This window comes from Schistocerca cancellata, chromosome 12 (genome assembly GCF_023864275.1).
Source record: "Schistocerca cancellata isolate TAMUIC-IGC-003103 chromosome 12, iqSchCanc2.1, whole genome shotgun sequence".
Classification (NCBI taxonomy): Eukaryota; Metazoa; Arthropoda; class Insecta; order Orthoptera; family Acrididae; genus Schistocerca; species Schistocerca cancellata.
Genome location: NC_064637.1, coordinates 130276372 through 130406430, shown reverse-complemented (window position 1 = coordinate 130406430; position 130059 = coordinate 130276372). Strand labels below are relative to the sequence as shown.

Below are 130059 nucleotides of genomic sequence, written 5' to 3'. Positions count from 1 at the left end.
GAATGCTGAAGCAAAAGGAGACACTGTAAACGGAATGTGGGAAAATGTATCACATATTGATGAAAATGGAGTAAAAACGAAAATCCCAAGTTTACGAAATACGTAAATGACAGAGAACAGCAAGGTTAGGGTTCAGTGGGGAATGGTTCTTTAACAAACGCAGATTATAAGCCAACGTTGCTGTGGTTTTCTATTACTGATCGGCTTTTGAAGAACATAATAGTAGCAAGAGAAACGTATATTTCACCTAGAAGTGGGGGCATAAACTTGGAAATTGTAGACTTAGGGATGCGGTACGTATATATAGCAGTGAGGTAAATGAATCGCCTGAACAAGATACCCTGATACGACTTTTCTCTAAATTGAAGTGCTGGCTGGTGTGGCCGCTACGTTCCCAGGTTAGAATGTGCCTCGGGCATGGGTGTGTGTGATATCCTTCGGTTAGTTAAGTTTAAGTAGTTCTAGGGGACAGTGATGACCTCAGATGTTAAGTCTCATAGTGCTCAGAGCCATTTTTTTAATTGAAGTGCCTACGAGACTCTAGAAATGTCCAAAACAACGTCTGTAAATTGGAAAATTGTTTTCGAAGGAAGCTTTATCCTCAATTTCCAGCTTCCTAATTAGCATTCTAGTCTCTCCCAATTCATTTATCTTCGCAATCCACTGTAGAACCCAACGTCTGCGTCTTCTCTTTTTTCTATTAAACCATCCTATAGCTTTTTGAATTATAATGAAAGCCACGACACTAAAGTCGGCACATGTTAATCCAGGTGTCGCCATGATGAAAAGCTAAACTGTGCCTGATTGGATTGAAAATTTTCAAGGCTGGGTGAATGGTTTTGTTTTTTGTTCACATGCTTCTGCAAAGAAGTATTTTATTGTATACTAGAGGTTAGAAAATTAATCGTAGTTTCTTTGTTGCATAAGTCTTGTGAATATCCTTGTGTAGGGTGGCTTCCTAGTGTAAATTTTCCCATCGCCAGAAACTCCGTCACTCCACTAGATTTTAATTTTGTGCTAGTAGGTAGCACACAGTTTTGATCAGTGCATTATAATTTGAATATTTACCTCATGTAGTAACTTTTCGGCAAACAGGATTTCTAATAACAGGTATCTGTAAATACATCAACTTCAATAGAGAAATTTATTTCTGTTTAATAGATTGCGGTCTCAGAGTATGGTGAGAAATCTACATAGCAACTTTTAGTGTTTCTTTATTCTCCTTTGGTATATTTTCAAACTCAGTAGCGCCATTTGAGACCTTATATCTGTTTTATACACAGTACGATACGGCTAGGGACTATGCTTGTTGTGAGCAGTTGTCTGCTGTCCATAAACAGCTGGTAGCTACATTGGCTACCGTCAACAAGCTTCTAGCTAATGCTCAGAGTTGAGGTGACGTCGGGGTCCCAATGACGAGACCTGCGACACCTTTGGTGCCACTGGAATCCCCTGGTGACCCGGACATCGCTGTGGCTTCCAATACACAACATCTGACCGGTTCATCCTCACTCCAGGGTGGATGGCAGGCAGAGGTGGGTTCACGAGTCACTGGGCGGAAGACGAAAGAGGGAACAGGCAGTGCAGCTGGCTCACTGCGTCTAAAACAGGTACGAGGTGCTACCCAGTGTTGACGATAACTCTGAGCCAGCACAGGATGACTCTCCTGCTGGGCCAGCAGTTGATTTTCTTGCCCAGTCCGGAAAAGTACAGAGGATGGGTATGCTAGTCATTAGGAGCTCCAAAGTTAGGTGGTGATGGAGCCCCTCGGGGACATAGCAGGCAAGGCAGGAAAGAATTCCAGTGCACATTCGGTATGTTTGCTGGGAGGTCTCATCTGTGACGTGGAGGAGGCCCTGCCGGCGGCTATCGAGTGCACTGGGTGCAACTGGCTGCATGAAGTGGCACATATCAGCACGAATGACGCCTGCTGCTTAGGTTCTGAGGCCATGCTCGGCTCCTTTCGGCAGCTGGCTGATTTGGTGAAGGCAACTAGGAACGCACGCTGTCTATTTGTAGCATTGTACCCAGGGTTGATCGCGGTCCTCTGGCTTGGAGCAGAGTGGAAGGTCTAAACCAGAGGCTCAGATGGCTCTTCGACAGTATCGGATGCGAATTTCTCGACCTCCGCTATTGGGTGCAGAACTGTGGGGCTCTCCTTAATAGGTCAGGCGTGCATTACACACAGGAAGCGGCTACTAGGGTAGCGGAGTATGTGTGGCGTGCACTTGGGGCTTTTTTAGGTTAGAGAACCTCTCCCTTGGGAGCAAAGAAAATTTGTCTGTTAAATCAGCCACAGCGACCTCAGAGAATCTTGGTCCTCGTACATCAGAGATAGAAAAGATTAATATGATTTTAGTAAACTGCAGGAGCATCCAAGGAAAGGTCCAAGAATTAGTATCGCTTACTGATGGTTACAAGGCGCAGATAGTACTGGGAACAGAAAGCTAGTTGATACCAGATGTCAGTGATAACGAAATCCTAAGTTCAGACTGGAATGTTTATCGTAAGGATAGGTTAGTCGCCAGTGGTGGCGGCGTGTATATTGCAGTAAAAAAGTCGATAAAATCTAGTGAAGTTATCATGGATTCCGAATGTGAATTAATCTGGGTGAAACTGAGTATCAAAGAACGGTCAAAAATGTTGATTGGATGATTTTATAGATCACCTGGTTCAAGATCTTTAGTTGTAGTGCGCTTCAGACAGAACTTGCAGGATATCATTAGTAATTTTCCTGATCATGCCATTGTAATAGGGGGTGATTGCAACTTGTAAGGTATAGATTGGGAGTGTTATGCCATCAAAACTGGTGCCAGGGATAGGGAATCGTGTGACATTGTTCTGGATGTCTTGTCCAAAAATTAACTTGAGCAAATAGTTAGAGAAACAAATCGTGAGGATAACGTCTTAGGCCTCCTGGCAACAAACAGACCTGGACTTATCGAATCAGGTAATGTAGAGGAAGGTATCAGTGATCATAAGGCTTTGACAACATCTATGACAGTGGGTTCTACAAGAAATTTTAAGAAAGGTAGGGAGAACAGCAAGGATGACAGGATGCAAATTTCACAATATCTCAGCAGTCAATATCAAATATTCGGCGATGAGAACAAAGATGTGGAGAACAAATGGAAAAAATTCAAAGGCATCGTTCAATATGCCCTATACAAGTATGTTCCATGTAAGGTTTCAAGGGGATGGGAAAGATCCACCATGGTCTAATATCCATGTTAGAAAAGCGCTACATAAACAAAGAGCACTTCATCTCAGATTCAAGAGAAATAAAAACCTAGCTGACAAACAAAAGCCAAATGAAGCAGAAATGAGTGTAAGAAGAGAATTAAGAGAAGCGATAATTGATTTTGAAAGTAAGACGTTGTCAAATGATCTGAGTAAAAACCCTAAGAGATTCTGGTCGTATGTAAAACCAGTAAGCAGGTCAAAATCATCTATTCATTCTCTCAGTGATCACACCGACACCAAAACTGAAGATAATAGAGAGAAGGGCGAAATACTGAATTCGGTCTTCTGACGTTGTTTCACCGTGCAAGATCGTAACACTGTCCCTCCTTTTAATTGTCGTATGAACATCGAAATAGCTGATACTGAGATAACCGATCACGGAGTTGAAAAGCAGCTACAAGAGACAGACAGACAGAGAAGATCCAACGAAGAGCAGTGCGTTTCGTCATGGGATTGTTTAGCTGGCGAGAGAACGTTATGGAGATGCTAAACAAACTCCGCTGGCAGACGTTACAAGAAAGACGTTGTGCACCACGGAAAGGCTTACTATTGAAATTTCGGGACAGCACTTTTTAGGAAGAGTCAGTCAACATATTTTATGCTCAAGCTGGCTCTGTTCCTCCATGAGATCCACAGAGCAGTGGACAACGGCGCTCAGGTTGATGCCGTGTTCCTTGATTTCAGTAAGGCATTTGACACCATCTCGCATTGCCATTTGATGAAAAAAGTACGAGTTTATGGATTATAGGAGCAGACCTACGATTGGATTCAAGACTTTCTTGCAGATAGAACTCAACACGTCGCTCTTAACGGAACTAAATCGACAGATGTAAAGGTAATATCCGTAGTACCACAGGGTAGTGTGAGAGGACCGTTGCTGTTTACAATATTTATAAATGACCTAGTAGAAGGCGTCGGATGCTCTTTAAGGCTATTCGCAGATGATGCTGCTGTCTATACCAAAGTAGCAACGCCAGAAAATAGTAAGAATTTGCAGAACGACCTGCAGAGAATTAATGGATGGTGCAGACTCTGACCGTGAACATAAATAAATGTAACATACTGCACATACATAGGAAAAGACGTCTCCTACTGTACAGCTACACTATTGATGACAAACAGCTGGAGACAGCATCTGCAGTAAAATATCAAGGCATAACTATCCAGAGCGACCTTTAGTGGAATGACCATATGAAACAGATACTGGGAAAAGCAGACACCAGACTCAGATTCATTGGAAGAATCTTAAGAACATGTAACTCATCCACAAAAGAAGTGGCTTATAAGGCGCTTGTTCACCTGATTCTTGAGTATTGTTCATCTATCTGGGATCCCTATCATGTAGGACTGATAGAGGAGACAGAGAAGATCCAACGAAGAGCAGTGCGTTTCGTCATGGGATTGTTTAGCTGGCGAGACAACGTTATGGAGATGCTAAACAAACTCCGCTGGCAGACGTTACAAGAGAGACGTTGTGCACCACGGCAAGGCTTACTATTGAAATTTCGGAACAGCACTTTTCAGGAAGAGTCAGTCAACATATTACTTCCCCCACATACTTCTCGCATATTGACCACGGGGAGAAAATTCGAGAAATTAGAGCCAGTACAGAGGCTTACCGACAACCATTCTTTCCACGCACTATTCGTGAGTGGAACAGGGTTGGAGGGATCAGATAGTGGTACCGAAAGTACCCTCTGCCACACACCATTAGTGGCTTGCGGAGTATGATGTAGGTGTAAAATTATCAGTAGTGCACGTTGAAGTCAATTGACACATACAAACATGCTCGTGTAAAACCCACTTTGTTAGACAGTGATTATTATTATCTGTGGTTTGTAGCTCTTGCAGTGACCGTGTTTCAAGACAAAATTATTGGATCCAGGTCCACCTGTTAAGCGAAAAACTGTGTCTGATATAAAACCAAACAGGATTCAGTGTGCTTGTCCCATCCTCATGGGTTATTCTTTAAGGGCAGTTCGCACTGGCTGACACGGCACCGGCACATTAGGGTGTATTCACACCGTCCATCACGTCATGGCATCTCTCATCAAGTCAATTCAATTCATGTGATCTCAGCTCGCATGGCTTTCCACGACTGTTTTTTCAAGCGAATTGTGGTCTTCGCAAAACTATTCTCAACTGTTTATACGCGCAAAGTGCACATACGGAACACGGAAGTTCGTGTACATGAATGCTGGAGTATGCGGAAAGTACATTTGTCAGACTCAAATGATTTGCAGCGTGCACGAATGGCCTGTATATTAGAGAAGGAAAACAGAAGTTCGTAACACAAAAAAAAGCATCGATCGGAGAAATGACACTGTTGGGTATAGTAAGGGAATTTGACACCCTACAGGCCTACAGGAAGAATACTGTGTTTTATTAATATTTTAGAACGTCGAAAGTTCTAATCTTTTTCATTTGTTACGCCAAATTGCACCCAGAATTACTAAAAGGAACACAGTGTTATGAGCTCTGATTACATCCCATTACCAGTTGGTTTAAGTTTGGTTGTCAGTCCAGTGCAAATTTTTTTGCAATTGTGATCTCTCTCTCCAAATACCTTTCCCTTTAAGATTTATAGGTTTTCTTTTCATCTCATATTTGGCTTTAAATAGTTCAAGTGCCATATTTCTACTTGAGATAGATAGTCAAACAAAAATATTGACCACTGATGCTTGCAAAAATTTTTCACACACAATCCAGAGAGCTACTTAAAAACAAATAAGCCTGCTTCAAACACGCTTTTAAACAAACAATTCTAATACATTACTTTCACAAGACATTTTGCCACCTTAGTAATGCCTGAAAGTTTCAGTCCATTTCTTTATCAAACATTACAAATGCCTGACAATATACAAACCTTATTCTACTCACATTTCTTTTTTCACTTGCAACAATATGTAGATCATTTAATTGGAAAATATTAAATACTGTATCGGTATGTATAAAAATCCATTTTATACACACAATAGAGGACAAGTAATTTAGTACACTAACGTCTTAGAATACAGACAGCTGCCGCATCACATCAATTAATCGTTCATCAATCATTATAAAATACAAATTTGAATAAAATAAGTACCTAAAGAAACAATTTATTACAAATGACAAAAATAACAAACAACAGTGACTAAGAGTAACAGCTGACATCAACCGCGGCGAAACCAAGTATGGAGATGAGCTGTGTATCAGGAGAAAATCAGCGTGTGGGTCACATGTTCAACAATGAATACAATGTCAGACATTAAACCTTTCAGTATAACGATGATGATAATTGAAACCAACAGGCGTATTGCATGTAATCCAACACCGTTTATTCAAAACATGCCACGCCAAAAAGCATCATCTTCAGGCACCACGCATAATCTGCCATCAACATACGAACAATAATCACAAATATCAACATTTAGTATTTCTTGTAAACGGTAAAACTCATTATTAAGTATATAAGCCCACACTTGCAGCCCACAAAATTGAACACGGTGGGTCCAAAATCAGCAGGATTCTGTATCAGTAACAAACCCACCAACAGACAGGGGAGTTTTCATCTGACCATTGGTGGGCTTGTTACTGATACAAAAACCAGTTGGTTTTGGCCCCACTTGGTTATACATGCATGCATACATGCTTAATAAGTTGTACTGTTTCTGTCTGAAGACACTGTCGGTCTTCGTCATTGCGATGTTTATGCTGATGGCAAATTACGATTGGGGCCTCAAGATGACGCTTTTTGGTGCTGAAACTGGTAGCAGGTTTTGAATAGACAACGTTGGATTAAAATATAGTGTTGGTTTCAGTAATCATTATTCAAGCACTTCATGTCTGGGTCTGTTGCACTGTCCTCGATAGATTACAAGGGATCAAACTTTTCTTCCCAAGAAACCTTGACGTTCTTTGCTGACATACCTGTGAACAATGTCATTGCGACAGGCTGTGGTGCATGCAGGGTGGTGTAGTGGTTAGCATGTCTGTCTAGTGTGTTGTCTGTCACAATTTCAAGCCTGACCAACAGAAACTGTCATGAAGTATTTATCATTTCTGGAGGGTTCTTGAAATATATTTGTAATGTTTGTATATTCTGGAATATTCAAGATTTGAATAAATGCCAGAATTCTTGAATATCCAATGTTTGTATAAATAGCAGACTGTCCACCATGGAGGACAGTTCTGTTCTTGCCTGTATGATGGTGTTTGTATGTATGTTATTTCAGTACTAACTGTAGTATTTCAGTGATGAGTCTGCTTTTGGATTTGGGAAAATTTGGAAATTTGTGGTAAGGCCTTATGGGACCAAACTGCTGAGGTCATCGGTCCATAAGCTTACACACTACATAATCTAACTTAAGCTAAGGACAACACGCACACCCATGCCTGAGGGAGGACTAGAACCTCCGACAGGGGGAGCCGCATAGGCCGTGACAAGGCACCTTAGACCGCACGGCTATCCCGTGTGGCTTGGATTTGGGCTTGAGTCTGGCTACCATGTGGTATTCTTTAGTGAGTATGGTATATACTTCAAACATCATCTTCACCATTGCTCCAATTATGCAACACAGAAACCATGGCCTACATGATAGGAACTGGAGTATAAGAGGTACATTATTGCCAAGATCCGTGTACTCGGAAGGCAGAAGGTTTCGAAACTGGCAATAAGCCAGCTGCACATCAGGCACCGATCAGCATTTTCTGAAGATGCTGGTTAGGACCAAATGAAATGGCTGTAAGGATTGGACTGAGTCGCCAGATACAACAGGCTTGTACAATATGATGTTGAAGTGCCTGTGTTCTTCTGAACTATGATGTGATGTTCCTTTAGATATGCACATGGCGACTACAGCTGTTATGAAACGACAATAATGAAAATTCATGCTGGGTCGGGACTTGAACTCCGATTTCCCCATTATTGTGAGCAGTTGCTTTATCATTTGGCTGTCCATGCCAGACTCGTAGCCAGACCCAGACCTCCATAAGTCGTTGACCATGCATCCATTATGTATATTCCTGTATATATGAGACTTTTTACTTGAAAGTCACTTGCCTGGTGCCAGCGGATAAATACAATATTGCAGTCCCTGTGTTATTCTGAATTATGATGCAATGTTCTTTTGGACATGCATGCATGAATGGTTGGCTCATCATCCCAGCTCATCTACGGCCAGCTGTGCTGAAGTATTTCCATGACAGGCCAAACTTTGCACACATCTGGTCACCTGAGATCCACAAAGACTGTAGGCAGAATCTAACACAGGTATCACTGTCCAGGTCTCTAGCAATCCGTTAAGACACTACAGGGTGGTCTGAAAGTCCGGAAACACCCTGATAAAATCCAAATGGAGTAGCAAACAAGGAAACACAGTCTCTACACACGAGGAACGGGAAGGGGGAAACTTTATAGGCTATGCCAGCAACATGGCGGCCATCTTGAAAGCCGCCATCTTGGATTCAACTCCAAAATTTCAAATGGGAATGTGATCATGTGACATATCAAACAGAGAATTTCACCAGAAAAACAATGCCGTTCTTATTTTAAACACAGCTTTATTCATTCTCGGGTTATAGCCAGTTACATGCGGCAGCAGTGGGACGATCGGCAGCGTGAGTATTACGTACTGAGAAGTCATAAAATGGAGTCTGAAACAGTGCAAAGTGACTATCCCATGCCTGATATGTTACATGTGTTCAACTGTTAGGTATCATTTACTCATGCTAACGTTTTAATCATTGTTTCCTTATTTACAGGTTACAAAATGTCCTTAACACATGAAGAACGCACTGAAATCATCTTGATATCAGGAGAAAGAAGCACATGGGCCATTGCTGAGGATTTCAACAGTCGTCACCCAACCAGACAGCCCATCACTTACAGCGCAGTTGCCAAGCTTTTGGCCAGATTCCAAGCAACAGGTTCTGTCGCAGATAAACCTAAGGCTGGAAGACCAAAATCCGCCATCGATGAAGCAACAACAGTGAGTGTGTTGGCATCATTTAGCAAGAGTCTGCAACGGAGTACTCGTCGCCTGTCACAAGAATGTGGGGTTAGCCATACCTCCATACTGCGAATTTTATCGCAGCACAAATGGCACCCGTACAAAATTCAGCCGCTCCAACACCTGAACGAGGATGACCCAGACCGCAAGATACAGTTCGCAGAATGGGTGACACAGCAGCTGCAGATAAACCCATGTTTACCCTACCAGGTGCTGTTCAGTGATGAAGCCAATTTCTTTATCAATGGTGAAGTGAACAAGCAGAATCACAGATACTGGTCTGACACAAATCCGCACTGGGCTGATGCTTCCAAAACGGTGGACTCACAAAAAATGATGGTCTGGTGTGGTGTGTGGGGTAACAAAGTCGTTGGACCTTTTTTTTATTGATGGTACGTTAATAGCCAACAGTTATCTGAGGTTATTGGACGAAGAAGTGTTTCCCTCGTTGGTAACGGAGGATGGGACATTTCCGGAATTCTTCCAGCATGATGGAGCCCCACCACATTATAGGCACAATGTGCGAGCATAACTGGATGTGCACTTCCCTCAAAAATGGTTTGGTCGTAGAGGTGTTGTGGAGTGGCCACCATGTTCACCAGATTTGACTCCTTTGGATTTTTATCTTTGAGGTCATGTCAAAGCACTGGTTTATCCTGTGAAAATACAGGATTTGCATAATCAAAAGCAGCACATTGTTGGTGCGTGTGGTCAAATTCAGCCAGATGTGTTGGTCAAAGTTCATCAGGACTGGGTACAGAGGATAGCATTAACAATCCAAAATAATGGACAACATATCGAGCCATTCCTATGGCTGATGGTGGTCTCTCGGGACTGTGTAACTTCGGCATAATGTCTCTTCAGCACATAACACACATGCTGCCGAGCGTCCCACCGCTGCCACATGTAACTGGCTATAACCCGAGAATGAACAAAGCTGTGTTTAAGATAACAACGGCTTTGTTTTTCTGGTGAAATTCTCTCTGTTTGATATGTCACATGACCACATTCCCATTTGAAATTCTGGAGTTGAATCCAAAATGGCGGCTTTCAAGATGGCCGCCATGTTGGTGGCATAGCCTATAAAGTTTCCCCCTTCCCATTCCTCGTGTGTAGGGAATGTGTTTCCTTGTTTCCTACTCCATGTGAATTTTATGGGGGTGTTTCTGGACTTTTGTACCACCCTGTATATGAGCCCATGTAAAGTATGCCAAGCATGGAAGCATGTACTGTATTTACCTCATGATTACGTGGGTACTGTGCTGAAAAAGCTGCGAAACTTTGGTTAAAATGACTCGGTGAAGCTGGCCGAAGTGGCCGAGCGGTTCTAGGCGCTTCAGTTTGGAACCGCGCAACCGCTACGGTCGCAGGTTCGAATCCTGCCTCGGGCATGGATGTGTGTGATGCCTTTAGGTTAGTTAGGTTTAAGTAGTTCTAAGTTCTAGGGGACTGATGAACCAGGTTTGCATTGCATATGCAGAAGACCATCGCTTGCGTGTAGTAAGAATCTGCTCTCATTGCTGAAGACCATAGCGAGCCATTACACATTCCAAGTGATCTTCTGATGGCACCAGTCGAGTTGTGCACATCGATTTTTCTGGTGAGTGGAGGACGAGCTAGACGTGTGTGCCCGTAGCCCCACCTCTAATAAGTGGTTCGCGACAGTTTCGTGTTGAAACATCTGAGCTCACAAACCCTCAATCTGCTGCTGCTGCTGTCCTTACAATATGACGTTCCTGGCAGGCATCTGTGCCGCATGGATATCCAGAATCATGTCTAAGGGAGTGAAAATGTGCACGTGAACACTGATATCAGCGATGTTGAACAACTAGCTTTTGTTGCAATTCTCCACTAGGATCATTCTGCCACATTTGTACGTTTAAATAAAGGACGTAAGACTAAAGTGGCTTTATCTTTTTCAAATAGTGTTTTCTTATTCAGCTGAGCATTTGGGTTCCTTTAGTCGACTTCTGGAGCATCTCTCATGACTTTCAAACAGTAGTCTGCAAGCATACCTGAGTTCCATTTGCCCTGGTACCTTCTTTCCAGTTCTGTAACATCTTGATGGAAATGCTCTCCATGCTTGCCATTCAGTGGCACAATGGCGTGCAAAAAGGTTTAGATCTGAGTCCAAAAAGTACATCTTGAGCGACATACTATAACCTAGCTCCTGGCATATCTTCAGAAGTACACTAATGAAATAAATTGTGACTTCTGAGAAACAAAAGTCACTCCATCACATCCATAGCAAAAACTATTCATGCTTTTAACAATTTGTTTGCCATCTTAATGTTGAATTAATCTGAAATGTAAATAAAATAAATTTCCCTAAGAGAATTTGAATTATGAATATGTATTTTACACACATGAAGATAAATAAAGGTTTGTGGTTGGTTTCTTATTTATCTGTGAAAATTTAACTTCACACAGAGAAAATTCCTAAAAAGGAACAGCAGATATAGTATCTAAGTACAGCAAATGACATTTATGTAAACACAATGGCTTCTCTAGGAACCAAATATGGCATACTCGGTGCTGACAGCCTTTATTTGTAACAATAAAATATTACGAACATTACAAAATTCACTCCATCATAAAGTTAATTCCCGTTTTATTCACGTGAATGATAGCTGTGACAACATTTTAAATATCCTATTCATTTATTTCACATTGAAATTAACAGGAATTAACTATTTTTAACTCAGATAGGATTTGAATGCAGACGAGCAATATTTTGTCCAGTTAGCTAATTATCACCATCATTGTTGCTATCCATTTTCGCGTCTACTGCTATTATGATGGACAGTCACAGAGAACTGTCTATCCCTAACATAGTAAACTTTTTCACTATCACGTGTTTGTTTTCAATAAAACAAACTTGTGATTAACATTTCTTAGTCGAGTGGCAGGGGCCCGATGGCAGCCAACCCAGCTGTTTCTTGTGCTGCACATGCTTAGTGTGTCGCCTTTTCTATAGCCACAACCAGCAGTGCTGCAGGCTCTTGTATGGGGTATTCGTCTTACATGTTTTTTGTGTGTGGGTACAACTGTTGATTGCACAAGCACATGGCATATTGAGTATGAACTGGCAACTCTGCTCCTTCACAGAGTCGAAAAAATGGCTCTGAGCACTATGGGACTTAAACTTCTGGGGTCATCAGTCCCATAGAACTTAAAACTACTTAAACCTATCTAACCTAAGGACATCACACACATCCATGCCCGAGGCAGGATTCGAACCTGCGACCATAGCGGTCGCGCGGTTCCAGACTGTAGCGCCTAGAACCGCTCGGCCACTCTGGCCGGCTGCAAATCTGGTGAGAGCTGACTTGTAGAATGCGTTTACCTGAGACACACTGGTCCCACCCCACACGTTATGGTCTGGGGTGGGATAAGGTACAACTCTCGTTCACCTTCGATGTTTCTAGAAAGGACGCTAGCCAGCGGAATGTAGAATGTTGTTAGACCCATTCTTTTGCCATTCTCGCAACAGTAAGGTGTGTTGCTCCAACACTGTCCGTGAAACTCAACATTCTCTGCAAGATGTGCAGCACCTTCACTGGCCAGCAAAAGCTCCAGACTTTTCTTCAATTCAGCATATGTGGCATATGATGGAACAAAAAGTGTTTTGTGCAACATGTCAATCAACAACTATTACAGAACTACATTAACAGATCAAGCAGGCCTGGCATAATGTATGCCACTATAGTGTTTGCCATCGGTACGATTACCTGGCTGTCTGAGTCAGCACCAGCACTGACCCCCCCCCCCTCCCCATGGAGGCTACACCATGTACTGATTTGGATGTTTCAGCATGGGTTGATACCTGGTACCTCAGGACTGTGCAACCCATTTATCTGTAAACACACACATCAAAAAAAGTTTTGCATCACCTCGGTTCTGAGAGTTCCAGAACCTGTACAGAAAATTGGAATAGAGATCAACATAAACATCATTTCTGTCCTTTTTCTTGCCCATGAAAACACATTGCATGTTGCACCACCATACAGAGGTGGAGGTCCAGATTGCTGTACACACTGGTACCTCTAATACTCAGTAACACATCCTCTTGCATTGATGTATGACTGTATTCGCCGTGGCATACTATCCACAAGTTCATCAAGGCAATGTTGGTCCAGACTGTCCCACTCCTCAACGGTGATTCGGTGTAGATCCCTCAGAGTGGCTGGAGGGGCCACGTCGTCCATAAACGGCCCATTCCAATTTATCTCAGGCATGTTAGATAGGGTTCATTTCTGGAGAACATGCTGGCCTCTCTAGTCAAGCGATGTCGTTATCTTGAAGGAAGTCATTCATTCACATGATGTGCACGATGGGGTAGCAAACTGTCGTCCGTGAATACGAATGCCTCGCCAATGCACTATGGTTGCACTATCGGTCGGAGGATTGCATTCACGTATCGTGCAGCCGTTATGGCAGCTTCCGTGATCACCATCGTCGTATGTCGGCCCCACGTAATGTCACCCCAAAACAGCAGGGAACCTCCACCTTGCTGCACTCGCTGGAGAGTGTGTCTAAGTTGTTCAGCCTGGCCGGGTTGCCTCTGAAAACGTCTATGATGATTGTCTGGTAGAAGGCATATGTGACACATATCGGTGAAGATAACGTGATGCCAATCCTGACCGGTCCATTTGGCATGTTGTTGGGCCCATCTGTACCACGCTGCATAGTGTCGTGGTTGCAAAGATGGACCTCGCCATGGACATCGGGAATGAAGTTGCTCATCGTGAAGCCTGCTGCACACAGTTTGAGTTGTGACACGATGTCCTGTGGCAGCACAAAAAGTATTATTCAACATGGTGACGTTGCTGTCAGGGTTCCTCAAAGACATAATCCATAGGTAGCGGTTTTCCACTGCAGTAGTAGCCCTTGAATGGCCCGAATGAGGCATGTCATCGACAGTTCCTTTCTCTCTGTATCTCCTCCATGTCCGAACAACATCGCTTTGGTTCACTCTGAGGCAACTGGACACTTCCCTTGTTGAGAGCCCTTCCTGGCCCACAGTAACAATGTGTGTGCAGTCGAACCGCAGTACTGACTGTCTAGGCATGGTTGAACTACAGACAACACGAGCTGTGTACCTCCTTTCTGGTGGAATGACTGGAACTGATCGGCTGTTGGACCCCCTCCGTCTGATAGGCACTGCTCGTGCATAGTTGTTTACATCTTTGGGCGGGTTTAGTGACATCACTGAACAGTCAAATGGACTGTGTCTGATCAGTATGCACAGTCAACTTCTATCTTCAGGATTTGTGGGAACTGGGGTGATGCAAAACTTTTTTTGATGTGTGTATAATCATTTCATGTACTCCATACGAACTGATGCCACAATCAATCTTGGGTGAATTGGAGGCCTGTAAAAGGGCGCACAAATTTTTTCCTAGCAGCATATATCTCACAACAAGACCATGTCAGTAAAATTAGAGAGATTTTAGCTCACATGGGATCTTACTAACAAATTCTCATCATGCGCATCACTAGTGATTGGAAAAGGCAAAGAGCAAAATGACAATGGTACACAATACATTTTACAGCAAACACTATAAGGTGGCTTTCAGAGAATGGATGTAGATTCATAAACACATTTTCTAAAAAAAGAGTTTCTTTATTAGTTATATACACATTTACATTGGGAAAAGCGATGTAATAAAAAATCCGAGTCTCTCTCACAGCCAGTAAAATTAACGTGGCTACCCATCAGAGAGCAGGACACGTTCTCTCTGTCGTCCATTTTGCAGACACTGGACGCAGGCAGCAGTTAGCGAGCAGTGCAACCCCCTGCCAGTGGTGCAGTGTCCGGGATGTGTCGTCATCGGGCGCTGGACATGCGCGCTAGCAGGGCAGTGATGGCGAGACAGGTGCTCGCCTCGGCTATGCCTGTCAGTAGCGACGACACGAAGGGCCAGGCGCCACGCCCGGGATGCGCTACCGACTCCGCCACGAAGTCGGTGTACAGCGACACATCCGTGACGGCGACACCGAGGCCGTTGCGGCCGTTCCTGATGACAACTCCCACCAGCTGGCCGGAACACGTCAGCGGTCCACCGTCGTCAGCCTGTGTGTGAAGTACAACCCCCATTACTTTAGTTCCCCTTTATTTTTCTTTCAGCATCAGTTTTGCCACAGCCGGTTAGTTGTATGCAATTCTGTCCCTTGAAAGTGCAAGGTATCCAAAAATTAAATTCTGAATTTAGACTTTAATAACTTTAACACAACAGTGTGTATGATTAAGAAAAGTTTAATGCACTCATTCAGGTAGTTTACAGTAAGCAGTACTTTATTCAGACAAAACTGGGATGGAGTAAGAAATGGTCTCAACAATTGTTCTTCAAATGCACTGACTACCAGACATACTTAAATTCATATAACATGAGATATAGACCAATAACATACAAACAACAAGGCTGAAAACGCTGTTCCACTGATAAATGTGAAACGACGAAGAGGAAATCTTACTGTTTGACAATTTCCTTAAAAAAGGCTTTCCACTGTCAAAAATATTTTTTATCAGAAGCTGAATCACATTAATTGCTCTGTACGAAATCTGCATTATGTCACCAATCGTTTCATCCTCCCCCCCCCCCCCCCCCCAAAGACAGAAGTGGTGTTACGTTCAGGCAAGCAATGAATTATTTTCTGCAGATAGTAAGATGTTTCAAATGAAATGTTTAACATTATTGTTTACGATTATTTCAGATTTTGATACAATGATTACAACATTTTTGCAATTAAACTTTTCTGTTTTTGGTGTTAATTTGCCTCGCCACTCCTGAAGAGAGATTCGATTCTCTCTTTTTTCACCTTAAAATGAGAAGTACTGCTTCCACTCCGTTTTTTTTGTTTTTTTCCACAAAACCTATAAACAGCAGTTGCAGGGATAACAACAAGCTTCGTCTGTACATCAATTGCGAATTCCTTTATAATACTTCATATTAATGGTATCTCCTCTACACATTTTGCAAATGTCAACTCAACAATTTTACGACTTTCTATTCTACAGATTTGTGGACTCTCCTTAATCGGCCAAAGAAGCCAGGAAATAAGGAATGTTCATCTCACTTGTGATTTGGAGGGGCCAGTCTCGTAGAACTCCTTGGTGCGTTGACTCTCACAAGCTGTTTTATATCTTTCGAACAGTCATTCTTTCACACTTTGATGCATTTAATTTTAATTAATAATTCTTACTGCGCGAAATCTTTCTTCCTTTCGTATGATTCATGCTCAGATTTACAAAAATAACAGACTTTGTACACTGCTTAACTTTAAGCATTTCATCACTCCATCATCGAACATTCACAGCCTTTTCCTTTCCACCAAAGTTACAACAGTACACCTTCTCTTTGGGCTAGGAAGGTGTTCTTGTTCCAGTCTCTTATTGGCAGAACAATCTGTATCTGAATCACAATCGATGGAATCATGAGCGTTATTTTCTATTTGTGCTAATATAATCACAGGCTCTAATAAAGTGTTGATGTCGCTCGAATGTATATCCAAGAATTGAACTGGTATATAACGCATATATGCATCCTCAGGAGAAGTACGTGATTTCGATTGCATATCAAGTTCTTTCCTGCACTGGCTATCCAATGGAAGGTTTTGGGTTTGGTGAATGCCTGGTGTATCTGCTGTCATGTTCATTACCAACAGTGAAGTGGATGGAGGTATTTTTCATGGTTAAGATGTGGTTCCCTTATTGCGCTTAAGGAAATGATAAGAATATGAACAAATTTTACAACTCTATGAACTGTGTCCAATAGAGGAACAGTTCGAAGACAATGACCGTTTTCTATCAGCATGACAGTGCACCTTGTGAGAAAACAGCATCTCTGAGGCAACAGTTTGTGTACAACAACGTTCCTAAAATGGAATGGCCTGCCCAGAATGCTGGCATAAGCCCAATAAAACACGTTTGGGATGAGTTATAACGGCCTTTTTTTCTCCAGACCCCAGTGTGTAACATCTACTTTGTCTGGTTTTGGCTTTTGAGGAAGAATGGGCTGCCACTCCTCCACAGACATCAGACATATTGAAAGTAATCTGAGCGGAGTTTAAGCCAATATAAAGATGGAGCGTGAGCACATCCCATATTATTGTCCACTAATAAGTGTTCAGACGATTCTGATCAAATAAGTGTATTTCATCTCTTTAGAAAGAGAACATTAACTGGATTCACATTACTACTAGATACTGGAACCTGTATAAAGGCAAATTAGTAGGCACATATGAAGATAATACAGTTAATATTAATTCATTCTTATCTCTACAGTCAACTCTTACCAATAATACTGTTAACTTAATGATTATGGCTATTAAATGAATTGAAAATTCCATGTGAATAATAACTGAACAATTGTGTCAGAGAAAGTATCAACGGAAACTGAAATTCACTCTGCAAATTACAATCTGGTTGTGTCGTGTTATCTGTTAACCAGTGCACCGGCAACTACAAGGTATGAGCCTGCCATGTTGCACATGCGCAGTCTGATATAGTTCCAGTAGGGGTGCACATTTTCCCAGCTGGTTGAGGCCTACAAATCTGGCCATTTTCAACATATTTTTAAAAATACTTGCAGTCCATTTTAGCAGCTAAAGCTTTGGCACAGCATTTCTTTTGGTATATTTTTCCTGTTTAAGAAATTTCAAATGTTTCAATATGTCAGATCGAATCACTCCCTTGTGAGTTTAGAGCCCCTCCCTATACACTTCTGAGAAACCCAGTATATTCATACGTCTTTACTAAATTTCGACAAATTTCGGTCGGGTATGAACCATTGAAGAGAATACATTTTGTAATGGCACAGTTTCGGAGCTTACCGATTTGTATGAGCAATATTCGTAGCAGAATGCTTCACCTAAGATTAAGTACTGTATTTGTATCACAGCGTGCGTCATAACACAATTAACTTCTTGGAAGCAGTGTCCAAAACTGTCAAGTTTGGGAATGGAAAGAATTTTTGGCATGTAGTGTAACTACTCTACATTTTAACTACTTACATGTGTATAAACATCACCGTTCTTTGGAGCCACACAGATGATTGGAGTAGTGACATCAGTGTCCTTGGGGCCCAAACACTTGTCCTGCGTCTGTACGACAACATCCATGTGACGTAATGTAGTGGCATTGTTTTCGCCTCGCTGAATCAGGAATGACAGAAATTCACACACATTAGATTCTGTGGTTCTATAGCTGTGAGCCATATATGACAGAGATGAACACTAGACTTAATATCCATGTAGTGCATAACATGGAGCGTCAACAAAAGTGAAGCACTTTCAGGATTGAATGACCAGTTGGAGACAGGAAGTATTTCTTCTAACAAATAAATTTGGTTTTGTGGGGCATGCTATACTTGCACATAACTGGAATATTATGTGATTATGAGAGAAGCTGAACTATGGTCAATTTCATGTCAAAAATGAGAACCAGAACGATTTTGTTGAGTGTTAACAAACAGGGAATCGGTCTGTATCTGATTGGGATGTAGTAAGGCGGGGAGGGGGGGAGGGGGCGCTGCAAGGTTCTGTTCTGGATCTGTAGCTTTTATCAATGTGTACCAATAACCTGTCACTAAACAAGATGATTGAATTTTTTTTTTAGTGGTAGTCCAAGATGGGAGTATGAGCTGAATAGGGTGGAGAGTTTTTTGAGGTGGCATTGTGCATGTTGCTCTACTTCTTGGAGGACAAGAGTTTCAGTGTGTGATATGTCATTCAGGAGATTGGGATTGCATAGCAGGAGAATTTTACAGATGGTGAGGAGGTATTGCAAGGAGGTTTGGGACTGACTGATAATGGTTTTGCAGTACTATGTTGGTGAAGGTTAAGGATTGATGGACTTTGAACAGATGGAGGTCATTGTGGAAGTAAGGGTGGCAGTAATTTTATGGTAAAGCTATTTGGGAGGATTCCAAGAGCCAAGCAACAATGCAGCAACAGTATGTGAGTCTGGGTACTGGCTAGGGATAAGGAAACTTTTTTTTTGTATTGACTCAAATGGATGGAGCAATGATCCATGGTGGAGGATAATAACGTATAAAAATACATAAATGACGTAGAAACACGTCCGAAAGAATTCGAAAAACATACCCAAACAAGAGGGAAAAATCACGAAAAGGATGAAACAGATGAAGTAAGAGGAAGAAAGATGAAATCTGAGGGAGCAGGATGATAATGAAAGGCGAAAACCACCTGAAACTTGCGTGAAGACACAATGAGATCAAAGAAAAAATAAATAAAAAGATTGTAAATTTGGTTGCAGGTCTGTGGGTGGGTAAGTGTGAAGAAGGGGATGGCATATGTGACTAGATAGGTGAAGTTAGTAGGTGCAAACTGGAATAGCGAGGAGAAGGGGTTGGTAGGAGAAACGCTACTCACGTTAGCCCAGGACCCCCAGCCACTGAGCTGACAGACGGTGCCCGGGGCTGGGGCGCTGGTCGCCAGTGGGATGCTCCGCACGTTCTCCCCCAGCTTCATCGGCTTCTTCAGCTGCAACACAGTGTTCTCTATGTAGTTGCCACTCTAATTACGAGATGCTCCTAGACAGTAAGTACAGATGCAGAGAAAGCTATTTATAGAGAAAGAAACAAGGCTTAAAATATCTACAGGGTGTTTCAAAAATGACCGGTATATTTGAAACGGCAATAAAAACTAAACGAGCAGCGATAGAAATACACCGTTTGTTGCAATATGCTTGGGACAACAGTACATTTTCAGGCAGACAATCTTTCGAAATTACAGTAGTTACAATTTTCAACAACAGATGGCGCTGCGGTCTGGGAAACTCTATAGTACGATATTTTCCACATATCCACCAATATGGCGTAGTCTCTGAATGAAATTACCCGAAACCTTTGACAACGTGTCTGGCGGAATGGCTTCACATGCAGATGAGATGTACTGCTTCAGCTGTTCAATTGTTTCTGGATTCTGGCGGTACACCTGGTCTTTCAAGTGTCCCCACAGAAAGAAGTCACAGGGGTTCATGTCTGGCGAATAGGGAGGCCAATCTACGCCACCTCCTGTATGTTTCGGATAGCCCAAAGCAATCACACGATCATCGAAATATTCATTCAGGAAATTAAAGACGTCGGCCGTGCGATGTGGCCGGGCACCATCTTGCATAAACCACGAGGTGTTCGCAGTGTCGTCTAAGGCAGTTTGTACCGCCACAAATTCACGAAGAATGTCCAGATAGCGTGATGCAGTAATCGTTTCGGTTCTGAAAAATGGGCCAATGATTCCTTTGGAAGAAATGGCGGCCCAGACCAGTACTTTTTGAGGATGCAGGGACGATGGGACTGCAACATGGGGCTTTTCGGTTCCCCATATGCGCCAGTTCTGTTTATTGACGAAGCCGTCCAGGTAAAAATAAGCTTCGTCAGTAAACCAAATGCTGCCCACATGCATATCGCCGTCATCAATCCTGTGCACTATATTGTTAGCGAATGTCTCTCGTGCAGCAATGGTAGCGGCGCTGAGGGGTTGCCGCGTTTGAATTTTGTACGGATACAGGTGTAAACTCTGGCGCATGAGACAATACGTGGACGTTGGCGTCATTTGGACCGCAGCTGCAACACGGCGAACAGAAACCCGAGGCCGCTGTCGGATCACCTGCTGCACTAGCTGCGCGTTGCCCTCTGTGGTTGCCGTACGCGGTCGCCCTACCTTTCCAGCATGTTCATCCGTCACGTTCCCAGTCCGTTGAAATTTTTCAAACAGATCCTTTATTGTATCGCTTTTCGGTCCTTTGGCTACATTAAACCTCCGTTGAAAACTTCATCTTATTGCAACAACACTGGGTTCTAGGCGGTGGAATTCCAACACCAGAAAAATCCTCTGTTCTAAGGAATAAACCATGTTGTCTACAGCACACTTGCACGTTGTGAACAGCACACGCTTACAGCAGAAAGACCACGTACAGAATGGCGCACCCACAGACTGCGTTATCTTTCACATCACTTGCAGCGCCATCTGTTGTTGAAAATTGTAACTACTGTAATTTCGAAAGTTTGTCCGCCTGAAAATGTACTGCTGTCCCAAGCATATTGCAACAAACGGTGTATTTCTATCGCTGCTCGTTTAGTTTTTATTGCCGTTTCAAATATACCGGTCATTTTTGAAACACCCTGTACATGCACTATCTGATCAGAAGTACACCTCTATGCATGCAGCACTCACCGTAAGGTGTTACGAGAGGTGGACCTGTCAGTATAAAAGGAGGTGAAGAGTACTGTATTGTCAGCAGAGAAGCATTAACCTGATTGGATCACTCAAGAGAATTTAGTGATTTTGAACTTGGTCTAGTATTGGATGTCATCTGACTGACAAAGCCATCAGTTCTTGTAACGCTGCCCTTAGTGAACTGTTGGTGATGTGTCTGTCAAGCGGAAATGTGAAAGGGCAAGCACAGCTTAATCACGATCTGGCAGACCACCTGTAGAGGAGACCCTCGAGCATTGTGGAGAGTGGTTTAACAAAAAAAAGAACCCATGAAATCAGCAGAGAGAATCACCCGTTAGCTCCAAAGTGCTACCAGCGATCCAGGTAGCACCATGACTATGCACAGGTAGCTAAAAAGAATGAGTACAATGGTCAAGTAGCTTCCCATAAGCCGTATCTTTCTGTAACCATTGATAAGTGAAGCTTGAGCTGATATAAAGATTGATGCTGCTGGACATTGGATGACCGGAAACAAATGATTTTGAGTGATGTTTCATGCTACACCCTGTGGCAGTCTGATGGAAGGGTTCACTTTGCAAATGCCTAGTGAACGTTACCTGCCATCATGTGTAGTCCCAACAGTTAAGTATGGAGGAGGTTGTGTAGGAGTCCAGATGTGTTTTTCATGGTTAGGATATGGTCCCCTTATTGAACATACATTTTACAGCTGAGGAACAGTGTTGAGATGATGACTGTGTCAGTATTTGTATGACAAGGAACCCTGTCATAATAGTTGTGGACAATAACGTTCCTGAAATGGGTTAGCTTTCCAAAGTCCAAACATGAGCCCAGTGGAACACCTTTGGGATTAGTTAGAACGTCAACTTTGCTCCAGTCCCCTAGCGTCCAGCATCATTACCTTCTCTGGTTTTGGCTCTTGAGGAAGAATGGACTGGCATTCCTCAAGAGACATCTCACTGAAAGTGTCCCCAGCAGAGGGCGAGCTGTTATAAAAGTGAAGGGTGGTCACACTACATACACAATGTTATCAAAAGTATCTGTACACCCCTAAAACATACGTTTCTCATATTAGGTGCATTGTGCTTGGTGTAAGGAGCATAAACGCTGGACGATTGAACAGTGAAAAGACCTTGTCTGGAATGATGAATCACGGTACACAATGTGGCGATCCGATTGCAAGGCCTGGTGAACATCTGCCAACGTGTGTAGTGCAAACACTAAAATTTGGAGGTGGAGGTGCTATGATGTGGTTGTGTTTTACATGGAGGGGGCTTGCACCCCTTGTTGTTTTGCATGGCACTACCACAGCACAGGACTACACTGATGTTTTAAGCAACTTCTTGCTTCCCACCCTTGAAGAGCAATTTGGGGATGACGACTGCATCTTTCAACACGATCGAGCACCTGTTCATAATGCACGGCCTGTGGTGGAGAGGTTACATGACAATAACAGCCCTGTAATGGACGAGCCTGCACAGATTCCTGACCTGAATCCTATACATCACCTTTGGGTTGTTTTGGATCGCCGACATCGTGCTAGGCCTCACCGACCGGCATTGATATCTCTCCTCAGTGCAGCACTCCGTGAAGAATGGGTTGCCATTCCCCAAGAAAGCTTCCAGCACCTGACAATGTATGCCTGCAAAATTGGAAGTTGTCACCATGGCTAAGGGTGGGCCAACACCATACTGAATTCCAGCATTAATGATGGAGGGCGCAACGAACTTTTAAGTCATTTTCAGCCAGCTGTCCAGATACTTTTGATTGCATAGTGTATTTATGTTCACTAATAGGCGCCTGGATACTTTTGATTGAATAGTGTAGTTTCACCATTCTGTAGGCACTTGCCACAGCAATATGTTCTTTGAGCTCGACATTGTTGTAGAGTTTTTTTACTACCATGAAACATTTTCAGGTGCTAAAGGAAATAAAAGGCGTTAGGGGCAAGGTAAGTGTTGTATGGAGGGTGCTCATTCTGGCTGCAACAAGAGCCCTATAAGAGTTGTCTTGTCTTGTTTACAGGATGAGGTCGACCATTGTCATGAATCAAAACAATACCATTTGCAAATTTTACATGGGACGTATTCTGCATTACGTGAACAGTTTCGTAAGTGCCTATTTGCCAATCGCTTTGTTGTGTTACAAACACCAGTTCTCACCTGATCACTGCCCCCCCCCCCCCCAGTAGCTCAGTAGTCAGCGCGACAGAATGTCAATCCTAAGGGCGCGGGTTCGATTCCCGGCTGTGTCGGAGATTTTCTTCGCTCAGGGACTGGGTGTTGTGTTGTCTTAATCATTTCACCCCTAACGACGCGCAAGTCGCCGAAGTGGCGTCAAATCGAAAGACTTGCACCAGGCGAACGGTCTACCCGACGGGAGGCCCTGGTCACACGACATTTACATTTACCTGATCACTGCAGTTGAAGCAATGTCAGGCCTGGTTAGCACGCGGATGGTTGACCATCTTGGTGTTCCAGGTACCATTGGCTTTGGCACAACGAAGTGGCATCCCATTGCAAAATTTGTGCCATGTTGGTGGAGATTTTGCATTATTGTTAATAGCAGAATCTCCTGTCTTCCCAAAAGATTACAAACGTGTCTTTTCAAGGTGTCAAGATTTCCTTGGCTTTAATATTCACTGGTGACCAGTGTGCCTCCATTCCACTGATTGAGTGGTTTCATAAGCAACTCAAGTCTCATTGCTGATCACTATCTCGCTTAGAAAATTATCATCATTTCTGTTATACAGTGAAAAATAGTCAACTGCACTGCCCTTACACAGTTTTTTCTGTTGCTCTGTGAGCACTCAATTAGCACACGGTTTTCAAAAATTCATTTTTTCAGAAACAATTTCTTGATAACTCGATCCTGAAATTTGTGGAATTTTCTTAGAAACACTGTATACTGCAAAATTATAGTTCTCGTTTATGAGGTCTTCAACTGCACGAAAAAAAATTTCCTGAACCAAACATGGATGCCCACTTTGTTCGACACCGTGTGGCTGATTGCATCCCTCATTGAACTATCCTCACCACTGGATCACTCACCACAGTTTCTACGTAAACTTCGCAAACTTATCAACGGAAATGATGTTCTTGACATTAAGACAGTGAATTACAGAAACAACTTTGGCATTCTAAACAAGCACTATATGGCATAAACAACACATCTCCTCCTCCTCAATTCAACACAATTACTTTGAGGTGCTGAGCTGTGATTTTGTCCTGTCATGGAAAGGCATACAACTCATTTTTTTGGATGTCTACCTTATCTTATAGCTTTACTCTATCACTCCAAAAAGTTTGGTGACAGGGTTAAAAGTGCAGGTCCTCATGGAGATCCAGTATGGGCTGTAATTATCACAAGGCAGCGAAACGTTGTAGATATGCTAATGTGTTAATGCAGAACTGATGTAAACTGAAAAAAGTTATTTCCAATTTTGGTCACTGGATGCAAATCTGGCATAGTACAGCAGTTCATCGATTTATCTGGTGCTCATACTAAACAAATTCTGTTTCTGCGATTTTTTTTTTTTTTGGGCCATGTGTTTAAGAGAGAAATGCTAGATAAATTTGCAAGTCTGTTTGAGTAAACTGCCAGTCAGTGTATGCATATTCGTGTTATGTCCATATGCAGATAAAGTTTATATGTGACAGTCTGATTAATTTCCTCCAATTTATGCAGGGTGTTAAACCATTAAGCGCATCTAAGTACTTTTCCGATGACACACCGTCGTGCATTAAGTTGTTTTTCTATTCGAGTTTCCCAAAAAATGAACAAAGAGTCAAAAATATCTCCGCAAAAAAAAAGTAAGAATTTCACACCTACAATCATACTTAAAGGTATGCCCTAAGCACTCAGCCCAAGAATGTTTTGGTAGGTCAGATGATGTAAATCACTTATTTACTGTGACAATTTCACAAGTTTCAAATGTGTTGCTTTTTCGTGACACTTCGACTCCTTATACAGTGTCGCTGTAATGTAATTAAGTAGAACAAAGATTTGACAATATGAATACGTGCAATAGAAAACGTAAAGAAATATTGTTGGTGTCGTACCTTTTCCTGTAATTGAAAAAAAATAAATAAATAAAGTGGAATTTGAGCTATGATACTGCGGCGAAAAAGCACTTTACACTTATTCTTTACAGGTACAACTCAAAACCGTGGTTAAGTGGCAGCGCTGTAAGCAACAAACTTTTATTTTTAGTGTGTTCTATTTGGAATGGGTATATGACGGTTTTAAATGGTGGAAGTGGGAAGCAGGTGAGGAGAGTCTTTAAAACTTCCTTTCGAACGCTATAAAGTATCAATGTTGCATTTCACATATTACAGCAGCTGTTCATCAGGTAGGTACAGTAAGAACTGACCATAGTTTCTGTAAAACCACTTTTTATGACACACAGAATGAATTAATAGTTTGTATTACTGATGTTGGTTACACACCATATTTCAAGTGATGTATAAAATAGTCCTTTAATATACGTACAAGCCGACAAAACAATGCATGTCTCAACTAGAAGTTAAATCAGTCTAACTCTTCGTTTTGCAAATAACGAATCAGGAGAAATACAGGAGAGATTCATAGGGTTTTAGTCATATCCAGAGACTGGAGTGTACAAAGCATAGCCATTGTTTTGTTCCAAGTGCTAAGCACTTGGAATACTGATAAAAACAAATTATCACACCAAACATAAGACGGCTGCAGTGCAACGGCAGGGAAAAATTATAGTGCTCATTCTATTGTAAAACAAGCTCTCTTCATCCAATGCTATGTACATCGGTTGAAGCTAAGCCTTCTCCAATGATTGTAAAAAAAATTACGCAAGTGAAAATTTTTCTCGCGTATCTATAATCATTTCACGCATTTTTAGCAGTTCCAGTAACTCAAGTGAACTTCTGAGGGAAAAAGGATTTAAACCACCAAGCAATCATGAAACAAGGAGGAATTTTCATTCATGTGGTGTACAAAACTATTATTCTTCACTATACAGACCTGAGAGCAGTATTTAATGATGTGATAAACAATGAAGGGTGGGATGATAATTCATTAAATCAAGCAATTGGGGTATATAGTATACTGGATGGTGAGACTTTTCTTTTTCTATGGCAGCTGTACAATTTGATTTTCCAGCATACAACTATCTCATCTGACATCTTGCAAAGTAAAATTGTGAACTTAAGGTGCTGTACAGTCAAAACTGAAAACTGCATTAAGGCTGCTGAAAGAGTAAGATGTGAGAAAATCATTCTGAAATGCATAGTGAAAGCTAAGAGCCTTATAAATCTTGCACGAATATTTGAAATTAATTTTAATGAAACAGAAGCAAGTATTCAGAAATTAAGAAGGCTAGCATTCTACATAATTGACAAAGTAATAGTAAACATGGAAACTGGATTCCAGAACTTTCATAAAACATATTTTACAGAACTTGTAAACAGAAAAAGTTCTCAGGTTGTAATAGGCCAAACAAGTTCATGATACATAAAGTTGAAAAACTACTTAAATATATCCTTTTTTTGACTGTGCAAAACTGAAAGGAGAACTTAACGTTTATTTACAGCAGTGACGATAAATGTGTACAGCCTCAGGACGTCCTTAAGTTAACATTTGTTAACATTTAGTGCATGACAAATTCATAATATTGTGAAATAGTGTTAATTTTTAATGAAACTTCCTGGCAGATTAAAACTGTGTGCCGGACCGAGACTCGAACTCGGGACCTTTGCCTTTCGCGGGCAAGTGCTGGTAGAAGTAGGAAGTTTCATATCAACGTACATTCCGCTGCAGAGTGAAAATCTCATTCTGGGAACTACTATTCGATTTCGCTTTCACGATCGTGCCGAACTCAACAGTTTTGCTTACTGGCCGCTTGGCGCGCTGTTGATGCAGTAGGCAACAAAATCGAGGAGAAGTGACGCAACTGTTATTTTAGACTGTGGTGGAAGTACATTACTAAGTTACTTTCGCTGTGCTTCTACTTTACGAGCTTTTGTTTTTTCTTCTTTCGAAATTCATAATTCTCAGTATACCCTACAAAAAATGCCACGACTGATACGAAGTACAGGCCATAGGTCGTAGAGTTGATGGATACAGCACTTACCCTGACGACGGCGATGTCGTGGTCCAGCCCAAGCGTGTCAAAGTAGAAGTGGGTGTACGTGTAGCCCACATCGTAGCTGGTAGCTTTCTGGTAGTCGGGGTTCCCCACAGTTATCCGCAAGAAGTTGATAGGCCTCCTGGAGACAAAATGTCCGATAGGATGTTACAGAGCAATTTAGGTTACGCAGCTTTCACATTTCATTGGGAAATACTCCATGAAGAACTTTTTCTGTTGCATTTCTATTTAAAAAATGCGAGGGCATCCTATCCATGTCACTCTAGTGATCACAGCTTCGCCGGCCGGAGTGGCCGAGCGGTTCTAGGCGTTACAGTCAGGAACCGCGCGACTTCTACGGTCGCAGGTTCGAATCCTGCCTCGGGCATGGATGTGTGTGATGTACTTAGGTTAGTTAGGTTTAAGTAGTTCTAAGTTCTAGGGGACTGATGACCTCAGAAGTTAAGTCCCATAGTGCTCCGAGCCATGTGAACCATTTGATCAAAGCTTCGCAAACACAGTGGACAAAAAAATTAGTCAACCTCAAGAGGCTCCACGCTAATCTATAGGCTACTGCTACGGGACGGTCAGAAACAGTCTGGTAAGCTTGTAAGGGTGTTGCAGGGTGGGTTGTGCTGAGAAATAACTGCTGAGAAAACCATTCGAGACATTGTGCCATTTCCAACTTAAGTAGCATTGAAATTTGGCCAATCAGGCCGTTGCGCGTGAAAACTCAAGCATTCCGCCAGATACAAGTAGTGTCAGCCGTTCTCATAGCGGAGATGAAACCACACAAGACTGCAAAGGTTCGATTCTTAGTACCTCCCACGTACAACTTTTGTTTCACTCTCTTGTTAGGTTTTAGGAAACCGGAAGAAGAACACATTTGTCGACACTGTCCTTGGCGCGCTGCATGAATTTGCACGTTCAACGAACCGATTGGCTAACTTCAATGATGATTAACTGTGAAACGGCGCAACGTAAGGAATTTTTTTTCTTAACAATTATTTCTCAGCACAGCTTATCCCGCAACACCCTTACAAGATTTTCACGCTGTTTCTGACCATCCTGTATTGCGGTAAGAGTTGTCTAATTTTGTTTCTAAAAATTGCGAAAAGTTCTCGACCGATGATACTCGAATAAACATTTGGATGAACGTACACACATCAAAAAAAGTTTTGCATCACCTCGGTTCCGGGAGTTCCGGAACCTGTACAGAAAATTGGAATAGAGATCAACATAAACATCATTTCCGCCCTTTTTATTGCTCATGAAAACCACACATTGCATGTTGTACCACCATTAGCGAGACCTTCAGAGGTGGTGGATCAGACTGCTGTACACATCGGTACCTCCAATACCCAGTAGCACGTCCTCTTGCATTGATGCATGCCTGTATTCGTCGTGGCATACTATCCACAAGTTCATCGAAGTGGTAGGAGGGTCACGTTGTCGATAAACAGCCTTTTCAATCTATCCCAGGCATATTCGATAGGGTTCATGCCTGGAGAACATGCTGGGCACTCTAGTTAAGCGATGTCGTTATCTTGAAGGAAGTCATTCACATGATGTGCACTACGAGGGAGCGAACTGTCGACCATGAAGACGAATACCTCGCCAATATGCACTATGGTTGCACTAGCGGTCGGAGGATGGCATTCACGTATCGTACAGCCGTTACGGCGGCTTCCGTGACCACCAGCGGCGTACGTCGCCCCCACATAATGCCACCCCAAAAGCTGGCCGGGGTGGCCGAGCGGTTCTAGGCGCTACAGTCGCCCCCACATAATGCCACCCCAAAAGCCGGCCGGGGTAGCCGAGCGGTTCTAGGCGCTACAGTCTGGAACAGCGCGACCGCTACGGTCGCAGGCTCGAATCCTGCTTCGTATATGGTTGTGTGTGATGTCCTTAGGTTAGTCAGGTTTAAGTAGTTCTAAGTTCTAGGGGACTAATGACCTCAGACGTTAAATCCCATAGTGCTCAGGTTGGGTTGGGTTGTTTGGGGAAGGAGACCAGACAGCGAGGTCATCGGTCTCATCGGATTAGGGAAGGATGGGGAAGGAAGTCGGCCGTACCCTTTCAAAGGAACCATCCCGGCATTCATAGTGCTCAGAGCCATTTGAACCAACCACCCCAAAACAGCAGGGAACCTCCACCTTGCTGCACTCGCTGGAGAGTATGTCTAAGGCGTTCAGCCTGACCGGGTTGCCTCCAAACACGTCTGTGATGATAGTCTGGTAGAAGGCATATGGACCTCGCCATGGACGACGGGAGTAAAGTTGCACATCATGCACCCTATTGCGCACAGTGCGAGTCGTAACACGACGTCCTGTGGTTGCACGAAAAGTATTTTTCAACATGGTGGCGTTGCTGTCAGGGTTTCTCAAAGCCATAATCCGTAGGTGGCGGTCATCCACTGCAGTATTAACACTTGGGCGGCCTGAGCGAGGCATGTCATCGACAGTTCCTGTCTCTCTGTACCTCCTCAATGTGCGAACAACATCGCTTTGGTTCATTCCGAGACGCCTGGACACTTCTCTTGTCGAGAACACTTCCTAGCACAAAGTAACAAATCGGACGCGATAGAGACGCGGTATTGACATTCTAGGCACGGTTAACTACAGACAACACGAGCCGTGTACCTCCTTCCTGGTGGAATAACAGGAACAGTTCGCCTGTCGGATCCTCTCCGTCTAATAGGCGCTGCTCATGCATGGTTGTTTACATCTTTGGACGGGTTTAGGGACGTCTCTGAACAGTCAAAGGGACTGTGATACATTACCCACAGTCAACGACTTTCTTCAGGAGTTCTGAGAACTGGGGTGATGCAAAACTTTTTTTATGTGTGTGTATGATTCTATACATCTACACACATAATATAAAAAGGGGAAGCGTTATTTCCAACAATATGAGAAAATTCTTGACTAATTTACTTCAAATTGTTACACGATATTCTAATAATCATCCAGACGGCCATAGTATACATTTTTTAAGCAAAAATTTTCTGTTAAAACCGACTGTGAGAAAGAAATGCTGTGGTGTGCTGTGTTGTTAAAACATGCGGTTTCGTTTTCTTTGTTGGTGTCAGTTTTTACTGCGATAACATGGTTAGACAAACTGTTTGTCCCATATACCGGGTGATCAAAGAGTCAGTATAAATTTGAAAACTTACTAAACCACGGAATAATGTAGATAGGTAAAAATTGACACACATGCTTGGAATGACATAGGGTTTTATTAGAACCAAACAAAAACACCCTATATTGCTAGGCGCGTGAAATATCTCTTGCGCGAGTCGTTTTGTGATGATCGTGTGCTCAGCCGCCACTTTCGTCATGCTTGGACTCCCAGGTCCCTGACCTCAGCCCGTGCGATTATTGGCTTTGGGGTTACCTGAAGTCGCAAGTGTATCGTGATCGACCGACATCTCTAGGGATGCTGAAAGACAACATCCAACGCCAATGCCTCACCATAACTCCGGACATGCTTTGCAGTGCTGTTCACAACATTATTCCTCGACTACAGCTATTGTTGAGGGATGATGGTGGACATATTGAGCATTTCCTGTAAAGAACATCATCTTTGCTTTGTCTAACTTTGTTATGCTAATTATTGCTATACTGATCAGATGAAGCGCCATCTGTCGGACATTTTTTGAACTTTTGCATTTTTTTAGTTCTAATAAAACCTCATGTCGTTCCAAGCACGTGTGTCAATTTTTACCTCTCTATCTACATTATTCCGTGATTTATTCAGTTTTCAAATTTATACTGACTTTTTGATCACCCAGCATATTCGTTTTTATTGTATACAATTTTAAAGAAAAATTGTATACACAAAAATGTGCAGTATTGTTTTCTTCCTCGCAGTCAGTTTTAAAAGAATACAGGAGATTTGTATTTATGGTGTACTGGCTAAAAATTAGATACTACAACGGAATCTGAATCGTCCAGAAATTTGTAAACGTTCCCATGTCCACATTAAAACTATGCAAAATACTATCATTGAAGCTATTATCCCGACAGATGCAACAGCTGGAGATGTCTCTCATATTGTATACAACAATGATCCCATGCAATTTACCCACTCATTTTAAGCGGCTTCAATTTCCTGTCACGGTTTCGTATGCAATAACAAACAATGGGCAAGATCAAGAGAGGGAGCGGAGGAGATGCAGTGGGGGGGGGGGGGGGGATGGACAGAGGCGGTGAATGAGGAGATGGACAGAGAGAAATGAAGGAGGAGGATGTGGAAAGATCGAGGGAGAGAGGAGGAGATTGACAGAGAGAGAGAGAGAGAGAGAGATGGGCAGAGAGAGGGAGGCAGGAGGTGGTGATGGACAGAGAGGGGGAGGGAGAGGCGATGGACAGAGGTATGTGGGAGGAGGAAGAGATGGACGAGAGGGGGGGCGGCAGGGAGCAGACGCACAAAGAGAGTGGGAGGAAGAGGTCGTGGACAACGAGAAGGGAAGGATAAGTACGGTAAGGGAGGGAAGAGGCGATGGACAGAGAGGGGGAAGAATGAGACAAGGACATACACTGAAGAGCCAAAGAAACTGGTACACCTGCCTAATATCGTGTAGGGCCCCCGAGAGCACGCAGAAGTGCCGCATCACGACGTGGCGTGGACACGACTAATGTCTGAAGTAGCGCTGTAGGGAATTGACACCATGACTCCTAAAGGGTTGTCCATAAATCAGCGAGAGTACGAGGAGATGAAGATCTCTTCTGAAAAGCATGTTGTAAGTCATCCCAGGTATGCTCCATAATGTTCATGTCTGGGGAGTTTGATGGCCAGCGGAAGTGTTTAAACTCAAAATAGTGTTCCTGCGGCCACTGTGTAGCAATTATTGGCGTATGGGGTGTCGCCCAAGTTCGTCGGAATGCACAATGGACATGAACTGATGCAGGTGAACCGACAGGAGTGCTTACATACGTGTCACCTGTCAGTCGTATCTACACGCATCAGGGGTGCCATGTCATTCCAACTGTATACTCCCCACACCGTTACAGAGCCTCTACCAGCTTGAACAGTCCCCTGCTGACATCCAGGTTCCAAGGGCTCATGAGGTTGTCTCCATACCCGTACGCGTCCATCCGCTCGATACAATTTGAAACGAGATTCGGCCGACCAGGCGACATGTTTCCTGTCATCAACAGTCCAATGTCGGCGTTGACGGGCCCAGGCGAGGCGTAAAGCTTTGTGTCGTGTATTCATCAGGGGTACAAGAATGGGCCTTCAGCTCCTAAAGATGTTTCGTTGAATGATACGCAATCTGACACTTGTTGGTGGTCCAGCGCTGAAATCTGTAGCAGTTTGCGGAAGGGTTGAACTTCTGTCATGTCGAACGATTGTCTTCAGCCGTTGTTGGTCCCGTTTTTGCAGGATTTTTTTCCGGTATCAGCGGTGTCGAAGATTTGATGTTCCCTGATTCCTGATATTCACGGTACCTCGTGTAATTGTAGTACGAGAAAATCCCTACTCCATCGCTACCTCGGAGATGCTGTGTCCCATCGCTCGTGCGCCGACTGTAACACCACGTTCAAGGTCACTTAAATCTTGATAACCTGCCACTGTAGCAGGAGTAACCGATCTAATAACAGCACACTTGTCTTATACAGGCATTGCCGACCGGAGTGCCGTATTCTGCCTGTATGTGTATTTGAATACAATTTGTATTTGAGTACGCATGCCTACATCAGTTTCTTTGGCGCTTCAGTGTATATCCAATTCGCGCAGATATTTAGCGATTGCAAAGCGTTGCTGGGTTCTCTAGTAGCGTATAATGTCGCCTCTAGCTTTGGTAATTGCCTCTATTCGACGAGAATGGCAGTCTACAAGAGTCTTTAGGTAAAATTCTGATGCCACTCATTGCTGATACGATCACACAGAGCTACGAGACTGGTTCAAAAAAAGTTAAAATGTGTGTGAAATCTTATGGAATTTCACTGCTAAGGTCATCAGTCCCTAAGCTTACACACTACTTAACCTAAATTATCCTAAGGACAAACACACACACCCATGCTCGAGGGAGGACTCGAACCTCCGCTGGGACCAGCCGCACAGTCCATGACTGCAGCGCCCAAGACCGCTCGGCTAATCCCGCGCCGCTACCAGACTGGGATGATGTTGACTGCTTCATATCGTCCACTATATCAAACGGTTCCATGTATTTTCTGTGGGATTAAGATGAGGTGATTTAGCAGGCCACTCGAAGTACTACGAGGTGGCTAAGTGTTGGTGAAATCAGGACCATACGTATATGTGGAGCACTGCCAGCAGAGCTATTGTCATCTTGGAAGGCGTGAGTGCTACAGAATGCCCATAATGAACATGTAGAAGAAAGGGCAAGAATGTTCAAATCATCATTCTGGTTCATGTTCACGGCAACCTGAACGAATAGGCACAAGTCACGGTTCGACAACGCAAACTAAACTTCACAGAATCACCTCTGGCCTGACACCTCACACACACTGGGGGTTAAACGTCTCACTGGATCAACAGTACACTCGACACCTTGGATCATTTGAATAGAGACAAATTCGCAGCGCTTAGGACGAATTATACGCCTCCGGCCAGACTCCAGTAAGTTACGTGCACTTTCAGTGCAGTTCGACCTGTCTCTCGCTCAGCGCTAAGTGCCAAAGGACTGGAAAAATGCACAGATCAGTCCTGTATATAAGAACAGCAACGCGAAATTACAGACCAGTATCCTTGAAATCGATTTGCTGCAGCATTCTGCAACATATTCTCAGTTCAAGTATAACAAAGTTCCTTGAAACGGAAAAGCTTCTGCCCACATACGAGCACGGATTTAGAACGCATCGTTCATGCCAAACACCGCTTGCCCTCTTCTCGCACGATATCCTGCGAGTTACCGATGAATGGCGTTTGCCCCGATAGCTGAATGGTCAGCGTGACGGACTGCCGTCCTAAGGGGCCCGGGTTCGACTCCCGGCTGGGTTGGGGATTTTCCCCGCTCAAGGACTGGGTGTTGTGTTGTCTTCATCATCATTTCATCCCCAACCGGCGCGCAGGTCGCCCAATGTGGCGTCAAATGTAATAAGACCTGCCCCAAGACGGCCGGACCTGCCCTGTAAAGGGCCTCCCGGCCAATGACGCCATACGCTCATTTCCATTTCCATCGATGAATGGCGACCATCATTCCATGTTCCTAGACTTCGGAAAATCGTGGGACACGATGCCCCACTGCAGGCCGTTGATGAAGGTATGACCATGCGGAATATGTTCCCAGATATGTGGATGGCTCGAAAACTTCTTAATGAACAGGACCCACTATGTTGCCATTGAGGGAAAGTGTTTGTCAGAGACAAGAGTATTGTCAGCAGTGCGCCATGGAAGTATAATAGGACTGCCGTTATTTTCTATGTACACAAATGATCTGACAGAGGCCGAGCAGCAATCTGTGTCTGTTTGCTGATGATGCTGTGATGTGCGGGAAGGTGTTGTCGTTGAGATGTAACGCCGGAAATGAATATCCTCCTATTTCCATCTATTGTACTATAAATTTGTTTTCCTTATTTTTGTTACCTGAATATATGACATTTCTGTGTCTTTAGATATTGTAATTGTTTTACTATCTGTTATATATATATATATATATATATATATGCATTTATGTCGATGTCTAATTGGTTTGTTTCGTAAATATTATTTGTATTTTTACGCTGGGTCTTGCCTAGGGAAACTATGCTATCGAACGAATACGTCGATAGGTCGTGTGAAGAATCAAAGTGTGTAGGATCTTTGGTAGTGTTAACTCTGCCGCGTGGAGCGCGGGCAAGGAGAGGGGGAGTCTGGCTGGGGTAGTGCAGTGGAGCAGGTGTGTTGTGTGACGCTCCCGCGAGTTGCCGCGCTTTCGGGGTTTGGCACCATGTAATTGCGCTCGACTCGCGATGATAGTTTCTGACATGGTGTCGCGGACGGGAAGCATTAGCTGGCGAACATCAAGAGCCCGTTTCGCCTGGTGACCGTGTCGAGAAGAAGGCGCGCCAACATCCAGCTTCTGCAACAGCGACGGCCGACAATGAGTGACTGTCGCCACCTCCTCGGTCGACGGCTTCAAACCTTCAATCAACCAACAAGGAAGACTGGGAGCACGTAAAGTTTTAGAACTGTATGGCAGACCTCAGCTTTTCAAACTGTACCATTTTCGTAACTGTAATTACAGCAACTTAGCATGAACATTTGTTGCTCATTGTCCAAATTCCATTACCAAGCAGGGTCCCTTCCTTTTCCGGAACGAACCCGAGTGTCGTTGAAATTCAAACGCCAGCATTAAAATAATAATATAGCATTTCACTGTTTTAATTTCAAAGTTCAGTTAAAGTATTCATAGCTGGCTACAATACTTAGATTACACAAGCACAAATTAAGAGTGCGAGTTTTGTTACCATATTTTAGCTTACCAGTGACTGCAGCTCAGCTTGGTACGTACTAAATTTCACTATTGTTAATTGTTCAGAATCATTTAATTAAAGTTCAAAGTTAAATCTCTTCTTTCTAAATTGCGTAGATTCAAGTAGCTTTTGAAATGATTGTTGAGGTAGTCCAAGACTAACCGTATTTTACTGAATTTCGATGTGCTTCAGAAAGAAAGCTCACTATTAACTTCAGTCACTAAATTAACTTTCGATTTTCCGGTTTTATTAATTTTTTTGCTAAATTAAGTCAGGGTGTAGCGAAATTTATTACTTCTGACAAACTTTCAGTTTTCACACTACACGTGTCAACCTTCAGTTGCCACACTTCTAGTGCTAATTATATGTCTAATAACCTTTTTCAGTTACTCTAGTAATTGTCCTTAGGACTGGCGACCGTAATTTCCCCCAAATCTCAAATACCTAATTACTGCTAGTTAATTGTTAATGTAATGGCTGCACATTTACTTTCTTTATTAACTTTACCCCTTTTCAAAATTAATTTCCAACAGTTTCATTAGCACCTTTCCTTCCATTTAGATGTAACCCTTTCCTCCCTCTTTACCGACAGATTAACTTCGGAGACGATTGCTTTTCCCAAATTTCCATTAGGTACACGCGGTTTAATTTTTCACTGTCATTAAGGTCGATAAGTGAGGGGGAGGTTACAGAGAGACTGTAAGAATATACGAGATGAACTAGGCAAAATTTGTAGTTGGTGTGATGAATGGCATCTAGCTCTAACTGTAGAAAAATATAAATTAACGTGAATCAGTAGGAGAAAAAAATCCGGTGACGTTCGAACAAAACATTGGTGGAGTGCGGCCTGACACAGTCTCGTTGATTCAACGTCTAGGCGTAACTTTGCAATGCAATATGAAAAGGAATTAGCACGTGAGATTGGTAGTAGGGAAGGCAAATGGTCCACTTCGATCTGTTGGGAGAATTTTCGGTACAGTGTAGCTCATCTACAAAGGAGATGGCATGCAGAACGCTAGTGCACCCATTCTTGAATACCGTTCGAGTGTTTGGGATCACCAGCAGGTCGGATTAAAGGAAGACATCGAACTAATTCAGAGGCGTACTTTAAGATTCGTTCTGATAGGTTCGGTCAGCATGCAGGTATTATAGAGATGCTTCGTGGACTACATGGGAATCCCTGGAGGGAAGGCGAGCTTTCTTCGCGATGCACTATTGTGGAAATTCAGACAATCTGAATTTGAGGCCGATGGCGGATAAACTCTACTGACACCAACATATATTTCGCGCGAACTGTGAAATAACGCCTCACGTGACTCGGTAGAAATGGTTAATTATTTATGTCAAAGGAAAGATATATTTTGCGTTAACTGCAGCGATCATGTAACGATGATTGAGTGTTAATGCCAAGCTTACTGTGATCGGCTCTGCATTAACACTTCTGTTACTACTATAAATTACGATGCGTGACCGATTTTGGGCTCTTTATTGTTCTAGCGCTTTTCTGTTAGCCTCTCGAACTATCACATTCTATCTTGTCAGACATTTTAGCTCTAGTGAGTTCTATTTCTTAATATTGTAATCATTATTTTTATCTTACGACGTATTATTCATCGCAATTACCACGATATTATTATTTCCCACAATGATTTGCTCTGCTGATGAGCATTCTAATTTCTAAATAGGAAATATTAAACTTTATTAACGATAACAAATTTTCACCGTCAAGTTGGCAAATTCCATTGTGTTTTCTTTGCAGAAGATGTCCGCCATGAAACTTGTAAATGTACGACATAATTTTTCTAAATAATAATCTGAATTGTTGTAAAAAAGGCTTTCACAAAAAAATTATTTAGTAGTTAGATTTCCAGAGTCTCAGATATTCTATATCTCACCATTAGTCGTCCCCACTTCTGGACACTGATAAGAAAAAATACTTTTCTTTGCAAAGTTTTACCCTGCTCTTTAAAAGCTAACCATCATACAAACCAAAAACGATATATTTACCGCCGAATGACTTCTTCCAGAACTTTGCTACAGGAACTACAAAAGGTAAATCTCATGTTGCTAACTTAACTCATAAAAGTTACGATTTACTGTCAATAGAAGTCATCTCAATTATAAAATATTCTCTGTATTTAACAGGATTTAACATTCTTTCAAGTAATGTAAATAGAAAGTTATATTTTAAAAGACCACGAAGATAAGATCAGAAAAATTAGGGCTTGTGTCGTTTTTCCCTTTCCCTATCTGCGAGCGGAAGAGGAAAAGAAATTAATAGTAGTGGTGCAAGGTACCATCTCCCGGGCACGGTACGGTGGCTTACGCCGTATGTGTGTGGATGTAGACTAAAGACTGGTATCTTCGTGTGCCTCAGTGACCAAGGGCTGCAAATGCGTGCAGTTCCATCAGCAATGTTTGTTCAGAAATTGAGAACAATGGACATGATCTAGTGACACCAATAGCAATTGCTGATGGGTTAGGATATTCTTACGAACGCTGTCCTTACACTGTGTTACTCTGCTGCAAGCGGTACGCCGTACCCTGTAGACAACACGTTCGACAGTCCGACTGATACATCACGAACTCTGTCAACTTCATTCGTGGCGTAGTCGTGGGCACGACCAAAAATAATAGTTCCTGAAACTTCCAGGGAGATTAAACCTCTGTGCCGGACTGAGACTCGAACTCTGGCGGTCCTGAGTTCGAGTGTCCGGCCGGCACGAAGTTTTAATCTGCCAGGAAGTTTAATATCAGCGCACACTTCGCTGCAGAGTGAAAATTCATTCTGGATAATAGTTACTTCCACTATTCTGTCACGATTGCATGTCAATCCAACACACTGCGTTGATTCAGTGCAACAACCTAGTACCACCTCGCTACCATGTGGACAAATCCTCAACCTTACACAGTACATAGAAGATGGATACGAGCGGAAACAAATTACAGGTGCAGCCTTTATCGACCTTACAGCAGCTTACGACACCATAAACCACAATAAGTTAATATCAAAAATATATAACACCACAAAAGACTACCGACTGGCGCAATTCATCCAGTGCCTGTTGCAGAATAGACGGTATTATGTCACGCTGCAGTCGAGGAAGAGCCGATGACGGACCCAGAAAAACTGCCGACCTCAAGGTAGCGTCCTCGCCCCATTGCTGTATAATACACTCCTGGAAATTGAAATAAGAACACCGTGAATTCATTGTCCCAGGAAGGGGAAACTTTATTGACACATTCCTGGGGTCAGATACATCACATGATCACACTGACAGAACCACACGCACATAGACACAGGCAACAGAGCATGCACAATGTCGGCACTAGTACAGTGTATATCCACCTTTCGCAGCAATGCAGGCTGCTATTCTCCCATGGAGACGATCGTAGAGATGCTGGATGTAGTCCTGTGGAACGGCTTGCCATGCCATTTCCACCTGGCGCCTCAGTTGGACCAGCGTTCGTGCTGGACGTGCAGACCGCGTGAGACGACGCTTCATCCAGTCCCAAACATGCTCAATGGGGGACAGATCCGGAGATCTTGCTGGCCAGGGTAGTTGACTTACACCTTCTAGAGCACGTTGGGTGGCACGGGATACATGCGGACGTGCATTGTCCTGTTGGAACAGCAAGTTCCCTTGCCGGTCTAGGAATGGTAGAACGATGGGTTCGATGAGGGTTTGGATATACCGTGCACTATTCAGTGTCCCCTCGACGATCACCAGTGGTGTACGGCCAGTGTAGGAGATCGCTCCCCACACCATGATGCCGGGTGTTGGCCCTGTGTGCCTCGGTCGTATGCAGTCCTGATTGTGGCGCTCACCTGCACGGCGCCAAACACGCATACGACCATCATTGGCACCAAGGCAGAAGCGACTCTCATCGCTGAAGACGACACGTCTCCATTCGTCCCTCCATTCACGCCTGTCGCGACACCACTGGAGGCGGGCTGCACGATGTTGGGGCGTGAGCGGAAGACGGCCTAACGGTGTGCGGGACCGTAGCCCAGCTTCATGGAGACGGTTGCGAATGGTCCTCGCCGATACCCCAGGAGCAACAGTGTCCCTAATTTGCTGGGAAGTGGCGGTGCGGTCCCCTACGGCACTGCGTAGGATCCTACGGTCTTGGCGTGCATCCGTGCGTCGCTGCGGTCCGGTCCCAGGTCGACGGGCACGTGCACCTTCCGCCGACCACTGGCGACAACATCGATGTACTGTGGAGACCTCACGCCCCACGTGTTGAGCAATTCGGCGGTACGTCCACCCGGCCTCCCGCATGCCCACTATACGCCCTCGCTCAAAGTCCGTCAACTGCACATACGGTTCACGTCCACGCTGTCGCGGCATGCTACCAGTGTTAAAGACTGCGATGGAGCTCCGTATGCCACGGCAAACTGGCTGACACTGACGGCGGCGGTGCACAAATGCTGCGCAGCTAGCGCCATTCGACGGCCAACACCGCGGTTCCTGGTGTGTCCGCTGTGCCGTGCGTGTGATCATTGCTTGTACAGCCCTCTCGCAGTGTCCGGAGCAAGTATGGTGGGTCTGACACACCGGTGTCAATGTGTTCTTTTTTCCGTTTCCAGGAGTGTATTTATACCAATGACCAACCGATCAGCATGGACGCTCGCTCCTTCATCTATGCAGACGATACAGTCGTTGCCACCCAGGGAAAAACCTTTGAAGAGGTAGAAAGTAAATTAACTTTAGCGATTGAAAAGCTGGGTGACTATTATGATAATAACCACCTGAAACCAAACCCAGCAAAAACCCAGGTCTGTGCTTTTCACCTACGTAATAAGGAAGCAAGGAGGAAACTCAACGTAAGCTGGAAGGGACAACATCTATCTCACTGCGACACACCAAAATATCTTGGGATTAAACTTGACCGTGCTCTCACCTACAAGGAACACTGTTTGGCCACAAAGATGAAAGTGAGTGCCAGGTACATCATCATCCGCAAGCTAACAAATAGCAGATGGGGAGCGCAACCTACAGTTCTCCGCACGTCAGCTTTAGCTTTATGTTTCTCCACTGCGGAGTACTCGGCACCCGTTTGGCACAATTCCACCCTCGCTGAACAAGTAAATATAGCACTGAATGAGACTGGACGCATCGTGACAGGATGCCTCCGCCCAACTCCCACAAAGCAGCTGTACCACCTCATGGGCATAGCCCCGCCAGACATCAGAAGAAGGACTGCCGCAGAAATCGAGAAACATAAACAGGAGACAGATCCCAGGCATCCAATGTTCGGATACAATCTTCAACCTCGCCGACTTAAATCAAGGAAGAGTTTCCTACGAACAACTGAAGCAACTCTTTTATCGCCTAGAGCACGACGAGAAGAGCTGTGGTACAATGTGGACCCAGGAAGACCAGGGAATAGCCTCAGGGAAGAACCGACAGCTGGCTCTGAACTCCCATATACGACCTGGAAAGCCCTGAATAGACTACGAACAGGCGTATCAAGATGCAGAGAAAACTTGGAAAAATGGGGCTACATCAGTGCAGACGAGCCCTGCGAGTGTGGAGAACAGCAAGACCCACAACACCTACTGGTCTGCAGGAAACTAAAACTAAACAACCCGTGTTCGACTCAAGACCTATTTGAAGCAAATGACAAGGCTATTCAAGCTGCAGTGTATTGGGCTTCACGTGGGATATGAAAATCGCTCTGTTTCGCATCCTTAGCGCTTATCATTATATGTTAGATACTTTCCTATATTATTGTAGTTAATTTACCTTATAGCCATGTATTATTGTATTATAACTGCTTCTCTTGCATTGTAATATAATTTTTTTTTTTTGTAAAATGGTGATGTCTTGGATACGATAAATAAAAATAACTACCATGTCTATGTCAGCAGTGGAGGGTCACTTGACCGCCTCGTACCAGTTCTACACTATCTATAGCGCTCTAAAGCGAACAGTGTGGTTTTTTAATGGGCTGACTAAGATTTTGTCCGGTGAGGTTACAATATCTCAAGAGTCGCAGCTAGCTGGCTTCATCAAAGCAAACAGAAACGGTGGTCCTACGTATTGTGCCACACTGCAGTGGTGTGTTGCTCTAAGAAAACGGTGGGCCTCTAATTTTTGAGCAGGTCAGATATGAGAGGATGGAACAGGCACATTAAAGCAGAAGGGGATTCGATTTCCCACACAGCAGTTATGGATGATATAAACGAAGTTACAACGTTCCTTGAAAAGAGGAAAGTTTAAACATTGCAACGAAGGACACACACAACAGTATAGTTTAACCATGAAAGAAGTTGTTTACAGAAGTCCAAGGGCCTTGAAGAAAGACTAAGAAGAATTTTCTGTTAATGACGCGCGGCATCAGTAAGTTTATTCACAATATGTGCTCTTAAACCTAGAAGTGTAAACCAAGGACACAGATACTAGAGTATGAAACCTGGAAGAGTACACCAGGGTCACTGATACTGGAGTATTCATAGACGTCCTTGTTTAGCGCTGGAGGAATTCCATAGGGTGGGATGGGGATTGCGTGGAAAAGTGGCGTGTGTAAGTAAGACACCATTCTTTCGTGTGTGTAATTCTCATTATGTTCAATAAAGGATTGCTGAAGAAAAAAATGAGGTGCATTACTTTCTGGGCAACCCTCGTAAATGTACAAGTTGCCTGTTACAACCGTCTGTGTGAAAGAAAATGCTGTGCTGTGCTCTGTAGTGAAAATGTGTGGTTTTGTTTTGTTTCTCTTAGTCTGACAAATCGTTTCTTCCAGATACATATTCTCATTACATATATTTAAAGGTAAATTGTACATACAAGTCTGTTGTTTTGTTTTCTTTCTCGCAGCTGGTTTTCACAAAAAACAGAAGTAGAGTTTATGGTTTATGATTTAGAATACTACAATGGAATATTAATTTACAGTAACAATAAAAGGGCTCTAGATCATAGTGAGGAGGGAAGAGGAGAGAGACAGTGGGGAGGAGAGCATAGAGAGGAAGGAGGAGGAGGAGGAGGAGGAGGAGAAGGACAGAGGGAAGGAAGGAGGATAGAGGGGAGGAAGAAGGGCGAGGGGGAGGAGGAGGAGATGGACAGATAAAGGAGGGAGAACAAGATTAGGACGTGCATCCAATTCCCACACTCGTTTAGCAATTGCAAAGCTGCTGGGTTCGCTATACTCCGTACATTGAGAAAAAGAGTTGTGACAGCTGGCAGTGCAGTTGCCAGTAATCGACACGGACGGGCAACGAGCCAGCGGCGGGGGGAGCAGGGTGACGGATCTTCCTGTCCCAACCTTTGGCCCACAGCAACACTCCGCTCCTTCAAAACCTAACAATGCTGTGTCATTCATTGCAGCATTCCTGTACGGGCAGCATTCTGCTGACCTATGTGTTCCTTGATGGAATATTTTTTCACAATACACAAATATTTTCTTTAGTGATGTTACAGCCATTTGACTGCAACAATTTTTATTTTATTGTTATACGGTTCAGATGTCGCTGTATTTCATACGAGTCTGATATCTTGTGACGTTTATATGTTGCCATACTTGAAAATGGTCTATTGCCGAGCTCTGGATTGTATAACAATAATTAATAAAAATTATTACCGTCAAACGGCGGTAACATCACTAAAAAAATTACCATGACTATCTTTTCAGCCAAAATAAAAATTACACACAATCAGATTTTCAGCATTAACAAGGTAAGTCAAATTGCACGCGTAAAATATCAAATGACATCACCTCTATTTTTCGTGCAGGGGAAAGGAAACCACAAGATCACCTCTCGTCACGACCACATAGTCTTCGGTATCTTCACTGTTGCTGTCCTTGTCGTCTGATAAAGAAATTACAATATTATGAACGGATTCTTCTCTTACACCTTCAATTTTCTGCTTTCATTCGTGTAACAGCCTCATTTACCAGCGTCTCTGTGTCTCGAAACGTAAAGGTTTTGTTTCGCTCCGCAACATCTGCTTTTGTTTGAGCCCAAGTGAGTTCAACTGCTCTGTAATGGCAGTGGTACGGTGGAAGACTTGTAACTTTGTGGCCGTGGTTCTCTGCTAATGTATCAATCACATAATGCGTCTTCTGTGGCTTGTATCGTTTCACTAATTCCAGAAGTTCCGCTTTTCGCATATTCTGTTCAAAGCCTATTTTATTAAAACTTTAAACATAGCTGCGAAGGTTCAGTGACCGTGTCAGAATTATATTGTAACAAATAAGCCCTCGGTCACAAGTATTAAGTCAAAAATTGACCAGGTTTCGACGCTACTATGAGCGTCGTCTTCAGAATTAGACTAACTGTACTAAAACATTAGGTATATAGTACATTAATAAAATTAAAGTTTGTACTGACTCGAAAAGATGCAGTACTTACAAGTCACATATTAAAAAAGATCTCAGCCGGAAAGGCGACGTCATGGACATTTTTCAGATGGCGAGCCGCTAAGGGCTGCTCGTACTGTGGACAAGGGTTGCAACAAGACTGAGGTGCCCACTTTAGAAAGTGTGGGCAAGTAAACATGGTGTTGCTACGAGCGCCATCTAGTAGCCGCAGAAACAACTAGGCTACTGTACATTCAAAATTAGACACATGAAATTGTGATGCAGCTGATTCAGGCATAACGTAAGCATTAATAATATCAGGATGAAGTTACATATTTATCTGCTTTAAATATACACTTTGTAACATAAAAACGTTAGTTATGACACACAAGAAAACAGCAAAGATGTGACAGGAAAACAATATTTCAGTCAACTGCATCAGGAAATCTGAATCAAAGATCAAGCAAAGGCTTTATACAGTGATAAAAGTTTTTATTTCGCAGCTGCAGCTGTTCGTTGAGAATGAGGCCATCATGACGAGTGAGATGATTGAAAATCTCCAATTCCTCTAAGAATTTTATTGTCTTTCAACCAGCCTACTACTTCGTTTCTCCTTGCAGCAGCTATTGATGCCTTATTTAATTATACAGAATGGTACGGCGCATTGTCAATTACAAAAACACTACCGGAACTGACGTTTGGTAGCAAACAAGTAACGAACCAGTTCAAAATGGTTCAAATGGCTCTGAGCACTACGGGACTTAACATCTGAGGTCATCAGTCCCCTAGAACTTAGAACTACTTAAACCTAACTAACCTAAGGACATCACACACATCCATGCCCGAGGCAGGATTTGAACCTGCGACCGTAGCGGTCGCGCGGTTCCAGACTGAAGCGCCTTAGAACCGCTCGGCTACACCGGCCGGCAACGAACCACTCTCTGAATGTATCCGCATTCATCTCCTCGTGGTAGTCGACGTTTTTTTTGACTGCAACATCATCATAACTCCGGGCACAAAACTGTTCATAGAGCCAGCATGAACTATAATTAGTCGCCCTCCCTTACCAGTTGGCACACTCATAGTTCCGTGGCGTGTGTCGTCTGTCCACGCAATGGAAAGTGCATGACGCACGTTGACCCATGTTTCGCCAATCCATATTACATTTTCCGGATTCACTGCTATCAACTCGCGCAGGTAACGACATCTCCACGCTACAATGTCTCCGTGTTCCAGCAATACCTTTCGTCCTGAGAACTTTTTCCAACGGAAGCCAATTTTTTTCAGAACTATGGAGAGACTTGTCATTCCGCCTGTGAACAAACCACTGTCCGACAGCGATGCCATCAACGGTTTAAGCGTTGGACACTCATTGCTGCTGTAGTACGTGTATATGTGGTGCCCGATAGCACTTTCGTCAAAGTTGTCTGTTTCAGGCACACGACACGATCTCTTCCTTGACTTTCCAAGCGTCACAATAACAGGGCTCGCAGCTGAACTGGCAGCCTCTATCATTTGTGACTCTCTTCACTGCCGCTGTAGAGATGTTCAATGCTTCTGCCACTCTGTCGACCGCTTTACTTATATCAAGGGCCTACCATTGTCCCTTTCCTTTTCAAAGCAAGCACGCAATATGTATATAAATTCGTGTGCCTGGGATTTCAGCATAGCTCTTTCCCCAAAACCCTCTTCTCTGCACTACAGGCAGCCATTTTCCAGTTATACACATGGCAAGAAACTCACAGAAGTAGCAGAATGCACACATATACACACAAACCTGAACGTAGCACAACTGACGGAAAGCAGTGGTCACCCAGCACTATGCAAACACTGGGGCGTTGCCACAGTAACGTAAACAAAAGCTCACGATCGATTCGCCGTCGTGGATGCGCGAAGCACGTGCACCAAGGCTGCATCAACTGTCAGAGCTCTTCTCTCCACATACGGAGTATAGTACTGTATATGAACAATAACTAAAATTTTATTACTTTCTCTTCTATTTGGTGTTACAGTTTTAATGACCATCCCTTGTAAGCACCAACAACAGAGAGGAAGAAAGACTGCACAGTAAAGTGTCTCGCATGGTGAACTGACCTGGTGGGTCTCATGATGCCGTCGTATATGCAGTGCCCGGCGGTGACCAGGTTGCGCTCATCGATGACGACTGCCCCGCACAGTGGAAACTCGTCCTGGTGCCACCACAGACTCGCCTGTTGGAAAATTAGTAACGCGATCATTAGCATCGGACATGGTGCATTGTATTCTCCGATTAAAATAACTTGGTGACTGACAGGTTGCAGTGGCAGGGGGCGGTGTTGCCGGCAGCTGCAACCGTACGAGATGGCGTAAGATGACCCTTGACAGAGCGTAGCGCTGTTGCAAGTTTTCAGTTGCGAAGCGCTAATGGCTACAGGCGAAAACAACAGACTTCTATAGAGCTGTGACAATACTGAAGCGATGCCACAGGTACGTTTATAAAATCGCGTGACATTACTGGGTAACGTAGGCCCTCAAAGCTGACACGTCAAGCCCACTTAACTATCAGGGATCGACTTGTGCTGACTCAGCTATAGACAAGACACTGTGAGTACCTGTGAAAAAGGCAACACAGTGAGAAAAAGATGCCCGAGTGAGAACAGCAACTGGCTGGCACATGACCTCTACCACTCGACTTGTTGAAACGCCAGTCACAAAGTATTTAAATCTGAGGATAACTGAGAAAGTGCACACTCACATTCATAATACAGGGCGTTCCAGAAGTGATGGTCAATATTCAGGGATATGACAGGAATGATCATTCGAAACAAAAAGTCAACTAAATGTGAGCTCTAAAACGCACACCTTAAGGGCTGTGAGCAATTCTTTATCTTTGATACTGTGAAACAAATCTCCTCTACTGCAAGGTCTTTGCTTTCCATATTTTGGGAAGTGGTAGTATGGACCAAAACAAGAAAAAAAGTCCAGTAAACAAGTGCTCAAAAATTCATTCCTTAAGAGCTTGAGCACTTCTTCATTTTCGCTACTTTGAAACACAACTCTTCTAATGAAGAAGTACCCATAGCTGTAAGGCGGGCCTTTAAGGCACATGTTTACTGGGCATTTTTTTCTTGTTTTGGTCCATAATACCACTTCCCAAAATATGGGAGGCAAAGAGCTTGCAGTAGAAGACATTTGTTTCACAGCATCGAAGATCAAGTATTGCTCATAGCTCTCACGGTATGCGTTTTAGAGCTGATGTTTACTTGACTTTTTTGTTTCTAATGATAATTCCTGTCATATCGCTGAACATTGACAGACACTTCTACAACATCCTGTATAAGGGATCTTCACGGACCATCTTCTTGCGAGCACACACTAGCTAAACAAAAATATCGAGACACCCCTATGTAATGTGGAATAGACATCTAGATGTCACATGGGGTGGACCTGACAGTGAAAACGAGGGTGCGGAGTACTGCACTGTCAGTAGAGAAGCAGAAACAACAGAATGATTTGGTTGTGTGAGCTCAGTGACTTGGTACGTGAGCTTTACCCCGTACGGCGAGAGTAGAGCTCTCACAGCTGCCAGTATTCAATACGGATGGGCAGTAGTGAGCCAGCAGCGGTTGCTCAGCACTACGGCAACACTGGGGCGTTGCCATGGTAACGTAAACAAAAGCTCTCGATCTGATTGGCCGTCGTGGATGCGCGAAACACGTGCGCCAAGGCCGAGTCGACGGTCAGAGCTCTTCTCTCGCCATACGCACTGTAATCACTAGATGCCATTCGTTCAAATGTGTATGAAATCTTATGGGACTTAACTGCTAAGGTCATCAGTCCCTAAGCTTACACACTACTTAACCTAAATTATCCTAAAGACACACAGACACACACACACACACACACACACACACACACACACACACACACACCTGAGGGAGGACTCGAACCTCCGCCGGGACCAGCTGCACAGTCCACGACTGCAGCGCCTTAGACCACTCGGCTAATCCTGCGCAGCGAAGGAGCACAAATCAATTATCAGTGATGAGACTCTGAAGCAGGAATTCGAAGTAACAACCAACGTCAAAGTGCCCACGATGAAGAGCGCAGTGGGTGATCATCCCTCATCAATGACCAGACGGTTGAGCGAGTGTGGCAGCACATCCTGAAGAACAATCGCTTCACCATTATGGAGCTCAGAAGCCATTTTCAACACAGACTTGAATACGAGATGCCTATAATGGCTTCCACAACGAAGCTTTGTCTCGAAACAGGGAGAAAATCCAAAGAGATTCTGGTCGTATGTAAAATATTCTAGTGGCAAGACACAATTGATGCCTTCTCTGCGCGATAGCAATGAAAATACTATCGATGATAGTGCTGCCAAATCAGAGTTACTACACACAGCCTTCCAAAATTCCTTCACCAACGAAGACGAAACAAATATTCCAGAATTCGAATCACGAACATATGCCAACATGAGTAACATAGAAGTAGATATCCTCGGAGTCGTGAAGCAACATAAATCACTTAATAAAAGCAAGTCTTGGTCCCGGCTCTACACCAATTAGGTTCCTTTCAGAGTATGCTGATGCAATAGCTCCATATTTAACAATCATATACACCATTCATTGACGAAAGATCTGCACCCAATGACTAGAAAGTTGCACCGGTCACGCCAATATTCAAGAAAGGTAGTAGGAGTAATCCGCTAAATTACAGGTCCATATCATTAACGTGAATATGCAGCTGGTTTCTGGAACATATATTGCGTTCGAACATTATAAATTACCTAGAAGAGAACGGTCTGTTGACACAGTCAACATGGATTTAGACATCATCATTGTTGTGAAACACAGCCAGCTCTTTATTCACACGAAGTGTTGAGTGCTACTGACAAGGGAATACAAATTGATTTCGTATTTCTAGATTTCCAAAAGCCTTTTGACACTGTACCACACAAGCGGCTTTTAGTGAAATTAAATGCTTATGGAATATCGTCTCAGTTATGTTACTGGATTCGACGTCACAGTTCGTAGTAATTGTCGGAGACTCATCAAGTAACCAGAATGAGGTTCGCAGAAGAGCTACTGTAAAGTTTGGAAGGTAGGAGACGAGATATTGGCAGAAGTAAAGCTGTGAGGACGGGTCGTGGGTTGTGCTTGGGTAGCTCAGATGGCAGAGCACTTGTCCGCGAAAGGCAAAGGTCCCGAGTTCGAGTCTCGGTCCGGCACACAGTTTTAACCTGCCAGGAAGTTTCAGTCATCTAGTAAAACAGAAGTGATTTCTGGCGTTCCACAAGATAGTGCTAAGGACCCTCTGCTATTCCTTATCCATATAAACGATTTAGGAGACAATCTGAGCAGCCGTCTTAGGTAGTTTGCAGATGATGCTGTCATTTGTTGTCTAATAAAGTCATGAGAAGATCAAAATAAATTACGAAACGATTTAGAAAGGATGTCTGTATGTAGCAAAAATTGGCAGTTCACGCTAAATACTGAAAAGTGTGAGGTCATCCACATGAGTGCTAAAAAGAATCCGTTAAAGTTTGGGTACACGATAAATCAATCAAATCTAAAGGCCGTAAATTCAACTAAATGCCTTGGAATTACAATTACGAACAACTTAAAATGGAAAGAACACATGGAAAATGTTGGAGGGGAGGCAAACTAAAGACTGCGTTTTACTGGTAGAACACTTAGAAAATGTAACAGATCTGCTAAAGAAACTGCCTGCACTACGCTTGTTCGTCCTCCTTTGGAGTACTGCTGTGCGCTGAATGGATCCTTATCAGATAGGTTGAACGGGGTACATCAAGAAAGTTCACAGAAGAGCAGCACGTCTTGTATTATGGCGAAATACAGGAGAGAGTGTCACGGACATGATACAGGATTTGGGGTGGACATCATTAAAAGAAAGGCGTTTTCCGTTGCGGCGGAATATTCTCACGAAATTTCAATCGCCAACTTTCTCCGCGGAATGCGAAAATATTTTGTTGACCCCGACCTACATAGAGAGAAACGATCGTCATAATACAGGGTGAGTACAAAGTCTTGCCATGATTATAACAATTTATTACAGGATAACCGTTTCACATACTAATTTACATTTTATGCCGTTACATAGCTTAGTGTTAGTAAACCTCAACGTATACTCCCTTGGTAGCTCGGAGAATGTCGAGGCGGTATTCCAGTTCCCGCCAGGTGTTTCGTAACATGTGTTCTGTCACAGTACCCACAGCAGCTTGTATCCTAGCCTTCAGTCGTCGACGTCAGCAACTAGTGTGAAGAATACTGTCCTTGATATAGCCCCAGAAAAAAAAAAGTCAAGGGGTGTAATGTGTGGAGAGCGGGGTGGCCAGGGTTTTGGACCGTTCCTTCCAATCCATCGATCCGGAAATGTTTCATCCAGGAAATGACGTACTATCAAAGCCCAGTGGGGTGTACTCCATCTTGCTGGAAAAGTATCCATGGTTGATATTCTCTTAACTGTGGGGCAATGAACTGTTGCAAAACGTCTAAGTAAATGTTAGCGGCAATGGATTTTTCCGCGAAGAAAAACGGTCCGGAAACCTTGTTATGCATGAGGCCGCACCAAACATGCACTTTTTCGTTGTCTCGCTTTAACTGTACAGTAGCATGTGGAGACTCGAAACCTCATATACGGACATTATGCCTGTTTACCATTCCACTGACATGAAAGGTGGATTCGTCGGTAAAGCATATGCGAATTAAGTAATCGTCAGCGCCATTAATCCTGTTGAGAATCTCAATTGCAAATTCAGCAGGTGTCATCAAATCATTTGGTTGCAAGGTCTGCACGACTGCACGATTTGCACTTTGTAAGCATGCAACCTCAGCCTTTCATGAAGAATCTTCACCACACTTGCTTGCGGTGTTTGAAGTTCACGTGATGCTTGACGAGTTGATTTAGACGGACTCCGTTGAAACGATTGCCGAACACGATCAACAGTTGCATCGCTCACACGAGGCCTGCCACTTCGAGGGCGATTTTCAACGCTGCCTGTTTTGTTAAACTTTGCATACCATTGCTTTATTGATTTAACGTCAGGAGGGCTACGTCAATAAGAAGCCCGAAATTTACGCTGAACACTGATGGGCGATTTCGTTGCGTGAAACCAAAGCACACATTGCACTTTCTCCTGCTTCGACGCCATTTCGCCAGCAATTAACGTCACCTAACAGACCTCGTCGGTGTTGTGGAGTCCTAGCGCCATCTATTGGTCACAACAACTAGTAACACTAACCTATGTAACGGCATCAAATATAACTTATTATGTCAAACGGTATTCTGCTACAAATTTTTATAATCAGGGCAAGACTTTGTGCTCATCCTGTACAATAAAGGATATCAGAGCTCGCACGAGAAGAGGTAAGTGTTCGTTTTTTTCTGCGCGCAGTTAGAGATTGGAATGATAGAGAATCTTCTGCCAGGCACTTAAATGTGATTTGTAGAGTATCCATATAGATGTAGTTATATGTATCACGATACTAGTTGCACGAAACAGGCAATCATCGTAGGCCGCACCACCCCCTACTTTCACCTCCTAGATTTCTACGTTACTATCTATGGCCACCCCATCGCCCTCACTCCCACCATGAAGTACCTTGGCATCACCCTCAACCGCCGCCTTTCCTGGACCCCCCCCCCCCCCCCATCTCCTCACAGTCCAAGCCAAGGCACGTAACCGTCTCCATCTCCTCAAACTCCTCTCTGGACGAACATGGGGATTAGACCCCTCCACTATCCTACATACCTGTAAGTCCCTCATCCGCCTCATCCTATGTTATGTCCACCCCGCTTGGATCTCTGCCCCCCCCCCCACCACCTACTTCAAATCCCTCTGAATCCTGAGTACCATGCACTCCACCTTGCTTATCGCATCCGTCTCCCATCCCCCATGCGGATCCTTCATGATCTGATTCCCTTCCCCCATCTCCTCCTGTTCCTAAAATGAATGCAGATCATATATGTCTCCCGAAAACTGGATTCCCCCCATCCTTCGGTTTCCCCCATCCTCTCCCACCCTAGCCCGCTGCCACGCCTGTACCACAGTGTCCCACCTGATCTCCATCTCCACATCCTCATCCAAGTTGGTTTCCGCCAACTCCTCCTCCCGGATGATGTCGTCTTGCCTTTCATCTACCCCTCCTACCAGATCTAATCCCTCCTTCTTCTCCCCCTCCTCTGGGTTCCATCTCTCCCTCCCTCTCCCCTTCGCTTCTTCCTCCTTTTCCCCTGCCAAACACCTTAGTTTTCCTTTTCACCCCCCCAGGCTTCCAGCTCCTTTCCTTCTCCCCTCCACTGCCACCCTTCTACCCCCTCCTGGTTTCCTCCTACCGCCTCTCCCCTCTTTTCTTCCCCCCCCCCCCCCACCTAACTTGAGCCGGTGGTAGGTCCCCTTCGGTGCAGTGATTCTTAACGTTTTCATTGTGGTGTCAGTGTTACTCTAGTGCCGTGTGCAGTGTTATGTTCCACCAGCATCAGCAGTGTCGCCAGCGTCATTCATTTGTGTTCCCATGTGGTGTTTCTTTACTTTCGTGTTGACTCACAGTGTTCATTCTCTGCATGTGTGTATGGCTCTCGTCTATGTTGTTTTTAAATCTACCATTTCTACTCATCTATTTTTGTTCTTGTTAATTCATCACTTTATACCATTCTATGTTATGTGTTATTTTCTCATTTGACTATGTTTTCTCTGTAACTCTCTTGGCTGAGAGTGGTGTATTGTGCCACTGCCAGCCTACCCCATTTTGGGGAGTGAAATAACAATAAAGAAAAAAATTGCACGAAATTGTCACTAAGCACCTACTGTTCAAAAAATTGTGCGCCAGGTGGGCGCCGAAGAACCTAACACCCGAGCACAAAACGAAATGCTTTAGCAGCACTACCATTTTTGCAACGGTATCATGACGGCGGGGATGAGTTCCTCGACGGGATAGTCACGGGCGACGAGATGTGGATTTCTCACTCGACCCCGGAAACCGAGCAGCAGTCAATGCATTGGTGTCGCAGTGGATCTCCCGCCGAGATGAAATTCAAAGAGACTGTGTCAGAGCAGAAAGTGAAGCTACGGTGTTCTGGGACAGGAGCAGCATTCTGCTCATTGACTTCCTGCCCAGAGGTGAAACAATGAACGCACACCAACACTGTGAAACAATACGGTAACCGTGACGTGCCATGTGGAACGAAAGGCGTGGAATGCTTACAGCAGGTGTTGCCATGCTCCATGGCAATGCTCGCCCCCATACAGCTGGACGCACAGCAACTGTTTTGCACAGGTTCGACTGGGAGCTGTTTGCTCACGCGGCAGACAGGCCTGATCTTGCTCCCAGAGATTTCCATCTCATCTTGCACCTCAAGAAATTCCTGCCCTCCGGCCAACGTTTTGACAACTAAATATGACTATCACACGCTGGTTCCGTTCACATGTGCCAGAATTCTACGACACAGGAATTCAAAATTTGATCCCAAATATGACAAGTGTGTCAGTTTTTTTTGTGACTATGTCGAAAAACAGCTCAAACATTGCTGTACCTGTTGCCAATATAGTTTCTCATGTAACTATGCTGTCTTTGTTTTAAAAAAGGTAGGAAAACTTGCCTTCTGGGTGCGCTATGTAATTACGTCACACACTGCTATGTTACAACAATTCAGTGTCTTCTAGCGACAGAGGGTTCTAACGAGTGTAATAGGTTTTTACGTTTCTGCATCTGCATACATATTCCACAAACCAAGGTACGGTGATCATTCTGTGTCGGTACATTGTCTCGGCGTTCATTTTGATATGGAAAGTGGAAAAACAACCTCTCTTATAAAGAAACAAAGTTCTTGCAAAATTTAATAATGGAAGATCTTCGGTGACGATGAAAAAATTGCGCATGTATACGGAGCTGAACAGCTGCGAAATTTTTCTTGTAAACAAGAATAGCAAATCTGAATCAACATTAATAGTAAACTAAAAAAACATAAGGTTTGTTGAAAATTATATTTTAACAAAAATAAACCAATTATGCGACAGCAGTTGGCAACGATAGATCTTCGCTGATTATGCACGACGGCAGAACTAATGATAGGGTTGATTTCAACTGCCATCATCGTAACGTTACCTGTAGGAAGATACACAGTGGCAAAACGGAATATAAATATTAAGAACGCACGACATGATACAGGGTGAAGTGTGAAAACAAATTTAAGCTCTGCCATTAGGGTCTCACCCCAACCACCATCTCGTAAATCGTGGTATATTACGGAAAAAACCGCCAAACGTGTGGAACAGTGTTTAATTCATGACCCATTCATCATTTCACAACGTTCCCTGGAACTTAAGTGTGTATAAAAACTTTAAACCAACTATTGTTTGGTCCATACTGAGAGAAATGACAAAACAAGACAGATGGTCACTCTCAAAGAACAAACAACACACTGAAATCCTTAAAAAATATCATCAGTCAACATGTCACCGCATTGTCTCTTTGTAAAGGGGGAAAGCATTTATTGTAATTGCATAAAACCTGCCACAGTTTTCAGAAAAGAGCAAAAAAAAAAGTAACATTGAATCAGACTTGTAGTCAGTATAAGCCCAAAACGGAAAACAATTCTAACCAAAAGAAACATAATTAGTTTTATGTTCCATCACTGTTCGTGTTTCCATACCAGCTTGTAGCGAGACAAAAGTTCAAAAAATGGTTCAAATGGCTCTGAGCACTATGGGACTTAACTGCTGCGGTCATCAGTCCCCTAGAACTTGGAACTACTTAAACCTAACTAACCTAAGGACATCACACACATCCATGCCCGAGGCAGCATTCGAACCTGCGACCGTAGCGGTCGCGCGGTTCCAGACGGTAGCGCCTAGAATCGCTCGGTCACACCGGCCAGCGAGACAAAAGTAACAGACCTTTCGCGGCTAAGCAGTTATTTATAATGAACTACTGTGTGAAAGAGCTGCACAAATATTCAGCCAGTCTGCTATAAGATTTCGAAGTGGTGTAAAGATCTGCAACTCACCTTAAACTTTCAGAAAACTGCGCACTTCACAAAACGAAAAAGCGTAGTATCCTATGACTACAAATTGAATAAGTCACAATTGGATCAGTCAATTCAAACAAATACCTGAGATTAATGAGGATTAATGCTTTATTAGGGGGTGAAATGGAACCATCACACAGGGCCGCACGGGATAGCAGTGTGGTCTTAGGCGTCTTGTCATGGTTTGCGTGGCTGCCCCGTCGGAGGTTCGAGTCCTCCCTCAGGCATGGGTGTACGTGTTGTCCTTAGCATAAGAGTTTAAGTAGTGCGTAAGCCTAGGGACCGATGACCTCAGCAGTTTGGTCCCATAGTCCTTACCGCAAATTTCCAATTTCCATCACACAGGCTCAGTCATGGGTAAGGCTGCTGGCAGACTTCGGTTTATTGGCAGAATACTGCCGAGATGCAATCACTCTATACAGGAGATTGCTTACAATACACTGCGATACTGCTAAGTGTGTGGAACTGATACCGCACAGGTCTAACAAGGGATATTAAACGTATACATGGCAGCACGAATGGTTACAGGTTTGTTTGACCCGTGGAAGAATGTCAAGAAGATTCTGAATGAACTGAATTGTGACAGTTACTTGAAGATAGACACAAACTATCCCGTGAAAGTGTACTTTACAAGTATTTAGGACCAACTTTAAATGATGACTCTAGGAATTACTACAGCCCTCTAAATATCACTCCAACAGGGATCGTGAGAACAAGATCAATTATAGCGTGAGAAGAGACATTTAAAAAATCATTTTTCCTCCGCTCCAATATCGTCAGGAGTGCCCCTGGGGGAGCATGAGAGGACTGCTCTTATTCTCTACATACGAAAATTATCTGATGGACAGGATGAGCAGTAATTTTCTGTTTTCCGATGACGCTGTAGTGCATGGGAAGCAGTCATCGTTGAGTGATGTTGGGAGATACAAGATGACTAAAACAGAACTTCTACACTACTGGCCATTAAAATTGCTACACCACGAAGATGACGCGCTACAGAAGCGAAATTTAACCGACAGGAAGATGCTGTGATATGCAAATGATTAGCTTTTCAGAGCATTCACACAAGGTTGGCGCCGGTGGCGACACCTACAACGTGCTGACATGAGCAAAGTTTCCAACCGATTTCTCATACACAAACAGCAGTTGACCGGCGTTGCCTGGTGAAACGTTGTTGTGATGCCTCGTGTAAGGAGGAGAAATGCGTACCATCACGTTTCCGACTTTGATAAAGGTTGGATTGTAGCCTATCGCGATTGCGGTTTATCGTATCGCGACATTGCTGCTCGCGTTGGTCGAGATCCAATGACTGTTAGCAGAATATGGAATCGGTGGGTTCAGGAGGGTAAGACGGAACGCCGTTCTAGGCGCTACAGTGTGGAACCGCGCGACCGCTACGGTCGCAGGTTCGAATCCTGCCTCGGGCATGGATGTGTGTGATGTCCTTAGGTTAGTTAGGTTTAAGTAGTTCTAAGTTCTAGGGGACTGATGACCTTAGAAGTTAAGTCCCATAGTGCTCAGAGCCATTTTTTTTTACAGTGCTGTGGTGTCATTTTTTACAGACAATGCTCGCCGACACGTGGCACATGTCTCTATGAACTGAACTGTCTGCATAATGTTGAGGTTCTGTGCTGACATAAGCTGTCGCCAGCACACTGGTCTGCAAAGATGTAGCAAGAAGATCGATAGCAGGCGTTGGGCAAGTGCGCCTATCAAGGGAGAGGCCAAAGACAGACTCGCAAGCAACACAACACCAACGTGCCCTCGACCATAGTATTTAGATCGCCGCCACTGACCGGAGGGCTCAGTCTCAATTCTCAATCTCTGTCACTAGCGCAGTTGCTCTGTCACTAGCTCAGCCACTGGCGCACAAACTTGCATCCTACACTCCTGGAAATGGAAAAAAGAACACATTGACACCGGTGTGTCAGACCCACCATACTTGCTCCGGACACTGCGAGAGGGCTGTACAAGCAATGATCACACGCACGGCACAGCGGACACACCAGGAACTGCGGTGTTGGCCGTCGAATGGCGCTAGCTGCGCAGCATTTGTGCACCGCCGCCGTCAGTGTCAGCCAGTTTGCCGTGGCATACGGAGCTCCATCGCAGTCTTTAACACTGGTAGCATGCCGCGACGGCGTGGACGTGAACCGTATGTGCAGTTGACGGACTTTGAGCGAGGGCGTATAGTGGGCATGCGGGAGGCCGGGTGGACGTACCGCCGAATTGCTCAACACGTGAGGCGTGAGGTCTCCACAGTACATCGATGTTGTCGCCAGTGGTCGGCGGAAGGTGCACGTGCCCGTCGACCTGGGACCGGACCGCAGCGACGCACGGATGCACGCCAAGACCGTAGGATCCTACGCAGTGCCGTAGGGGACCGCACCGCCACTTCCCAGCAAATTAGGGACACTGTTGCTCCTGGGGTATCGGCGAGGACCATTCGCAACCGTCTCCATGAAGCTGGGCTACGGTCCCGCACACCGTTAGGCCGTCTTCCGCTCACGCCCCAACATCGTGCAGCCCGCCTCCAGTGGTGTCGCGACAGGCGTGAATCGAGGGACGAATGGAGACGGGACGAATGGAGACGTGTCGTCTTCAGTGATGAGAGTCGCTTCTGCCTTGGTGCCAATGATGGTCGTATGCGTGTTTGGCGCCGTGCAGGTGAGCGCCACAATCAGGACTGCATACGACCGAGGCACACAGGGCCAACACCCGGCATCATGGTGTGGGGAGCGATCTCCTACACTGGCCGTACACCACTGGTGATCGTCGAGGGGACACTGAATAGTGCACGGTACATCCAAACCGTCATCGAACCCATCGTTCTACCATTCCTAGACCGGCAAGGGAACTTGCTGTTCCAACAGGACAATGCACGTCCGCATGTATCCCGTGCCACCCAACGTGCTCTAGAAGGTGTAAGTCAACTACCCTGGCCAGCAAGATCTCCGGATCTGTCCCCCATTGAGCATGTTTGGGACTGGATGAAGCGTCGTCTCACGCGGTCTGCACGTCCAGCACGAACGCTGGTCCAACTGAGGCGCCAGGTGGAAATGGCATGGCAAGCCGTTCCACAGGACTACATCCAGCATCTGTACGATCGTCTCCATGGGAGAATAGCAGCCTGCATTGCTGCGAAAGGTGGATATACACTGTACTAGTGCCGACATTGTGCATGCTCTGTTGCCTGTGTCTATGTGCCTGTGGTTCTGTCAGTGTGATCATGTAATGTATCTGACCCCAGGAATGTGTCAATAAAGTTTCCCCTTCCTGGGACAATGAATTCACGGTGTTCTTATTTCAATTTCCAGGAGTGTATTTTGGCGTCAGTCATTCATCCCATAGTGGGACTTGTACTTCAGCAGCAGTGAGGCTAACATGGACTACTAGTGAAGAGATTGCATCACAACACATGGACTCTTTAAAGTTAAGTAGCTTCCTGTTTATGTAAATAAAGAACCCTATTAATATATGTGTGCAGTTTCGTTGTAGATAGAGGATAAAAGCCACCAAACAACATCCTCTCCCTTGATTCCTATGGTACAAGACTCAACAGGTAATCCTGTGGCCAGCAAGATACTCTCCATTCCAGCGCCAGTATATAGGATATCAAGGACCAGTTGCAACAGTTTTGACCTAGCTTGCTTCATGAGACGATAAAATTGCTTTATAACACCTTCCCAACGGAACCTGTGCGTGCATCCAGGCCAGAGAGTGTGCAGTGTCACAGTAACAAGTGAGCTTGTACTGGTAAGTTCTTGTGGTAAATTTGTCTCCATATTGTAACCACAGAAATAACATAACATGGTCTCTCAAGCCATAAAGTTTTATTTCATTTCCTCCTCGTCTTCTGGGAGCTTCATATTGTTTGTTAGGCAGCGTTTATTACTTTTAAACATCTGAACACATTACAGTTTAAATACTACGTTTGCAACCAGTGTAACTTTTCTATGCGAACCATACACATGGTCTGACATGTCGTGAAATGGCAACCTATGAAGCTGTGCACAGATGTGTTGGACAGTGTCTCTATCATGCCTGTCGATCACGTCAGGCTGATCTTTTCATTTCTGAGCACACAGAGAGCCTAGAACAGTAGTGTCTCCTGCCAAGTATAGGTGCCCGCTGTGAGTTTTCGCCTGATTTCATGCAACACCACGTAACATATCTGTCGCGCATTTCCTTCTTCATAACAATTCTCAGATGCACACTGCAGGGGCAATGAGCAGCGTTTTTTATGGGAAGTGTTTGGTCGCCCACCATACAGCCTAGATTTGGCTCCCTCTGATGTTCATCTCTGCTCACATGAACTGTTGGCTACAAAGACAACATTTTGTCACATAGGACCAAATGCATCCCAGAGTAGACGACAAGTGATGGAAAGCACAGGCGGTTGCCTTCTATGATGAGGGTATGGTGACTATATAGAGAAGTGGTTAAAAGATGTAGCAAACTGTTACAAATCAAACATTCTTTATTCTCACTGTGGTTTTCACTTTGTGACCGATCTCACCTTAATTTCCAAACAGCACACGCACGCACGCACACGCACACACACACACACACACGCACACACACACACGCACACACACACACACACACACACACACACACACACACACACAACGTTGTGTGTGTGTGTGTGTGTGTGTGTGTGTGTGTGTGTGTGTGTGTGTGTGTGTGTGTGTGTGTTTTACGGCAGTTGTGAGGCCAGGCATTACCGTTCCATGGAGTCGTCTCCCTAGACTTTTACTAGTACTGTGCTCACTGCCCAGAGCCTACGTACCTGGAACCGGAAGTCTGGATTCCACGAACTTCCTGCAGTGTGCCTCGCGCCGGCGTCACCTCCGTTTGTAGTTCTGACATCCTCAGCACCTGGAACAACGAAACGCACTTCATTCATTTCTGGATTTAGCTGCAAAAGGAAAGATCTGTAGACTGGTACGCCTCTTTTCTCTGCTCTAAGAATCTTCAAAGTACTCTTACTGTTTCTTGAATTGTCTGTTCAAGATAAGATGTTAGAGAGATTTTTGAAATGACGTCACTTCTGTCTTTGGAGGAGAGTTGTGACCTTGACATCTAACTAAATCTCAGAATTAACGTTTTTTATATCACATTTTAATAAAATTGAATAGATATCTGGTTTCAGCTTTACAGGCGTCATCGTACCTACAAGAACAAAAGTAAAGATATAGATTTTCAGAATTTATAAAATGTGGAGATGGGAAGTGTTTCTACATCACTAAATGGCTAAAATGGTCATCCAGTTTTGATTGCAGATATCCTATATCATGTTTCCCAGGAGCAGTGAAATTTTTATTTATGTATTTAATATAATTATTGACAAAATTTAAAATGTTGTACTATCTACTAAACTTTTTCGCTGCTAAATATGTGTTATTTGCATTCCATGCTGAGGTGGCTTTTGTTATGGCTGCACAGCTCTCCAAATGCTATGTATCTTCTGTAGTTTCCATGAATAAAAATAAGAGATTACTTTCGGAACGACGCTCGCAGATAAGATATAGAAATTGTTTTTAAAACTGAAAGCATAACGATATCTCATTTCGTTTTCGTGTTATTGGGTTTTATTTCCGAAGGACGATCGTGCACAAGGCGCTCAGTGACGTCCTCAAGCATCCCGAAACATGTTGTCAACAATCGTCTTGCTCATAAGAGATTCAAGATATCGAAACGAGATTTTTTCCAAATGATAGCACGGAATGACGCACATATGCCGTGTGATAAATATTAGAATTTTTTTATTCATCGAGATATGGAAGTAACTCGCCCGCAGAAGCGAGAGGTCAAGAGCTCAGAACACACACAGAGGACGAAAAGCCCATCGGCACGCGTACACACATCCTCGCACTTGGGCGATGGTGTAGCGGCAGACCTGGATCTATGGGAAGGGGAGGGAGCGAGGGCAAACCAAGGTATCTGCCCCGAGATGAAATTTCAGAGGGTGCCAAAGTCATATTCTTGAAGAAGAAAAAGATCTTGCTTCATAAAGCTCCTAGCATCCTGTACACTTTGGTCTGAAGAGGCACAAACTGGTACATCAGCCTAACATCGTGTAGGACCCACGCGACCACGCGTAAGTGCCACAACACGACGTGGCATGGACTCAACTAACGTCTGAAGTAGTGCTGGAGGGAATTGACACCATGAATCCCGCAGAGCTGTCCATAATTCCGCAAGAGTACGAGCAAGCCCCCCTTCTAACAGCCGTGTACCGCAAGTCTCTAGAGGAACAGAAGGTTCCAAATGATTGGAAAAGAGCACAGGTAGTCCCAGTCTTCAAGAAGGGTCGTCGAGCAGACGCGCAAAACTATAGACCTATATCTCTGACGTCGATCTGTTGTAGAATTTTAGAACATGTGTTTTGCTCGAGTATCATGTCGTTTCTGGAAACCCAGAATCTACTATGTAGGAATCAACATGGATTCCGAAAACAGCGATCGTGTGAAACCCAACTCGCTTTATTTGTTCATGAGACCCAGAAAATATTAGATACAGGCTCCCAGGTAGATGCTATTTTTCTTGACTTCCGGAAGGCGTTCGATACAGTTCCGCACTGTCGCCTGATGAAGTAAGAGCCTACGGAATATCAAACCAGCTGTGTGGCTGGATTGAAGAGTTTTTAGCAAACAGAACACAGCATGTTGTTATCAACGGAGAGACGCCTACAGACAAAGTAACCTCTGGCGTGCCACAGGGGAGTATTATGGGACCATAGCGTTTCACAATATATATAAATGACCTAGTAGATAGTGTCGGAAGTTCCATGCGGCTTTTCGCGGATGATGCTGTAGTATACAGAGAAGTTGCAGCATTAGAAAATTGTAGCGAAATGCAGGAAGATCTGCAGCGGATAGGCACTTGGTGCAGGGAGTGGCAACTGACCCTTAACATAGACAAATGTAATGTATTGCGAATACATAGAAAGAAGGATCCTTTATTGTATGATTATATGATAGCGGAACAAACACTGGTAGCAGTTACTTCTGTAAAATATCTGGGAGTATGCGTGCGGAACGATTTGAAGTGGAATGATCATATAAAATTAATTGTTGGTAAGGCGGGTACCAGGTTGAGATTCATTGGGAGAGTCCTTAGAAAATGTAGTCCATCAACAAAGGAGGTGGCTTACAAAACACTCGTTCGACCCATACTTGAGTATTGCTCATCAGTGTGGGATCCGCACCAGATCGGGTTGACGGAGGAGATAGAGAAGATCCAAAGAAGAGCGGCGCGTTTCGTCACAGGGTTATTTGGTAACCGTGATAGCGTTACGGAGATGTTTAACAAACTCAAGTGGCAGACTCTGCAAGAGAGGCGCTCTGCATCGCGGTGTAGCTTGCTCGCCAGGTTTCGAGAGGGTGCGTTTCTGGATGAGGTATCGAATATATTGCTTCCCCCTACTTATACCTCCCGAGGAGATCACGAATGTAAAATTAGAGAGATTAGAGCGCGCACAGAGGCTTTCAGACAGTCGTTCTTCCCGCGAACCATACGCGACTGGAACAGGAAAGGGAGGTAATGACAGTGGCACGTAAAGTGCCCTCCGCCACACACCCTTGGGTGGCTTGTGGAGTATAAATGTAGATGTAGATGTAGATCTCTTCTGAACAGCACATTGCAAGGCATCCCAGACATGCTCAATAGTGTTCATATCTGGAGAGCTTGGTGGCCAGCGGAACTGTTTAAACTCAGAAGAATGTTTCTGAACCTACTCTATAGCAATTCTGGACGTGTGGGGTGTCTCATTGTTCTGCTTGAATTTCCCAATGCACAATGGACACGAATGCATGCAGGTGATCAGACAGGTTGCTTACGTACGTGTCACCTGTCAGAGTCGTATGTAGACGTATCAGGGGTCCCATATCACGCCAACTGCATGCTCCCCACACGATTACAGAGCCTCCACCAGCTTCAACAGTCCCCTGCAAACATGCAGGGTCCATCGGTTCATGACATTGTCTCCATACCCGTACACGTCCATCCATTCGAAAAAATTTGAAACGAGACTCGTCCGACCGTGTTTCCAGCCATCAACAGTCCAATGTCTGTGCTGATGGGCCCAGGGGAAGCGTAAATCTCTGTGATGTGCTGTCATCGAGTGTACACGAGTGGGCCTTTGGCTCCGAAAGCCCATTCAATGGTGTTTCGTTGAATGGTTCGCACGCTGGCACTTGTCGATGGCCCAGCATTGAAATCTGCAGCAATTTCTGGAAGGGTTGCACTTCTGTGACGTTCAACGTCTCTCTTCAGTCGTCGTTGGTCCCATTTCTTGCAGCATCTTTTTACGGCCACAGCGATGTCGGAGATTTGATATTTTACTGGATTCCTGATATTCACAGCACACTCGCGAAATGGTCGTACAGGAAAATCCCCACTTCATCGCTACCTCTGAGATGCTGAGTCCCATAGCTCGTGCGCCGATTATTACACCACGTTCAAACTCATTTAAATCTTGATAACCTGCCATTGCAGCAGTAACCGATCTGACAACTGCGCCAGAGATTGTCGTCTTATACAGGCGCGCTCACTCAGGAGACTTCAGATATTGCATACTTATCGTCTCGCATTCGTAGCATTGTTTTTGGCTGAGAAAAAAAAAGTGGTGCAATTACTTTCTTGGAAATCCTCGTAAATGTGTTACAATGTGCTTGTTGCACGATACTGTTATCTTCCCTTGTGATGTGTCTCTAGAGTGATAGACTCTACACACCAGCTTGAATAGTCGTTTGGTAACCAATGCCCCTATGTCATTAAAAATTCAGTATGAAGAATATCAATAGTGAAGTTCGGTGGCAGGAGGAACAAGACTTCTGGTCAGGTGACTACAGGGTTATAAACACAAAGTCATATAGGGGTAATGCAGGAGTAGCTTTAATAATGAATAGGAAAATAGAAATGCAGGTAAGCTACTACAAACAGCATAGTGAACGCATTATTGTGGCCAAGATAGATACGAGTCTCACACCTACTACAGTAGTACAAGTTTATATGCCAACTAGCTCTGCAGATGACGAAGAAATTGAAGAAATGTAGGATGAAATAAAAGATATTATTCAGATAGTGAAGGGAGACGAAAATTTAATAGTCATGGGTGACTGGAATTCGAGTGTAGGAAAAGGGAGAGAAGGTTGAAACGTAGTAGGTGAATATGGATTGGGGCTAAGAAATGAAAGAGGAAGCCGCCTGGTAGAATTTTGCACAGAGCACAACTTAATCATAGCTAACACTTTGTTTAAGAATCATGATAGAAGGTTGTATACATGGAAGAAGCCTGGAGATACTAAAATGTTTCAGATAGATTATATAATGGTAAGACAGAGATTTAGGAACCAGGTTTTAAATTGTAAGACATTTCCAGGGGCAGATGTGGACTCTGACCACAATCTATTGGTTATGACCTGTAGATTAAAACTGAAGAAACTGCAAAAAGGTGGGAATTTAAGGAGATGGGACCTGGATAAACTGAAAGAACCAGAGGTTGTACAGAGTTTCAGGGAGAGCATAAGAGAACAATTGACAGGAATGGGGGAAATAAATACAGTAGAAGAAGAATGGGTAGCTTTCAGGGATGAAGCAGCAGAGGATCAAGTAGGTAAAAAGACGAGGGCTAGTAGAAATCCTTGGGTAACAGAAGAAATATTGAATTTAATTGATGAAAGGAGAAAATATAAAAATGCAATAAATGAAGCAGGCAAAAAGGAATACAAACGTCTCGAAAATGAGATCGACAGGAAGTGCAAAATGGCTAAGCAGGGATGGTTAGAGGACAAATGTAAAGATGTAGAGGCTTATCTCACTAGGGGTAAGATAGATACTGCCTACAGGAAAATTAAAGAGACCTTTGGAGATAAGAGAACCACTTGTATGAACATCAAGAGCTCAGATGGAAACCCACTTCTAAGCAAGGAAGGGAAAGCAGAAAGGTGGAAGGAGTATATAGAGGGTCTATACAAGGGCGATGTACTTGAGGACAATATTACGGAAATGGAAGAGGATGTAGATGAAGATGAAATGGGAGATACGATACTGCGTGGAGAGTTTGACAGAGCACTGAAAGACCTGAGTCGAAACAAGGCCCCCGGAGTAGACAACATTCCATTGGAACTACTGACGGCCTTGGGAGAGCCAGTCCTGGCAAAACTCTACCATCTGGTGAGCAAGATATATGAAACAGGCGAAATACCCCCAGACTTCAAGAAGAATATAATAATTCCAATCCCAAAGAAAGCAGGTGTTGACTGATGTGAAAATTACCGAACTATCAGTTTAATAAGTCACAGCTGCAAAATACTAACACGAATTCTTTACAGACGAATGGAAAAACTAGTAGAAGCCGACCTCGGGGAAGATCAGTTTGGATTCCGTAGAAATACTGGAACACGTGAGGCAGTACTGAATAGGACTGGGGAGAAGAGAAGTTTGTGGGACAACTTGACCAGAAGAAGGGATCGGTTGGTAGGACATGTTCTGAGGCATCAAGGGATCACCAATTTAGTATTGGAGGGCAGCGTGGAGGGTAAAAATCGTAGGGGGAGACCAAGAGATGAATATACTAAGCAGATTCAGAAGGATGTAGGTTGCAGTAGGTACTGGCAGATGAAGAAGCTTGCACAGGATAGAGTAGCATGGAGAGCTGCATCAAACCAGTCTTGGGACTGAAGACCACCACAACAACAACAACAACAACAACAACAACAACAACAACAACAGTGTTATCTTTACTAAGAGCTTTCCCACTGAGCCGCCTGTGGATTCTCACCTCTGCTTAGCGCCCTAAAGCAGCCGGTTGCGTCGGAAGCAGAGAGGGCGGGCCGTTAGCTGTGGTGTCATATCGCAGCCTGTCCGAGCTGGCGGCGATCGGTGGTCATTGACGCAGGGCTGTTCGCGGATGAACGCCCCGGTACACATGCACAAAGTGCGTAACGCAGTTGCGCGCCACGCAGCCAAGCTGCGTGTGCTGAGAAGCCGAGGAGAGATTTTTGATTTTATTCAACGTAATCTGATTGGGAACTCTTATACTCGAGCAACAAAATCGTCTAGATAAAGGTCTCCCACCACAGCCAATTTGCAAGAATGAAATTTTACTTTTGCATGAAGAATTCGCCTCACAGAACGAACAAACAACCTAACATCAGCTGCACGTTTGCGCTCAGAGTGCTGAGGTAATAGCAAAACTGCCTTACCACGGTCAGCATTCTGGGGTGACCTTGCTGATCGTGAGAGCCCAGGTTTTTTTTTTATTCACAACGCCAGTTTCCCCTATCCACGAAACAACCGACTGTAGGCCAGGAGCATGATCACGGGGAGCAATACTGAAATGGGTGCGGAATGCACTTTCTGTGGCAGTGATTGAGCGATCGTTAAGAAAGTATCGTGCCCCATCTTCGTCTACTGCATGGTGCTGACAGAACCAAGCCGAACTGCAACTTCGAATGTGACCAATCGACTCTTCTCGGAGCAACCGTCACTTCAGGGAGCCAAATGCAAATCAGCATGTTTCTCTGCCCCACCCTGCCCCACCCTGGGGTGGGCATAAAATGTTTCCTCCCCTCCCCCCTTAGCAATGCAATCGGTTCCAAAAGAAAGTGTACGCGTTATCTGTATGAAATAAAAGACACTATTATGAAGATATGTTTACGTGGAAATACATACTATTACAAATAGCACAATTACCTGAGAGTTAATCCAATCGTCACCATTACCGATTATAGCTTGGCACCTTATTGGCATGCTTTTCACGAGATTTTCTGCGTATTCTCTCGGTAACGATTTCCATAACGTCCTGATTTGATATGACAGTTGCTTCAAAGTATATACTGGTTTTCCTTTAGCTTCGTCTTAATATACGACCAAACATTTGCAATCGTATTTGTATCCGGAGACACTGCAGGCGAATCCATCGTGGACGCCTCATTGCCTTGTTTCCACGCTGTACAGAGACGGCTGGGATGTTTCGAATCATTAACCTCTTGAAGCACCCAGTTTGCCTTGTTCGAACCAAATAGCTTCTTAACGGAACTCACAAGGCATTTTTTTATAAATATATAAAGACAAATAAGTGACGCTTCAGATATATTGGACTCATCTTAAACTGCAACCGACAAATCAAAAAATTCAACTCACACACTGTTTATCTATACACTGTGCAAACGTACGTTGATTAGAGATTCGAGACCACTACCAGAGATGTAGCCGCGAACGTTACATTTTATATTATGCCATACAAATGATTCAAATGGCTCTAAGCACTATGCGACTTAACATCTGAGGTCATCAGTCCCCTAGACTTAGAACTACTTCAACCTAACTAACCTAAGGACATCACACACATCCATGCCCGAGGCAGGATTCGAACCTGCGACCGTAGCAGCAGCACAGTTCCGGAGTGAAGCGCCTACAATCGCTCGGCCACCGCGGCCGGCTATGCCATACACTTTCTTGCGGAACAGTCTATTCGAGTTACTGGAAATGCGTAGGTAGTGATAGGATTAATAGTCAACAGCGTAAAAAAAAAATATGTAATTGGAAGTGGTAGGAGATAATATAGACACATTTTAGCGTTTAACGGGAGTGGAAGAGATGGCTACCATAAACTGAAATAAAAATGGTAAAAAAGCGAGATATAATATAAAAATTTTCCAAGTGCAAGTAGAAATCGCGCTTTGTGGATTGTGTACAAACATACACAGAAGAGTCAAAGAAACTGGTACACTTGCCTAATATCGTGTAGGGCCCCCGAGCACGCAGAAGTGCCGCAACACGACGTGGCATGGACTCTACTACTGACTGAAGTAGTACTGGAAGGAATTGACACCATAAATCCTGCAGGGCTGTCCATAAAACCATAATTGTACGAGGGATGGAGATCTCTTCTGAACAGCACGTTGCAGGGCATCCCAGACATGATCAATAATGTTCATGTCTGAGGAGTTTGGTGGCTAGCAGAAGTGTTTCAGCCTGGACCCACTATGTAGCAATTCTGGGCGTTTGGGGTGTGGAATTGTCGTGCTGGAATTACTCAAGTCTGTCGGAATGCACAATGGACGTGAATGGATGCAGGTGATCAGACAGGATGTTTACGTACGTGTCACGTGTCAAGAGTCGCATCCAGACGTATCAGGGTTCCCATATCACTCCAAATACACACGCACCTCACCATTACAGAGCCCCACCAGCTTGAACAGTCCCCTTCTGACATGTCATGAGGTGGTCTCCATACCTGCACACGTCCATCAGCTCTATACAATATCATATAAGACTCGTCCGACCAGGCAACATGTTTCCACTCATCAGCAGTCCAATGTCGATCTTGCCAGGCCCACGCGAGGCGTAAAGATTTGTGTCGTAGAGTCATCAAAGGCACACGAGTGGGCCTTCGGCTCCAAAAGGCCAAATCCATTATGTTTTGTTGAATGGTTCGCATTCTGACACTTGATGGCCTGGCACTGAAATCCTCAGCATTTGCGAAAGGGTTGCACTTCAGTCACGTTGAACGATACTCTTCAGTCGTCGTTGGTCCCATTCTTGCAGGATCTTTTTCCGGCCGCAGCTATATCGGAGATTTAATGTTTTACCGCATTCCTGATATTGACGGTACACTCGTGAAATGGTCGCACGGGAAAATCCTCACTTCATCACAACCTCGGAGACGCTGTGTCCCATCGTGAACTATAACACCACGGTCAAACTCACTTATTCTTGATAACCTACCATTGTAGCAGCAGTAACCTATCTAGCAACTACGCCAGACACTTGTCTTATATAGGCGTTGCCGACCGCAGCGCCGTATTCTGCCTGTTTACATATCTCTGTATTTAAATACGCATGCCTATACCAGATTTTTTTGGCACTTCAGTGCAATTATGTACGTAAATAGTTCATCAATCCCGGGAATCTGAGACTAGCCCGGACATACAAGACGAAGCGAGCAGGGACTTCTGTTTATCTACGTAGAGAGACAAGATTTAATACAATATTTTTATTTACCTACTAAAACATGACTACAGGTCACATTTTATGATTGCATGCAGTAATATTTTCCTATTATACTTTTAACGGATGATGAATGCAACCTAAGTTCAAATGGTAAAGATATGTCTTATGTGATGTAATTACTATTTAACAATTACCGGATTTTTTTTATTCCTACTGTCAAACCTTGCTTCTCGCCACATTTCATGATTCTACGTCAACGGGAAGTACCCTGTTGGTTTTGATGAGTGAGTTTGAGGGTATCAAACTATGTGAAATAAATGGTAGTACCTTTTGACTGCACCGGCTTACAAGCTTTTTTTTTTTTTTTTTTCACGCAGAGATGGGATCACAGACCTTAGAATGTGATACAAATACCAACTTGATATTTCTACCCGTTCCGTTGGGAAAACGGATGTCGGAAGAGTCGGGCAGACTGACAGATCCTGTAAGGATTCCGTTTCTCCGACTGAGGTAAAGAACCCAGAGGACACGAGGGTCAGCGAGACTGCGTCAGGGCACGCGGAGCCCCTGGACTCGCCGAGGTAGAATGAGCCCAGCAATGAACATTCTCGACCCTCGACCGCAATCTCCACCTGATAAAGAACGCGTGTCACGCTGTAACAGAAGCGTTTTGTTTGCCTGGCCTTGGCCGCTTATCGCTTAATAAGTCGACCAACTACCGATATAAGTGGCCCGCACTGATTGCTAACAATCGTTCGTCACAATCCTTAAACGGCAGTTCACTTGTAAGTGAAGCTGAAGGTAGACCTTGGCACGGTCCTGTCATAGTTGGTATTTGTGGTGTCACCGCCAGACACCACACTTGCTAGGTGGTAGCTTTTAAATCGGCCGCGGTCCGCTAGTATACGACGGACCCGCGTGTCGCCACTGTCAGTGATGGCAGACCTAGCGCCGCCACACGGCAGGTCTAGCGAGACGTACTAGCACTCGCCCAGTGGTACAGCCGACGTTGTTAGCCATGGTTCACTGAGAATTACGCTCTCATTTGCCGAGACGAAAGTTAGCATAGCCTTCAGCTACATTTGCTACGACCTAGCAAGGCGCCGTATTCAATTGATATTGATATTCTACTGATGTATCATCAAGAGCGATGTTCTACAAATGTGGATTAAAGTTAAGTATTCCAGAAGCTACGTATATTTATAGCATTCATTACGTGTCCTGTTTCAGACCTCACGCCAGCCTGCGTGAGTTTAAGCGCGTGCCTTTCGGCTCCCTCTCATTGCGTCTAGGCTGTCTTGTCTAGACACAACAGTATTCCTTTGCCTTTCTCCAAACTTTGAACTCTTTACGCGTCAGTTGTTGGGGAACCTGCAGAGGTTGGACAAAAATGCGAAAACACGGCAACAAATGCGTGCTTGAACATAATAGCAGATGCTACCAAAGCCCGAAGGTTGCGCTGTTGTATCTGACCACGAACGGCAGCTTCTACGTCTACATCTAAATCTAAAAATGTACTCTGCAAGCCACCGTATGGTGCGTGGTGGAAGGTACCCTATTAGTCCTTTCTGTTCCAGTCGCAACTAGAGCGATGGAAAAACCACTATCTATGTGGCTCCGTATGAACCCTAATTTCTTGCATCTTATCTTCGTAGTCCTTGCGCGCAACCTGTGTTTGCGGCAGTAGAATCGTTCGGCAGTCAGCTTGAAATGCTTGTGCTCTAAATTTTCTCAGTAGTGTGTCTCGAAAAGAACGTCGCCTTACCTCCAGGGATTCCCATTTGAGTTCCCGAGGCACCTCCGTAACACTTACGCGTCGTTCGAACCTACCGGTAACAAATCTAGCAGCCCACCTCTGAACTGCTTCAATGTCTTCCTTCAATCCGACGTTTTATGGATCCCAAACACTATACGAATACTCAAGAATAGGTCGCACCATCGTCCGATATGCGGTTTCCTTCAAAAATGAACCACTCTTTCCAAAAATTCCCCCCCATAAACTGAAGTCCTTTCCCTACCACAGTTCCCACATGCTCGTTCCACCTCATACGTCACACCCTGGTATTTAAACGACTTCGCTATTTCCAGCAGGACACTAGTAATACTGTATCCGAAAATGACGCATTTAATCTACCTACTCATCTCTATTAACCTACATTTTTGCACATTTACGATTAGCTGCCATTCATCACACCATCTGGAAATTTTGTCCAAGTCGTCTTGTACTTTCCTAGAGTAAGTCAACTTCGACGCCTCACCGTACACCACGGCATCATCAGCAAACAAACCTCAGATTCCTGCCCACCCTGTCCTCCAAACCGTTTATGAATATAGAGAACAATGAGGGCTCTATCACACTTCCCTGGGGCACTCCTTGTCCCTGATAAACACTCGCTGTCGAGGACAACATACTGGCTTCCACACTGAAGCGAAAACGAACACGATATAGGCATGCGTATTCAAATACAGAGATATGTAAACAGGCAGAACACTGCACTGCGGTCGGCTACGCCTACTGGCGTAGTTAGGTCGGTTACTGCTGCTACGAGGGCAGTTCAATAAGTAATGCAACACATTTTTCTTCTGAAACAGGGGTTGTTTTATTCAGCATTGAAATACACCAGGTTATTCCCCAATCTTTTAGCTACACAACACTATTTTTCAACGTAATCTCCATTCAATGCTATGGCCTTACGCCACCTTGAAATGAGGGCCTGTATGCCTGCGAGCTAGCAATTCCGCACAGATGGTTCTCCTTTGCTCTTTATGGTGTTCGGTTAGACAACGAGGAACCCAGCGGGAACAAACCTTTGAATATCCCAACTGGTGAACAATTGTGACAGCACTACCAACAGAGATGTCAAGTTGAGCACTGAGTTGTTTGATGGTGATCCGTCGATCATCTCGAACGAGTGTGTTCGCACGCTCCACCATTGCAGGAGTCACAGCTGTGCACGGCCGGCCCGCACGCGGGAGATCAGACAGTCTTGCTTGACCTTTCGGCGATGATGACACACGCTTTGCCCAACGACTCACCGTGCTTTTGTCCACTGCCAGATCACCGTAGACATTCTGCAAGCGCCTATGAATATCTGAGATGCCCTGGTTTTCCGCCAAAAGAAACTCGATCACCGCCTGTTGTTTGCAACGCACATCCGTTACAGACGCCATTTTAACAGCTCCGTACAGCGCTGCCACCTGTCGGAAGTCAATGAAACTATACGAGACGAAGCGGGAATGTTTGAAAACATTCCACAAGAAATTTCCGGTTTTTTCAACCAAAATTGGCCGAGAAAAAAAGTGTGTTGCATTACTTATTGAACTGCCCTCGTACAATGGCAGGTTATCAAGATTTAAGCGAGTCTGAACGTGGTGTTATAGTCGGCGCACGAGCGATGAGGGACAACATCTCCGAGGTAGTGATGAATTGGCGATTTTCCCCTGCGACCATTTCACGAGTATACCGTCAATATCAGGAATGCTGTAAAATATCATATCTCCGACATCCTTGTGGCCGGAAAAAGATCCTGCAAGAACGGGATGAACGACGACTGTAGAGAATCGTTCAACGTGACAGAAGTCAACCCTTCTGTAAACTGCTCAGGTTTCAATGCTCGGCCATCAACAAGTGTCAGCGTTCGAACCATTCAAGGAAACATCATCGACATGGGCTTTCGGAGCCGAAAACCGACTCGTGTAATCTTGAAAACTGCACGACACAAAGCTTTAGGCCTCGCCTGGGCCCGTCAACAATGACATTGGACTGTTGATGTCGAACATGTTGCCTGGTCGGACGAGTTTCATATGCTATTGTATAGAGCGGATGGACGGTACGGGTATGGAGAAAACCTCATGACTCCATGGACCCTGCAAGTCAGCAGGGGACTGTTCAAGCTGGTGGGCGCTTTGTAATGGTGTGGGATGTATGCATTTGGAGTGATATGGGACTCCTGATACGTCTAGATACGACTCTGACAGATGACACTTAAGCAAGCATCCTGTCTGATCACTTGCATCCATTCATGTCCATTGTGCATTCCGCGCGAACTTAGGCAATTCCAGCAGGACAATGTGACACCTCACACGTCCAGAATTGCTACAGAGTGGCTCAAGGAACACTCTTCTGAATTAAAACACTTCCGCTGGCCACCAAACTCCCCAGACACGAACATTATTGAGCATATCTGCGATTCCTTGCAAGATGCTGTTCAGGAGACATCTTGATCCCCTCATACTCTTACTGATTTATGGACAGCCCTGCAGGATTCATGGTGTCAGTTCCCTCCAGCACTACTTCAGACATTAGTCGAATCCATGGAGAGCCCTACACGATATTAGGCAGGTGTACCAGTGTTCTTGGCTCTTCAGTGTATTATTTAAGGTGGGTAGGACGTCAAACGGGCCGTCTTGGAGCAGGAGAGACACCACAGGACATTTTAATTTACACTGTCTATACTTTTACGAATAAATTCATAAAAATTTGTCAGCATGACCAGGAAGGATTCAGGATTCACAATTATAGCAGTGGAAGTTCAAAAAATATTTTTTTTTTTTTTACATATGAAAGTTCATTTTTTCACTTCTCTTGGCTGCGTTTGTTGCTATAGGTACACGTTTCTTCATAAGTAAGAGAAATTCTTCGATGAATTTTGCACAGCATACAAACCATACTTACATGTGTATGAAACTCAAGAAATTATTTAATTTATGAAAAAAGGAATGTGCTGTTATATTTTAAACTCCATGTTTAGAAAAAACTCAAATTTTATAGTTAATTATCTCAATTTTTAACACAGTTTTTAATAGATTTGGAAAATTCTAGATTTTCATACACCTGTAAGTATGGTTTGCATGCTGTGTAAAATTCATCGAAGAATCTCCCTTAAGAAAAGTGTACCTATAGCAACAAATACAGCCAATTGTGAATGAAAAAAGGTGAAATACAACTTTCTCTTCCGAATGCGCAGATATTTTGTTGACACCCACCTACATATGTAGTAATGACCATCATAATAAAATAAGAGAAATCAGAGCTCGAACGGAAAGATTTAGGTGTTCCTTTTTCCCACGGGCCATTCGGGAGTGGAATGTTAGAGAAGTAGTATGAAAATGGTTCGATGAACTCTATGCCAGGCACTTGGATTGCAAAGTAACCATGTAGATGCAGATTTTAAGCAAAAGCTGATGGGGAGGGGCAGCGAAGAATGGTCACATCAACAAGGCGTTGCCTTTACTGTCTTATGACAATAGGGCTAGAGCATTTATTTACAGGACGGTGAAAAAAGATTACAAACAGCTGGAGGAACAAAGGGTACATGGTGCTTTGTTATATCCTGAAGTTTCAATACTGATACAAGAACAAAGGCGCCACTATTAGTACAGCGTTATCAGTCTCGAGGAATAAGAACGAAGTCCGAAACGTTGCGTGAGGACAAATACTCAGCTGGCATCAGAGACAGCACACACGTCGATGGAAATATACCGACGAAAAAAGCGAAGAACCCAAAATGAGAGGAAGGAAACAAACAAAATGAAACTTGACAGGTTGAGAGAGTATGCGATGTTGTTTCAGCGAATACAATAGCGAGTCCAATTTACGAACAACATGACAGTGTGGGCCTACTTGTCAATACGACGTTGCACACACACTGTCTGGATGCATGGTTCAAATGGCTCTGAGCACTATGGGACTTAAACTTCTGAGGTCATCAGTCCCCTAGAACTTAGAACTACTTAAACCTAAATAACCTAAGGACATCACACACATCCATGCCTGAGGGAGGATTCGAACCTGCGACCGTAACGGTCGCGCGGTTCTGGACTGTAGCGCCCAGAACCGCTCGGCTACTGGATGCATGCACCGACACCATTTGTAAGGGAGTCGTAAAACCGTTGCATCCTCTCCTGAGGCAAGCTGACCTACGACTGATGTAGCTGCTCCTTCATATCCTGGCACTGGGACGGAGTTTTTCGAGCCAGTCCCACACGTGTTCTGTCGCAGTCGTTCCCAAACTTTCTTAGACCATTACTCCTGAGTGCAACTAGACATCAGCCGGTACCCGCGCCCTCCACTCTTCTACGTCTGTTGCCCGCTCCCCTACGTTGTCACCAATTTTAGCACTTAACTAAACTGTAGAATCAAAAACTTTTCTCCGAACATATTTACTTTTAAAATCATGAAAGATGAATGGTGTGTGTGTGTGTGTGTGTGTGTGTGTGTGTGTGTGTGTGTGTAAGAATGACGAAGGAATTCGTAGTGCGTCACAAATGCTAACCACAACTCCTCTTCAGACGGAAAGCTAACTATCCACAGGAAGGGTAGACACTTGTTCTACATCTACATCTTCATTTATACTCCGCAAGCCACCCAACGGTGTGTGGCGGAGGGCACTTTACGTGCAACTGCCATTGCCTCCCTTTCCTGTTCCAGTCGCGTATGGTTCGCGTGAAGAACGACTGGCGGAAAGCCTTCGTGCGCGCTCGAATCTCTCTAATTTTACATTCGTGATCATCTCGGGAGGTATAAGTAAGGGGAAGCAATATATTCGATACCTCATCCAGAAACGCACCCTCTCGAAACCTGGACAGCAAGCTACACTGCGATGCAGAGCGCCCCTCTAGCAGAGTCTGCCACATCTCCGCAACGCTATCACGCTTACCAAATAACCCTGTGACGAAACGCGCCGCTCTTCTTTGGATCTTCTCTATCTCCTCTGTCAACCGACCTGGTACGGATCCCACACTGATGAGCAATACTCAAGTATAGATCGAACGAGTGTTTTGTAAGCCACCTCCTTTGTTGATGGACTACATTTTCTAAGGGCTCTCCCAATGAATCTCAACCTGGCACCCGCCTTACTAACAATTAATTTTATATTATCATTCCACTTCAAATCGTTCCGCACGCATACTCCCAGATATTTTACAGAACATACTTCCCTTGCACTGTTCCTCTCTATTGCAGCACTTTCTTGATCTGCACACTGCAACCCCATTTAAAATCAACGAAGTTCAGATGTGTGCACTATACTTACTGTCTGTGAACGACATGATTGCTGGATTCCTTACTTCTGAACTGGCAGAAATTGTACGACTTCAGGCTATTAATGCTTTGTGTCTAATCACATTAATAATAATAATACAACAAATATACAGAAGAAAACAGGAGAAAAAATTGAAAAATACATCCAACTGGCTGAGGAAGTCAAGGACATCACTGGCATCAGGATAAAGTTGACATACCAATTATACTATCAACTACAGGAGTCATACCACAGAATATCCACCAGTACATCAACGCAATACAGCTACATCCAAACATATATACAACTACAGAAATCTGTAATTATTGATACATGTTCAATTACCCTAAAGTTCCTAAATGCAATGTAACATATACCGTACAGTTAAAAGGAAGTCACGCTTGATCAAGGTCCGCGTCACTTTCCATTTTTAACCAGACATAAGGTCTGAGAAAGGAAAGAAGACGATGATAATGATAATAATAATAATAATAATAATAATAATAATAATAATAATAATAATAGTAATAATAATGTGTACACACGTGTGTAGTTAATGCTGTGTGGTGTTGTCGATTAATTCATTTATCTGTTTCTAAGCGAGTAATGAAGCAATTTCTGAGCTACCGTAGGTTCAAAAAATGTTCAAATATGTGTCAAATCTTATGGGACTTAACTGCCTACTGTAGGTACTATCGACAACTTGGCGAAGAAATTTTCTTGAGATATCTAGCATTTGTTACGTGCAGTGGATACGCAAAATAATGTGAACACCTGTACTTACTTGGGAATGGTTTATTAATAAGAGGTTGGATCCCCATTTGCCAGTAATAGAGCTGCGATTCTTCTTGGAATACTGGCATATAATGATTGTACAGTCTTCAGTGGAATTTTATGCCACTATTCGATCAGAACCTCTTCTAACTCCTGTAGTGAAGAGGGAGGCGGAAATCTGCTCCGGAGTCTGCGCTCCAGAACCGACCACAAGGGTTCCTTAACGTTCAAATCCGGGGACTGTGCTGGCCAGGGAAAACGCTGCAGTTAAGTTGCATGCTCCTCATCCCACAATTGTACCGTCCTGGCTGTGTGAATGGATGCATTATCGTCCTCAAATATGGCATCAATGTTGGGGAACAACACTTGAATCATGCAATGCACCTGATCACCTATAATGTTCACATAGTCGTTGGCTGTGACACGGTCTTTGAGAGTAATGATGGGACCAGCAGAATACCATGATATAGCGGCCCACACCATCACACTTCCACCTCCACACTTAATCGCTGGAATCAAGCATGTAGGTTTCTTTTGGCATTCTCCAAACCTAAACCCGGCCCATTGTTGTAAATAATGAAAACTTTGACTCGGCTGACCATACGACGTATTTCCACTGATCAGCCATCCAGGATTTATGCTCCTGACACCATGTTTTACGCTTCTTTGCGTCCGTTGTCGTCACTAATGGTTTCGGTACAGCCGCTCGTCCTTGAATATTCGCTTTATGGAATTCTCGGCGGACAGTGTCAGGAGATACGGGTTCTCGAAGATGGCTATTGAGCTCTGCGCTCACTTTAGCCGCCGTAGTTTTGTGTTGTTTTGACAGAAGTCGTGTTAGCCTACGACAATCTCTGTCATTCAGTTTTGATTTGCGCCCGTTGTTACGTTTATACGATTATGTCTTTCCATGTTTTTGTGTAGGTTGTCATGACTGTTGAGACAGTTGCTCTTGAAAGATTCAATAAGTTGGCTGTCTCGGTTACTGATGTTCCAGCTAATCGGGCGCCCACAATCTGCCCTCTTTGGAACTCTGTTAGGTCTGTCATTGCACGTGGACCACGGCCTCTGAATGCAAATACGAAGTGTGCACTACTAGTGAACAACCTGCACTGGTGCCTAGTCCGTACTGAACACGCACAGTCCAGCGCGACACGTGCCTTACCTGCGTTGTTGACCGTCTAACACAGCCATCCCATTACTACCACTGTTCACATTATTTTGCCTATCCCCCGTATATGTCTCACTTTTATCATCAGCAATGTGCAGAAAAAAGCACAACACATGTGTGTAGTGGGTGTACTATGTAAGGAACCTGTAACCACTGGTCGGTGTGGCCGAGCGGTTCTGGCGCTTCAGTCTGAAACTGCGCGACTGCTACGGTCGCAGGTTCGAATCCTGCCTCGGGCATGGATGTGTGTGATGTCCTTAGGTTTGTTAGATGTAAGTAGTTCTAAGTTCTAGGAGACTAATGACCTCAGATGTTAAGTCCCATAGTGCTCAGAGCAATCTGAACCTGTAACCTCCCCTGCATTGATGCTGTTAATTGAGAATATGTAATTATTGATAACTTAATATAACTAACACCAGTCTTACAAAATTGTGATAATAGTAATGTTTTTGAAAATTATCTAGTTTCGTGACTGGAGCAAAATCGAATCTTTTAGTTTTTGCCCCTCAGAATATTTCATTTTATCCCTCAAGAGGTCATTACCCCCAGGTCGGGAAACACTGTCCATTGGGAACAGATCTGGGGGGTTTTCTGGCCAAAGTAGTAACTCAATATCACGAAGACAGTTCACAGAGACATGTGTCATGTTTGTATGAGCATTGTCCTGCTGAAAAACGGTAGTGCGATACTGTCGCATGAGAGGTAATACATGAGGGCACAGGATGTTTGTGACATACCGTTAAGTCATCAGAATCCCTTCAATCACAACCAGCCGTGATCGATGCCAGGAGTAACACCGCTGCGCGTCCCAAAAGCAGTGGAAGAATGGGACCTATCCTCAGGTCGCCACCACATTCACTGACGGCGGCCATCCTAGGTAGCGCAGAGTCACGGTTGATCGCTCAACGCAGTGCGACGCCATTCATCAACAGTACATACCTCCCCGTCATGGGAATACTCCAAATACTGCCGTTTTTTACTGCTGGTAAACGTGTAAGGGTATAACGTCATGATCCACGAAACTCTCCTGTTCCTAACATTTCATCCAGGACTGCGGTGGACATCTTCAGAAGCGCTGCCCTTGCCAACGATCAGTTGGCAACACTCAACGGAAGAGCAGCGCCTCTGAAGATGTCCAGCGCAGTTCTGGACGAAACGTTAGGAACAGGAGAGCTTCGTGGACCACGAATCTACACCCGGAAAGGTTAACCAGCTGTAATGTCATCCGGTCGGAAAACCTTCTGTGTATCACTGCTGTTGTGTTGTGGTGTTAATAGCAGCTTTAAGTATGTGACGTGGCTACTGCATGTCTCTGATCAATGGATCCGGATGAGACAGAACGTTGCAGGGTCCATTACTTGTTCTGGATGGCAGGCGCAGATGTAAGGAGGTTGCGATGTGGTTGGTGTACAATACAGCGAACCTCCCTTCCGGTGGTCTGATGTGGTCGACCGAGATCTTGAGGTCAAGTATGCCTGCCCTTGTGTTCCATGCAATCCAATATCGAGCCATTCTCACATCCGAATGCCATACAAATCTGACATATAAGAGAAATCCACATTGTGGCCGTTTTCAAAATTCGTGAGGCTCTGATAATGATGTAGCAGACACGTGCGCTACATTAACATCTACATACATCCTCGAAGCCACTGTAGGGTGCTTGGCAGAGGGTACGCCGTACGTTTACTGGCCATTTCTCGACCTATTCCAATCGCAAATAGAGCGAGGGAAAAAGGACTAGTTAGCTTCAAATGCCGGCTCTCTAATTTTCTGAATAGCCTTCGGCGAAAAAAACGTCACCTTCCCTCCAGGGTTTCCCTTTTGAATTCCCGAAACATCTCAGTCATACTTTCGTGATGATCGAACTTACTGGTAAAAAATCTAGCACCCACCTCCGGACTTCTTTTTATATTTTCCTTTAACATGACCTTTTGCGGGTCCCAAACACTTTAGCAGTATTCAGTAAAAGGTCGCATTCGTATCTTTATTCGTTATCCTTTACAGATGAATCACGCTTTCGTAGAATTCTCCCAATAAACCAAAGCCTTCCGTACCACAATTCTTACATACTCGTTCAATTCATATCCCTTTACAACGTTATGCCCATATATTTGGTCGACGTGACTGTGTCACAAGGACACTACTAATTCGGTATTCGAAAGTTACTCAATTGTTTTCCCCACTCGTCTATATTACCTTACATTTGTGTACTGTTACGGCTAACTGCCATTTGTCACATTAACTAGAAATTTTGTCTGAGTAACCTTGTATCCTGACCGTCCTGTTGGCCGTGCGGTCTAAAGCACGGCTTCCCTGGCGGGAAGGAGCGCCTGGTCCCCAGCACGAATCCGCCCGGCGGACATGTGTCGAGGTCCGGGGAGCCGGCCGGTCTGTGGATGGTTTTTAGGTGGTTTTCCATCTGCCTCGGCAAATGCGGGCTGGTTCCCCTTATTATAGCTACACTAAGTCGGCGATTGTTGGGCAAACAAGTTTTCCACGTACACGTACACCACCATTCCTCTACCATGCAAACATAGGGGTTACACTTTTCTGGTGTGAGACGTTCTCTGGGGTGTCCACCGGGGACCAAACCGCACAACAGCCCTGAAAGAGTGGTTCGGTGTGGGGCGGCGGAGGGGTGAAGTGGACTGCGGTAGTCGTCGTGGGGTTGTGGACCACTGCGGCTGAGGCGGGGACGGAGCCTCTCCGTCGTTTCTAGGCCCCCGGTTAACATACGAGTACAATACAATACAACCTCGTATCCTCCTACAGTGACTCATTTTCGACACATCCCTGTACACCACAGTATCGTCAGCAAACAATCACAGATTGCTGCCGTTGCTTTCCGCCAGATCATTTGTGCATGTAGAAAATAATAGTGATCTTGTCACACTTGCCTGGGGCATTCCTAACCATACTCTTGTCTCTGACGAACACTTGCCATCGAGTAAAACACATTGGGTTCTATTACTTTAGACGTGTTCGAGCCACTCACATATCTGGGAACCTCTTCCGTATGCTCACAACTTCGTTATCAGTCTGCAGTGGGTTGGCGTGTCAGTGCTATGGAATTTGACTGCTGCCTTTCAACCATAGTTCCCAGAATATCGTGCTAAAGAAGGGAAAGTCGACATTGACATTATAACCACTCAACATAACTATATCTGAAAATAATCACTCAAAATTTTCCCAGCATCGGAAGCTGAATACATTCCACGGCCTATACGTGTGTAGAAATTAGGTCCATCATGATCTGTCTCATCAAATCCCATTAAAATGATACGTAGTTGTACTTATATTTGTGTTTGTTCTTGTATAAACTCTAAATAATACATGGAAATATAGAATAATTTTTATCAACAGTGTAATGTTGAAAAAGGACACTCTGTCCTTTCTTATAGGATCTCAAAAACATTAATACATACTTCAGATCCAATTCAATAATCCAGAATCACAGCATTACCGTTTCTGATACATTTATCTAGCCATAAATATTCTTTGTCGTCCAACGACATATGCGATGTGAGGCGACTTTGAACACTGATGGATAATATGTTGTCAAAATTCAAAAGAGTAAAGTTTGTTATAATTCATAGGTCAGGTAACAAGACAGTTTATCAAGTTGTAATATCATTATTGTAAAATATTTTCCTCTCAGCTGTTGTTTATCCTCCTGCAGATCCGATGACACCACAGCCCTGTTGAAAATAGTCACACAATAAAATGCTTTTTCATCGATCTTGGCTTGTTAAGTTATCTTCAGTTACCATGCTGTCGCAAATCTTTCTCGCTTACATGCATAAAGGCAGCTATTTAACGTATTAACACTTATGTAAAGTAATAAGAAGATTGAAGCTGTTTTACACTCGGGTGCTCTATTCTTTACGGAATCGGAGGTCTACTGGTGTTATACAGGGTGTTTCCGTGAGTATGCAAAAATGTAACAGGACTTAGTGGGCGCTCCACTGAACAATTTGAGGTACGAAACCTGGGATCGGAGAAGCTAGCTTAAGGACATAAGGAATAAAGTCACATTACAGTGTACTTTTTTTTACATTAGTTACAGTTAACTGCAAATACCGTCGTTGACACAATGAACGCACATATCTTACAAAATATCCTGAAAATGACGTCCATCCGTCTCAATGTAAGCATACCGTCGGCGATAAGATTCTGACGCAACCTGACAAATATTCTTGGTGTGTTTCGAATCACGCCACAGGCAGCTACAATTCTAGCACATACACTCACGCTAGGCCGGGGTGGCCTAGCGGTTCTAGGCGCTACAGTCTGGAAGCGCGCGACCGCTACGGTCGCAGGTTCGAATCCTGCCTCGGGCATGGATGTTTGTGATGTCCTTAGGTTAGTTAGGTTTAAGTAGTTCTAAGTTCTAGGGGACTGATGACCTTAGAAGCTAAGTCTCATAGTGCTCAGAGCCATTTGAACCATTTTGAATTTTTGAACCAATTAAGGATAATGCTGACGCATGGTGAAACAACACTCTGGTGTGCAGTCTGCGGGTTTAAATCACCTCAGGGTATGACCATGCGGTGCATTTGACCTGCGGTTGTCGCACGGTGGTGCTGGCAGCAGTCCACATACGCTGAGGTGTGTTGGTGCATGTCAGAGTACGGTGCAGTTTGTAAGTGTGCAGAGGTTTTCAGACATGCTAACGGTGACTGTGTGTTGAAAATGCCTCAAAGAACACATATTGATGACGTTATGAGGGGTAGAAAGTAGGCAGACTGGAGGCGGGTCAAACACAGCAGGTCGTAGCATGGGCCCTCCGTGTGCCACAAAGTGTGATCTCAAGGCTATGGAAACGATTCCAGCAGACAGTAACGTGTCCAGGCGCTACAGTACGGGACGTCCACAGTGTACAACACCACAAGAAGACCGATATCTCACCATCAGTGCCCGCAGACGGTCACGGAGTACTACAAGTAGCATTGCTCGGGACCTTACCGCAGCCACTGGAACACTTGTCTCCAGACACACTGTCTACAGACGACTGAACAGACATGGTTTATTCGCCAGGGGATCTGCAAGGTGCATTCCACTGACCCCTGATCACAGGAGAGCCCGTAAAGCCTAGAGTCTAGAATACAGTACATGGTCATTGGAACAGTGGTTCCAGGTTATGTTCACGGCCGAGTCCAGGTATAGCCTGAACAGTGATTTTCGCCGAGTTTTCATCTGGCGTGAACTAGGAACCAGATACCAACCCTTTATGTCCTTGAAAGGGACCTGTATGGAGGTCGTCGTTTGATGGTGTGGGGTGGAATTATGATTGGTACACGTGCATCCCTGCTTGTCTTTGACAGAGGAACTGTAACAGGTCAGGTGTATCGGGATGTCATTTTGCACCAGTATGTCTGCCTTTTCAGGGGTGAAGTGGGTTTCCCCTTCCTCCTGATGGATGATAACGCACGGTCCCACCGAGCTGCCATCGTGCAGGAGTACCTTGAAACAGAAGGTATCAGACGAATGGAGTGGCCTGCCTGTTCTCCAGGCCTAAACCTCATCGAGAACGTCTGGGATGCTCTCGGTCGACGTATCGCTGCACGTCCTCAAACTCCTACGACACTTGAGGAGCTCCGACAGGCAGTGGTGCAAGAATGGGAGGCTATACCCCAGCAGCTGGTCGACCACCTGATCCAGAGTATGCCAACCAGTTGAGCGGTCTGTGTACGTGTGCATGGTAATCATATCCCATATTGATGTTGGGGTACATGCGCAGGAAACAGTGGCGTTTTGTACCACATGTGTTTCGGGACGGTTTTCTCAACTTATCACCAATACCGTGGACTTAAAAAGAACTGCGTCGTGTGTGTTCCCTATGTGCCTATACTATTAGCGCCAGTTTTGTGTAGTGCCACGTTGTGTGGCACCACAATCTGCAATTATCCTTAATTTATGAGCATGAGTGTAGTGACTTTAGATATTCCCACATGAAACAATAACGGGGATAGAGGTCAGGTGACCTCGCAGGCCATGGAACAGGACCTTCTCTTCCAATCCAGCAACCAGGAAATACTGCTTGATCGTATTGTACTGCACGCCTCTGCGTAACACTGAGCAATGGGTCTGGCGCTGATTCATAGTACGTTCTGTCTGGGGACAATGCAAATGCCATACAACAGTCACCTTATGGACAAGTAAAGTAAGCAAAACCTGCATCACGACTTCCTGATAATCAAGCTCGTCCTCCTTGTTTCCTAGCAGGAAATAATGTACATGTAAATAAACAGCCCTGTACCTTTAAACTTGTACGCACGTTAGTTGTAAATAAGTTGGAAAATACACTCCTGGAAATGGAAAAAAGAACACATTGACACCGGTGTGTCAGACCCACCATACTTGCTCCGGACACTGCGAGAGGGCTGTACAAGCAATGATCACACGCACGGCACAGCGGACACACCAGGAACCGCGGTGTTGGCCGTCGAATGGCGCTAGCTGCGCAGCATTTGTGCACCGCCGCCGTCAGTGTCAGCCAGTTTGCCGTGGCATACGGAGCTCCATCGCAGTCTGGTAGCATGCCGCGACAGCGTGGACGTGAACCGTATGTGCAGTTGACGGACTTTGAGCGAGGGCGTATAGTGGGCATGCGGGAGGCCGGGTGGACGTACCGACAAATTGCTCAACACGTGGGGCGTGAGGTCTCCACAGTACATCGATGTTGTCGCCAGTGGTCGGCGGAAGGTGCACGTGCCCGTCGACCTGGGACCGGACCGCAGCGACGCACGGATGCACGCCAAGCTCGTAGGATCCTACGCAGTGCCGTAGGGGACCGCACCGCCACTTCCCAGCAAATTAGGGACACTGTTGCTCCTGGGGTATCGGCGAGGACCATTCGCAACCGTCTCCATAAAGCTGGGCTACGGTCCCGCACACCGTTAGGCCGTCTTCCGCTCACGCCCCAACATTGTGCAACCCGCCTCCAGTGGTGTCGCGACAGGCGTGAATGGAGGGACGAATGGAGACGTGTCGTCTTCAGCGATGAGAGTCGCTTCTGCCTTGGTGCCAATGATGGTCGTATGCGTGTTTGGCGCCGTGCAGGTGAGCGCCACAATCAGGAGTGCATACGACCGAGGCACACAGGGCCAACACCCGGCATCATGGTGTGGGGAGCGATCTCCTTCACTGGCCGTACACCACTGGTGATCGTCGAGGGGACACTGAATAGTGCACGGTATATCCAAACCGTCATCGAACCAATCGTTCTACCATTCCTAGACCGGCAAGGGAACCTGCTGTTCCAACAGGACAATGCACGTCCGCATGTATCCCGTGCCACCCAACGTGCTCTAGAAGGTGTAAGTCAACTACCCTGGCCAGCAAGATCTCCGGATCTGTCCCCCATTGAGCATGTTTGCGACTGGATGAAGCGTCGTCTCACGCGGTCTGCACGTCCAGCACGAACGCTGGTCCAACTGAGGCGCCAGGTGGAAATGGCATGGCAAGCCGTTCCACAGGACTACATCCAGCATCTCTACGATCGTCTCCATGGGAGAATAGCAGCCTGCATTGCTGCGAAAGGTGGATATACACTGTACTAGTGCCGACATTGTGCATGCTCTGTTGCCTGTGTCTATGTGCCTGTGGTTCTGTCAGTGTGATCATGTGATGTATCTGACCCCAGGAATGTGTCAATAAAGTTTCCCCTTCCTGGGACAATGAATTCACGGTGTTCTTATTTCAATTTCCAGGAGTGTAGAAATGCTAGGCAAAGCGGTAGACACGTTTACTTCCATATCTTTTTAAGCTGGCTTCCCGATCCCAGGTTCCATACCTCAAATTGTTCAGTGGAGCATTCTCTATCTCCTGTTACATTTCTGCGCGCTCTTGCGGAAACAGCCTGTATATGAAAAGCGTGTTGAAGCTTGTATGGGCTGTGTGCTGTCTGACACACTGGCTGCTGAAATGTGAGGCGTATTTGAAGAAATCTGGTGCCTTCATTGAAGTGACCGCGAACCTTTCGTCCGTATCGCACGCGATCTCCTCCTCTGGCGCTATCTGAGATCAGTTATCTGACAGCTGCGATGTGGGCGATAGCGACCTTTAAAGCGAACGATTTGATGTACTGCCATTATCACTCTCTTTTCAGATATCGGTTTTCCTGACCTTGCAGGACTGTAATTTAACTGTTATCTTGGTCGCCAGTACACACGCAACCTTAACACTTCTACTTTTAAAACAACTTTGATCGTTGATCAAAATCCATTAAAAAAACTTCTGAAGGTCACGAGTTTAATCACACATATATCTGTCAAAAAACTCTTTGTTAACGAGAAGTTTTGGGATAAACCATCATCACAATTAGTATTAATTTCTTGGTGGAGAGTATTCCTCATTGAAGGTTTCTTTCCGTTTCATTTACGAATGGAGCATGGAAACATTGGCTCCTTGTAAACCAGTGTAGACTTGGTGTTATGGTCTGCTTTTATCTGCACTTCTACAGGACGGCTATGAGAGTCAATCAGAAAGTATTTTATTTTACAAGAAAAGTATACAGGGTGTTACAAAAAGGTACGGCCAAATTTTCAGGAAACATTCCTCACACACAAAGAAAGAAAATATGTTATGTGGACATGTGTCCGGAAACGCTTACTTTCCATGTTACAGCTCATTTTATTACTTCTCTTCAAATCACATTAATCATGGAATGGAAACACACAGCAACAAACGTACCAGCGTGACTTCAAACGCTTTGTTACAGGAAATGTTTAAAATGTCCTCCGTTAGCGAGGATACATGCATCCACCCTCCGTCGCATGGAATCGCTGATGCAGCCCTGGAGAATGGCGTATTGTATCACAGCCGTCCACAATACGAGCACGAAGAGTCTCTACATTTGGTACCGGGGTTGCGTAGACAAGAGCTTTCAAAGCCCCCCATAAATGAAAGTCAAGAGAGTTGAGGTCAGGAGAGCGTGGAGGCCACGGAATTGGTCCGCCTCTACCAATCCGTCGGTCACCGAATCTGTTGTTGAGAAGCGTACGAACACTTCGACTGAAGTGTGCAGGAGCTCCATCGTGCACGAACCACATGTTGCGTCGTACTTCTAAAGGCACATGTTCTAGCAGCACAGGTAGAGTATCCCGTATGAAATCACGATAACGTGCTCCATTGAGCGTAGGTGGAAGAACATAGGGCACAATCAAGACATCACCAACAATGCTTGCCCAAGCGTTCACAGAAAATCTGTGTTGATGACGTGATTGCACAATTGCGTGCGGATTCTCGTCAGCCCACACATGTTGATTGTGAAAATTTACAATTTGATCACGTTGGAATGAAGCCTCATCCGTAAAGAGAACATTTGCACCGAAATGAGGACTGACGGCCTCACCTCTCTATAGTGCCACGTGGCCGTCCAGAGCCGTACGTTCTCGTGGTCACCGCTGCCAGCAATCCAGTTACTAGTAACCCTATTAGGTGACTTCATTCAAACTCAGTGCAGTGTTCATAATGTTGTCTTTGTCATCTTCAAGGCATTCTTGACTAACATAATTCATGAAGTCCAATCTCAAAAGTAACTAACACTCACGACCGTTGCAGCCCGTATTTAAAGTAAACCTGATTTGCATCCTCACGCGAATGGCGTCAAATACGAATAGACATCGTCTTTCAGATGTCGAATCACGCCTACCAACTTTCGTTTATGTCGCACAACTCCTCCTTGGTGCTGCGATTTTTTTCCAGGCTGTGTACATATGTTGTTGTGGTCTTCAGTCCAGAGACTGGTTTGATGCAGCTCTCCATGCTACTCTAACCTGTGCAAGCTTCTTCACCTCCCAGTACCTACTTCAACCTACATCCCTCTGGATCTGTTTAGTGTATTCATCTATTGATCTCCCTCTGCGATTTTTACCCTCCACGCTGCCCTCCAATGCTAAATTGGTGATCCCTTGATGCCTCAGAATATTCCCTACCAACCGTACCCTTCTTCTGGTCAAGTTGCGCCATAAATTTCTCTCCTCTCCAATTCTATTCAATGCCTCTTCATTAGTTATGTGATCTACACATTTAATCTTCAGCAGCATTCTTCTGTAGCACCACATTTCGAAAGCTTCTATTCTCTTCATGTCTAAACTATTTATCGCCCAAGTTTCACTTCCATACATGGCTACACTCCATTATATATATATACACTCCTGGAAATAGAAAAAAGAACACATTGACACCGGTGTGTCAGACCCACCATACTTGCTCCGGACACTGCGAAAGGGCTGTACAAGCAATGATCACACGCATGGCACAGCGGACACACCAGGAACCGCGGTGTTGGCCGTCGAATGGCGCTAGCTGCGCAGCATTTGTGCACCGCCGCCGTCAGTGTCAGCCAGTTTGCCGTGGCATACGGAGCTCCATCACAATCTTTAACACTGGTAGCATGCCGCGACAGCTTGGACGTGAACCGTATGTGCAGTTGACGGACTTTGAGCGAGGGCGTATAGTGGGCATGCGGGAGGCCGGGTGGACGTACCGCCGAATTGCTCAACACGTGGGGCGTGAGGTCTCCACAGTACATCGATGTTGTCGCCAGTGGTCGGCGGAAGGTGCACGTGCCCGTCGACCTGGGACCGGACCGCAGCGACGCACGGATGCACGCCAAGACCGTAGGATCCTACGCAGTGCCGTAGGGGACCGCACCGCCACTTCCCAGCAAATTAGGGACACTGTTGCTCCTGGGGTATCGGCGAGGACCATTCGCAACCGTCTCCATGAAGCTGGGCTACGGTCCCGCACACCGTTAGGCCATCTTCCGCTCACGCCCCAACATCGTGCAGCCCGCCTCCAGTGTTGTCGCGACAGGCGTGAATGGAGAGACGAATGGAGACGTGTCGTCTTCAGCGATGAGAGTCACTTCTGCCTTGGTAACAATGATGGTCGTATGCGTGTTTGGCGCCGTGCAGGTGAGCGCCACAATCAGGACTGCATACGACCGAGGCACACAGGGCCAACACCCGGCATCATGGTGTGGGGAGCGATCTGCTACACTGGCCGTACACCACTAGTGATCATCGAGGGGACACTGAATAGTGCACGGTACATCCAAACCGTCATCGAACCCATCGTTCTACCATTCCTAGACCGGCAAGGGAACTTGCTGTTCCAACAGGACAATGCACGTCCGCATGTATCCCATGCCACCCAACGTGCTCTAGAATGTGTAAGTCAACTACCCTGGCCAGCAAGATCTCCGGATCTGTCCCCCATTGAGCATGTTTGGGACTGGATGAAGCGTTGTCTCACGCGGTCTGCACGTCCAGCACGAACGCTGGTCCAACTGAGGCGCCAGGTGGAAATGGCATGGCAAGCCGTTCCACAGGACTACATCCAGCATTTCTACTATCGTCTCCATGGGAGAATAGCAGCCTGCATTGCTGCGAAAGGTGGATATACACTGTACTAGTGCCGACATTGTGCAAGCTCTGTTGCCTGTGTCTATGTGCCTGTGGTTCTGTCAGTGTGATCATGTGATGTATCTGACCCCAGGAATGTGTCAATAAAGTTTCCCCTTCCTGGGACAATGAATTCACGGTGTTCTTATTTCAATTTCCAGGAGTGTGTGTATATATATATATATATATATATATATATATATATATATATATATATATATATATATATATATATATCCGCTGTGCCGTATGACTGCGGCGCGTGCCGTATGATCTTTCGCCTGCGTGGGTACTTCCCTTCAAGTGGACTCCCCCATCTCAGCCAGCGTCAGTAGTATCTTTGGTGTGCGTCGTTACGTGTTGACGTGAACGTTTAAGTTCAGTTCCTTTGTTCGTTTGTGTCATTTTTTGTCACTGTTAAAATGCAAACCATTGAAGATCGTGTGTTTTTAGTCGAACAGGTGTTCAAAGCTGGCGGTAAAGACACAGTTTCAGTTCGTCATACATTTAACTCACTTTTCCCGGAGGCAACACTCCCTCATCGCGATACCGTGCGACATTTAACTAAAAAATTTCGGAGTACGGGTTCAGTGACAGATGCACCGAGCAGTGGTCGTCCTAGCGTTTTGTCTGAGAATAAACTATTCGATATTTCCGATAAAATGCCCACGAGTCTGAACAAGTCAGTAAGAAACCTCGGCCTGGAAATCGATGTTAGTGTCGGAACGGCCCACACAGCTGTAGGGAAAAAAATTAAAACTCTTCCCATACAAAGTGACAGTCGTGCAAGAAAAAAAAATTACTGATCATGCCAAGAGACTGCATTATTGTCAATGGTTCAAAAATTTCGTTCAACAAAAAGGAAGGGATATTCTTAATGAAATGTTTTTTACTGATGAGGCGTGATTTCATTTATCCGGGTACATGAACTCGGAAAATTCTCGTATGTGGAGTACTGCAAATCCATGGTGTATCCATGAGGAACCACTTCATTCTGTGAAAATAGGAGTTTGGATTGCAATTTCTAGACGTCGGATTGTGGGTCCCATATTTTTCAACGAAACAATAAACGCACAACGATACTGCAGTGATATTCTGTACCCATTCATAGGAGAACTTGTGTTAAGTGAAATACTGAACGGTTATTTTCAACAAGATGGTGCAACCATGTATACAGCTCGCGTTTCAATGTCACTGCTTGCTGATGTTTTTGGTGATCGCATAATTTCATAGGGACTTTGGCCTCCACGATCGCCTGACCTAACACCGCCTGACTTTTTCTTCTGGGGTGCAGCGAAAGAAACTGTCTATAAAAAGCGTCCAAAATCCATCGATGAATTGAAAACTGCAATATCCACTTTCACGGCTTCTGTTACAAGAAATGTTACTGCTTGTGTGTGGAAACATGATTAGACGAATTGAATTCTCTATTCAAAAACAAGGGGGCACTTTCAACATTTAATGTGAAAATTTGTAAGTAAAAATGAATATTCAATAAATTTATTTCACTGAGTTTCATTTCGATATTTTGACTGCGGCATTCGGCACGCCCGGCTAACAATCATACGACACTGCGGAGACTTTTTGAAACCCCGTATATATAAATGTGGTGGCATACGAAATGCACCTTAACAAATAAGAAGATCGTACAAAGGATGCGAAAAGCCGACCGGTTAAAACAGATACTGGTACTTTTGTTCTGAATAACGGGTATTTGTTTCGTCGCGGTTGCGGCCGGTGTTTTTTATTTCTTACTAATAACCGAGTACAAAACAAACCGAAACATCAATCACCCACAGCAGCAGTGCTAAAATTTCTTTTTTAAATAAACCTTTTCTAAAATAGGAGTTATTTTTATATGTAAAATTTGCATTGGTTTGAAATATTTCATTGTTATAGAAAATGGGAAAAGTTATGAGTGCTATTTTAATAACAATGTCGACAGATACGGCGACAAACACATCAAATAAGAATTGGTACGGCATTGCTGAAGGAAAAATACAATAATGTCCGCATTGCCGTGTGTCGTAGCCTAAGGTACCTGTGTCCAAGCAGTGCGCAAAACTTGCCCCTTGGTCTATACGGTAGTTTCTCGCTTCGTCAACGGAGGAGGAGGAGATTAGTGTTTAGCGTCCCGTCGACAACGAGGTCATTAGAGACGGAGCGCAAGCTCGGGGTGAGGGAAGGATGGGGAAGGAAATCGGCCGTGCCCTTTCAAAGGAACCATCCCAGCATTTGCCTGAAGCGATTTAGGGAAATCACGGAAAACCTAAATCAGGATGGCCGGAGACGGGATTGAACCGTCGTCCTCCCGAATGTCGTCGACGGACATCCGCTGTACTGCAGAATGGTACAAAGCTAGTATGGAAGCAAGTTTAAGAAGTGACACAGGAATGAAGTATAGTGCTTTATTTGCTTTAAATGCTGGCCGATGTGGCCAAGCGGTTCTAGGCGCTTGAGTCCGGAGCCGCGCGACTGCTACGGTCGCACGTTCGAATCCTGCCTCGGGAATGGACGTGTGTGATGTCCTTAGGTTAGTTAGGTTTAAGTAGTTCTAAGTTCTAGGGGACTGATGACCTTAGATGATAAGTCCCATAGTGCCCAGAGACACTTTTTAGTTGCTTTAAATTATTTGTCTGCCATTTCTGTGAAATGAAGGAAATTATGGCAACAATATTAAATTAAATGAAACTACAATTAAATGAATACCCCTAACTGCATACAGACTTTGATGTAAGTCAAGGGGGCAGTTGAAAATGAGTATCCCGACCGGTACTCAAACCCGGGATCTCCTGCAGACGCTCTATCGATTTTTTTTGTTCTCATTTTGTTCGATATTGTTAGTTGCATTTGTTCAGTGCGGATGTCCCATGACACCCGTTCAAGTTCAGTGTTGAGCCGTTGCCTCAGTTATTTATTACAGAGGGCAGATAACCCTGGTCCATCTGAGCCACTGAGGACACAGAGGATATTGCGACCGCAGGGACTTATCTCTGGCACGCCTCCCGTGAGACCCACATTGCCAACTTAATTGTGCCGCACTATATGCATAGTGTCCCTGCCATTATACTTATTACTCGCGGCCTTTTGCCGATTCCCTTAAGAGTTCGGGTACTGTTTTTATATATATATATATATATATATATATATATATATATATATATATATATATATATATATTTTAGATGCTTAACGACAGTTCATTCATAGTGTACAATAAAAATGTAAAGTAGCTGATCTGCTGTCTGTGTGTACGTAATACGTCTCTATCTGACTGGATCTCTTAAAAACGGGTAAATTATCACGAAATATACAGGGTGTCCGAAAAGACTTTCCCTGATTACATAAATTGATAACTCAGGCTAGAAGTAAGATACAAATATGAAACTTGTGTCTAACTGTTTACAACTATCAAAGTTTTTTTCTGTTTTAGGTTCGCAGTACGTAAGTAGTGGATGAGGTGCGGTGCCAAAAAAGCCATGTTAACCAATCAGGAGAAGGCACAGTGTGTCCTGTGGTACCATGAGACACGATCACCAACCACAGTGCAGAGACACTTCCAGACAATATTTGGAAGGAATCCACCTGATGTCAAGAGCATTAAAGCCTGGTATGAGAAGTTCAAGAACACGGGATCGGTTGCTGACGTTCTGAGGTCTGTTCGACCAAGAACCTCAGCAGACAGGGTGAGGGTGGAAGCTGTAAGGCAGCCTTTTCTGCGAAGTCCGAAGAAATCGGTGCGCAGGGCCTCACGTGAATAACAGATGCCAAAAAGCTCTCTCCATGACATTTTACACAAACGTTTATTGTTTCGTGCATACAAAGTGCAAATCGTTCAGGCCTTGTTGCTCAATGACAGTACACGTCGATATGACTTTGCGGTCGAAATGCTATCACGTATTGAGGGCGATGATGGTCATCTCAGACGAATTGCGTTTCCGACGAAGCGACCTTTTTTGTCAGTGGAGTAGTGAATCGCCATAATGTGCGCATTTGGGGTTCACAACTCCCTGGTGAGGTCATGGAGTGCACTAGAGGCATTCCAAAGATGAATATTTGGTGCGCACTATAGCACGATCGAATTATCGGGCCATTCTTCTTCGCTGAGGTTACAATCAAATCTGCAGTGTATCTGGACGGTGGAAACACTAAGTTTTTATCTCTCTACTTAATTTAATATTTTGACATTGTATCTTGAAACTGAAGATCAGAATTTTTCAATGTTTGCTCAATTTCTACGTTTGTTTTCGGAAATAATAGGAATAAAAAAAAAACGAAAATCGGTTATTTCAGAAACCGGTTATTTTGATCGGTTTTAACTGCCAGGCTAAACTAGCGTGGGCAAAAACCGATATAAGCGAAAACCGGTCGCGTGAGCGAGAACCGCTATCCGTAGTTGGTTCTGGGACGGAGCAGCGTCTCGTCGACAGGTCGGCTCGTTCGCGCCAAGAACGGAGGCGAGGCGACGCAGTTCACTGGGTACACAAAATTTTGGAGCGAAAGCAATGGACCTTCCCACTCTGATCGGGCGGTGTCTCGTCCTTTGAAGTCCGAACAGGATAGGCAGAAGCGTCGTGCTCAGTTATGGTCTGCAGACGGCAGTGGTGGCGCGGTGACTTCCGCCTATCGCTAGGAGAGACGCCGGCTCTGCCGACGAAGTCCCCATGCGGGCCACAACCATATTTCCGGGAAAACTGCGCAGCCCACCGGGAACTTTCGCTCCTCCTAGTTCTACTGACCGCTTCCTACTGACAAAGAGGAAAAACAGACCACATCAGCAGAACACCTTCCCAGTGCAAATAAACAAAGTTTTCCAACTAGCACCCATGCCCAGTACATTCTCCCGGGTGGTTACAATTAAACTTTCTGTATTTAACACGTTATAACACGCAAACTAACTACCGTACGAGGACCAAACTTGGTAGCGTTAACGTCAAGCACATGGGGAAGAGAATTAACGCAGAATCAATTCAATTGAAACACTTTTAATGTGCTGACACGGTACCATTACTCCTATAAAAGGGGCTCAATATGGCGGCCATCAGTGTCCAGAAGAATCTGTAAGCGCAGGATTGCATTTTGGACAGCAGAACGAAGTACGTTCTTAGGTATGGTGTCTACCTCTCTTGATATGCTGTGCTTCAGATCAGCACATGTGTGAATGTTACGCTGGTAAATACTGTGCTTCAGGTAGCCCCACAACCAGAAATCACAGGATGGGAGATCAGGTGATCGTGCCGGCCAAGCATTTGGAAAAGATCGACGGATAATTCGATCGTTTACAAATGTGTTTCGGAGAAGCAGGTGAACTTCACGAGCGGTGTGCAGTGGGGTTCATCTTGCATCAAAACTGTTGATTTCAATGCCTGTCTCTCCTGTAGGGCTGGTATGACACCATGGCGATGTATATCGCAGTAACGCTGACCAGTCACATTGCACTTTGGTCCTCAAGTGCCAATGTGTTCAAAAAAGAATGGGCCAATGATGAACGTAGCCACACCATACAGAGGAACTTCTTGCACAGTGACTGGAGGTGAAAGTCCCCCCACTGGGTAATTCTGTGTGCGCACCTCACCCGTCAGAGAAGAGTGAGCTTCGTCTATCCATAAGATTGTGCAGGGCCGGCCCTCGTCGACTTGCGAGAAAGTGGAGAGCGAAGTCAACACGTCGTTGTGCGTTCTGTGGTGCAAGCTGCTGTACGATATGGATCTTGTACGGATACCGTTTCAGAATGGTTCGAAGAACTTTCCGTACAGTGGACCAATGAGTGCTCAACTGTCGTCACACTGCACGCGCATTCCCTGACGATCGGGAATTGCGCGCAGCGTTGTCTGCCATAGCAACAGCGATTTCATCAACCAACCGGTCGTCGGCCTCTTCGCAGAGCGATACCCAGTTCTCCAGTCGATTCGAAATACTTCATCAAGCTCCGCACAGCACGTGGAGAAAGACGACCTTTCCATAATCCTTTCCTTTTGTCCAAGCTGATGTTGACACGTCAACAAGAGTGCAATGCGACTGGTCAGGTGTGTGGGACTATGGATCACGATGACTGATCGCGGCACCTGGTGGCCACAGTTTGAACTGGACGGTGGCGCTGTGGCGGATAGAAATCATGCACCCCATACTTTGGACATAAATGCCACCACGTTTGGCACTCACACGGTAATTAGTTTCCGCGTTATAACGCGGTAATAGGAGAAGTTTAATTATATAAAATTAACCACGAAATGGTGGCAAAAATGAATCAATATCGATTAGTAATATGCGACAGTAATGTCACAACAGTTCCATCTGTTGTTACCAGCGGTCGTCACGGATGACTTGAGAGCTTCAAATGAATGTTGTTGTTGTGGTCTTCAGTCCTGAGACTGGTTTGATGCATAACCTAACACAAACGTTTACCGACAGTAGCATCTTTGTACCTTCATGACGCTAGGGACAACAGCTATTTGCAAACGCAACAGCTATTGTGCAAATGGTCTTGGTAACCGACACCTGTTGTGGTGATAAAAAATAAAATTGGTTCAATAAATTCCTGTCCAGTTAAGTACTACAGCTGTGGATACCCTAGGCCAGGGGTTCCAACAAAATTTTCTCGAGGACCCCCTCATCGAGCATGATTGGTACCTTGTCATATCACAGTATTAAGTACCTAAAAAACCTAAATTAAGTCTCTTTTTATACGTTTACTATTTTTGGTACTTAGAAAAAACATTGACATATTCATTCCTGAAAAAATATTGAGCTTAAAACTTTTTCATTTTAGCCATCATTACTATTGTTAAATTTTTTATTACTGCTCAAAACCTTTGTCTTCAAATCTGGGTGCTTAGTATAACAAACTCCTTAAAAAATAAAAGTTGAGTATGAACTGAAAATGACAGGAAAAAATTAAAACTGAGCGTATTGGTCTTTCAAGTGTACTACAGTTGAGATTGCATTGAGTAGACGAGTGAAAAATAAGAAAACACTAAGAGGCAGCGCACGCAGCCTAACGGCATACAGCAGAACTATTTGCCTCTACCTAATTCTAGTTTTGCGCTAGACTGCTAGTGTCAGTTGGCTCTAGGAAGACGCTAGACGCAGAAGTTAGCGTTCGCTAAAGCTCTGCTCATGCAGGAAGCGGCCAAAACAAAACAAAAATCTGTTATCATACGAAATATATTTAATACATTTTTTATTCTAATAGCATCTTGCGGACCCCTCTGGCATAGCTCGCAGACCCCTGCGGGTCCGCGGACCACCTGTTGGGAACCACTGTCTTAGGCCATCATATTTGTCATGACGGACGAAAAAGATGATGATTATTATTATTGACTTTTTTTTCTCAGACTTAAGTCTGGTTAAAAATGGAACGTGACGCGGACCTCGGTCAAGCGTGACTTCCTTGTAACTGTATGGTATATGTTATATTGCATTTAGGAACTTTCGGGTAATTGAACATGTATCAATAATTACAGATTTTTGTAGTTGTATATATATGTTTGGATGTAGCTGTATTGCATTGATGTACTGGTGAATATTGTGAGGTATGACTCCTGTAGTTGATAGTATAATTGGGATAATGTCGACTTTATCCTGATGCCACATGTCCTTGACTTCCTCAGCCAGTTGGATGTATTTTTCAATTTTTTCTCCTGTTTTCTTCTGTATATTTGTTGTGTTGGGTATGGATATTTCAATTAGTTGTGTTAATTTCTTCTTTTTATTGGTGAGTATGATGTCAGGTTTGTTATGTGGTGTTGTTTTATCTGTTATAATGGTTCTGTTCCAGTATAATTTGTATTCATCATTCTCCAGTACATTTTGTGGTGTGTACTTGTATGTGGGAATGTGTTGTTTTATTAGTTTATGTTTTATGGCAAGTTGTTGATGTATTATTTTTGCTACATTGTCATGTCTTCTGGGGTATTCTGTATATGCTAGTATTGTACATCCGCTTGTGATGTGATCTACTGTTTCTATTTGTTGTTTGCAAAGTCTGCATTTATCTGTTGTGGTATTGGGATCTTTAATAATATGCTTGCTGTAATATCTGGTGTTTATTGTTTGATCCTGTATTGCGATCATGAATCCTTCCGTCTCACTGTATATATTGCCGTTTCTTAGCCATGTGTTGGATGCGTCTTGATCGATGTGTGGCTGTGTTAGATGATACGGGTGCTTGCCGTGTAGTGTTTTCTTTTTCCAATTTACTTTCTTTGTATCTGTTGATGTTATGTGATCTAAAGGGTTGTAGAAGTGGTTATGAAATTGCAATGGTGTAGCTGATGTATTTATATGAGTGATTGCTTTGTGTATTTTGCTAGTTTCTGCTCGTTCTAGAAAGAATTTTCTTAAATTGTCTACCTGTCGATAATGTAGGTTTTTTATATCTATAAATCCCCTTCCACCTTCCTTTCTGCTTAATGTGAATCTTTCTGTTGCTGAATGTATGTGATGTATTCTATATTTGTGGCATTGTGATCGTGTAAGTGTATTGAGTGCTTCTAGGTCTGTGTCACTCCATTTCACTACTCCAAATGAGTAGGTCAATACTGGTATAGCATAAGTATTTATAGCTTTTGTCTTGTTTCTTGCTGTCAATTCTGTTTTCAGTATTTTTGTTAGTCTTTGTCTATATTTTTCTTTTAGTTCTTCTTTAATATTTGTATTATCTATTCCTATTTTTTGTCTGTATCCTAGATATTTATAGGCATCTGTTTTTTCCATCGCTTCTATGCAGTCGCTGTGGTTATCCAATATGTAATCTTCTTGTTTAGTGTGTTTGCCCTTGACTATGCTATTTTTCTTACATTTGTCTGTTCCAAAAGCCATATTTATATCATTGCTGAATACTTCTGTTATCTTTAGTAATTGGTTGAGTTGTTGATTTGTTGCTGCCAGTAGTTTTAGATCATCCATGTATAGCAAATGTGTGATTTTGTGTGGGTATGTTCCAGTAATATTGTATCCATAATTTGTATTATTTAGCATGTTGGATAGTGGGTTCAGAGCAAGACAGAACCAGAAAGGACTTATTATTATTATTATTATTATTATTATTATTATTATTATTATTATTATTATTATTATTAGTGTTTTAGGGCGCACAACAACGAGGTTATCAGCGCCCGTTCCCAAAAGTTCAATTCAGAGCCGAATTGTGAGAGAATTGGAATTGTTCGAATTGCAAGCTGGGACACAGCACAACAACACAGGGAGATAAAACTGAAAATAAAATAGCAGTACAAACAGGTAAAAATAATTAACGGTGGCTGAGTGACCACTTACAAATAATGGGTGACCAAACCACTGGACAGCACATTAAGACTTCAATCCCAATATTTTGGGAAGAAGGCCAGACATCACACAAAAACGTAAAACACTAGCGACACTCGCCTCATTATTAGTTAAAAGAGAGGGTAGGTCTGGTGGGAAACTGAAATCTTCCATCAAACCCGCATATAAAACACACTCAGTTAAAATATGTCGTATCGACAGCTGTGTCCCACATGTCTGACATGTTGGTGGCTCCTCACGACGTAACAGAAAACCATGTGTCAAAGGACAATGTCCTATTCTAAGCCGTGTAAGGGCTACTTCCTCAGCGCGTCGTCGTCGGAAGGAGGTGAGCCACGGTCGGACAGAATCCTTCACCGCTCGCAACTTATTATCCCTCACGTCCAGCCACTGAGCCTCCCACCAACACATGACCTTCCTAGTCACGAAAGACGTAATGGCCTGCAGGGGGACGGAACAGCGAGCAGGAGGTGGGATGGAGCAAGCCTCCTTGGCAGCCGCATCTGCAAGTTCATTTCCAGGAATCCCTATGTGCCCTGGAACCCAGCAGAAAATTACATCCTTACCCTGCTGTTGCAAGAGCAGGAGTGCGTCCTGCACCTCTTGCACCATCCGATCTGCTGGGTACATCTGTTCAAGAGCGTGTAGAGCACTTTGGGAATCGGAGCAGATGACGCATTTCGTGCCACGATGTCGGCGCATATGCTCTAATGCTCGCAGAATGGCAAACAGTTCTGCATAGTAAACTGAGAACTGCTCTGGGAGTCCTATCCGATGGACAGTATCGGGAAACACAGCAGAGCAGCCCATAAAATCCCCCTGTTTAGACCCATCCGTGTAAACAGTAATAAACGGACGAAAAAAAGGGTGGTTAGTTGGTTGACTCGGGGGAGGGGACCAAACAGCGATGTCATCGGTTCCATTAAGATTAGGGAAGGATGGGGAAGGCCGTGCCGTTTAAAAGGAAGCGATTTGGGGAAATCACAGAAAATCTAAATCAGCATGGCCGGACGCGCGTTTGAACAGGTGATTTTTATTAACGTTTAAAAACCCCCGATGCGACGTAGATGGCGCTGAGACAAGCAATTTAATAAAAGTTACTTGGGGCCGCAAACGTCGGGAAATACTCCAAAAGTGGATGATAAAGGCTGAACATGTGACGTCACCTGATGACGTACCTCGCCGCACGTGCAGCGACTGGTCTTATCGATCGTACACCCGCCGGTGGGGGGGCAGTGTGACAGACATAGCTCCGGTAGCCTACTCTGTTTCAGAACACCTTTCGCAATTAATGTGATTTGTAGTAAACGTAGAAGCCACGAAATTATTGTCCTCGCTATAGCCACTCAAAAGCTGTTCTAATGTTGTGTTTCTTTCTTTTTGTCCCCCTTTTGTTTAGTAAGGAACTCTTAGGTCATTTGCTGCTAGCGACGCAATTCTGAAGTTGAGACTTACTTGTAACGCAAGACGGTAAATTTTTGTTGTACTGTACTTTGCAATCAGCCAGAGGCACAGTGCGAAAGACGGACAAATTTAAATACCAGACAGAATGTTTAACCCTGCTGTTCTGTTCACTTTTACTTGACATATATACTGTTCGGGTCAATATGACCCGACATATCAAAATGCTTTAGAAACATAAATTTTGGTACAGTTTTAGCTATCGACATTGTTGTTCTATTCCAGTACCTTGTTAGTAATAATAATAATAATAATAATAATAATAATAATGGTAATAATAATAATAATAACAATGCATACAACTTTATTGAGGGATATTTTTCATTTAAATATGCACATAAATTTGAAACAACAGACAGTTTCCATTACAGGCATTCAACTTAGAAAGCACTACAGTTTTTCCATACTTCTATTCTTATTGTTGACAGTTTAGACGTAAGTATTGACATTTTCTAACAACAGACAGTTGTCATTACAGATATTCATCTTAGAGCACACTACAGTACAGAACACACTACAGTTTTTTTATTACATTCCAACATAGAAAGCACTACAACTTTAGAATCCTCTCTTCTTACTGATTGTAGTTTAGGCACAAGTATTCACATAAATTTGAAACAACAGAATTTTCAATACAATCATCTTATAAAATACTACAGTTCTTTTCTTACTGCTTGCACTGTGGACACAAGTAGGTTACATGTTTCTTGCAAATATGTTTACTACATTTTCCACACACCATGTTTGTTTTATTGTCATTACTTGATGGACAGAACTTACAGCGTGCACGTTTTGTAGATTTTCTTGTTGTTACCGATTCTGACACACCACCCACATCATTCGGGTTTTGGATGCTTGTGACCATTCTCAAAGAATCTTCTGTTCTTGGGAAATGCGTTCTTGATGCAATATGTTCTTTTATCAGTGACTTTCCAAGTTCCTCCAAGAATATTCTCCTTCTAGTCAATTTGCTTGCATTCCAATTAGGGTCAACCGAAATCCACAAAACGTATGCATTATAAGCAGAAACATCAAGAATATTGTAGAAAACTATCATTGGCCACCTATTACTTTTTCGTTTGCATGTATATGTACCTAATAACTGATCAAGCGTGTCTACAGCACCTTTGGTTGAATTATAGTCCAAAATCATTTTTGGCTTCTTATCAGCCCTGTCACTGATTTCCGCATCATGGTGGAGAGTGCTCATAAGTACAACATTCTTGTGTCTCTTAGGAATATAATTAACCACAGTAGTGTCATTTGTGAAGTAAAATGAAGAGCTGTGTACCTCCTTGTTGGTCATTTTGTGTGGAAGCTCCGGCTTATTTTTCCGTATAGTTCCCAACATAGTCAATTTCCTTTTCAGAAGCAGCTGCCCCAAATTGTACGACGTAAAAAAGTTGTCACACGTGATATTCTGACCACGTAACTCAGAAGTGAGATCAGATACCACCCTCATTCCCTGATTTCTTTCTGGTGCCGCTCCACTCACCTTTCCTGTATAAATTTGGGCTTTCAGTACGTATGAAGTTTTGCTGTCACACATGGTCCATATTTTGATCCCATATTTTGCCGGTTTACTTGGGATATACTGCTTGAATGGACAGCGACCTCTAAATGCTACTAACTGCTCGTCAACAGTAACATTTTCTCCTGGATTATACAGTTTAGGAAGGACCTCTACCCACTTCTCCCAAATACTACGAATTGCGGCAAGTTTGTCAGTACGTCGTCTTTCCTCTCTAGTAGATTTCTTGTCAAATCGCAGGACACGTGATATCTTACAGAATGTTTCATGAGACATGGTTGCTCGAAATATGTTTCGCCCAGTATCTTTATCCCACAAACTTTTTGTAGACTCCCCATGAGATCGATATACACCCGCTAGGAGTAAGAGTCCTAAGTATGCATGGAAAACAGAACCATCAATATCTGTCCACTGTTCACCATAAACTCGCTGCCCTTCAATATTTGTCATCTCTATTATTTCATTTTGAAGCGCTGTGTGAAATACTGCTTCAAATGAACATTTTACATCAGATATTCTGCTGACTGCATACCTGGTAACTCCTGGGGTACTCTTGATGATGTTCGAAGCTGGTAGGCGACCATGTTGTGCTGGTGGATGCAACTGCCATTCTATATTCCCATTTTTAGAAAGAAAAGTCTCTACACTATTTTGTATGGGCTGTGGACTGTCGTAACTGTCATCGGAACACTCGCTTTCAGATGCATTGCTGATGTGATCTTCAAACTCAGAAAGTGATCCTTCATCTGGTGAGGCATTTACTATTTCTTCCAACTCACGATCATTCAATGGTCTCATCGCCATGGTGTCACAAGTCAAACTGGGCAGAAACAAAGCATTCCAATTATTGAGAACTGCCAATTATTATTTCCTGGGGAAAGCAACAAACAAGCCCATTGTTGTGAACGCATGGAGCTTTAGGTGATTGTTGAGAGTAAGTTGGAATGATGCAGTCACTATTCCCACACAACACAACAAAAATAATTTTCGCCATTTCCAGATTTTAGAAATAAATACGAGTTACACTAAACATATTTGTGTCGGGTCATTATGACCCGAACATTACATATGCAACTATTACAGTTGAAGCCCAAACTTCTTAAACTTTTTTAAAACCTTTTAAAACACATGCTGCTCATCCATTTTCAGACAAAGTCACAAAGTTTCATAAATATATATTGGTATTTACATAATGTAAAATAACGTTCATATTCGTTTCGGGTCATATAGACCCGAACAGAACAGCAGGGTTAACAAGAAGGAACATGAGCTACGGGGGACCAGACACACACTAAAAAAATTGAAAATACGCGGTGAACCACAAAAAAAATTGAAAATACGCGGTGAACCAGGATTAATGGTCAATATTTAGCATTATGACAGGAATGATCATTTGAAGTAAAAAAAGTCTAGTAAATATGTGCTCTAAAACATACCTCAAAAACTATGAGCACCTTCAATATTGTAAAACATATCTCTTCTATTACAAAGTTTTTTGCTTTCCGTATTTGGAAGGGGAGGAGGTTAGTATGGGCAACATAAGGAAAATTTTCTAGTAATCATGGGATCTAAAACCCATTTTAGCACTGCTGCTATGGCTAATTGATATTTCAGTTTTTGTACTCGATTATTAGTACAAAATTTAACGAACTACCTGTTATAACCGAGATCAAAGAAATGCCGAAAAATACCGGTTATTCAGAACTAAGAAACCTATATCCGTTTTAATCGGTCGGTTTTCCCATCTCTACCACATGCCCCTCCATATCCGCATCCAATTATGCCTATCGCCTGAGGATGACACGGCGATCGGTCGGTACCGTTCTGTCTTCCGAGATCTGTTCGGACGGAGTCCAAGTGTTCCTATACAGAATCCTTCCACGTGAATCAGTATATTTATTAGTCAAAACCGGATCAAAATCACTAAGGCAAATCCTGAGATTCGTGTAGACGGATGCGAGGAGGTGACTTCAGTTTACAAATAGGGTCTTCGGAAATTCCAGTTACATTCTTCTATGACTTATTAAGGGGATGAGAACTTGAATATTTTGAATGGGGACTAATGTCCGGGAATGTCATTCAACAATGCTAGAGAACGTGGAAGTCATAGCCGCCGGTACCTGTAAATGTATGAATATACAGTGCGATTCCGTGATGTTACAAACTTTCTAGGACGATGGAGGCGGATAAATGTACGAAGCTGAGGTTACAGTCCCTGGTTTGGAGACTAGTCGAAAGGTACAAGCGAAAACAGTTCAGATACCTCTGACAGTGCAATACACGTACCGGTACTGTAGTTGCTAAGGTTGTAGAGTAGGCAGCTTTCAAATGTGGTACTAAGAGCCAAAATAAGGAAGAAATGTTCAGTAAACGCTGGCTCTAAAATGCGTTCCTTAAGAGCTATCAGAACTTTTTCCTGTATAAGGGATGTTTTTCACAGTAGCAAAGATGAAAAAGTAGGATGCACTTTTAGAGACCATATTTACCGAATATTTTTGCTTTTCGCTACTGGTCATGCATGAAACATCCCGCGAAAAAATTTTTGGACACTCAGCTTGGTGCCCCAAGGGACCTTTGAACACCAGAGGTTACTGCATGCAACCACCATTTTATTTAATTTACATTTAGTGGTACAATGAGGTACTTCTAATAATGTAGTTCGTTCTAAAAGTAATTTACAGCGAACAAAACAACAATCGGCGCGGAGATCGTGCTACATCATTGTAGAGATTGTGACATGTTTCGTTTTATTGTTGACATATTGAGGATGTTTGTACTACTGCATTTATAAGTAGTTTCGAACTGAAAGCACTGGAGCAGTATACACTTTTAACCTTCAGCTTCCCAGGTCATTTTTTGCTCATACACTGCCGCAATTGCTGTCTGAGTGAGCGCTATATTTAAACAGCCATAAAAATTGCATTCAGCGATTTCAGTGGAGCAGTTCAGATTTTATGTAAAAGGTTACATTAACACCAAACAAAAAGTTTATATTCAATTAAATTTTAAAGTTTGAAAAAACGCATTTAAACAGAACACTACACAAATCGAATATAACATGATAACGTTAATCCTATGAAAAATCAAATACACTGCACTCCAAATTTTACTTCTTGCTGTATTTTTATTGTTTATCTGTAATAATAAAAACATAAGAACTCTCAAAACCCACAAAAAACGAAATTTACACTAGTATTTTTCACGTATTTAGTTTTCTTCTCTGAGGTTTTCTTTGCACTCGCTGCAAATGTTTGGACAGATTTCACGTCAGATTAGATTCTTACAACAATGGCAAATATAAGGTGTCTCTATTTTTTTAGGTCATCTTTGTAAGAGTTGTGAAGGGCAAACGCACTCACCCCACATAAGTCCAAAATGCGGAAAAATAATGCGATTGGACATCCGTGGAAGAGGATTCGACGAGCAGCAATATTTGCTTCGATCTAATGCATTTCTAACAGAACCTGTAGCTAAAGATTCAGTCCCACACTTCTGTCTTCATCACTTGTTTCACTCAAAGAATTCAAAGGTGGCAAAATTGGTCTAGACGCAGACCCAGATCTTGAATCCATAACACAAATTTCCATCTGCTGTCTCCGAGATCGCTAGCACGAAAGAAGCAGTAACAGAAAAGGTTCACATCACATTCAAGTGGCTATTGACAAAGGAAACCACAGCAGCTTCGGGAAAGGACCAGACAACATTGTGATCTCCTACCCTACCATTATGCATTAGCAACAGAGTAAAAATAAAAGCTATCAGTCTGTGAGACCGCACCTGGGACGTTAAAGGTTAACATAAATTTAATAAATTTTAGGCTCATTTTTGCTAGTCATGTAGAACTTTAATTTTTGCTAGGCATTATGAGCCGATGGAAGTTTCGAGCTGTGGTATTGTGACTAGGATATATGCGAAGTAGCTTCCAAATACATCTCATAAAAATGATGGGTGACTGAAAACTTATGTCGCAGTGGTTCCAATGTGAAACCACCTCCTTAAAACAATTTAAAACAATTTTTGGCAACTGTTTCTTGTATTTGTTGCTCACTATGATGATAATGGTCAGTTTTGCAAAAAAAAAAAATGTAAGATTATGTTACGGATTGAAACCACCTCCTTAAAACAATTGATTGTTTACTTTTTGTCGATTTCTTCTTGTATTTGTTGCTTATTACGGTGATAAAGTTCAATTTTGTGAAAAACTTTAAAAGTAATTTCTTATATCATTGGCACTCAGAGGGTTAAATAGGCAGACAGATAAGGATACTTAAGGTCTCGGAAGAAGAGGGGAAGGATGAAGAGATTCTGGTAGTAGTAAGGGAAAAATGCAGTCCACGAAGGGGCTGCCTGCGGCCGTACAGAGACCGTAATGCAAGAGGAAGTAGAAGTATGTTCCGCCACTCACCATAAGGTGGCTTGCTGAGTATGGATGCATGTGTAGACGTAGAAGACGAAGACGACGACGACGACGACGACGACGACGACGACGACGAAGAAGAAGAAGAAGAAGAAGAAGAAAAGAAAGAGAAAGAAAACTGGACGGGTGGTCGCAGCTAAGCTAACCGGACAAATAACTATCAATGCGACAGTTATTTTTCAAGTGGACGCTGTACGTAAACAGATGATTCAAATGGCTCTGAGCACTATGGGACTTAGCCGGCCGAGCGGTTCTAGGCGTTACAGTCTGGAACCGCGCGACCGCTACGGTCGCAGGTTCGAATCCTGCCTCGGGCATGGATGTGTGTGCTGTTCTTAGGTTAGTTAGGTTTAAGTAGTTCTAAGTTCTAGGGGACTGATGACCTCAGAAGTTTAGTCCCATAGTGCTCAGAGCCATTTGAACCATTTGAACTAGGGGACTTAACATATGAGGTCATCATTCCCCTAGATTTAGAACTACTTAAACCTAAGGAACCCAAGGACATCACACACAACCCTGCCCAAGGCAGGATTCGAACCTTCGACCGTAGCAGCAGCGCGGTTCCGGACTGAAGCGCCTAGAACCGCTCGGCCACCCCGGCCGGCTGTACGTACACACGGGTAAATGTAAGGACGTGACAGAGTGGTACAAAGGGGTAATAGGATTTGGTCGTGCCGCTGGTTCTACGGTGTGTGAAGTTGTTGGATATGTTTATGTTTCCCGGCGAACTGTTCAACGTGTTTACAAGCAATGGTGTTGAGGCAGTGGTCACGAAACACGTCAGAATTGTAGTCGGGAAAAAATGAGGCCTAAGAGGGACTGGAGAAGTGTTTCACTGCATGTGAATAAAAATCGTGTCCACGTCCGACAGGAATTGCTGCGGGCAGTGAAAGAAAGTCCAACCTTATCCGTTAACGACAGAACATTGCGACGGGAAATGCATGCAATGAACGTTTGGAGTCGACGACCTCGCAAGAGGCCATTGCTCACACAGACGTATAAAGCTGCGTGTCTTCAATGAGCTGAAAATCATTGAACGTGGACAGTAGGTTGCTGTCGGAATCTAATGTGGTGTGACGAGTCGCGTTTTTGCCTACACTCATATGACAACACGTCCCGAGAGCACGGAAGGTCAAATGAAGCATTCCATCTTGAATGTGTGCTACGTCCGGTTCAAGCCGGAGGTAGGTCTGTGTCTTTTGGGCTGTTTTTCTTATCATGAATTAGGCCCCCTCACTGAGGTGACTTAGAGAAAGCTTTTGACAATGTTTACTGCAATACTCTCTTTCAAATTCTAAAGGTGGCAGGGGTAAAATACAGGGAGCGAAAGGCTATTTACAATTTGTACAGAAACCAGATGGCAGTTATAAGAGTCGAGGGACATGAAAGAGAAGCAGTGGTTGGGAAGGGAGTAAGACAGGGTTGTAGCCTCTCCCCTATGTTATTCAATCTGTATATTGAGCAAGCAGTAAAGGAAACAAAAGAAAAATTCGGGGTAAGTATTAAAATCCATGGAGAAGAAATAAAAACTTTGAGGTTCGCCGATGACATTGTAATTCTGTCAGAGACAGCAAACGACTTGGAAGAGCAGTTGAATGGAATGGATGGTGTCTTGAAGGGAGGATATAAGATGAACATCAACAAAAACAAAACGAGAATAATGGAATGTAGTCGAATTAAGTCGGGTGATGTTGAGGGTATTAGATTAGGAAATGAGACACTTAAAGTAGTAAAGGAGTTTTGCTATTTGGGGAGCAAAATAACTGATGATGGTCGAAGTAGAGAGGATATAAAATGTAGACTGGCAATGGCAAGGAAAGCGTTTCTGGAGAAGAGAAATTTCTTAACATCGAGTATAGATTTAAGTGTCAGGAAGTCATTTCTGAAAGTATTTGTATGGAGTGTAGCCATGTATGGAAGTGAAACATGGACGGTAAATAGTTTGGACAAGAAGAGAATAGAAGCTTTCGAAATGTGGTGCTACAGAAGAATGCTGAAGATTAGATGGGTAGCTCACATAACTAATGAGGAGGTATTGAATAGGATTGGGGAGAAGAGAAGTTTGTGGCACAACTTGACCAGAAGAAGGGATCGGTTGGTAGGACATGTTCTGAGACATCAAGGGATCACCAATTTAGTATTGGAGGGCAGCGTGGAGGGTAAAAATCGTAGGGGGAGACCCAGAGATGAATACACTAAGCAGATTCAGAAGGATGTAGGTTGCAGTAGGTACTGGGAGATGAAGAAGCTTGCACAGGATAGAGTAGCATGGAGAGCTGCATCAAACCAGTCTCAGGACTGAAGATCACAACAACAACACTGAGGTGACCACTAATGTGAACCAGCATGTTTATTTAAACATTCTGAATGATGAGGCTCTGCTTTTCAGTCAACATCTGCATCTCGAGTACGCTACTGATACCCGCATTTATGAAGACGACAATGGCAGAATTCATCGGGCTAGAAGAAAATGTGCTTGTTTTCTGAGCACTCCATCTCGATTGGACTGCAACATTACCTGACCGGAAACCCCACAGAAAACGTGTAGGACATGTTGGAATAGCGAGTAAAATGCCGACAACAGCATCCTCACAGTTTACTGGAATTGCTAGATCAAATCCTCAGCGAGTGGCTTAGCTTGGATGGAACGTACCTGCACAGCCTTGTGGACTAATTTCCTAACCGAATCCAGGTGGTTGTTGAGTCCAGGGGAGAAATTCCACGCTATTAAATGAATTACATCGCGCTTCTAATGAAACTTCCTGACACAGGAAAACTGCGTACCGCGCCGCGACCCGAACTCGGGACCTTTGCCTTTCGCGGTCAAGTGATCTACAGCTTTACTTTCGCCAGTACCTAGTCTCCGAAAGTAAAGCTGTGAGGACTGGTCGTGAGTTGTACTTGGGTAGCTCAGTCAGTACAGCACTTGCCCGCGAAAGGCAAAGGCCCCGAGTTCGAGTCTCGATCCGGCTCACAGTTTTAATCTGGTAGGAAGTTTCTTATCAGCGCAGACTCCGCAGCAGAGTATATTTCATTCTACGCTTGTAATCTACATCTACATCTACGTGATTACTCTGCTATTCACAATAAATTGCCTTGCAGAGGGTTCAATAAACCACTTTCATGCTGTCTCTCTACAGTTCCACTTCCAAACGGCGTGCGGGAAAAAGGAGCGCTTAAATTTTTCTGTGCGAGCCCTGATTTCTCTTATCGTGATGATCATTACTCTCCATGTATGTGGGTGCCAACAGAATGTTTTCGGCGGAGGAGAAAACTGGTGATTGAAATTTGACGAGAAGATCCGGTCGCAACGGAAAACGCCTTTGTTTTAATGATTGCCACTCGGATTCACGTATAATATCTGTGGCACTATCTCCCCTATTTCGCGATAATTCAAAACGAACTGCACTTCTTCTTTGTACTTTTTCGATGTCATCCATCAGTCCCACCCAATGCGGATGCCACACTGCACAGCAATACTCTAGAATGGAGCGGACAAGCGTGGTGTAAGCAGTCTCTTTAGTAGACCTGCTGCACCTTTTAGTGTTCTGCCAGTGAATCGCAGTCTTCGGTTTGCTCTACCCACAACATTATCTACGTGATCGTTCCAATTCAGGATATTTGTAATTGTAATCCCTAAGTATTTAGTTGAATTTACAGCCTTCAGATTTGTGTGACTTATCGCGTAATCGAAATTTAGCGGATTTATTTTAGTACTCATGACAATAACTTCACGCTTTTCTTTATTGAGCGTCGACTGCCACTTTTCGCAACATGCACAAATATAATGATTTCTCTAGCGGTGACAATATTTTTTCCAGTTTTTGTACGTCGACGTTTATGATTGAAGGTTTGAGGGACATTGAGCACTCACGTAATAAAATGGAACACTTACAGGGGTCCTTTCGGTATTACTTATTATATGGTTACCAATTTCGGTGATTCAGCACACCACCTTCAGGTGTAAGCTGACGCAAAGGTGGTTAACTCCAATCGTATATACGATTCCATCAGGGTCCAACATCTATGAACTGGTTTCCATAGACTGTAACAACGATGTTGTGTCTCCAACTATCAACTACTAGTTCAACTATCAACTACTAGTTAAGTCGATAACGACGTGCTGTCTCCAACCATCAACTACCAACTAAGTTGGTGGTTGACGGTTGGAAACACAACATCGTTGTTACAGTCTACGGAAAACAGTCACAGATGTTGACCACCGATGGAAACGTGTATAATAGTGGAGTTACCCCCTCAGCGTCACTCCGTGCCTTAAACTGGTAGCCACATAATAAATAACATCAAAACGACGGCTGTAGGCGTTCCATTTTATTACACAGTTTTTAGTCCAGTGATCTTGTTGACAGGTACGCTTCATTTCGGAAAAATCGTGACGGAGGCGCCGATATCCAAGGGATGACATGAAGCAGAAAGCACACTCACCAATCGCTAGAGACGCCGCCTGCAGCAGGAGCACCGCACGGAGAGCTGAAGGCAGCCACATGGCCCTGCCGTGTGCGAGGCAGCCGCTGTCCCAGATGAGTGACGACAATGCGCTACATCTGACAACAAAACCGGCCGCAGCAATCGTGGCTCGTGCGATAAGAAGCCACTCCAGACTTCCGTCTGCGGACGAAACCGTTTCAAGGCCACTTCTCCGTCACTGTGAGGTGGACAATCAGTGCGCTCGTGCTTACACAAGGCACTGCGCCTCGCATTGGCATGTTCGATAATCATCGGTAGGGGAAGATGGGGCATTAAGTGGTCACACTAAGGGAAACTGAATTTACATCAAATCACGGTACTGATACAAGCTTGCCTATTACAAATTTTGAATCTACATATTATTAGCTCCTCTTCTAATTATAACCTACCGTAGATCCCTTGAGAGCTGTGGTCGAATGGTTCTAGGCGCTTCAGTCCGGAACCGCACAGCTGCTACGGTCGCAGGTTCGAATCCTGCTTCGGGCATGGATGTGTGTGATGTGCTTAGGTTAGTTAGGTTTAAGTAGTTCTAAGTCTAGGGGACTGATGACATCAGATGTTAAGTCCCATAGTGTTCAGAGCCATTTTGTAGATCCCTTGAGGAAAAAACGATGCCTATTGGATGGAAGAAAGCACGGATCACACACGTTCAGAAGAGAGGATTTAAAGTGACTTACTCTTGTACAAAAAGGTGTGCAATATTCATTAACACGCATTTTCAATAACTTGCCAGCAGCCTTAAAAAGCTTAACAACCAATGAAATTCAGTTTAAGAGAAGCCTAAAGGATTTACTGGTGGCCAACTGCTTCTACTCCATTGATGAATTTCTCAGTAGAAACAACTGCTTGTGTGTGTGTGTGTGTGTGTGTGTGTGTGTGTGTGTGTGTGTGTGTGTGTGTGTGTGGTGTGTAAAGTATAATCTAACTTCTGCACCATTTCAGTGCAGTAATGTGTTCATTGTAAATAAATATTGTAGTAGTTCTATTATATGTTTATTACCTTATAAATAAATAAAACTTTTTTAAAATTTTAAATTCAGTGCATTAAAGGGGGGAGGGGGGGTAGGACGTCAAACGAGCCGACTTGGGGCAGGAGAGGCACCACAGGACATTTTAATTTCCACTGTCTATACTTTTACAAATAGATTCATACAACTTTGTCAGCATGTCCAGGAAGGATTCAGGATTCACACTCGTAACAGTGGAAGTTCAAAAACATAACAAAATAATTTTTTTTCCATGTCAAATTTCATCATTTTTTCACTTACTATTGGCTGCATATGTTACTATAGGTACACTTTTCTTCATAAGTAAGACATTCTTCGATGAATTTTGCTCAGCACACAAACCATACTCACAGGTATATGAAACTCTAGAATTTTCCAAATCTATTAAAAACTGCGGTAAAAATTCAAATAATTAACTACAGAATTTGAGTTTTTTCTAAACATGAAATTTAAAGTATAACAGCTCATTCAATTTTTCGTAAATTAAAGAAATTCTAGAGTTTCATGCACCTGTAAGTATGGTTTGTATGCTGTGCGAAATTCATCGAAGAATCTCTTCTACTTATGAAGAAAAGTGTACCTATAGTAACAAATGCAGCCAATAATAAGTGAAAAATAATGAAATTTCAAATGTGGAAAAAAACAAAATTGTTATGTTTTTTAACTTACACTGCTAAGAGTGTGAATCCTGAACGCTTCCTGGTCATGCTGACAAAGTTTTATGAATTTGTTTGTAAAAGTATAGACAGTGAAAATTAAAATGTCCTGTTCATGCCTCTGCCGCTCCAAGTCGGCCCGTTTGACGTCCAACGTCCCTTAATGCCATCTTAGTAAACGAGTGTTGTAGAATGATCCTTTCATATACCGTTCATAAAAAAAATGATAATCATTCCACTTGTGACCTATGGAAGGTACATTAGCTTATTTGTTTCAGTTGTAAATATTTGTCATGTATTATTGTTTTTCTGACATGTTCTACATCCTGGAGGACCTCCTCACTATGGATCAGTTGGAATGAAAGTAAATCTAATCTAAAGGGGGCAGAAGTCAGCCACAAAACTTCTGCCCAAAGTTCTTGAACATCTATATCCACAAAGTAACTCCGCAAGCCATCGTAAGGTGTATGGCGGAGGGTGCCCTGTACCACCATTATTCATTTTCGTTCCTGTTCCACTCGCAAACAGAGCGAGGGAAAAACGACTGTCTGTATGCCTTTGTATGAGCCCTAATTTATCTTATCTACGTGGCCCTTACGAGCAATGTATGCTGGGCGGTCATAGAATCGTTTGGCAGTCACCTTCAATTTTGTTCGATTTGTCACACGCTCTTAGAGCATATTCTGTGCTCAAACATAATGAGGTATCTAGTGCCAACCAACAGGGATACCGAAAATATCGATAATGCGAAACCCAACTCTCACTTTTCTCAAATGACATACGGTGTTCGCATATTGAATGTTTGTAAAAAAACTTTCAGAGTTTCTCTTCAAAATGCAATGTGTATGACACCTGTACAATGTTTAGTTCTTGTGCAATAAATAATTGAAATTATCCCGGACTTTATGTACACCCTGTATATCAACACATTTTACAGCACAATGTGCCGTGTACAGTAGAGGAACAGCCTGAAGACTACACTCGATTGTATCTGCATGACAGTTCACTTTGTCATAAAGCAGGCAATGGTTTGTGGACAACTACTTCCCAAAATGGACTGACCTGTCCAGAGTTCTGATCCAAACGCGTGGAATACCTTTGGTATGGGTCAGAACTTGGACTTCGTTCCACATCCCAGCGTCCACCATCACTACCCTCTCTGACACCTCCTTGAAAAAGTCTCCAGCTGAATTCAACGGATTATTGCCGTAGTTGAAGAAAGCAACCCAACAAATTAAGGTTGACCATGCGCAATGACGTGAACTCATGAGCCCCCTCTCATGTTTCTATCTTACGATTTTCCTCTCTAATTGCATGCGGTGAAAAGTTGCTATTCCTTCACATGTGGACTTCCCACGCAGCGTCTCTCGTCACCCAGGAGGTCCGGTGACAGGTGTGCTATGCTGATCTTGAAAGGGTAAGCCGATGGGTGTGAGGGAGTCGAGTGAATGCTTTCCAGACGCCGACATTGTCAAAAGACACGCCCGCAGGGACCTGAAGGAGCGGCTGGGCTAGAGATTCCGTTACTTCGCAGAAACTTAGCGAAAACACTTTCTGGCTGGCTACCAGCAAGGCGTGGGAATGACTTGTGTACCCAGGCAGTTGTGGCGGGCAAATTCCCGCGCTTTCTGCAAAATCGTAACTGTGATTGGCTTGCTCAGGGCATAGCTCTGTGACGTAGCAAAATCAGCGCAGAAATTGGCGCCGAGAATCTCCATTGGTGGAATGGTAGTGCTCTGGCATTAGAGTGGAATTTTCCGCCGGTTTTCGAGTTGCTGATTGGAACGGTTAACCACAGCCACTGTCGTGGGGGCGGGAATGTTCTGTGTTCGGTTTTGTACGGGTGCTCTTGTGAGGTAGTTGTCTCTCGCCTTTCGGTGGGAGTAGGTTACAACACTGAGCTCTCGCTGCTCTGGACAGCCTGCCTTCCGTTGGCAGTCTAATATACTTTTATTTGATTGTAACTGTTTAACGAAGTTGCTGAAGTTTCGACTTCAACGTAACGTTCCGAGTACAGTTGGCAATTGAGCGTTCTGCGTACAAGTGGCCTATGTTGTCTGTCTTGGGCAGTTTTGGCTAAAATTGACTGTATTGGAGTTACTGTGTGACTTCACTTGTGAAAATCAATCACTGTACCGTCAGTGATTGTGTGGCGAGCCTTCTTCGTCTCCCTCAGAGGCGCATTTGTATTGATAGGAAGTCTTTAGTCTGGAACAACCAGACCAGGACAATTTGTTTCGGGCTATACTCGCGACATTATCATCACCAAGACGGGACATTGAAGCAACCAGCCATCGCTTCCAGTACGCCAGATCGTGTCCTTGCAGCTAAGAAGACAGCTTGGTAATGTACGTCCGCAGCACCGGCAAAGCAGGCATTTTTGCTAGGCGATAATCATAGCTCAGCAGAGCGCGCCTGTTCGTCTTTTCTAACTTTGTTCTATCTTGGGTGTTCATTGTCTGAGTTCTCACTAATGTAGCAGCAATTAATGTTGGGTTAGCTGTGTGTCTCTCTTAAGATTTGAGTTGCAAGGAATTGGCTCCACATACCACTTCGTCATAAACGTCCCAATCTAGTTTAGGGACAACTTCACCTTCACAGCGTTTATTTGAGTATCCAATTTGAGCCAATTTGATGTATTGTAAATGTTTCATGTTTTTTGTTTATTATTTTGTGTTTAGTCTTAATAAATCATATTGTTATTTTGGACAGAACTTTCATTCTGTTAATCGGTAGAGCAACCCTATAATTTCTCACTACGTTAATGAAACCTTCCTTTATTTAACTTATTTATCAAATTAAATTATTGCAGGTGCCAAACTCTTTTCTACTCTACTTGCAGGGTTGATTCCAGTCAGTTTGCGTATCTTTTTAATCCATGTGCAACAGCAAAAGTCGGAGTTAGAATAGGGGGGGGGGGGCTTAGAGCATCATTTACATATGTAGATTCTAGAAGAATTTAGTGTTAAATACACTGCTAGCCCCGGCACCTCGCATAGCTGGCTTTTTGTTTCTCCACAAAAAAGCAATCAAATTATTAGTTTAATTGACCTTTTGCAGCGAAATTCTAGAGAACACGTTTTCTTGGTTTCTTTTCAGAGGGTTCATACATATAAAAGGAAAAAGCCTAATGCTTTATGGTCCAATGGACGTATGAAACAAACAGTAACAAGTGTTGCAGGCAGCTCCCCTGGATAAAGTGCCATCAATCTGCTACATGGTTTCATGAAATGTGCTTGGGTGCAAAAGGACGAAAAATGTTTACTTGCGGTAAATGCTTGTGATTTTGACACTGAAAGACACTAGGCTGAGTAGCCTCTTGATAGGGAGGAACAGCCACACCATTTTTATAAATTGTGATATCTGCCTTTTTTCAGATATTTATTTTATTCTTTCTTCTGTAAAGGAATTTCGATCTTTTATATTCTGGAATGCATTCAAAATTAACATACCATAATTGTATCACACTGACAGATTTTTTTAAAAGTTTCATGTTCATAATATACAGGGCTTACAGTTGAAATTGGCGAAATAGCTCCGCTGTACCCTAGTGGAGTTACCGAAACATTGCAACATCTTTATAAGACAAAACACCACCTTCGATGTTGGCAAAAAGCCAGGCTTCTTGTTACCACAGTGAATAGTGTTTTTGTCATTTAAACGAATATGTTTGTGAACATGTCTCTCAATGCTACGTTCACATATATTATAAAATTGCATACTGCCGACAATGTAGCGCGACAATGTCGTCTGGCAACATTGCAGCCCTAACAAATTGGACTCGCATGTATAGCAGCAATTCCAGCCACTGTTACCCAGCAATGTTTGTGGCTATACATTTCTGGGCTAGAAATGTTTACAGGAACCTTACCATGGCCGTGAAATGGATGAAAGTGAGCTAATGGAAAACAGAGTGACTCTTCCACACTGGCATTCAAATCATTCATGAAATGGATATATTCCATCTACAGAAGCCTGTAACAAGAATTGAATATGTAGCTTTATGTCAGTTTGCCCTGTAGCCCATTTAAGCTTACTTAATACACTCCTGGAAATTGAAATAAGAACACCGTGAATTCATTGTCCCAGGAAGGGGAAACTTTATTGACACATTCCTGGGGTCAGATACATCACATGATCACACTGACAGAACCACAGGCACATAGACACAGGCAACAGAGCATGCACAATGTCGGCACTAGTACAGTGTATATCCACCTTTCGCAGCAATGCAGGCTGCTATTCTCCCATGGAGACGATCGTAGAGATGCTGGATGTAGTCCTGTGGAACGGCTTGCCATGCCATTTCCACCTGGCGCCTCAGTTGGACCAGCGTTCGTGCTGGACGTGCAGACGCGTGAGACGACGCTTCATCCAGTCCCAAACATGCTCAATGGGGGACAGATCCGGAGATCTTGCTGGCCAGGGTAGTTGACTTACACCTTCTAGAGCACGTTGGGTGGCACGGGATACATGCGGACGTGCATTGTCCTGTTGGAACAGCAAGTTCCCTTGCCGGTCTAGGAATGGTAGAACGATGGGTTCGATGACGGTTTGGATGTACCGTGCACTATTCAGTGTCCCCTCGACGATCACCAGTGGTGTACGGCCAGTGTAGGAGATCGCTCCCCACACCATGATGCCGGGTGTTGGCCCTGTATGCCTCGGTCGTATGCAGTCCTGATTGTGGCGCTCACCTGCACGGCGCCAAACACGCATACGACCATCATTGGCACCAAGGCAGAAGCGACTCTCATCGCTGAAGACGACACGTCTCCATTCGTCCCTCCATTCACGCCTGTCGCGACACCACTGGAGGCGGGCTGCGCGATGTTGGGGCGTGAGCGGAAGACGGCCTAACGGTGTGCGGGACCGTAGCCCAGCTTCGTGAAGACGGTTGCGAATGGTCCTCGCCGATACCCCAGGAGCAACAGTGTCCCTAATTTGCTGGGAAGTGGCGGTGCGGTCCCCTACGGCACTGCGTAGGATCCTACGGTCTTGGCGTGCATCTGTGCGTCGCTGCGGTCCGGTCCCAGGTCGACGGGCACGTGCACCTTCCGCCGACCACTGGCGACAACATCGATGTACTGTGGAGACCTCACGCCCCTCGTGTTGAGCAATTCGGCGGTACGTCCACCCGGCCTCCCGCATGCCCACTATACGCCCTCGCTCGAAGTCCGTCAACTGCACATACGGTTCACGTCCACGCTGTCGCGGCATGCTACCAGTGTTAAAGACTGCGATGGAGCTCCGTATGCCACGGCAAACTGGCTGACACTGACGGCGGCGGTGCACAAATGCTGCGCAGCTAGCGCCATTCGACGCCCAACACCGCGGTTCCTGGTGTGTCCGCTGTGCCGTGCGTGTGATCATTGCTTGTACAGCCCTCTCGCAGTGTCCGGAGCAAGTATGGTGGGTCTGACACACCGGTGTCAATGTGTTCTTTTTTCCATTTCCAGGAGTGTAGTTGACATTGTCACTTGCTGCTACAGTGTTGCCACATCGGCCGCCAACTACCTCTCAGTTATACGTAAAACACACACACACACACACGCGCACACACACACACACACACACACACACACACACACGGAAAGTCACTTTGCAAATACTGTTAATTTGTAACACAGCAATGTTGAAAATGACCACCATAAGGTAGTAACACAGCAATGTTAAAAATGAGCACCATAAAGTATGTCGGAAATGCGAGATACTCTGTCAACAGCTGGTTTTAAGTGATCAACAACTGAATTGGGGCACAAGATGCGTTTTATAGCCTTGAATATAAAACTCACCTCCTAAGCTAACAACAACCGTATGCCATGTAATGTATCCAAGAAAGCGGTGGTTAACAAGCTGCGGCAAAACTAAAATCAGTCTCCCTTTCTCCATTGCTATTAAAGCTAAGATCCATGGATCAAACTGAAGGCAGAAAACGTCGAGTTTCAGTGCTGAAAACAAACTTTAATTTCTTGCTATCACTGGCTGCCTGAAACTATCCTCATTGATTATGTAAGCTGCTACGTTACCATCCGATGAGCAGTTTTCGTTGTCACTTGGGTGCGGATTATAGACGGTACAGGCAGATTCCAGACGAAAAAAAGGGGTGATAGGTAAAAAAAAAACAAGAGCAAATAGAATTGTCAATACAATGATGAAAATGATACGGCCAAGAACTAGAAATTAAAAAAATACAGTTAAATCAATTCACTGAATAAAAACGATAATTGAACTCTCTTGATTAGATACAGAAATAAAAAAAAATTGACGACATGTAACGAGCTCCTAACCTGCGATTTTTATCATTATAGGCTGATACGTACCTAATGTAAGCTGATCTGTGATTCGGATAACGACACATATGATGCTGAATTGCGGCTTGTGTGGAAATACACAGTACTGCTTAGCTAGCACTATGAGAGGTTACGTGTGTATGTTATCTGTGGTGTGGTTATCATGTATGATGAAATACGAAATAAAAAGCCCAGACCCATGACTCGTGATCCAAACACATGAAAAACGAATGCCAGGCAAGGAATTGGAAGTGATCTGACCAACTGTTATGGCAGTTTGTCAACAGCAAATGGTTCAGACATGACGTTGAGCGCTCTGATTGGAGGAAACCAGATCTGATATGTGAAGTATCAACTATCAAGTAATTTTAATCAGACTGCAGAAATGGTAAGGCCAATACAAATATGGATAACTGTATGTTAGTTTCAGTTTTTGGCTATTGGTGATTGATACAGAAGATTGACGCCTGGAGTGGTTATTAGGAATGGCAGTTATCGCTAAAACAACCGGGTTTTCGGTTACCGCGGTATTTTTCATCTACAGTTTAACCGAACTGTTAAAACCCCTCAAAATAACCGGTTTCTAATATAATCGATTTTTCCGTTTATTACTGTTATTTTTTCCAACAACAAATGTAGACATAGCGCAAAGGTTGAAAAATTCTATGATTCCCTCAAACTTCTGCATTTTACGTTTCAAGATTCATGGAATCAAGATATCAAATAAAATAGGTAAAAAAAATTTACATCAGTCCGCTGTTCAGTACTTTCCTAGAAAAATGAGGGTTTGAATACCACAAAAATTCACTAGTATCCTCCTACTGAATCTAATTTTTTAAATCTCTGTTTAAGAAACATGTTGTAATCAAGGACCATACCACTGTTTCGGCATTACGAATAGTCAGTGCTGAATAGTGAAAAATTAGGTTTGAGTGCTCAGTTTTTCATGTTGCTCATTTGCATTTAAGGGCTGCAGGCAAGAAAGGCATATCATGTACACACGGGCAGCACGTCAACTGTTTTCTATTTTTATTATAAAAACTTATTATAACGAACTAAGAATGGATTGTTAAATTTTAAATTTACCACTCTTAATAAATAACTTCCTTTCTATTTTATTATTTAACAGAGATGGCAGATAAAGAGTATGCTTGAAACTTCCTGGCACACTCCGCTGCAGAGTGAAAATCTCATTCTGGAAACATCCCCCAGGCTTTGGCTAAGCCATGTCTCCGCAATATCCTTTCTTTCAGGAGTGCTAGTTCTGCATGGTTCGCAGGAGAGCTTCTGTTAAATTTGGAAGGTAGGAGGCGAGGTACTGGCAGAAGTAAAGCTGTGAGGACGGGGCGCGAGTCGTGCTTGGGTAGCTCAGTTGGTAGAGCACTTGCCCGCGAAAGGCAAAGGTCCCGAGTTCGAGTCTCGGTCCGCCAAACAGTTTTAATCTGCCTGGAAGTTTCATATCAGCGCACACTCCGCTGCAGAGTGAAAATCTCATACTGGAAATAGTATGCTTCTACGTAAAATTTGTAGCAATTTCTTTACTAACGCCATTTTAGTCACATATATATGTTTACTTTTTAATCGGAATTTGTATACAGTTGATTATTTGCTGACAAAACACCACAATTGCTATTTCAAAAATTCAGATGCCACATTGGGCGAAATATAATATTTATCAGGAACAATTACTTGACAATAGTTAAAATTTCAACAATGAAGTAATTCAATCGCGAAATTTTATTGTCTAATCTCTTCATAAATACTCGTTCTATAATGTGTTCATCTATAAGTTGACTCCTTCCTACATTTACATCTATACTTTGCAAGCCACCGTGAAGCTCATGACAGAGGGTGTCACATTGTACCAGTTATTAGGGTTTGTTTCTGTTCCACTCACATGTGGAGCGTGGGAAGATTGATTGCATGCCTCTGGGCGTGCAATAATTGTTCTAATCTTATCCTCACTATCCCGGTGTGAGCGGTAAGTAGGGGGTTGTACTATATCACTAAAATAATCATTTAAAGCCGGTTCTTGAAACTTTGTTAATAGACTTCCTCAGGACAGTTTACGTCTATCTTCAAGAGTCTTCCAGTCCAGTTCCTTTAGTACCTGAGTGACTCCCTCCCACAGAGTAAACAAACATGTGACCATTCGTGCTGCCCTTCTCTGTACATGTTCAATATCCCCGATTAGTCTTATCTGGTATGGGTTCCACACACTTTAGCAATATTCTAGGATGGGTCGCCAGAGTGATTTGTAAGCAATCTCTTTTGTAGAATGATTGCACTTCTCCAGTATTCTACGAATAAACTGAAGTCTACCACCTGCTCTACCCACGACTGAACCTATGTGATGATTCCATTCATATCACTGCAAAATTTTACACCCAGGTACTTGTATGAGTGGCCGATTCCAACAGCGACTCACTGAATACTACGATCTTTTCGTTTTGTGAAGTGCAAAATTTTAAATTTCTGAACATTCAGAACAAGTTGCCAATCTCTGCATCATTTTGAAATCTTGTCAAGAACTGAGTGGATATTTATGCAGTTTCTCTCACATAGCACTTCATAATAGATAACTGCCTCATCTGCAAAATGTCTGAGAATACTATTAATATCATCTGCAAGGCCATTAATAAACCACACGAACAGCAAGGGTACCAACTCACTTCCCTGGGGCACACCCGAAGTTACTTCTACATCTGAGATGACTCTCCATCCAAGATAACATTCTGTGTTCTCTCTACCAAAAAGTCCTCAATCCAGTCACAAATTTCACGAGATACCCCGCATGATCGTACTTTTGACAATATGCTTAGGTGCAGTACCGAGTCAATTGCTTTTCGAAAATCGAATAATACTGCATCTCCGCTGTTTGCCTCGATCCAAACCTTTCAATATGTCATGTGAGAAAAGTGCGTGTTGGGTTTCACATGATCGAGGTTTTCAAAACCCATGCTGGTTAGAATTCAGGTCATTCTGTTCGAGATACGTCATTTTGTTTGAGTTCAGAATATATTCTAAGTTTCTACAACAAATCGATGACAAGGATATCGGACGGTAGTTTTGTGGGTCACTTCTACAACACTTCTGAGGGTAGACTGGTGTGCCCTATGCTTTTTTTCCAGGAACTGGGCACGGTTTTTTGTTCGACGGATCTATCATATGTTATAGTGAGAAGAAGGGCTAACTCAGCTGCAAATTCAGTATAGAGTCTGACAGGGACTCTATCGGGGCCTCGAGCATTGTCCAGTTTTAACGATTTCACCTCAACACCACTGACACTAATGCTTATTTCATTCATCCTTTCAGTGGTTTTTTTTTTGTCATCAGTCTACTGACTGGTTTTTATGCGGCCCTCCACGAATTCCTTTCCTGTGCTAACCTCTTCATCTCAGAGTAGCACTTGCAACCTACGTCCTCAATTATTTGCTTGACGTATTCCAATCTCTGTCTTCCTCTACAGTTTTTGCCCTCTACAGCTCCCTCTAGTACCGTGGAAGTCATTCCCTCATGTCTTAGCAGATGTCCTATCATCCTGTCCCTTCTCCTTATCAGTGTTTTCGAGATATTCCTTTCCTCTCCGATTCTGCGTAGAACCTCATTCCTTACCTTGTCAGTCCACCTAATTTTCAACATTCGTCTATAGCACCACATCTCTAATGCTTCCACTCTCTTCTGTTCCGGTTTTCCCACAGTTCATGTTTCACTACCATACAATGCTGTACTCCAGACGTACATCCTAATAAATTTCTTCCTCAAATTAAGGCCAGTATTTGATATTAGTAGACTTCTCTTGGCCAGAAATGCCTTTTTTGCCATAGCGAGTCTGCTTTTGATGTCCTCCTTGCTCCGTCCGTCATTGGTTATTTTACTGCCTAGGTAGCAGAATCCATTAACTTCATTGACTTCGTGACCATCAATCCTGACGTTAAGTTTCTCGCTGTTCTCATTTCTACTACTTCTCATTACCTTCGTCTATCTCCTATTTACTCTCAAACCATACTGTGTACTCATTAGACTGTTCATTCCGTTCAGCAGATCATTTAATTCTTAACTTTCACTCAGGATAGCAATGTCATCAGCGAATCTTATCATTGATATCCTTTCACCTTGTATTTTAATTCCACTCCTGAACCTTCCTTTTATTTCCATCATTGCTTCCTCGATGTACAGATTGAAGAGTAGGGGCGAAAGGCTACAGCCTTGTCTTACACCCTTCTTAATACGAGCACTTCGTTCTTGGTCGTCCACTCTTATTATTCCCTCTTGGTTGTTGTACATATTGTATATGACCCGTCTCTCCCTATAGCTTACCCCTACTTTTTTCAGAATCTCGAACAGCTTGCACCATTTTATATTGTCGAACGCTTTTTCCAGGTCGACAAATCCTATGAAAGTGTCTTTATTTTTCTTTAGCCTTGCTTCCATTATTAGCCGTAACGTCAGAATTGCCTCTCTCGTCCCTTTACTTTTCCTAAAGCCAAACTGATCGTCACCTAGCGCATTCTCAATTTTTTTTTCCATTCTTCTGTATATTATTCTTGTAAGCAGCTTCGATGCATGAGCTGTTAAGCTGATTGTGCGATAATTCTCGCACTTGTCAGCTCTTGCCGTCTTCGGAATTGTGTGGATGATGCTTTCCCGAAAGTCGGATGGTATATCGCCAGACTCATATATTCTACACACCGACGTGAATAGTCGTTTTGTTGCCACTTCCCCTAATGATTTTAGAAATTCTGATGGAATGTTATCTATCCCTTCTGCCTTATTTGACCGTAAGTCCTCCGAAGCTCTTTTAAATTCCGATTCTAATGCTGGATCCCCTATCTCTTCTAAATCGACTCCCGTTTCTTCTTCTATCACATCAGACAAATCTTCACCCTCATAGAGGCTTTCAATGTATTCTTTCCACCTATCTGCTCTCTCCTCTGCATTTAACAGTGGAATTCCCGTTGCACCCTTAATGTTACCACCGTTGCTTTTAATGTCACCAAAGGTTGTTTTGACTTTCCTGTATACTGAGTCTGTCCTTTCGACAATCATATCTTTTTCGATGTCTTCACATTTTTCCTGCAGCCATTTCGTCTTAGCTTCCCTGCACTTCCTATTTATTTCATTCCTCAGCGACTTGTATTTCTGTATTCCTGATTTTCCCGGAACATGTTTGTACTTCCTCCTTTCATCAATCAACTGAAGTATTTCTTTTGTTACCCTGGGTTTCTTCGCAGCTACGTTTTTTGTACCTATGTTTTCCTTCCCAACTTCTGTGATGGCCCTTTTTAGAGATGTCCATTCCTCTTCAACTGTACTGCCTACTGCGCTATTCCTTATTGCTGTATCTATAGCGTTAGAGAACTTCAAACGTATCTCGTCATTCCTTAGTATTTCCGTATCCCACTTCTTTGCGTATTGATTCTTCCTGACTAATGTCTTGAACTTCAGCCTACTCTTCATCACTACTATATTGTGATCTGAGTCTATATCTGCTCCTATATCGAGGATTAAATTGGAGTAATTCTCCTGGGTTTTCCTTTTAAAGGAACATTTGAAAACTGAGTCAAGCATTTCAGCTTTTGTTTTCCTACCGTCAGTTTCAGTTCCTGTCTCATTCGCTAGGGAGTGGCCACTAACTTTGGAGACCTTAAGAGCCTTTACATATGACCAGAATTTTTTTGGATTTTGTGAAATGTCATTTGACAATATTCTGCTAGGGTATTCATTGAAGGCATCACGCATTGCTCTCTTGCCAGCCAAACGTGTTTCGATCAGTTTCTCTATCTACAGCCCTACATTTTGTTTTACACTGATTACGCAGTAATCTCTGTTTCTTTAAAAGTTTCTATACCATGGAGGTTTCCTCCCATTATAAACTGTTCTACTGCGTACACATCTATCCAGTGCATGGTCAACTATTCTTTTAAACTTAAGCTATAGTTCCTCTACATTCTCCTGCCCTGCACTGAAAGTTTCAAGTTCCTCATTGAAATATGACATTACTGGTTTTTTATCTTGTTTACTGAACATACTTATCTTTCTGCTTGTTTTAGTTGTCCTTTGTGCTTTGGCAATCATTGTTGCCACAACCGCGTCACTGTCGCTGATACTAGTTCCGATGTGGGCATTCTTAAAGAGGTCAGACCTATTTATTGCCATTAGATCCAACTTCCATTATGAGCAGGGTTCCTAACCATCTGTTCAAGGTAGCTTTCTGAGATGGCACTTTTTTTCCAATGAATTGTTGGATGATTAAAGCCTCCGGCGATGATTACAGTATGATTGGGAACTTACGTAGAAGTTTCATCAGACACAATATCATGAAAAGACGATATAAACCTTTCAGATGCAACAGAACGCCATTCCAAACTCGTTTTGAAAAATAAATTTTGGCTGAATTTAATAATTTTGTGCCATTGCTGTGGCAAATTAATCGGTTTTATACCGATATATATATATCACCAAAAAAGAAAAATATCTGTTATGAGATGAAACAAATACAGAAAACCACCGATTACTCGGAACTGAAATACTGGTATCGGTTTCATCCGGTCGGTTCTTCCCATCCCTAGAGGTTATAATTAAGGTGCAGCTATTCACAGACGTCCAGTGTGGGCTCTAATTATTGTATGGCAGCGAAAATTGGTAGATATGCTACTGCGTTAATGTAGAACCGATTTACGCTGGAATAAAAAAAATTGTTCCAATTTTGGCCACCAGTTGCAGATCTGGCGCTGTGAATGCAATAAAATGGTATATAAATGTATCCGTATGTAATGGATTAGGAACGAAACATAAGCAGAAACGGTGAGATAAATGAGAAAGGCATAATATTTATTTTATTATTAACTGCTGCTTACCCAGTCTGTTGACTATGACCGCTGTAGACGTCGGTAAGATGCTGTAAAGCACCAGATTTGCACCTGGCGGCCAAATTGTAATGCTTTGTCCAGCAGAAAATGGTTCCGCATTAACACATTGGCATATATATGAAGTCTCGCTGTCGAACTATTATTACAGACTAGAGTGGCTGCACTTTAATTATATCTACTGGGTACTTTTGAAAGTATGAAGTGCAATTTGCCTCTTAGCGTTTTTCTGTAAGTTTAATAAACACAACAGGTACAAGTAACAGAGACTTTCGTCATCAGTAATATATATTTCTTTCACTATTTATAAAAAATGATTCAAATGGCTCTGATCACTATGGAACTTAACATCTTGAGGTCATCAGTCCCCCAGAACTTAGAACTACTTAACCTAGCTAACCAAAGGACGTCACACACATCCATGCCCAAGGCAGGATTCGAACCTGCGACCGTAGTGTCGCGCGGTTCCAGACTGAAGCGCCTAGAACCGCTCAACCACTCCGGCCGGCTTGCTCCAACTGTACATTTGTTACCTACAGATTTCAGTTCTAGCAACCATCATCAAAGGTGAAAAACAGTGTACATCACTGGATCAAAAATACATTTTTTGAGCTCTGAGTCATTAAGTGTGAGGTTCTCACAAAATATACATTCTCGTAGTTGTGCTAATGCACAGCGCGTTTATATGGATTATGTTTAGACAGAATTTTATGACAGTTATGTATGTTCTGCATTTGGTTCTGTCGTATTTGACGAAAATGTATTTTTGATCCATTGATGTATATTGATTTTCTCGTGTCAAGATGATTGTTATAACTGTAACGAATAAATATACAATTGTACAGGTGATGGCGTAAATATGCTTTTTCAAAATACTTTAGCAGAAAAGTTTTGTGATGTATGAGTTTAATGGAACAGTCTTCTACAAACCCCATTATGCCACAATGAACGACTTGTACCCCTTTCTAGTAGTAATTAACTTTGCAATAATTTTGTGTTTACACGGAACAGAAGGTGGTTGTTGTTGTTGTGGTCTTCAGTTCAGAGACTGGTTTGTTGCAGCTCTCCATGCTACTCTATCCTGTGCAAGCTGCTTCATCTCCCAGTACTTACTGCAACCTACATCCTTCTCAATCTTCTTAGTGTATTCATCTCTTGGTCTCCCTCTACGATTTTTACCCTCCACGCTGCCCTCCAATACTAAATTGGTGATCCCTTGATGCCTCAGAACATGTCCTACCAACCGGTCCCCCCTCCTTGTCAAGTTGTGCCACAAACTCCTCTTCTCCCCAATTCTTTTCAATATCTCCTCATTAGTTATGTGATCTACCCATCTAATCTTCAGCATTCTTCTGTAGCACCACATTTCGAAAGCTACTATTCTCTTCTTGTCCAAACTATTTACCGTCCATGTTTCACTTGTTAATAAATTTCTCTTCTTCAGAAACGCTTTCCTTGCCATTGCTAGTCTACATTTTATATCCTCTCTACTTCGACCATCATCAGTTATTTTGGTCCCCAAATAGCAAAACTCCTTTACTACTTTAAGTGTCTCATTTCCTAATCTAATTCCCTCAGCATCACCCGACTTAATTCGACTACATTCCATTATCCTCGTTTTGCTTTTGTTGATGTTCATCTTATATCCTTTCAAGACACTGTCCATTCCGTTCAACTGCTCTTCTAGGTCATTTGCTGTCTCTGACAGAATTAGAATGTCATCTACATCTACATCTACATCCATACTCCGCAAGCCACCTGACGGTGTGTGGCGGAGGGTACCTTGAGTACCTCTATCGGCTCTCCCTTCTATTCCGGTCTCGTATTGTTCGTGGAAAGAAGGATTGTCGGTATGCCTCTGTGTGGGCTCTAATCTCTCTGATTTTATCCTCGGCGAACCTCAACGTTTTTATTTCTTCTCCCTAGATTTTAATACTTACTCCGAATTTTTCTTTTGTTTCCTTTACTGCTTGCTCAATATACAGATTGAATAACATCGGGGAGAGGCTACAACCCTGTCTCACTCCCTTCACAACTGCTGCTTCCCTTTCATGCCCCTCGACTCTCATAACTGCCATCTTGTTTCTGTACAAATTGTAAATAGCCTTTCGCTCCCTGTATTTTACCCCTGCCACCTTCAGAATTTGAAACAGAGTATTCCAGTCAACATTGTCAAAAGCTTTCTCTAAGTCTACAAATGCTAGAAACGTAGGTTTGCCTTTCATTAATCTATTTTCTAAGATAAGTCGTAGGGTCAGTATTGCCTCACGTGTTCCAACATTTCTGCGGAATCCAAACTGATCTTCGCCGAGGTCGGCTTCTACCAGTTTTTCCATTCGTCTGTAAAGAATTCGCATTAGTATTTTGCAGCTGTGACTTATTAAACTGATAGTTCGGTAATTTTCACATCTGTCAACACCTGCTTTCTTTGGGATTGGAATTATATTCTTCTTGAAGTCGAGCTACACGACCGAATATCTCATTGAAGGGAGGGGTAATAAAGGGATGACGGACAGGAAAGGGGGTAAGAGGAAGGCGACAGAACGAGAGGGGTTGAGGAGATGGACAGAGGGAGGGGAACAGCAGATGCAAAGAGAGAGGAAGGATGTGTAGAGAGGGGGAGAGTTGGAGGTGGATAAAGAGAGGCAAGGAAGGAGGAGATGGGAAGACAGGGGGACGAGGGGATGGACAGAGAAAACAGGTAGGAGAAGTTCGGTTAATAGTAGAACAGATAAGAAGCTGCTACAAAACAGAAAAATTATCCTTCAATTAAAATTTAAAATTGTCAAATTAATTTATGGCGACTGTCATTCACTTGCATTTGTCTGAAAGAGTCGTTTCTGGTATTAAACTGTCTCTGCGATAAATCTTCGTGAAGTAATTAAATTTTTAATTTGGCTCTGTCAGTTAATTTAAAACTAACAAAAAATTTTTGACTGACTTGCGTCCGATTGACGTCTTACATCGCCTACAATAGTGTAACCATCCTCTGATATGCGATGTGATTAAAATGTGCAGTACGACCTTTGCCAATCACCACATACCAGCTGTGATAGACGATGGAAAAAGTATATTTGCGCTATCAGCTGTACAATTGTACATTTGTTCTCTGCAGGTTTCAGTTCTAGCAACCATCATCATAGGAGAAAAACAATGTACATCACCGGATCAAAAATACATTTTTTTGAGCTCCGAGTCATTAAGTGTGAGGTTCTCACAAAATATACATTCTTGCAGTTGTGCTGATGCACAGAGCGTTTATATGGATTATGTTTAGGCAGAATCTTATGACAGTTATGTATGTTCTACATTAGGTCCTGTCGTATTCACGAAAACGTATTTTTGATCCACTGATGTATACTAATTTTCTCCTGTCAAGATGATTGTCATAACTTTAACGACTAATTATAGAATTGCACAGATTATGGCGTAAATATGCATTTTCAAAATACTTCAGCAGAAAAGTTTTGTGATTGATAAGTTTATTGGAACAGTCCTCTACAAACCCCATTACACCATAATGAACGACTTGTACCCCTTTCTAGTAGTAATTAACTTTGGTATAATTTTGTGTTTACACGGAACGGAAGGGGATGAGGAAATATGTCCCTGAGCACTATGGGACTTAACATCTGAGGTCACCAGTCCCCTAGAACTTAGAACTACTTAAACCTAACTAACCTAAGGGCATCACACACATCCATGCCCAAGGCAGAATTCGAACCTGCGACTGTAGCGGCCGCGCGGTTCCAGACTGAAGCGCCTAGAACCGCACGTACTAATTTTTTATCCGTGCAGTTATTCTCAACTACCTGGAAACGACTTATTACTGGTGGCTCTCGACACACAGATCTTATTCTGTGAATGAGAAAAAGGTCATGTTTTGCAGAATCTATCGAATAAGAACCAACCGACGTTGAAGCAAAATGCAGAGGACTTTGCGGACAACCATAATTTGAACGGATGTGGTGTCGCTAAAGCCGTTGCACCATTAGCCATAGCTAAAAATTGTAATCGACAGTACGATCACTGATGGGAAATGTAAGGGTGATAGAAAATTACAAAATTCCCATTATTCTCTAAGTTGTATCTGTTCTGGCGTAACTACAAGCGCCGGAACGAAGATGAACGGAAGACCAGAGAAGGTGGTGAAAGGACGTCGGCCAATGGTGCGCTGATTAGGCCCGCACCACGACAGGGTTGCCCCCTGCAAGAAGTGAATATAAGCGCTACTCTTGCCAGCCTCGGCCGCTCAGATCGGCACAGTAGGTTATAGACCTGCACTCGCAGAACAGATTTTAGTGAGCCGTATCAACTGCTTACTTGGACTTTGTCTATAGCGAGGATCACTTACTGTTATCATGTCGCCTTCCGTTTGCGACACCTTTGTAAGTACAAGTTAAGTATTATCATTCGGCTT

General features: G+C 43.7%; 1 protein-coding gene across 1 annotated transcript; it reads right to left on the bottom strand.

Annotated features, from left to right (window-relative positions):
* Positions 1 to 14886: 14886 nt before the first annotated feature.
* LOC126109744 (chymotrypsin-1-like) lies at positions 14887 to 110881 on the bottom strand. Its single transcript, XM_049914799.1, has 7 exons — positions 110773 to 110881; positions 60082 to 60170; positions 46353 to 46468; positions 27541 to 27676; positions 19632 to 19742; positions 18252 to 18392; positions 14887 to 15312 (listed from the first exon to the last, which is right to left on the bottom strand). The coding sequence occupies exons 1-7, from the start codon at positions 110831 to 110833 to the stop codon at positions 15067 to 15069; spliced, it is 900 nt and encodes a 299-aa protein (XP_049770756.1). The 5' UTR covers positions 110834 to 110881; the 3' UTR covers positions 14887 to 15066.
* Positions 110882 to 130059: the final 19178 nt, after the last annotated feature.

Coding starts and splice junctions, on each gene's coding strand:
- LOC126109744 (XM_049914799.1), bottom strand. CDS start 110,833: ATGTGGCTGCCTTCAGCTCTCCGTGCGGTGCTCCTGCTGCAGGCGGCG. Junction 46,469..60,081: donor ATCCAGACTTCCGGTTCCAG/GTACGTAGGCTC, acceptor ATTTTCCAACAG/GCGAGTCTGTGGTGGCACCA. Junction 18,393..19,631: donor GCTGGGGGTCCTGGGCTAAC/GTGAGTAGCGTT, acceptor TTCCTGATTCAG/CGAGGCGAAAACAATGCCAC.